This window comes from Salvelinus alpinus, chromosome 28 (genome assembly GCF_045679555.1).
Source record: "Salvelinus alpinus chromosome 28, SLU_Salpinus.1, whole genome shotgun sequence".
In the NCBI taxonomy this organism is placed as follows: domain Eukaryota; kingdom Metazoa; phylum Chordata; class Actinopteri; order Salmoniformes; family Salmonidae; genus Salvelinus; species Salvelinus alpinus.
Genome location: NC_092113.1, coordinates 39,699,664 through 39,843,842, shown reverse-complemented (window position 1 = coordinate 39,843,842; position 144,179 = coordinate 39,699,664). Strand labels below are relative to the sequence as shown.

Here is a 144,179-nt window from a genome sequence, read left to right as displayed (position 1 = left end):
ACTCAACTCTCTCTCTCTCTCTCTCTCTCTCTCTCTCTCTCTCTCTCTCTCTCTCTGTCTCTCTCGCAATTCAGTTGAAATTTAAAGGGCTTTATTGGCATGGGAAACATATGTTTACATTGCCACCTAAAAGGTAATTAACAAAAGTGAAAAAAACAATTACACTCCCAAAAGAATCCGTGCATAGTCAAAGATTTCCTTAATTTTGGGTCAGTCACTGTGTTCAGGTATTCTGTTTAGGGCCAAATAGCATTCTAGTTTGCTCTGTTTTTTTTGTAAATTCTTTCCAATGTGTCAAGTAATTATCTTTTTGTTTCCTCGTGATTTGGTTGTGTCTAATTGTGTTCCTGTCCTGGGGCTCCGTGGGGTCTGTTTGTGTTTGTGAACAGAGCCCCAGGACCAGCTTGCTTAGGGGGCTCTTCTCCAGGTTCATTTCTTTGTAGGCGATAGCTTTGTTATGGAAGGTTTGGGACTCGCTTCCTTTTCGGTGGTTGTAGAATTTTACAGCTCTTTTCTGGATTTTGGGTATCGGGGTATCGGCCTAATTCTGCTCTGTCTTATTTTGTGAATTCTTGGTTGGTGAGCGGACCCCAGACCTCACAGCTATAAAGGGCAATGGGTTCTATAATTGATTCAAGTATTTTTAGCCAGATCCTAAAGAATGTGCAAAGCTGTCAACGAGGCAACTTTGAAGAATATAAAATATAAAAAATATTTAGATTTGTTTGTCAAATTAGGGTGTTCTGGGTGAATACTCAGTCAACCAATTTGACATTTACTCAGTACATGTTTTTGCTGAGAAAATGAACTAGTCTGCTGTTAATGAAAATATAGAGCATTTGACACATATCCCCCGGTAGTTATTAGGGTCAAATTTGTCTCCACTTTTGTGGATTGGGGTGATCAGTCCTTGGTTCCAAATATTGGGGAAAGATGCCAGTGCTGAGGACAACGTTAAAGAGTTTAAGAAAAGCCAATTGGAATTTGTGGTCTGTGTATTTTATCATTTCATTTAGGATACTATCAGGTATCTTAACTGACTTGCCTAGTAAAATAAAGGTTAAAAAAATAAAGTAGTCTACAGTACTACTGCCAAGAGATGAGCTATATGTGTACCTACCAAAGGAGTCTCCTCGAAGCCTACCATTGACTATATACATACCCAGCGTACGACAGAGCTTCAGGAGTTGTGACCCATTTTTGTTGGTTATGTTGTCGTAGTTGTATCTAGGGGGGCATATGGGGAGGGAATGCTGTCACCTCCAGGTAGGTGTTTGTCCCCCTGTGTGCTGAGGGTGCCAGGTTCTTGTCCAGTTCTGGCATTTAGGTCGCCACAGACTAATACATGCCCCGAGATTGTTGATCGCCCCTCTAGGATGGAGAAGCTGTCATCCTTAAAGAATGAGGATTCTATTGGATTCGACTATTTCAGCCACACCCGTTGCTGACAGGTGTATATAAAATCGAGCACACAATCATGCAATCTCCATAGACAAACATTGTCAGAAGATTGGCCCATACTGAAGAGCTCAGTGACTTTCAACGTGGCACTGTCACAGGATGCCACCTTTCCAACAAGTCAACTTGTCAAATTTCTGCCCTGCTTGAGCACGTCTAGGAGCAACAACGGAAATGTCTAGGAGCAACAACGGCTCAGCCACGAAGTGGTAGGCCACACAACCTCACAGAACGGGACCGCTGACTGCTGAAGCACATAAAAATCGTCTGTCCTCGGATGCAACGTTCACTAGAGAGTTCCAAACTGCCTCTGGAAGCAACGTCAGCACAATAACTGTTCGTCGGGAACTTCATGAAATGGGTTTCCATGGCCAAGCAGCCGCACACAAGCCTAAGATCACCATGATGAATTGACTGCAATGCCAAATGTTGACTGGAGTGGTGTAAATCTCACCGCCATTGGAGTCTGGAGCAGTGGAAGAGTGTTTTCTGGAGTGATGAATCACGCTTCACCATCTGGCAGTTCGACGGACAAATCTGGGTTTGGCGGATGCCAGGAGAACGCTACCTGCCCCAATGCGTAGTGCCAACTGTAAAGTTTGGTGGAGGAGGAATAATGGTCTGGGGCTGTTTTTTCATGGTTCGGGCTAGGCCCCTTTGTTCGAGTGAAGGGAAATCTTACAGCATACAATGAAATTCTAGACGATTCTATGACGATGGAAACAGCTTGGGGAAGGCCTTTCCTGTTTCAGCATGACAATGCCCCCGTGCACAAAGCAAGGTCCATACAGAAATGGTTTGTTGAGAATGGCGTGGAAGGACTTGACCTCATCAAACATCTTGTGGATGAATTGGAACGCCGACTGCGAGCCAGGCCTATTCACCCAACATCAGTGCCCGACCTCACTAATGCTCTTGTGGCTGAATGGAAGCAAGTCCCCCGCAGCAATGTTCCAACATCTGGAGGCTGTTATCACAGCAACTCCATATAAATGCCCATGATTTTGGAATGAGATGTTCGATGAGCAGGTGTCCATATACTTTTGGTCAGGTAGTGTATATCAACTACCTGCAGGATTCTGGAAGGAAGGAAATTAAATGAATAGCCAAGCTGCTACAAACACTTCAGATTTCTTTCTTTCATTTTTTTTCCTTTTCAATTGATTCAGTTGATCATCAAAAGAACAACTGGAGAAAAAAAATAACAAACCCTTTAGATGTATGATAGTGACATCATCAACCTGTGTCAGTAAAGAGCAGACCTGGGTTCAATTACTATTTGAAGTCTTTCAAATACGTTTAGCGGTCGCTCTAAACTGCCTGGAGTGGCAGAGGGTGGAGTTTGCACTCTTTGTGACTATTCTAGTGGTTCCATTGAGTAGTCAAGCCCAGAAAAAGTATTTGAAATCATTTGACATAGTATATATATATTTTTTACCCCTTTTTCTCCCCAATTTTGTGATATCCAATTGGTAGTTACAGTCTTGTCCCATCGCTGCAACTCCCCTTGGGAGAGGTGAAGGTCGAGAGCCGTGCGTCCTCCGAAACACAACCCTCCCAAGCCGCACCAATGTGTCGGACGAAACACCGTCCAGCTGGTGACCGAAGTCAGCTTGCAGGCACCCAGCCTGCCATATGGAGTCGCTAGAGCCCCATGGGACAAGGAAATCCCGGCAGGCCAAACCCTCCCCTAACCTGGACGATGCTGGGCCAAATGTGTGCTGCCTCATGGGTCTCCCGGTCACGGCCGCCTCCGATCGAACCCGGGTCTGTAGTGACGCCTCAAGCACTGCGATGCAGTGCCTTACATCGCTGTGCCACTCGGGAGGCCCTGAAATAGTATTTGAACCCAGGTCTCCTCTCCTCCATGCCACCATATAAAATATAATAAACTGTTTTAATTGTCTCAGGCCCTGGCCAATCAGTATTCTGTTCCTCTTCTCTCCATGCCACCCCTATTCCACCGATTCTTCATCTCCTACATCACAACCGAACGGAAGAGAGGAATGAAAAACAACAGACACAACCACACAGCCGTCAATGGTTACCATGGTGACATGGCCTCAGGGCGCTGTTTTTCCTCTCCTTTCCTCTCCCCTCATCAACACAGTCATCGAGCATCAAGCATCATCCCCCATTTGGAGAGCCAACAGCCATTAGCGATTTTTCCATCTGATCCTTGTCACCACTGAAGAGCGGGCAGCAGTAGCCTACATGCAATGAACAGACGTCTTGACATGTCTAAGTATCGCACAAGAATCGTTCAGCTGCAGTACATTAATATTGTAGTGATGTAGCCTCACATTTCTGCAGACTAATGCACATTTCAGTCAATTTGATTTGACATACAGTAAAGCGAAAAATATAATCACTGTTTTTTAATACTTTTTGTTTCTATATTGTATGTCCGTCCAGTCCTGTTTTCCAAGAACCGTGTTTTCTGAGGATAGGCTAAGGAGAGACAAGGGAAGACAGTATAAATAAATGACCCCAATACTGTGAGACATAGCAATCCGTGAAGAGCAGAAGGAGAGTTATTCACCAGTCAAAACACCTAAATAACTGCCATTCTAATTGTATCTGTTGTTCAATAGGAGAGCACTCAGCAGTGTGTGTGTGTGATCTGTAAACAGGAGCGCTCTCAGCGGTGTTTGTGATCTGTAGACAGGAGAGCTCTCAGCGGCGTGTGTGATCTGTAGACAGGAGAGCTCTCAGCGGTGTGTGTGATCTGTAAACAGGAGAACTCTCAGCTGTGTTTGTGATCTGTAGACAGGAGAGCTCTCAGTGGTGTTTGTGATCTGTAGACAGGAGAGCTCTCAGTGGTGTGTGTGATCTGTAGTCAGGAGAGCTCTCAGCGGTGTGTGTGATCTGTAGACAGGAGAGCTCTCAGCGGTGTGTGTGATCTGTAAACAGGAGAACTCTCAGCTGTGTTTGTGATCTGTAGACAGGAGAGCTCTCAGCGGTGTGTGTGATCTGTAAACAGGAGAGCTCTCAGCGGTGTTTGTGATCTGTAGACAGGAGAGCTCTCAGCGGTGTGTGTGATCTGTAGTCAGGAGAGCTCTCAGCGGCGTTTGTGATCTGTAGACAGGAGAGCTCTCAGCGGTGTGTGTGATCTCTAGTCAGGAGAGCTCTCAGCGGTGTGTGTGATCTGTAGACAGGAGAGCACTCAGTGGTGTGTGTGTGATCTGTAGACAGGAGAGACGATAATGGACATCACTCTGCTCTGCCCCTCATGTGACTTCTCTATGCACTCCGTGGTGTTTGGGGAGAGATAGGGATGGAAAGAGAGAGAGAGAGAGATACATACAGTTGAAGTCGGAAGTTTACAAACACTTAGGTTGGAGTCATTAAAACTCGTTTTTCAAACACTCCACAAATTTCTTGTAAACAAACTATAGTTTTGGCAAGTCAGTTAGGACATCTACTTTGTGCATGACACAAGTCATTTTTCCAACAATTGTTTACAGACAGATTATTTCACTTATAATTCACTGTATCACAATTCCAGTGGGTCAGAAGTTTATATACACTAAGTTGACTGTGCCTTTAAACAGCTTGGAAAATTCCAGAAAATTATGTCATGGCTTTAGAAGCTTCTGATAGGCCAGTTGACTTCATTTGAGTCAATTGAAGGTGTACCTGTGGATGTATTTCAAGGCCTACCTTCAAACTCAGTGCCTCTTTGCTTGACATCATGGGAAAATCAAAAGACCTCAGAAAAAAAATTGTAGACCTCCACAAGTATATCTCACTGGTCATCCCCAAAGCCAACACCTCCTTTGGCCGCCTTTCCTTCCAGTTCTCTGCTGCCAATGACTGGAACGAATTGTAAAAATCGCTGAAGTTGGAGACTTATATTTCCCTCACTAACTTTAAACATCAGCTATCTGAGCAGCTAACCGATCGCTGCAGCTGTACATAGCCCATCTGTAAATAGCCCATCCAATCTACCTACCTGATCCCTATATTGTTTTTAGTTACTTTTCTGCTCTTTTACACACCAGTATTTCTACTTGCACATCATCATGATCACATCTATCACTCCAGTGTTAATTTTCTAAATTGTAATTACATCGCTAATATGGCCTATTTATTGTCTTACCTCCTCACGCTATTTGCACACACTGTAAATATACTTTATTTTTTCATTTTTTTTCTATTGTGTTATTGACTGTACACTTGTTTATTCCATGTGTAACTCTGTGTTGTTGTTTGTGTCGCACTGCTTGTTATCAACTGGCCTCCCTGGTTAAATAAAGGTGAAAAAAAAAAAAAAAAAGTCTGGTTCATCCTTGGGAGCAATTTCCAAACGCCTGAAGGTACCACGTTCATCTGTACAAACAATGGTACGCAAGTATAAACACCACGGGACCACGCAGCCGTCATACTGCTCAAGAAGGAGACGCGTTCTGTCTCCTAGAGATGAACGTGGTGCGAAAAGTGTAAATCAATCCCAGAACAACAGCAAAGGACCTTGTGAAGATGCTGGAGGAAACAGGTACAAAAGTATCTATATCCACAGTAAAACGAGTCCTATATCAACATAACCTGAAAGGCCGCTCAGCAAGGAAGAAGCCACTGCTCAAAAACCGCCATAAAAAAGCCAGACTACAGTTTGCAACTGCACATGGGGACAAAGATCGTACTTTTTGGAGAAATGTCCTCTGGTCTGATGAAACAAAAATAGAACTGTATGGCCATAATGACCATCGTTATGTTTGGAGGAAAAAGGGGGAGGCTTGCAAGTTGAAGAACACCATCCCAACCGTGAAGCACGGGGGTGGTAGCATCATGTTTTGGGGGTACTTTGCTGCAGGAGGGACTGGTGCACTTCACAAAATAAATGGCATCATGAGGCAGGAAAATTATGTGGATATATTGAAGCAACATTTCAAGACATCAGTCATGAAGTTAAAGCTTGGTCGCAAATGGGTCTTCCAAATGGACAATGACCCCAAGCATACTTCCAAAGTTGTGACAAAATGGCTTAAGGACAACAAAGTCAAGGTATTGGAGTGGCCATCACAAAGCCCTGACCTCAAACCTATAGAAAATGTGTGGGCAGAACTGAAAAAGCGTGTGCGAGCAAGGAGGCCTACAAACCTGACTCAGTTACACCAGCTTTGTCAGAAGGAGTGGGTCAAAATTCACCCAACTTATTGTGGGAAGCTTGTGTAAGGCTACCTGAAACGTTTGACCCAAGTTAAACAATTAAAAGGCAATGCTACCAAATACTTTGAGTGTATGTAAACGTCTGACCCCCTGGGAATGTGATGAAAGAAATAAAAGCTGAAATAAATCATTCTCTCCACTATTATTCTGACATTTCACATTCTTAAAATAAAGTGGTGATCCTAACTGACCTAAGACAGGGAATTTTTACGAGGATTAAATGTCAGGAATTGTGGAAAAACTGAGTTTAAATGTATTTGGCTAAGGTGTATGTAAACTTCCGACTTCAACTGTATATATATATCTTTATATATATAACTGTATATATATATAATTATATAACTAATATATATAACTGTATATATATATAACTATATAACTAATATATATAACTGTATATATATATATATATATATATATAGAGAGAGAGAGAGAGAGAGAGAGAGAGAGAGAGCGAGAGAGAGAGAGAGAGAGAGAGAGAGAGAGAGAGAGAGAGAGAGAGAGAGAGAGAGAGAGAGAGGCTACGGCATGACGGATGTGCTTTCTGTGGTCTAGAAAAAGTGAACGAGAATGAGAGAGAGAAAGAGAGGGAGAGAGAGACAGAGAGAAAGATGTTATTCATACCATTTGACTCTGCTGTTCCATCAGTGTGAACCTTAAAGCACAACACCCATCATTCCTACTATCATCACCACCGACCTCAGCTCATCAATCACACGGCTGACATAAACAGAAAGAAATGGAGGGTATTCATCAACTGAAGTGAAATTTAATCAGACAGCAACCGCAGCAAGCAGACACCCAGAAGTAAGTCTGTATCCAGCTAATATTGATCCAAAACAATCAGCATGACTTTTCAATACACACACAAACACGCACGCACGCACGCACACACACACACACACACAGACACACACACACACACACACACACACACACACACACACACACACACACACACACACACACACACACACACACACACACACACACACACACACACACACACACACACACACACACACACACACAACCCCACAGGAATGTACGCAGACACACACACACAGTTCTATCATACTACTCCTCCTCTGTCACATCGAAATGGGCTTATTATACAGTGCATTCAGAAAGTATTCAGACCCCTTGACTTTTTCCACATTTTGTTACGTTACAGCCTTATTCTAAAATGGATTAAATTGTTTTTGTTTTTTCTCTCGTCGATCTACACATAATACCCCATAATGACAAAGTGAAAACAGGTTTTTAGAAAATGTTTGCAAATGTATAAAAATAATATTTAAAAAATAACTTATTTACATGAGTACATAAGACCCTTTGCATTGACTCAAAATTTAACTCAGGTGCATTCTGTTTCCATTGATCATCCTTGAGATGTTTCTACAATTTGATTGGAGTCCACCTGTGGTAAATTCAATTGATTGGACATAATTTTGGAATTCACACACCTGTCTATATAAGGTCCCACAGTTGACAGTGCATGTTAGAGCAAAAACCAAGCCATGAGGTTGAAGGAATTTTCTGTAGAGCTGTGAGACAGGATTGTGTTGAAGCACAGATTTGGGGAAGGGTACCAAAAAATATCTGCAGCATTGAAGGTCCCCAAGAACACAGTGGCCTCCATAATTGTTAAATGGACGAAGTTTGGAACCACCAAGACTCTTCCTAGAGCTGGCCTCCGGGTCAAACTGAACAATAGGGGGAGAATGGCCTTGGTCAGCGAGGTGACCAAGAACACTATGGTCACTGACAGAGCTCCAGACTTCCTCTGTGGAGATGGGAGAACCTTCCAGAAGGACAACCATCTCTGCAGCATTCCACCAATCAGGCCTTTATGGTACAGTGGCCAGACGGAAGCCATTCCTCAGTAAAAAGCACATGACAGCCGATTTGGAGTTTGCCAAAAGGCATCTAAAGGACTCTCAGACCATGAGAAACAAGATTCCAACAGAAACAACGACCCTAAGCACACAGCCAAGACAACTTAGGAGTGTTTTCGGGGCAAGTCTCTGAATGTCCTTGAGTGGCCCAGCCAGAGCCCAGACTTGAACCCAATTGAACATCTCTGGATAGACCTGAAAATAGCTGTGCAGCGACGCTCCTCGTCCAACCTGACAGAGCTTGAGAGGATCTGCAGAGAATAATATTTTGTACATAATGTTTCTGCCACCGTATGTTACGACAAAAAAAACTTCTGGATATCAGGACAGCGATCACTCACCTCGGATTAGACTAAGATTTTTTCTTCAACAAGCAGTATGCACAGGATGTACTTCAGACACCCCACAAGGCCAAACTCCTTGTTATTGGCAAGAGAAAGAGACACAGGTACAGAGGACACAGAGCGGGGCGCCTCGTAAGGATCCGCCGACGGCGAGTGGGAAATCTACCTTTACCGTCAGTATTACTTGCCAACGTACAATCATTGGACAATAAATTAGACGAGCTAGGTTCACGAATATCCTACCAACGGGACATCAAAAACTGTAACATCTTATGTTTTACCGAATCGTGGCTGAATTACGACATGGATATACTCTGCACCAGCTAAATAAAACAACACACTCTGGTAAAACGAGGGGGAGCGGTCTGTGCATATTTGTAAACAACAGCTGGTGCACGAAATCTAAGGAAGTCTCTAGATTTTGATCCCCTGAAGTAGAGTATCTCATGATAAGCTGTAGACCACACTATTTGCCGAGAGAGTTTTCATCTATATTTTTCGTGGCTGTTTATTTCCCACCACAGATGGATGCTGGCACTAAGACCGCACTCAGTCAGCTGTATAAGGAAATACGCAAACAGGAAACCGCTCACCCAGGGGTGGCACTCCTAGTGGCCGGGGACTTTAATTCTACGGATGTAGCACTCACGTCCGTAGCCATGAAGTGCTTTGAAAGGCTGGTCATGGCTCACATGAACACCATCATCCCAGAAACCCTAGTCCCACTCCTATTTGTATACCGGCCAAACAGATCCACAGATGATGCAATCTCTATTGCACTCTACACTGCCCATTCCCACCTGGACAAAAGGAACACCTACATGAGAATGCTATTCATTGACTACAGCTCAGTGTTCAACACCATAGTGCCCTCAAAGCTCATCACTAAGCTAAGGATCTAAACACCTCCCTCTGCAACTGGATCCTGGACTTCCTGACGGGCCGCCCCCAGGTGGTGAGGGTAGGTAGCAACACATCTGCCATGCTGATCCTCAACACTTGAGCCCCTCAGGGGTGCGTACTCAGTCTCCTCCTGTACTCCCTGTTCACCCACGACTGCGTGGCCAGGCACGATTCCAACACCATCATTAAGTTTGCCGACAACACAACAGTGGTAGGCCTGATCACAGACAACGACGAGACAGCCTATAGGGAGGAGGTCAGAGACCTGGCCGGGTGGTGCCAGAATAACAACCTATCCCTCAACATAATCAAGACGGAGGAAATGATTGTGGACTACAGGAAAAGGAGGACCGAGCACGCCCCCATTCTCATCGACGGGGCTGTAGTGGAGTAGGTTGAGAGCAACAAGTTCCTTGGTGTCCACATCACCAACAAACTATCATGGTCCAAACACACCAAGACAGTCGTGAAGAGGTCACGACAAAGCCTATTCCCCCTCAGGAAACTAAAAAGATGTGGCATGGGTCCTGAGGTCCTCAAAAGGTTCTACAGCTGCAACATCGAGAGCATCCTGACTGGTTGCATCATTGCCTGATACGGCAACTGCTCGGCCACAGACCGCAAGGCACTACAGAGGGTTAGTGCACACGGCCCAGTACATCACTGTGGCCAAGCTTCCTGCCATCCAGAACCGCTACACCAGGCGGTGTCAGAGGAAGGCCCTAAAAATTGTCAAAGACCCCAACCACCCCAGTCATAGACTGTTCTCTCTGCTACCGCATGGCAAGCGATACCGGAGTGACAAGTCTAGGACCAAAAGGCTTCTCAACAGCTTTTACCCCCAAGCCATAAGACTCCTGAACATCTAATCAAATGGCTATGTGCATTGTGGACTATTTGCATTGTGCCACCCCCCCCCCCCCCACCAACCCTCTTTTACACTGCTGCTACTTTTAATCATCTATGCATAGTCACTTTAATATACATTCATGTACATATTTCCTCAATTAGCCCGACTAACCAGTGCCCCCGCACATTGGCTACCCAAACTATCTGCATTGTTTTAGAATAAGGCTATATAATGTAACAAAATGTGGAAAAAAGTCAAGGGGTCTGAATACATTCCGAATGCTGTCTCCTGCTGTCTCCTCCGTGTCTCTGTCTCCTCCTTGCCTCTGTCTCCTCCGTGTCTCTGTCTCCTCCGTGTCTCTGTCTCCTCCGTGTCTCTGTCTCCTCTGTGTCTCTGTCTCCTCTGTGTCTCTGCCTCCTCCGTGTCTCTGTCTCCTCTGTGTCTCTGTCTCCTCTGTGTCTCTGCCTCCTCCGTGCCTCTGTCTCCTCTGTGCCTCTGTCTCCTCCGTGTCTCTGTCTCCTCCGTGTCTCTGTCTCCTCCGTGTCTCTGCCTCCTCCGTGCCTCTGTCTCCTCCTTGTCTATGTCTCCTCCGTGTCTCTGCCTCCTCCGTGTCTCTGTCTCCTCCGTGTCTCTGTCTCCTCTGTGTCTCTGCCTCCTCTGTGTCTCTGCCTCCTCCGTGTCTCTGCCTCCTCCGTGCCTCTGTCTCCTCCGTGTCTCTGTCTCCTCCGTGTCTCTGTCTCCTCCGTGTCTCTGCCTCCTCCGTGTCTCTGTCTCCTCTGTGTCTCTGCCTCCTCCGTGTCTCTGTCTCCTCCGTGTCTCTGTCTCCTCCGTGTCTCTGTTTCCTCCGTGCCTCTGTCTCCTCCGTGTCTCTGTCTCCTCTGTGTCTCTTTCTCCTCCGTGTCTCTGTCTCCTCTGTGTCTCTGCCTTCTCCGTGTCTCTGTCTCCTCCGTGTCTATGTCTCCTCCGTGTCTCTGTCTCCTCCGTGTCTTTGTCTCCTCCGTGCCTCTGTCTCCTCCGTGTCTCTGTCTCCTCTGTGTCTCTTTCTCCTCTGTGCCTCTCTTACAGACTGTTCCTCTTTTAAAGACTGCCTCTCTTACAGACTGTTCCTCTCTTACAGACTGTTCCTCTCTTACAGACTGTTCCTCTCTTACAGGGGCAATCTGCAGTTGCTACATACATGTTTGGACTTCTAAATGAATGATATTGTCGTGTCTTTGGCATCATTAAACTGAAGATTAAACTTTATCAAAAATTCTCTAATTATTATTACGCGATTAAACTGATTAATCACGTAACTGTAATTAACTAGGAAGTCGGGGTACCAAGGAAAATATTCAGATTACAAAGTTATAATTTTCCTAATATAACTTTCAGATATTTTAATATCTGATCAATTAGTCTTCGAATTAATGAATTATTATTTACCTCACGTTAGTCCCATTCCAAACGTCGTAAATTGTTGGTTATCTGCACGAACCCAGTCTTCACTATGAGTCATCCATACATCAATTGTCTTAAAATATTTATTTACTAACTAAGTACTCACAGAAATGCATCACACAAACAAACAAAATAGATATGTTTACAAATAAATGATAGGGGGATGTGCCCTAGTGGGCTAAACCGGTATGGTGGCTTGTTAGACAGAGTGATAATTATAACAATTGAAATGCTAATCCTTTGCACATGAACGCTCACTCATTCGGGAACAATTGCAATCAATATATATATTTACGCTCAGTGTGTCGTCGGGATCTCTGTTGAAAATGTTGTTTCTGTTGGAGAGTCTGTCCGCCCTCTCTCTGTGACATTCATTCATGTCGTTATAGGATAGATGTTTCGGCGGTTGTCGGTCTTCGTGTTCAATGATACCGAATTCCTAGCTGCAGACTAGTAATTAATATCAAAGACGTGTTCTTATTCTGTCGGTATCGATAGTCTAAGAGTTTAACCGTGTGGTATGGTTAAAAGATTCAGCCATCTACTCAAACCTTAGCTTATACTCAGGTTTATGGTCTCTACTCAAACCTTGGCCCTCTCGTTGTAAGCTGGTCTGCAACCTTTAGCCATCTCGTAATTGAGGTAAGCTCGGTCTCCTGTCAAACCTTGGCCCTCTCGTTATCGAGGTAAGCTGGTCTGGTGATAGAAAACCCGGGTGGGGGTTTTATTCGGAAGAGCTTAAAAGAGCCTGTCCCAGGACGCCAGACCATAACTGTGCTCATGGGCGGTCCTCTGGTTTAGTTAAACTCCAAAGGGAATTGGAGTTTCCTTCATTAAACAGTCCAAAATCACATTACACAATTTCACAAACAGTATCATCCTCACTCATTCATCTTATACAACAATTAGATGTAAACCTCATAACTGAGGCTATTGTATAAACAGCGTTATGGTAATGTGGCCGTATTGTCTCCCATGAGTTTCACAAAATTGTACCAAACGGACCAGTTCGTAGCTGGATTCTTCACTGATCTTTTATACCTTCTCCAGAACACAAATGTCGTTCGGTTCTCCAGTTCTGTGAGGTGGAAGAAATTCCTTTGTTCTCTCTATGAAACTCACTCTCTCTCTATACTGTGGTCATGAGGAGATAATCTCCTCCAGGAATTTACGACCTCTCTGACCACAGCAGCCTGGTTGTATGAGACAGAGAGAGACGGTGCCGAGGTAGGGGGATGGTGCTCACGGTGTCCAAAGAGGGCAACGTCATGACAATATGTACCTATTTATTCTTGAAGAATATTATTTAGAAATGCCTCATGAGCTCAGTTCAACTGTCGTCCCCCATCAGAAGCCAAAATATACACTTGTTTTACTCTAATTGTTTGTAAACAATGGCAATGTAAACAAACACTATTTACCCCCAAAAAATATTTTTTAACTATAATGTTGATGTTGATACTTGTTATTTTTATTTCTTATTCTTATCCGTATTTTTTAAAACTGCATTGTTGTTTAGGGGCTCATAAGTTAGCATTTCACTGTAAGGTCTACACCTGTTGTATTCGGCCCATGTGACTAATACAATTTGATTTGATACCATGCTCGGTCAGTCCTGGCATCCATAGCTTTGTCTATTCATTTTAGAGTGGTTACATTTCTCCAGCCCCATCCCTCAGCTTTTTTATTTTTTTAACGGAAACGTGCGCAGTGAACGCTTAGTTATTGATTCAATGGCTGATTGCCATTTTAACGTTGAGATGATTCTTCTTAAAAGGAATGGATGGTGGTCTTCTGAGAAGCGATTTGCCTGTCCTTGTCTATCTGAAGATTCAGGGAATAATAACATCCCATTAGTAAGTCCATTTACTTCCAAGTTCAAACTATTGGACACACTGTCTTAGTTCTGATAAACACACTAGCTTGTACCGGGTGTGCATTCTGAGTAGTGTAAGTGGTATACTAATGTGGACATTGGAAAGTAGTGTCCATTTAAAATACATTCCATTGCGGACACAGTCAGACATATTAAAAAGCTCAGATAATGAAATGTTACCAGGGTGGAATCATTGAGAGCCTAGATATTGATGATCAACAGGATGTCATGAATATTAATACCAGTTTTATTGTATTCGCTTTATATTACGCTATGTCTAATTTGTTAAAAGCTATATGGTACCTCGTTCTCTTCAAATGGAGGAACATTATCATACAACCCTCTGATTGCTTGGATCTTGTTCATTACTTAGTAAAACACCAGTTACAAAAGTATTTCCACTTGTAAAATCAATAGAGAGGAAGACATAAAAAACATACCGTTTCTGTGCTAATTGTCGAGGTCTAATCATTCCCTTTGACTTTCTAACTGCAGAGTGTGGACCCACTAAGTGGATGTTGAATTAGTGATGAGACCTTCCATCCCTAGGTAGGCTGGCTGAGGAATTGTGTGTGTTTGTGTGTAATTGCACTGTCTTTGACATCCTTTTATCTTCTGGTCTGGAAAACCATGGGAATGGCTGTTAAATGTTTGATTTGAAACCATGGGAATGTCTGTTAAATGTTTGATTTGAAACCATGGGAATGGTTGTTAAATGTTTGATTTGAAACCATGTTTGATTTGAAACCATGGGGATGGCCATTAAATGTTTGATTTGAAACCATGGGAATGGCTGTTAAATGTTTGATTTGAAACCATGGGAATGGCCGTTAAATGTTTGATTTGAAACCATGGGGATGGCCGTTAAATGTTTGATTTGAAACCATGGGAATGGCTGTTAAATGTTTGATTTGAAACCATGGGGATGGCTGTTAAATGTTTGATTTGAAACCATGGGAATGGCTATTAAATGTTTGATTTGAAACCATGTTTGATTTGAAACCATGGGGATGGCCGTTAAATGTTTGATTTGAAACCATGGGAATGGCCATTAAATGTTTGATTTGAAACCATGTTTGATTTGAAATCATGGGGATGGCCGTTAAATGTTTGATTTGAAACCATGGGAATGGCCATTAAATGTTTGATTTGAAACCATGGGAATGGCTGTTAAATGTTTGATTTGAAACCATGGGGATGGTTGTTAAATGTTTGATTTGAAACCATGTTTGATTTGAAACCATGGGGATGGCCATTAAATGTTTGATTTGAAACCATGGGAATGGCTGTTAAATGTTTGATTTGAAACCATGGGAATGGCTGTTAAATGTTTGATTTGAAACCATGGGAATGGTTGTTAAATGTTTGATTTGAAACCATGGGGATGGCTGTTAAATGTTTGATTTGAAACCATGGGAATGGCTGTTAAATGTTTGATTTGAAACCATGGGGATGGTTGTTAAATGTTTGTTTTGAAACCATGGGGATGGCTGTTAAATGTTTGATTTGAAACCATGGGGATGGCTGTTAAATGTTTGATTTGAAACCATGGGAATGGCCATTAAATGTTTGATTTGAAACCATGGGGATGGCTGTTAAATGTTTGATTTGAAACCATGGGGATGGCTGTTAAATGTTTGATTTGAAACCATGGGAATGGCTGTTAAATGTTTGATTTGAAACCATGGGGATGGCTGTTAAATGTTTGATTTGAAACCATGGGGATGGCTGTTAAATATTTGATTTGAAACCATGGGGATGGCTGTTAAATGTTTGATTTGAAACCATGGGGATGGCCGTTAATTGTTTGATTTGATTTGGGCCATCGTATTACTGCCGATTGGACTCCATGAATAATGAATGAATGAATTCTTGGGTTGGGATGAGGGGTAGATCAGTGATGAACTCTGATACCATGTTTTGTTTTGAGGTGTTTTGACTGATGTCACGTAATGCTAATATGGCTAAACTTCGCTAGCTAGCTACATAACAACTGTAACGATGTACAGTGCATTCACAAGGGATTCACAAACCCCATGACTTTTCTCACATTTTGTTGTGTTACAGCCTGAATGAAACATTTATTGCATTGAGATTTTGTGTCACTGACACACAATAAGACATAACGTCAAAGTGGATTTAGGATTTTAGAAATTAATTATTAATAATGAAAAGCTGAAATGTCATGAGTCAATAAGTATTCAACCCCATTTAGGCAAGCCTAAATAAGTTCAGGAGTAAAAATTTGCTTAAAACTTCTTGCAACTATAGGGGGTGCTGTTCCGCATTAGCATTTTTTGGTCTCCAAATTAAACTGCCTCGTGCTCAATTCTTGATCGTACAATATGCATATTATTGTTATTATTGGATAGAAAACACTTTCTAGTTTCTATAGCCGTTGGAATTTTGTCTCTGAGTGGTACAGAACTACTTCTACAGCACTTTTCCTGACAGGGAGTCAGATTTCAGAAATTTTGACCCCTGATCTGGGGTCGGTTTTAAGGTGCCTGTAGATGCTATGGAGAAACCGACACTGCCTACGTCTTCCTCTGGGTGTCAGTACGTCATCACGCTTTGAATGGATTCGATTGCGCAATCAGAGCCACTATAAAACACGAAAACGTGGAAGTACCATTCTCTTCCTGCATGCGTCTTGCGCAAGATGGACATCAGACCTGCCTCCTTCCAAATGGTTGTTTAGCCAGTGATATTTCTCCGGTCATGTTTTTAGTCGTTATAGTTGTTAAAAACATCATAATGTAGTTAATTTGAACCGTTTTATAGCAATTTATATCCGTTTAGTGCGATTTTGAGGAATTTCTTTGTCGTGCACTCTGAAACTTTGGGCACGTTTCGGGGTCCCGTTCGATCGTTAGTGGACATTTCGAAGGACAGAGGACATCTATCGACCAAAAGAAGATTAGACCCAAGAAAGGATACATTGCCCAAGAATCTGATGGAAAATCACCTCATAGTAAGAAATATTTAATATGATAAATCGTTGTTCTGTCGAAATATTTTAAACGCATATTACGCCATTTTGTTTGTTATAGCTTCTCTTGGCGAACGCTGTATAAGAAAGTAAGGATAATTTTAGAAATGTAAATCAGCGATTGCATTAAGAACTAATTTGTCTTTCGATTCCTGTCAACCCTGTATTTTTTAGTCAAGTATATGATTAGCTTTCGATTACTAGATCACTCTGAAAGATGACGTCCGACATTTTGAGGCTTGATTTCCTACTATTTTCATTGTGTAACCACGGTTTTGTATGGCTAAATATGCACATTTTCGAACAAACTGTATATGTATGTTGTAAAATGATGTTACAGGAGTGTCATCGGAAGAATTCTGAGAAGGTTAGTGAAAAAATTAATATATTTTGGCGATGATTACGTTATAGCTCTCTTTGGCTTGAATCGATGCTCTGGTAACGTTTGCACATGTGGTATGCTAACTTATCGATTTATTGTGTTTTCGCTGTAAAACGCTTAGAAAATCTGAAATATTGTCTGGAATCACAAGATCTGGGTCTTTCCATTGCTATGCTTTGTCTATTCTTATGAAATGTTTTATGATGAGTAAATTGGTCATACACGTTGCTCTCTATAGTAATTCTAGTCGAGTTGTGATGGTCGGTGCAATTGTAAACTGTGATTTCTACCTGAAATATGCACTTTTTTCTAACAAAACCTATCCTATACCATAAATATGTTATCAGACTGTCATCTGATGAGGTTTTTTATTGGTTATTGGCTATCAATATCTTAGTTTAGCCGAATTGGTGATAGCTACTGGTGGAGAGAAAAAATGGTGGACAAAGAAATTGTGTATTTTGCTAACGTGTTTAGCTAATAGATTTACATATTGTGTCTTCCCTGTAAAACATTTTAAAAATCTGAAATGGTGGCTTTATTCACAAGATCTGTATCTTTCATCTGGTGTCTTGGACTTGTGATTTAATGATATTTAGATGCTACTATCTACTTGTGAAGCTATGCTAGCTATGCTAATCAGTGTGTGGGGGGGGTGGGGGGTGATCCCGGACCCGGGGTAGAGGCTCGTGAAAGGTTAATAGTTGTCGTGTAAATTCTACACATGGGAAACGCAACCAACTTAATGCACCAAGTACACATGTCGATCAGGAGCTCCACCAGGGCAGTCCCGTTAGATATCTTATATACTGACAAGTTATTTTTTCATGATCTAGCTTATTCATCATTCATAATTAATGTTTGCTTCATTCATGTGACGACCAATACTGGGTCATGCATGTAACAGACCAACACCTCACAAGGTTTCTTCTCTCTAAGCTGGGACCTTCAAACTAAGATATCCCTTTCTCTAAACAAGGTTCTGGGCGTACTGCCAAATTACAGATACTGATAGTGAGGATTTATTCAATCAGTCACTTGCATGAACACAGAAATTATTGGTTTATAGAAATGCACAAACAGACTACAGAAATGTGCTATTAGAAAAGCATAATCATAAAAAATTCCATCACACAAGTCACATAATAAGTTGCATGGACTTACTCCATGTGCTATAATAGTGTTTAACATGATTTTTGAACGACTACCTCATCTCTGTACCCCACATATACAATTAATTGTATGGTCCCCCAGTCGAGCAGTGAATTTCAAACACAGATTCAACCACAAAGACCAGGGATGTTCTCCAATGCCTCGCAAAGAAGGGCACCTATTGGTAGATGTGTAAAAATGAAAAAGCAGACATTGAATATCCCTTTGAGCATAGTGAAGTTATTAATTACACTCTGGATGGTGTATCTATACACCCAGTCACTACAAAGATAGAGGCGTCCTTCCTAACTCAGTTGCCGGAGCGGAAGGAAACCACTCTGGGATTTCACCATGAAGCCCGGTGACTTAAAACAGTTACAGAGTTTAATGGCTGTGATAGAACTGAGGATGGATCAACATTGTAGTTACTCCACAATACTAACCTGAATGACAGAGTGAAAATAAGGAAGCCTTTACAGAATAGACATATTCCAAAACATGCATCCTGTTTGCGACAAGGCTCCAAAGTAAAACTGCAAAATATGTGTCCTGAATACAAAGCGTTATGTTTGGGGCAAATCCAACCCAAGACATCACTGAGTAACACTCTTCATATTTTCAAGCATAGTGTGTGCTGCATCATGTTATGGGTATGCTTGTCATCGGCAAGGACTAGGGAGTTTGTTTTGATAAAAAGAAATGGAATAGAGCTAAGCACAGGCAAAATCCTAGAGGAAACCCTGGTTCAGTCTGCTTTCCAACAGAGGCTGGAAGACAAAAAGACCTTTCAGCAGGACAATAACCTAAAACACAAGGCCAAATAGTTACAGTTTTGACTTAAATCGGCTTGAAAATCTATGGCAAGACTTGAAAATGGTTGTCTAGCAATGATCAGCAACCAACTTGACAGAGCTTGAAGAATTTTTTAAAATAATAATGTGCAAATATTGTACAATCCAGGTGTGCAAAGATCTTAGAGACTTACCCAGAAAGACTCACAGCTGTAATCACTGGTTCACAGGTGCCAAATTCTAACATGCATTGACTCAGGGGTGTTAATACTTTTGTAAATTAGATATTTCTGTACTACATTTTCAATACATTTGCAAAAAAAATGAAAACATGTTTTCATTTTGTCATTATTGGGTATTGTGTGTAGATGGATGAAGAAAAAAATGTGGAATAAGTCAAGGGGTATGAATACTTTATGAAGGCACTGTATTTTAGAGACAACAAGTGCTAATTGTGCAAATGTATGTATATTTTTCAATAAACATAGAAGACAAAATATAGTTTACATGTTGTCAACAATCTAAGCCAACCCGTCTGTTCTATTTTGTCCTATAGTTGCACACGTGTTGGTTTTGTTTCTAAACAACCAACCGGTCTATTTTGTCCTATAGTTGCACACGTGTTGGTTTTGTTTCTAAACAACCAACCGGTCTATTTTGTCCTATAGTTGCACACGTGTTGGTTTTGTTTCTAAACAACCAACCGGTCTATTTTGTCCTATAGTTGCACACGTGTTGGTTTTGTTTCTAAACAACCAACCGGTCTATTTTGTCCTATAGTTGCACACGTGTTGGTTTTGTTTCTAAACAACCAACCGGTCTATTTTGCCCTATAGTTGTTCACGTGTTGGTTTTGTTTCTAAACAACCAACCGGTCTATTTTGTCCTATAGTTGCACACGTGTTGGTTTTGTTTCTAAACAACCAACCGGTCTATTTTGCCCTATAGTTGCACACGTGTTGGTTTTGTTTCTAAACAACCAACCGGTCTATTTTGTCCTATAGTTGCACACGTGTTGGTTTTGTTTCTAAACAACCAACCGGTCTATTTTGCCCTATAGTTGCACACGTGTTGGTTTTGTTTCTAAACAACCAACCGGTCTATTTTGTCCTATAGTTGCACACGTGTTGGTTTTGTTTCTAAACAACCAACCGGTCTATTTTGTCCTATAGTTGCACACGTGTTGGTTTTGTTTCTAAACAACCAACCGGTCTATTTTGTCCTATAGTTGCACACGTGTTGGTTTTGTTTCTAAACAACCAACCGGTCTATTTTGTCCTATAGTTGCACACGTGTTGGTTTTGTTTCTAAACAACCAACCGGTCTATTTTGTCCTATAGTTGCACACGTGTTGGTTTTGTTTCTAAACAACCAACCGGTCTATTTTGTCCTATAGTTGCACACGTGTTGGTTTTGTTTCTAAACAACCAACCGGTCTATTTTGCCCTATAGTTGTTCACGTGTTGGTTTTGTTTCTAAACAACCAACCGGTCTATTTTGTCCTATAGTTGCACACGTGTTGGTTTTGTTTCTAAACAACCAACCGGTCTATTTTGCCCTATAGTTGTTCACGTGTTGGTTTTGTTTCTAAACAACCAACCGGTCTATTTTGCCCTATAGTTGTTCACGTGTTGGTTTTGTTTCTAAACAACCAACCGGTCTATTTTGCCCTATAGTTGTTCACGTGTTGGTTTTGTTTCTAAACAACCAACCGGTCTATTTTGTCCTATAGTTGCACACGTGTTGGTTTTGTTTCTAAACAACCAACCGGTCTATTTTGTCCTATAGTTGCACACGTGTTGGTTTTGTTTCTAAACAACCAACCGGTCTATTTTGTCCTATAGTTGCACACGTGTTGGTTTTGTTTCTAAACAACCAACCGGTCTATTTTGTCCTATAGTTGCACACGTGTTGGTTTTGTTTCTAAACAACCAACCGGTCTATTTTGTCCTATAGTTGCACACGTGTTGGTTTTGTTTCTAAACAACCAACCGGTCTATTTTGTCCTATAGTTGCACACGTGTTGGTTTTGTTTCTAAACAACCAACCGGTCTATTTTGCCCTATAGTTGTTCACGTGTTGGTTTTGTTTCTAAACAACCAACCGGTCTATTTTGTCCTATAGTTGCACACGTGTTGGTTTTGTTTCTAAACAACCAACCGGTCTATTTTGCCCTATAGTTGTTCACGTGTTGGTTTTGTTTCTAAACAACCAACCGGTCTATTTTGCCCTATAGTTGTTCACGTGTTGGTTTTGTTTCTAAACAACCAACCGGTCTATTTTGTCCTATAGTTGCACACGTGTTGGTTTTGTTTCTAAACAACCAACCGGTCTATATGTCTAGAAACTCATTTCCTGGACTCTACATTTAATTGAAGTGGTATTTCTCCGTACATCAGGGAAGCTATAGTATCTACTTTAACACAGCATATTACCTTTGAAATCCTGTCTCATCTTGTTCATATTCGCCACCATCTGATCAATGTATCTGATCAACTAATGTATTTCCATCCAGTTGTCTGATTGACTCAGGTCAATATCTTAATATTGATCGTTAGGCGTGACTTCAGTACTATACTGGGATTTGGCCTATCGATAGGTAGAGTTTTAAAATACACTCTTATCCATTGATACCAGCCACCCAGGCTAGGACCCTAGGATTAATTGCTTTAATAAGTCCAGCACATTTGGACACAACAAGAGAACAGATAAGCCAGTAGCCTAGTGCTGCCTCTGTACAGCTAGGCGGAATCCCAAATGGCACCCTATTCTGTACATAGTGCACTAATTTTGACCACGGTCCATATAATTGAACTATATAAATGAACCATAGGGCTCCGGTCAAAAAGTGTAGTGCACTATACAGGGATTAGGCTTCCATTAGGCTTCCATTTAGGACATGCATGCCAGGTGGTGGGAAGAGACCCATCATTATGCCATTCCGTTGACTGGTTGAGTTCCTGCCTGATTAAAATACCAGCGACGAATAAAGACCAAAGGGTTGTTTCTGGGTTGTTTGTTTACTTCAGAATGGAGGGATTCCAGCGGGTCTCTACACCCCCCCCCCCCCCCCCCCCCCCCCGCACTGTTCTTCCTGAGGCCTTTCAACCTCTTCCTGTTTATCTGTGACCTTTATATCTGTGACCCTTATAGCAGGCTGAGACTAATACCCTTTACTGGCAGAGGGAGAGAGACACAGAGAGAGCGAGTGTGTCTCTGTGTGTGTGTGTGTGTGTGTGCATGTGTGTGTGTGTGTGTGTGTGTGCACTCTAACCCCCTTCGCCCCAGTTTTACCCGAGTACAGACAGTGTCAGAGCAGCCAAAGAAACAAAGCGTCCGACATCAGCCTTCCCCCCTCCTCTCTGGTTCTTAGGGCTTTTAAACTATACTCCTAAAGTCTGATATCTCAGCCCTGAAACATCAGCCTTCCCCCCTCTTCTCTGGCTCTTAGGGCTTTTAAACTATACTCCTAAAGTCTGATATCTCAGCCCTGAAACATCAGCCTTCCCCCCTCTTCTCTGGCTCTTAGGGCTTTTAAACTATACTCCTAAAGTCTGATATCTCAGCCCTGAAACATCAGTCTTCCCCCCTCCTCTCTGGCTCTCAGGGCTTTAAAACTATACTCCTAAAGTCTGATATCTCAGCTCTGAAACAGACAAGACCCCGTAAGAGTGAGAGGAGAGTCAGGTCGACCTACACCCCCACACACACACACACACACACACACACACACACACACACACACACACACACACACACACACACACACACACACACACACACACACACACACACACACACACACACACACACATACACACACACACACACACACACACACACACACACACATAGCTACCCTTTTGTATAGCGTTTGACGTTATGGGGACCAACAAAATGTCCCCAGTTGGTCAAATTTTTGTTTGTTTACTATTCTTGTGGGGACTTCTGGTCCACACACAGTCGTACATCCACCAATCGTAGAGCAGAGATGTGTTATTATGTGGTGTTGTTGGACGGCGTCGCCTTTTAAACTGTTGTATCTCCTGCTGCTACTTACTGCTGCTCATTTACACAGAGGGACGACACACACACACACACACACACACGAACACATATGTATACTGTACACGCACGCACACATACACACACACACACACACACACATACACACACACACACTCACTCACACTCTAAAATTAGCTGGGTCCAATCTCGATCTCAGGATATGTACCATGTAACAGCAGCACAAACACAACAACATCCACTGCCTGTGAGGAGAGAATCTGTCAGGCTGGAATTAACCTGCTGTGCCACATGTCTCCTGTTGGTGGTTGAGTTTAATCAAAAGGTAGCTTAAACCATTGCCCCCCAGCAAGAGATGAGTCAACAGTGTGTGTGTGTGTGTGTGTGTGTGTGTGTGTGTGTGTGTGTGTGTGTGTGTGTGTGTGTGTGTGTGTGTGTGTGTGTGTGTGTGTGTGTGTGTGTGTGTGTGTGTGTGTGTGTGTGTGTGTGTGTGTGTGCGTCTGAATGTGTGTACGGGTGTGTGTGTGTGTGTGTGCGTATGAATGTGTGTACGTGTGTGCGTGTGTGGGTGTGTGTGTGTGTGCGTATGAATGTGTGTACGTGTGTGTGTGTGTGTGTGTGTGCGTATGAATGTGTGTACGTGTGTGTTATTGTGGAGATGTACATAGAGATCCGCTAGGAACTGCTTCTGACACTGTTGACTTGGCAGGCATGTTGTGTGCGTAATGTCAACAGTATTTTCGCTCACCGCTGCGTCACACACACTCTTCCATTCTTAACCTCCAGTATCCTGTGGTTCTGTGTTCCTGTGATGTTCCTGTGGTTCTGTGGTCCTGTGATGTTCCTGTGTTTCTGTGATGTTCCTGTGGTTCTGTGGTGGTCCTGTGGTCCTGTGATGTTCCTGTGGTCCTGTGATGTACCTGTGGCCCTGTGCTCCGGTGGTCCTGCGGTCTGTGGTGGTCCTGTGGTCTGTGGTGGTCGTGTGGTGGTCGTGTGGTGGTCGTGTGGTGGTCTTGTGGTGGTCCTGTGGTCTATGGTGGTCATGTGGTCTGTGGTGGTCCTGTGGTCTTTGAACAGCAGCAGAGTAGCATCTCTATTTTGGAGTATCCAGACTCACACACATACACTAATGGGATTTCCATCCTCATAGTTAATGACGGAGTGTGATGTGCCAGTCTGCAGGTTCCCAGGTTCCCTTCCAGATGTTAACCTGGTCACAGTACCAAGCCAAGACAATTAGTGTGTGTGTGTGCGTGTGTGTCCTGCATCCGAAGCCAAGAGGCACTTCCCATTTTCCCACTGTCCATCTACCTGATCTACAATCTAGGAAGAGGTTCTTGGCAGCAACAAAAGAATGTCACACTCTAAGTCCCGCTTCCTGTTAGGAAGGACTAGAAGACATTGGGATGTGGGGGTGGACAACAATGAGTCATATTCTCACCCTGCTGCTGTTTCAACATCAGCTAGCTTCCAGACCAAGGAGGAAAGCGATCAGTCATATTCTCACGTCTGTTGCTGATTCAACATCAGCTAGCTTCCAGACCAAGGGCCCAGTTGGCCTCCGTACAAGTCAATGTGATGCTGGTATGAGCAGCAGAGCGTTACAGGGAAGTACTTTATTTACGTCTTCTCTCACTTCACAGACCTGACTTTAAATAGAAACCCTTCGGTAGGATTTTAGATGAGTTTATTATCTATTAACCAATGATATCAGGCCACTTTAAATAGAAACCTGTTACAGATACCTGTGTGTGTTCTTTGACACTATATAAACTATAAACTAACTTTGGTGTTATTGACTGTACGTTTGTTTATCCCATGTGTAACTCTGTGTGGTTGTTTTCGTCACACTGTTTTGCTTTATCTTAGCCAGGTCGCAGTTGTAAATGAGAACTTGTTCTCAACTGGCCTACCTGGTTAAATAAAGGTGAAATAAATAAATAGTGACGCGCAGTGTTTGTCATTATACCCTGATGAAGACAGGTTGTCTGTTGAAACGTTGGCTGTCAGGTTATTAAAGTATTGCATCTGAGCTCCTAGAGTGTGAGGTTCTCCTTTCCTTTTTCAAGTGTTCTACTCTGCTAGCCAGCACCTCTCCTAACCAGGTGTTCTAGTCTGCTAGCCAGCACCTCGCCTAAACAGGTGTTCTACTCTGCTAGCCAGCACCTCTCCTAAACAGGTGTTCTACTCCGCTAGCCAGCACCTCTCCTAAACAGGTGTTCTACTCTGCTATCCAGCACCTCTCCTAACCAGGTGTTCTACTCTGCTAGCCAGCACCTCTCCTAAACAGGTGTTCTACTCTGCTAGCCAGCACCTCTCCTAACCAGGTGTTCTACTCTGCTAGCCAGCACCTCTCCTAAACAGGTGTCCTACTCTGCTAGCCAGCACCTCTCCTAAACAGGTGTTCTACTCCGCTAGCCAGCACCTCTCCTAACCAGGTGTTCTACTCTGCTATCCAGCACCTCTCCTAAACAGGTGTTCTACTCTACTAGCCAGCACCTCTCCTAAACAGGTGTTCTACAGTTTTTCTCCTGTTGGATGAGATGAGAAGAGGTGTACGTGAGAAGAGGTGTACGTGTACAATGTTGGGAAAGCAGAAGATTAGAACGTAAGAGGTTATTATTGTGACTTAAAGGCCCAGAGCAGTCAAAAACATGATTTACCTGTCTTTTATATGCACTCACAGGCCAGTTTATTAGGTCACGAAAATGGATCGCTCCCACAGACAGTGAGTCACGTGACCGTGGCTTGCTATATAAAGCAGGCAGACGGGCATCGAGGCATTCAGTTACTGTTCGACGTTAGAATGGGCAAAAAGCGACTTTGAGAGTGGAATGATCGTTGGTGCCAGGCGTGCCGGTTCCACTCCGATCAGCTCTAAACAACAAGAAGTGGCTCCAGTGGGCACGCGATCACTAACACTGGACAATTGAGGAGTGGAAAAATATCGCCTGGATCATGACAGCGAGTTCAGTTTACTTGAGTGGCCTGGTCAGTCCCAGACCTGTTCAGTCCCCAGACCTGTTCAGTCCCCAGACCTGTTCATTCCCAGACCTGTTCAGTCCCCAGACCTGGTCAGTCCCAGACCTGTTCAGTCCCAGACCTGGTCAGTCCCAGACCTGTTCAGTCCCAGACCTGGTCAGTCCCCAGACCTGGTCAGTCCCCAGACCTGGTCAGTCCCCAGACCTGGTCAGTCCCCAGACCTGTTCAGTCCTGTTCAGTCCCCAGACCTGTTCAGTCCCCAGACCTGGTCAGTCCCAGACCTGTTCAGTCCCCAGACCTGGTCAGTCCCAGACCTGTTCAGTCCCAGACCTGGTCAGTCCCCAGACCTGGTCAGTCCCCAGACCTGGTCAGTCCCCAGACCTGGTCAGTCCCAGACCTGTTCAGTCCCCAGACCTGGTCAGTCCCAGACCTGTTCAGTCCCCAGACCTGGTCAGTCCCCAGACCTGTTCAGTCCCCAGACCTGGTCAGTCCCAGACCTGTTCAGTCCCCAGACCTGGTCAGTCCCAGTCCTGTTCAGTCCCCAGACCTGGTCAGTCCCCAGACCTGGTCAGTCCCCAGACCTGTTCAGTCCCAGACCTGGTCAGTCCCAGACCTGTTCAGTCCCCAGACCTGGTCAGTCCCAGACCTGTTCAGTCCCCAGACCTGGTCAGTCCCAGACCTGTTCAGTCCCCAGACCTGGTCAGTCCCCAGACCTGGTCAGTCCCAGACCTGTTCAGTCCCCAGACCTGGTCAGTCCCAGACCTGTTCAGTCCCCAGACCTGGTCAGTCCCCAGACCTGGTCAGTCCTGTTCAGTCCCCAGACCTGTTCAGTCCCCAGACCTGGTCAGTCCCCAGACCTGGTCAGTCCCCAGACCTGGTCAGTCCTGTTCAGTCCCCAGACCTGTTCAGTCCCCAGACCTGTTCAGTCCCCAGACCTGGTCAGTCCTGTTCAGTCCCCAGACCTGGTCAGTCCCCAGACCTGGTCAGTCCCCAGACCTGGTCAGTCCCCAGACCTGTTCAGTCCCCAGACCTGGTCAGTCACCAGACCTCAACCCAATAGAGCATCTCTGGGATGAGATGGAACGGGCTGTTCAAGGCATGAATGTACCGCCGTCCAATCTGCTGAAACGGCACGAATGCCATCGCGTCAGAATGGACCAACATCATTGTGGAACGTTTCCGACACCTTGTAGAATGGCCCGAAGAATTCAGGCTGTTCTGGAGGCAAAAGGGGGGTTCGACCCGGTACTAGATGGGTGTACCTAATAAACTGTCCGGCGAGTGTATTATTCCACACTACGAGGTTCGAATAATACTGTGAAATTGTGAAAATTATGATAATTCCCTTTTCGTTGACGAGTTGTTTAAAACGAACGCCTGAAATTCCAACCTGTTTTAATCGGATGGAGTTTTGGCCTGCCTGGTGACATCACCAGGCGGTAAATTAGTTAATAGACCAATAAGAAAGAGAGTTCCAAACCTCTCTGCCAATAACAGCTAGTTTTTAGTTTTCCCCTCTCCCCACTCACACCATTCCCAGAATTCACCATTCCAACAAAATTCATGTTTTAGAAATGCTCTTTGCTAATTTTGTACCATTTTAATTGAAAACAATCACAGTAAGGCACTTAATTGTTACCCATAAAATATTTGATATTGAGATAAAAAACAACAACACTTTCATTGAACCATGACCCTCTAGGACCTGAAACAAACGTCCGGTGACGTGTCGGTCAAACAATCCAGCAACTCTTCAGGTCAAATAAAATACATTCTACTCTTGTACTTGTTTTGGTGATTAAAACCATCAGTTTTTAACTCTAGTCAGACAAAATACCACTCCAGTGTTGTTTGTATGTGAGATTCCTTACTAGAATATTTGCTTCACAATATTTCATGTCACCGATCACAGTCACACACACACACACGTCTTATTCTTGTAGGGACTTCTGGTCCCCACAAGAATAGTTAAACACGTCCACACACACACACACACACACACACACACACACACACACACACACACACACACACACACACACACACACACACACACACACACACACACACACACACACACACACACACACACACACACACACACACACACACACACACACACACACTCCTGTCCTAAGTATTTCCCCACTGTGTCTTACTGGTTTTAGCCTTAATTGTTCCCAGTCAACTGGTGGTGACTGGTGGAGCTGTGTGTGTTTGAATGCCTGTTTTTTTGTGGTGCTGGTGGCTGCTGGCCCAAAGTCAGGATATGACTGTACTGTGTCTGGTGAATGGATCCCATGTCATCCCGTGGCTTGTCAGTCATGGACAGTTAGCCCCGCTGCCTCTGTCTCTAAGTCATCTGAAAGGATGGCCCCCAGAGGATCAAGAGGAGAGGGGTGTCTGTACCCCAGAGGATCAAGAGGAGAGGGGTGTATGTACCCCAGAGGATCAAGAGGAGAGGGGTGTATGTACCCCAGAGGATCAAGAGGAGAGGGGTGTCTGTACCCCAGAGGATCAAGAGGAGAGGGTTGTCTGTACCCCAGAGGATCAAGAGGAGAGGGGTGTCTGTACCCCAGAGGATCAAGAGGAGAGGGGTGTCTGTACCCCAGAGGATCAAGAGGAGAGGGGTGTCTGTACCCCAGAGGATCAAGAGGAGAGGGGTGTATGTACCCCAGAGGATCAAGAGGAGAGGGTTGTCTGTACCCCAGAGGATCAAGAGGAGAGGGGTGTCTGTACCCCAGAGGATCAAGAGGAGAGGGGTGTCTGTACCCCAGAGGATCAAGAGGAGAGGGGTGTCTGTACCCCAGAGGATCAAGAGGAGAGGGGTGTCTGTACCCCAGAGGATCAAGAGGAGAGGGGTGTCTGTACCCCAGAGGATCAAGAGGAGAGGGGTGTCTGTACCCCAGAGGATCAAGAGGAGAGGGGTGTCTGTACCCCAGAGGATCAAGAGGAGAGGGTTGTCTGTACCCCAGAGGATCAAGAGAAGAGGGGTGTCTGTACCCCAGAGGATCAAGAGGAGAGGGGTGTCTGTACCCCAGAGGATCAAGAGGAGAGGGGTGTCTGTACCCCAGAGGATCAAGAGGAGAGGGGTGTCTGTACCCCAGAGGATCAAGAGGAGAGGGGTGTCTGTACCCCAGAGGATCAAGAGGAGAGGGGTGTCTGTACCCCAGAGGATCAAGAGGAGAGGGGTGTCTGTACCCCAGAGGATCAAGAGGAGAGGGGTGTATGTACCCCAGAGGATCAAGAGGAGAGGGGTGTCTGTACCCCAGAGGATCAAGAGGAGAGGGGTGTCTGTACCCCAGAGGATCAAGAGGAGAGGGGTGTCTGTACCCCAGAGGATCAAGAGGAGAGGGTTGTCTGTACCCCAGAGGATCAAGAGGAGGGGGGTGTATGTACCCCAGAGGATCAAGAGGAGAGGGGTGTCTGTACCCCAGAGGATCAAGAGGAGAGGGGTGTCTGTACCCCAGAGGATCAAGAGGAGAGGGGTGTCTGTACCCCAGAGGATCAAGAGGAGAGGGGTGTCTGTACCCCAGAGGATCAAGAGGAGAGGGGTGTCTGTACCCCAGAGGATCAAGAGGAGAGGGGTGTCTGTACCCCAGAAGATCAAGAGGAGAGGGGTGTCTGTACCCCAGAGGATCAAGAGGAGAGGGGTGTCTGTACCCCAGAGGATCAAGAGGAGAGGGGTGTCTGTACCCCAGAGGATCAAGAGGAGAGGGGTGTCTGTACCCCAGAGGATCAAGAGGAGAGGGGTGTCTGTACCCCAGAGGATCAAGAGAAGAGGGGTGTCTGTACCCCAGAGGATCAAGAGAAGAGGGGTGTCTGTACCCCAGAGGATCAAGAGGAGAGGGGTGTCTGTACCCAAGAGGATCAAGAGGAGAGGGGTGTCTGTACCCCAGAGGATCAAGAGGAGAGGGGTGTCTGTACCCCAGAGGATCAAGAGGAGAGGGGTGTCTGTACCCCAGAGGATCAAGAGGAGAGGGGTGTCTGTACCCCAGAGGATCAAGAGGAGAGGGGTGTATGTACCCCAGAGGATCAAGAGAAGAGGGGTGTCTGTACCCCAGAGGATCAAGAGAAGAGGGGTGTCTGTACCCCAGAGGATCAAGAGGAGAGGGGTGTCTGTACCCAAGAGGATCAAGAGGAGAGGGGTGTCTGTACCCCAGAGGATCAAGAGGAGAGGGGTGTCTGTACCCCAGAGGATCAAGAGGAGAGGGGTGTCTGTACCCCAGAGGATCAAGAGGAGAGGGGTGTCTGTACCCCAGAGGATCAAGAGGAGAGGGTTGTCTGTACCCCAGAGGATCAAGAGGAGAGGGGTGTCTGTACCCCAGAGGATCAAGAGGAGAGGGGTGTCTGTACCCCAGAGGATCAAGAGGAGAGGGGTGTCTGTACCCCAGAGGATCAAGAGGAGAGGGGTGTCTGTACCCCAGAGGATCAAGAGAAGAGGGGTGTCTGTACCCCAGAGGATCAAGAGGAGAGGGGTGTCTGTACCCCAGAGGATCAAGAGGAGAGGGGTGTCTGTACCCCATAGGATCAAGAGGAGAGGGGTGTCTGTACCCCAGAGGATCAAGAGGAGAGGGGTGTCTGTACCCCAGAGGATCAAGAGGAGAGGGGTGTCTGTACCCCAGAAGATCAAGAGGAGAGGGGTGTCTGTACCCCAGAGGATCAAGAGGAGAGGGGTGTCTGTACCCCAGAGGATCAAGAGGAGAGGGGTGTCTGTACCCCAGAGGATCAAGAGGAGAGGGGTGTCTGTACCCCAGAGGATCAAGAGGAGAGGGGTGTCTGTACCCCAGAGGATCAAGAGGAGAGGGGTGTCTGTACCCCAGAGGATCAAGAGGAGAGGGGTGTCTGTACCCCAGAGGATCAAGAGGAGAGGGTCTTCATTAGGGCTGGATGTGGGCCCAGTTATGGCAGACCAGACCAGACCAAACCATTGAGGTGTAATTACCAGAGTAATGATAGGGTTCCTGAACAGACTCCATTTTGATTTCATTGCCAATTGACCCTAATGTTTTATGTATGCAATTTAGCAGAGCCTTTTATCCCAAAGTGTCTTAACCCATGAATGCATACATATTGGTAAGGGAATCGAACCCATGATCCTGGTGTTGGAATGCCGTGCTCTAGCAACTGCCCGGAATCTAATACGGAGTGCCTGTCATAAGTATTCACCCCCCTTGGATTTCGTAACTTTTTTATTGTGTTACAAAGTGGGATTAAAATGGATTTAATTGTAAGATTTTAATGAAAAATAAAACACCAATATACTGTACTTTGATTAGATAAGTATTCAACCCCCTGTGTCAATACGTGTTAAGAACATGTACTGTGAGTCTTTTCTGGGTAAGTCTCTAAGAGCTGATAGTCTTTTCTGGGTAAGTCTCTAAGAGCTGATAGTCTTTTCTGGGTAAGTCTCTAAGAGCTGATAGTCTTTTCTGGGTAAGTCTCTAAGAGCTGATAGTCTTTTCTGGGTAAGTCTCTAAGAGCTGATAGTCTTTTCTGGGTAAGTCTCTAAGAGCTGATAGTCTTTTCTGGGTAAGTCTCTAAGAGCTGATAGTCTTTTCTGGGTAAGTCTCTAAGAGCTGATAGTCTTTTCTGGGTAAGTCTCTAAGAGCTGATAGTCTTTTCTGGGTAAGTCTCTAAGAGCTGATAGTCTTTTCTGGGTAAGTCTCTAAGAGCTGATAGTCTTTTCTGGGTAAGTCTCTAAGAGCTGATAGTCTTTTCTGGGTAAGTCTCTAAGAGCTGATAGTCTTTTCTGGGTAAGTCTCTAAGAGCTGATAGTCTTTTCTGGGTAAGTCTCTAAGAGCTGATAGTCTTTTCTGGGTAAGTCTCTAAGAGCTTTCTACACCTGGATTGTGCAACATATGCCCATTATTCTTTTGAACAGTCTTCAAGCTCTGTCAAGGGGTTGGGGATCATGGCTAGACTGCAAGTTACAAGTCTTGCCATAGATTTTCAAGCAGATTTTAGCCAGTCGCCACTCAGAAAAATTATTGGTAAGCAACTCCAGTGTAGATTTGGCCTTGTGTTTCAGGTTATTGTCCTGCTCAAAGGTCAATTGATCTCCCAGTGTCTGTTGTAAAGCAGACTGAAGCAGGTTTTCCTCTAGGATTTTCCCTGTGCTTAGCGCTCCGTCCTGTTTCTTTTTATCCTAAAAAACTCACCAGTCTTGCCGATGTCAAACATACCCATAACATGATGCAGTCAGCACCATGATTGAAGATATGGAGCCAAAGTGGGACGTCTGTAGCTATTTTAAAATTACCAATGGTCTCGTGGTAACATCCACGAGAAGTTTCCTTCCTGTCCTGCAGCTCAGTTCAGAAGGACGACTGTATCTCTGATGTGTCTGGATGGTTTAATATATAATCCACAGAATAATTATTAACTTTACCATGCTTAAAGAGATATTCAATGTCTGATTTGTTATTGTTACTCATCTCCCAATCACAGCCTTTCTTTGTGAGGCTTTCGAAAAGCTCCTTGGACTTTGTAGTTGAATCTGTGCTTGAAATTAAATAATAATATAATATACATGACACTTTTATCCAAAGTGATTTGCAGTCATGCGTTCATAGATTTTACATATGGGTGGACCCAGGAATCAAACCCACTACCCTGGTGTTAACAAGCGCCATGCTCTACTAACTGAGCTACAAATTCAATACTTGACTGAGGGGCCTTACGGATTGTTCTACTCAGTTATATCATCATCACCAGCTGGGTGTTCTGTGTGCAAGGAGTTTTGTAATATTATTTTTTATTTATTTCCATTTCCTATGTATGGGGGACAGAGGTTAAGGGTAGGCATTCAAAGGTCCTGTTATTTCACACAGAGTGAGTCCATGTAACTTATTTTGTGATTTGTGAAGCCACATTTTACTCCTAAACTAATGTAGGCGTGCCTAAACATTAGGGACGAATACTTAATATTTCAGTTATTACATTTTTATTAATTTGTAAAAGTTTGTAGTTTTTGTTTCACTTTGACATTATGGAGTATTTTGTATAGATCAATGACCCCCCCCCCCCAAAAAAAAATAATTAAATCTACTTCAATCCCACTTTGTAACACAACAAAATGTGAAAACAATCCAAGGGGGGTGAATACTTCTGACACTGTGTGTATGAGGGTGAATACTTCTGACACTGTCTGTATGAGGGTGAATACTTCTGACACTGTCTGTATGAGGGTGAATACTTCTGACACTGTCTGTATGAGGGTGAATACATCTGACACTGTGTGTATGAGGGTGAATACTTCTGACACTGTCTGTATGAGGGTGAATACATCTGACACTGTCTGTATGAGGGTGAATACTTCTGACACTGTCTGTATGAGGGTGAATACTTCTGACACTGTCTGTATGAGGGTGAATACTTATGACACTGTCTGTATGAGGGTGAATACTTCTGACACCCACTGTCTGTATGAGGGTGAATACTTCTGACACCCACTGTCTGTATGAGGGTGAATACTTCTGACACTGTCTGTATGAGGGTGAATACTTCTGACACCCACTGTGTGTATGAGGGTGAATACTTCTGACACCCACTGTCTGTATGAGGGTGAATACTTCTGACACTGTGTGTATGAGGGTGAATACTTCTGACACTGTGTGTATGAGGGTGAATACATCTGACACTGTGTGTATGAGGGTGAATACATCTGACACCCACTGTATGTATGAGGGTGAATACTTCTGACACTGTGTGTATGAGGGTGAATACATCTGACACCCACTGTGTGTATGAGGGTGAATACATCTGACACCCACTGTCTGTATGAGGGTGAATACATCTGACACCCACTGTGTGTATGAGGGTGAATACTTCTGACACCCACTGTCTGTATGACTGTATGAGGGTGTGGCATCTCAGACGGTGGGAGGATTTGTACAGATATATATTTTTAATCCAAGCATCACTGCAGCTGTTGTTCCCACTTCGAGGAATCCAGGCATCTTTGACATCATGAGACGATCAGTCAATATCCAAAGGGAATATCTCTCTCCCTACTGAAGCCTCGGCAAGGGAATGGAAGACCTCAACAAGCTACTGTAGATTCAGCTTCTGCTAAAAGTTGCTTGTCGACAGACAGATACAGTGTTAGACTCCGAGTCTCTCCGCTGAAAAGATCAACAGAAATGTGATTTCTACAACACTTTTCCTGAAGCGTAGAACATCCAGGCTAAGACTCACATTCAAATGAAACATCTATACTAAAAATAAAGGACACTTCCTACACACTGTATAACGTGGTTCATACAAGTGGTAACTTTTATTTCAATTTTTGTCTAAGACAAAAAAGATAGATTGCTACAGTACTAATGCTCATGAATTGTCACACAGGGGAGGACCACGTTCAAGTTGTCCTTTCTGTGGAGCCAGAAAGTTGTCCTAAAGAGCAACTGAAGAGACACATAACACTGATAGATTGCTTATTGTCATTACAACGGAGTTCACATCATCTACTTGACTACAGTTAGTAAAGCTGTAATCACTGAAGGTGGAAATCAAGAAACACACAACCAGTTTTAAACAGTGACATCTTACAGGTAACACAGACACCAGACGCGCGCGCACGCGCACACACACACACACACACACACACACACACACACACACACACACACACACACACACACACACACACACACACACACACGCACAAACGCACACACACACACACACATCAAAGTACAGTCTCTCCAGTTATTTTGACTGAGAACAACAATCTCACACTAATACTATATTATCATTGTAAATCTACAGACACAATAAGGGTACATTACGTACAAAAATCGGAAATATCTAAAAATATACAATTATTATATACAGCTCAAGTATTCACCCTGTCACTCCTACTATATTTATAGATAGATATATTTTAATTTTGAATTTGACAGAATGTACATCAACATCTACAGAGTAAATATACAGAAAAAAGGGGAAGTTAGGGGATTGTACAATTTGATGTTAAATTGTTCGTCTTATGGGCCAGGAGAAACTGTAACTAATGGATCGGTTTTCTCCAAACAGAATCTACAAACTTTAACTACCTTTAGCCACCGCTAGCTAACAATCAATGGAAGTGAATGGTACAAACTTTAGCTACCTTTAGCCACCGCTAGCTAACAATCAATGGAAGTGAATGGTACAAACTTTAGCTACCTTTAGCCACCGCTAGCTAACAATCAATGGAAGTGAATGGTACAAACTTTAGCTACCTTTAGCCACCGCTAGCTAACAATCAATGGAAGTGAATGGTACAAACTTTAGCTACCTTTAGCCACCGCTAGCTAACAATCAATGGCAGTGAATGGTGCATCTAGACTACTACCAGGGTGAGGAACCAGCTAACATCAAGTTGTAGAATCCTAAACTTCCCCCATTAAGTACTGTAGTTCAATATATTGATCTTTCACAGAATAAAGCATATTATCACTGTTATATAAATACACTATCACTGTAATTTGAGAGAAAATGAGTTAGTCTACACAGGATTAATGTATTGTACTTGTACAAGGCAGTATTGAGACAGTGATAATACATACAGGCCCTGGAGTTGACATTACATTACCTCAATACGTGATTTAGGGAACTTAACGCAGAATTTTAGGCAAATGAATGATTAAAGGCAATGTGCAATATATACCTTCTAGTCTCTGTCCACTTTGTGTGCTTTTTGTATCCTTTTAGACTGTTCCTCTCTACATATCTCTCTCTCTCTCTCTTTTTCCTCCCTCCCTCCCTGGCCTCCCTCCATCAATAATAGTTCAAGTGATTCTAGCTCTCTAATTGGTAATAATTTCCTCTATGACCTTTTAGTATAATTAATTAATGAACCATGTTAGTCTGTTAAAGTGCTATACAATCCGTAACTTTTTTAAAGGGAGAAAGAGATTGGTTTCCTGTGTTTACGTCCCAAATGCACTATATAGGGAAACGAATGCCATTTGGCATACAACCCTGTGAGTTCCTGCTGTACACATTAGCCCAAACACGTACTGTAGCCTGTATGGGTATGTAGCTAAGTGATCTGCTAGCTCGTCCACCAACATGACCATGTAGTCCCTAGCAACCTGCGGCTGTGATCCACCAGTCAGTACAACGCTATGAGTAAAGTGCTGTGCTCTATTTGCTGGTAACAATGCAATAATCTATTCCGCTACCTCACTTCCTTTGTGCTTCCACAGTTGTGCTTCCACAGTAGTGCTTCAGATGTGCGCTTTACTGTCTGTGCTTTACTGACATCTAAAAAGGCGTTTTGTTTGTCTGTTTGTGCCTGGACTTTATATCCTGTGCTGGGTATTGTGTATCGGCTGCCACCATTAGAGATCTATCACTCCTAGGGGTTGAAACATTTCCCCAAAATTCCCAGGTTTTCCCGAAAATACTGGTTGAAAGATTCCCGGAATGAAGTGAAGAAAAACCAGGGAATACGGGAATCCTCCAAAACCGTATTCTGGAAAACCTGGTGGAATTTTGTTAAAGTTAAGCAGAATTTTGCAAACTTGAGACAGACAAGACATGCTCTGTCGCTGGTTTTCTGTTTGATCAGGGCATGATGTTCAACTCCAGGGTCTCTACCTGCGGTACAGTGCTCACGTGGCTGGGACTATGTGCTACATAACAACTCTACCTAATGTCTCCATAAAGACGACTTTAACAAAAGGCTAACAGACAGACACAGAGATGCTGTTCAGGCAATGGCAACAGGTTGGTCAAAGCCTGTAACAAACATTATAAACCATATCTGGGTTGGCCAAAGCCTGTAACAAACATTATAAACCATATCTGGGTTGGCCAAAGCCTGTAACAAACATTATAAACCATATCTGGGTTGGCCAAAGCCTGTAACAAACATTATTAACCATATCTGAGTTGGTCAAAGCCTGTAACAAACATTATAAACCATATCTGGGTTGGCTGCCAGCAACACATTGACTCTATCTCATTCTCAGTCACTTTAAAAATCTGTTCTCTCATAATTTTCTTTCCTTCATCTGGAATGTTTAGAAAGTACTTTGTCCTAGATCCGGATTCAATCTGTATCGCTGAAGTATCACAGCAGATCTGCGTTAAGAGGTTAGGGTAATTTCCAATTGAGCCGACAAACATGTATGCAGTGTTAACCGTCTCCATATTCACGAGTCTCCATGAATGCGGGAACATTGCCTTTAAATTTCAATCAATCTATAAAGTGAATGTTCCGAGCTACTTCGTGCATTCAGCTTGTATCCAGCCCCCTCCTAGTCATTTCTTTCAGATCAGAGTAATGAAGGAGAGGAGGCAAGGAGAGGAGGCAAGGAGAGGAGGCAAGGAGAGGAGGAAAGGAGAGGATGGATGTTTTTTTTTAGAAGAGCCACAGTGTGCTCTGTGTGTATCATCACTGTCTTCAGGGTGAGGCAGGAAACACACAGATACTGTCAGGTACTCCTCTGGTGGCCAACAGTGTCACCATGTGGTTCAAGTCTGCTATTGCATCAACAAAAAAATACGAGTTTCATTTTGTACACTACATTACACACTACATTATATCCACATAATAGTTATTATTTAGACAAATCTCACACTATCATACAAATATTTCAACCATGAAAATAAAATGTCTTAAAAAAAAAAAAACTTGACAATTCACAGAAATAAAATCTATTATTAGTGCCATTGATTGATCAGAGTGCTTACCGAAGAAGATAATTAGAGGAATGTACAATATTAATTAGCCTTACATTTCCCATTGATCAATTTTTGAACAACGGTCAACAGCAATCCCCTGGGTACATAGTTCTATTTGTAATACTGGGGTCACCTGGGCTGTCTGCAGAGCACACACAATGCCTGGTGATCAAACGCTAGCCGATTGGCTTATCTGAGCACAGGTGAATCATGCTGCCTTCTAAGAATGGATTAAAATGGGGGCCCCCTTCATCTAGTGTATGATAGATGAGGACTGCCATCAACATCCGTAGTGGCTCTGCTCTGTTTGGTCTCATAGGGGACTTGTTTTGTTTGGTTCAGTGGCGACGTGGGGTTTTAGGGGCGACGTGGGGTTTTAGGGGCGACGTGGGGTTTTAGGGGCGACGTGGGGTTTTAGGGGCGACGTGGGGTTTAGGGGCGACGTGGGGTTTTAGGGGCGACGTGGGGTTTAGGGGCGACGTGGGGTTTTAGGGGCGACGTGGGGTTTAAGGGGCGACGTGGGGTTTAGGGGCGACGTGGGGTTTAGGGGCGAAGTGGGGTTTAGGGGCGACGTGGGGTTTAGCTAGGTGAACAGCAGAGAGAGGGGGGGCTGTTCTTTACAGCTAGGTGAACAGTAGAGAGGGGGGCTGTTCTTTACAGCTAGGTGAACAGTAGAGAGAGGGGGCTGTTCTTTACAGCTAGGTGAACAGCAGAGAGAGGGGGGGCTGTTCTTTACAGCTAGGTGAACAGTAGAGAGAGAGGGGGGCTGGTCTTTATAGCTAGGTGAACAGTAGAGAGAGGGGGCTGTTCTTTACAGTTAGGTGAACAGTAGAGAGAGGGGGCTGTTCTTTACAGCTAGGTGAACAGCAGAGAGAGGGGGGGCTGTTCTTTACAGCTAGGTGAACAGTAGAGAGAGGGGGGGCTGGTCTTTATAGCTAGGTGAACAGTAGAGAGGGGGGCTGTTCTTTACAGCTAGGTGAACAGTAGAGAGGGGGGGGGCTGTTCTTTACAGTTAGGTGAACAGTAGAGAGAGGGGGGGCTGGTCTTTATAGCTAGGTGAACAGTAGAGAGGGGGGCTGTTCTTTACAGCTAGGTGAACAGTAGAGAGGGGGTGCTGTTCTTTACAGCTAGGTGAACATTAGAGAGAGGGGGGGCTGTTCTTTACAGTTAGGTGAACAGTAGAGAGGGGGGGGGGCTGTTCTTTCCAGCTAGGTAAACAGTAGAGAGAGGGGGGGCTGGTCTTTACAGCTAGGTGAACAGTAGAGAGAGGGGGGGCTGTTCTTTACAGCTAGGTGAACAGTAGAGAGGGGGGCTGTTCTCTACAGCTAGGTGAACAGTAGAGAGAGGGGGGGCTGTTCTTTACAGTTAGGTGAACAGCAGAGAGAGGGGGGGCTGTTCTTTACAGCTAAGTGAACAGCAGAGAGAGGGGGGGCTGTTCTTTACAGCCAGGTGAACAGTAGAGAGGGGGGCTGTTCTTTACAGCTAGGTGAACAGTAGAGAGAGGGGGGGCTGTTCTTTACAGCTAGGTGAACAGTAGAGAGAGAGGGGGGGCTGTTCTTTACAGCTAGGTGAACAGTAGAGAGGGGGGTGGCTGTTCTTTACAGCTAGGTGAACAGTAGAGGGAGGGGGGGCTGTTCTTTACAGCTAGGTGAACAGTAGAGAGAGGGGGGGCTGTTCTTTACAGTTAGGTGAACAGTAGAGAGAGGGGGGCTGTTCTTTACAGTTAGGTGAACAGTAGAGAGAGGGGGGGCTGTTCTTTACAGCTAGGTGAACAGTAGAGAGAGGGGGGGCTGTTCTTTACAGTTAGGTGAACAGTAGAGAGGGGGGCTGTTCTTTACAGCTAGGTGAACAGTAGAGAGAGTGGGGGCTGTTCTTTACAGCTAGGTGAACAGTAGAGAGAGGGGGGGGCTGTTCTTTACAGCTAGGTGAACAGTAGAGAGAGGGGGGGCTGTTCTTTACAGCTAGGTGAACAGTAGAGAGAGGTGGGCTGTTCTTTACAGTTAGGTGAACAGCAGAGAGAGGGGGGGCTGTTCTTTACAGCTAGGTGAACAGCAGAGAGAGGGGGGGCTGTTCTTTACAGCCAGGTGAACAGTAGAGAGAGGGGGGGCTGTTCTTTACAGCTAGGTGAACAGTAGAGAGAGGGGGGGCTGTTCTTTACAGCTAGGTGAACAGTAGAGAGAGGGGGGGCTGTTCTTTACAGCTAGGTGAACAGTAGAGAGAGGGGGGGCTGTTCTTTACAGTTAGGTGAACAGTAGAGAGAGGGGGGGCTGTTCTTTACAGCTAGGTGAACAGTAGAGAGAGGGGGGGCTGTTCTTTACAGCTAGGTGAACAGTAGAGAGAGGGGGGCTGCTCTTTACAGCTAGGTGAACAGTAGAGAGGGGGGGGGGGTGGCTGTTCTTTACAGCTAGGTGAACAGTAGAGAGAGGGGGGCTGTTCTTTACAGCTAGGTGAACAGTAGAGAGGGGGGCTGTTCTTTACAGCTAGGTGAACAGTAGAGAGAGGGGGGGCTGTTCTTTACAGCTAGGTGAACAGTAGAGAGAGGGGGGCTGTTCTTTACAGCTAGGTGAACAGTAGAGAGGGGGCTGTTCTTTATAGCTAGGTGAACAGTAGAGAGAGGGGGGGCTGTTCTTTACAGATAGGTGAACAGTAGAGAGAGGGGGGGCTGTTCTTTACAGCTAGGTGAACAGTAGAGAGGGGGGGTGGCTGTTCTTTACAGCTAGGTGAACAGTAGAGAGAGGGGGGCTGTTCTTTACAGCTAGGTGAACAGTAGAGAGGGGGGGTGGCTGTTCTTTACAGCTAGGTGAACAGTAGAGAGAGGGGGGGCTGTTCTTTACAGCTAGGTGAACAGTAGAGAGAGGGGGCTGTTCTTTACAGCTAGGTGAACAGTAGAGAGGGGGGCTGTTCTTTACAGCTAGGTGAACAGTAGAGAGGGGGGGGTGGCTGTTCTTTACAGCTAGGTGAACAGTAGAGAGAGGGGGGCTGTTCTTTACAGCTAGGTGAACAGTAGAGAGGGGGGGTGGCTGTTCTTTACAGCTAGGTGAACAGTAGAGAGAGGGGGGCTGTTCTTTACAGCTAGGTGAACAGTAGAGAGAGGGGGGCTGTTCTTTACAGCTAGGTGAACAGTAGAGAGAGGGGGGCTGTTCTTTACAGCTAGGTGAACAGTAGAGAGAGGGGGGCTGTTCTTTACAGCTAGGTGAACAGTAGAGAGGGGGGGTGGCTGTTCTTTACAGCTAGGTGAACAGTAGAGAGAGGGGGGCTGTTCTTTACAGCTAGGTGAACAGTAGAGAGGGGGGGTGGCTGTTCTTTACAGCTAGGTGAACAGTAGAGAGAGGGGGGCTGTTCTTTACAGCTAGGTGAACAGTAGAGAGGGGGGGTGGCTGTTCTTTACAGCTAGGTGAACAGAAGAGAGAGGGGGGGCTGTTCTTTACAGCTAGGTGAACAGTAGAGAGGGGGGGTGGCTGTTCTTTACAGCTAGGTGAACAGTAGAGAGAGGGGGTGGCTGTTCTTTACAGCTAGGTGAACAGTAGAGAGAGGGGGGGCTGTTCTTTACAGCTAGGTGAACAGTAGAGAGAGGGGGGCTGTTCTTTACAGCTAGGTGAACAATAGAGAGGGGGGGTGGCTGTTCTTTACAGCTAGGTGAACAGTAGAGAGAGGGGGTGGCTGTTCTTTACAGCTAGGTGAACAGTAGAGAGGGGGGGTGGCTGTTCTTTACAGCTAGGTGAACAGTAGAGAGAGGGGGGGCTGTTCTTTACAGCTAGGTGAACAGTAGAGAGAGGGGGGCTGTTCTTTACAGCTAGGTGAACAGTAGAGAGAGGGGGGGGCTGTTCTTTACAGCTAGGTGAACAGTCGAGAGAGGGGGCTGTTCTTTACAGCTAGGTGAACAGTAGAGAGGGGGGCTGTTCTTTACAGCTAGGTGAACAGTAGAGAGAGGGGGGGCTGTTCTTTACAGCTAGGTGAACAGTAGAGAGGGGGGGTGGCTGTTCTTTACAGCTAGGTGAACAGTAGAGAGGGGGGGGTGGCTGTTCTTTACAGCTAGGTGAACAGTAGAGAGAGGGGGGGCTGTTCTTTACAGCTAGGTGAACAGTAGAGAGAGGGGGGCTGTTCTTTACAGCTAGGTGAACAGTAGAGAGAGGGGGGGCTGTTCTTTACAGCTAGGTGAACAGTAGAGAGAGGGGGGGCTGTTCTTTACAGCTAGGTGAACAGCAGAGAGAGGGGGGGCTGTTCTTTACAGCTAGGTGAACAGTAGAGAGGGGGGGTGGCTGTTCTTTACAGCTAGGTGAACAGTAGAGAGAGGGGGGGCTGTTCTTTACAGCTAGGTGAACAGTAGAGAGAGGGGGGCTGTTCTTTACAGCTAGGTGAACAGTAGAGAGAGGGGGGGCTGTTCTTTACAGCTAGGTGAACAGTAGAGAGGGGGGGGCTGTTCTTTACAGCTAGGTGAACAGCAGAGAGAGGGGGGGCTGTTCTTTACAGCTAGGTGAACAGTAGAGAGGGGGGGTGGCTGTTCTTTACAGCTAGGTGAACAGTAGAGAGAGGGGGGCTGTTCTTTACAGCTAGGTGAACAGTAGAGAGAGGGGGGGCTGTTCTTTACAGTTAGGTGAACAGTAGAGAGAGGGGGGGCTGTTCTTTACAGCTAGGTGAACAGTAGAGAGAGGGGGGGCTGTTCTTTACAGCTAGGTGAACAGTAGAGAGAGGGGGGCTGTTCTTTACAGCTAGGTGAACAGTAGAGAGAGAGGGGGCTGTTCTTTACAGCTAGGTGAACAGTAGAGAGGGGGGGGTGGCTGTTCTTTACAGCTAGGTGAACAGTAGAGAGAGGGGGGCTGTTCTTTACAGCTAGGTGAACAGTAGAGAGAGGTGGGCTGTTCTTTACAGTTAGGTGAACAGTAGAGAGAGGGGGGGCTGTTCTTTACAGCTAGGTGAACAGTAGAGAGAGGGGGGCTGTTCTTTACAGTTAGGTGAACAGTAGAGAGGGGGGGTGGCTGTTCTTTACAGCTAGGTGAATAGTAGAGAGAGAGGGGGCTGTTCTTTACAGCTAGGTGAACAGTAGAGAGAGAGGGGGCTGTTCTTTACAGCTAGGTGAACAGTAGAGAGAGGGGGGCTGTTCTTTACAGTTAGGTGAACAGTAGAGAGGGGGGGTGGCTGTTCTTTACAGCTAGGTGAATAGTAGAGAGAGAGGGGGCTGTTCTTTACAGCTAGGTGAACAGTAGAGAGAGAGGGGGCTGTTCTTTACAGCTAGGTGAACATCAGAGAGAGGGGGGGGGCTGTTCTTTACAGCTTGGTGAACAGTAAACCTTCGTCTTCAGGCTAAACCTTCATCTCCTAACATGTAGGTTTACATGGTTTCTAGGTCTCACAGCAGATTGTAAATAACATAGAGATAGAAGGCGATCCATGTGACTTGGTGTGTACAATAGCTCACCTTTAACAGTTAAGGTACGACGCTGTAGAAGAATGATTTACTACTGAGCCAGTGTCCCAAATGGCACCCTATTCCCTACAAAGGGCACTACTTTTGACCAGAGTCCATAGGGTCCCATTTAGGCTGCAGCCCAGGTCAGATTTCCACTAAGAGGGTCTGTAGAGATTGTTTCATGTGATAAAAGTGAGAGAAGAAAGTGATGGTGGTGAAGTGGAAAATGCCGTGTGCTCGTCTGAATCCCCTTCTACTCTATGGGATATAATCCTCTTTTATGGAACGAAGAAAAGACTTTAAGAGCTTCCTGAGATAACACAGCTCCTTCCATCACCCAAAATAAACCTAGCGCGCAAAAAAACACTATGATCAGTGTGACCGTCGTATTGCAGTGTCTGGGACACCTTGACTTTAACACAGTTACACCACAACACACCGTACCTCTTAACCACATTACCTGGAGAAGAAGAGATCCTAATTATTATGGATGGAGAGATGCTGTTCTGTAATGGAGGAATGAAGTGGAGGGGGTTAGGTTACACTGAAACCTCCCCCGGCAGTGCTCTCTCTCTCTCTCTCTCTCTCTCTCTCTCTCTCTCTCAGTCTCTCTCTCTCTCTCTCTCTCTCTCTCTCTCTCTCTCTCTCTCTCTCTCTGTCTCTCTCTCTCAGTCTCTCTCTCTCAGTCTCTCTCTCTCAGTCTCTCTCTCTCAGTCTCTCTCTCTCAGTCTCTCTCTCTCAGTCTCTCTCTCTCAGTCTCTCTCAGTCTCTCTCAGTCTCTCTCTCTCAGTCTCTCTCAGTCTCTCTCTCTCTCTCTCTCTCTCTCTCTCTCTCTCTCTCTCTCTCTCTCTCTCTCTCTCTCTCTCTCTCTCTCTCTCTCAGTCTCTCTCTCTCAGTCTCTCTCTCCCTCAGTCTCTCCCTCCCTCCCTCCCTCCCTCCCTCCCTCCCTCCCTCCCTCCCTCCCTCCCTCTCTCTCTCTCTCTCTCTCTCCTCTCTCTCTCTCTCTCTCTCTCTCTCTCTCTCTCTCTCTCTCTCTCTCTCTGTCTCTCTCTCTCTCTCTCTCTCTCTGTCTCTCTCTCTCTCTCTCTCTGTCTCTCTGTCTCTCTCTCTCTCTGTGTAGGGGTTTTGTTGAGTTGTGTTTGATAGATAGGGTGTCTTGTGCTTCAGTCAGTCAGATCAATCATAGTTCGGACTCTGGCGAATTAATATTCTGATAACCCGTCTTGGTCGGTGTCCCGGTACCATATCCAGCCGTGTTGGTCATCTCCTGGGCTCCGCCGGGCCCCAGGTAGGGGCGGTGAGAGGGCATGGGCGAGGGGCTGGGGCTGGGGGTGCCTTTACTGAGGATGAAGCGGGACTCGTTCTCCTCCTCTAGGCCAGAGAGGTCCTTGGTCATGCCTTTACGGTAGGAGACGGACAGCTTGTTGGAGCCGTCAGAGACCAGGTTGAAGTGGCGGGCGATGAAGACGCAGGGGAGAGGAAGCATGGCAGCGATGATGAGGGAGTAGGCCACTCCCAGAGCCCACGGAGGGTAGGAGAGGAACTTCTCCGACGCCTAGTGTGGGGGGGGGGGGGGGGACAAGAGGAAGGAGAGAGGAGAGAGTGAGTGAATGTATTAAATAATTAAACATACATGTACTATCTAAACAATCATTGAACTGTCAGGAAAGTCTTAGAACAGAACATTTAAAAGGGCAAATGCACATCTGAAATACAAAGCAGATAGAAGGAGTAAGAAAGAGGATGGAAAAGAGAACGAGACAGAGAAGCTACCACGAGAGAGATGATTCACTGACCAGTTCCTCCACCCAGGCGTTGTACCCTGCAGGACTGATGGCCATCTCTATCACAGTGGCAATGATGAGCACGATGAGACAGGCAGGAGACACATACTTCCACATATAGAAATAGAAAGAGTAGGGTCTGAAACCCAACATGTCCTCTAGATCCTGCATGAACCTGAGAGAGAGAGAGCGGGGGGGGGGTGGAGAGGGAGGGAGGGAGGGAGGGAGGGAGAGAGGGAGAAAGAGAGGGAGAAAGAGAGAGAGAGGGAGGGAGAGAGAGAGAAGGAGAGAGACTCAGAGGGAGGGAGAGAGAGAGAGGGGGGAGGGGAGGGGGAGGGAGGGAGATTAAGGGTGGGGAAGAACAAAAACAAGTTTGAACACATTCATCATGATACAAATCTACAAATCCATTTGTTCATGGCTATAAAGTAATATGTAAGTGCCGTGTCATGTTATTTATCCAGTACCTCTTGGTGCCGTAGATCCAGGCCACAGATATATTCTCCAGTATAACCACCACAGTGAGAGGCAGGCCAGCTGAGTAGTCATCAAACATGGTCACAAAGTAGTTCCCTGAGCGCTGGACGAACAGCAGGCCGCAGAAGAACGCCACAATGCAACAACCAACTGAGAAGAGGAGGAGGAATAGGAGGAGGAGGAGGAAGACAGGAGGAGGAAGAGGAGGAGGAGGAAGAGAGAAGGAGGAAGAAGGAGGAGGAAGAGGAGGAATAAGGAGGAAGAGGAGGAAGAGAGAAGGAAGAGGAGGATGAGGAGGAGGAAGGAGGAAGAGGAGGAGGAGGAAGAGAGAAGGAGGAAGGAGGAAGAGGAGGAAGAGAGAAGGAGGAGGAGGAAGAGGAGGAGGAAGGAGGAAGAGGAGGAAGAGAGAAGGAGGAGGAGGATGAGGAGGAGTAAGGAGGAAGAGGAGGAGGAGGAAGAGAGAAGGAGTAAGGAGGAAGAGGAGGAAGAGAGAAGGAGGAGGCAGAAGAGGAGGAGGAAGGAGGACGAGGAGGAGGAGGAAGAGAGAAGGAGGAGGAGAGGAGGAAGAGAAGGAGGAGGAGGAAGAGGAGGAGGAAGAGGAGGAGGAGGAAGAGAGAAGGAGGAGGAGGATGATGAAGAGGAAGAGTACGGAGGAAGAGGAGGAAGAGAGAAGGAGGAGGAGGAAGAGGAGGAGGAAGGAGGAAGAGGAGGAGGAGGAAGAGAGAAGGAGGAGGAAGAGGAGGAAGAGAGAAGGAGGAGGAGGAAGAGGAGGAGGAAGGAGGAAGAGGAAGATGAGGAAGAGAGAAGGAGGAGGAGGAAGAGTAAGGAGGAAGAGGAGGAAGAGAGAAGGAGGAGAAATAGGAGGAAGAGAGAAGGAGGAGGAAGAGGAGGATACATGAATAATCATACATACAGACCACAAAAGAAGGCTACGATCCAACAGCCCACTGAGAGACGAAGGTCCACGCTCCATCAGATCCAGTATCACTATTCACACTGCCCTAACACATCTGGACAAGAGGGACACCTATGTGAGAATGCTGTTCATTGTCTACAGTTCAGCATTCAACATTATTGTTCCCTCCAAGGTCATCACCAAGCTCAGAGCTCTGGGTCTGGACACTACCCTCTGCAACTGGATCCTCTACACTGACTCTTAACACAGGAGCCCCCCCAGGGGTGTGTCCTCTGTCCTCTGCTGTACTCCCTTAGCCCCCCCCCCCCCCCCCCAGGGGTGTGTCCTCAGTCCTCTGCTGTACTCCCTTAGAGCCCCCCAGGGGTGTGTCCTCAGTCCTCTGCAGTAGAGAGAGTCAGTTCCTCAGCGTCCACATCACCGAGGACTGCAGTAGAGAGAGTCAGTTCCTCAGCGTCCACATCACCGAGGACTGCAGTAGAGAGAGTCAGTTCCTCAGCGTCCACATCACCGAGGACTGCAGTAGAGAGAGTCAGTTCCTCAGCGCCCACATCACCGAGGACTGCAGTAGAGAGAGTCAGTTCCTCTGCGTCCACATCACCGAGGACTGCAGTAGAGAGAGTCAGTTCCTCAGCGCCCACATCACCGAGGACTGCAGTAGAGGGAGTCAGTTCCTCAGCGTCCACATCACCGAGGACTGCAGTAGAGAGAGTCAGTTCCTCAGCGTCCACATCACCGAGGACTGCAGTAGAGAGAGTCAGTTCCTCAGCGCCCACATCACCGAGGACTGCAGTAGAGAGAGTCAGTTCCTCTGCGTCCACATCACCGAGGACTGCAGTAGAGAGAGTCAGTTCCTCAGCGCCCACATCACCGAGGACTGCAGTAGAGAGAGTCAGTTCCTCCACGTCCACATCACCGAGGACTGCAGTAGAGAGAGTCAGTTCCTCAGCGTCCACATCACCGAGGACTGCAGTAGAGAGAGTCAGTTCCTCAGCGTCCACATCACCGAGGACTGCAGTAGAGAGAGTCAGTTCCTCAGCGTCCACATCACCGAGGACTGCAGTAGAGAGAGTCAGTTCCTCCACGTCCACATCACAGAGGACTGCAGTAGAGAGAGTCAGTTCCTCAGCGTCCACATCACCGAGGACTGCAGTAGAGAGAGTCAGTTCCTCAGCGTCCACATCACCGAGGACTGCAGTAGAGAGAGTCAGTTCCTCTGCGTCCACATCACCGAGGACTGCAGTAGAGAGAGTCAGTTCCTCAGCGTCCACATCACCGAGGACTGCAGTAGAGGGAGTCAGTTCCTCAGCGTCCACATCACCGAGGACTGCAGAAGAGAGAGTCAGTTCCTCAGCGTCCACATCACCGAGGACTTAACATGGACCAACACCTCCACCACTCTGGTCAAGAGGCCACAACAGCGTCTCTACTTCCTATGGTGGCTGAAGAAATTCAGCATGCCATCCTCTCCAAATACTCCCGCTGCACTATCAAGAGCGTCCTGACCGGTTGCAACACAGCCTGGTACAGGAATTGCTCCGTCCACGACCCGAAAGGCCCTCCATCACTGGTACAGGAATTGCTCCGTCCATGACCCGAAAGGCCCTCCATCACTGGTACAGGAATTGCTCCGTCCATGACCCGAAAGGCCCTCCATCACTGGTACAGGAATTGCTCCGTCCATGACCCGAAAGGCCCTCCATCACTGGTACAGGAATTGCTCCGTCCATGACCCGAAAGGCCCTCCATCACTGGTACAGGAATTGCTCCGTCCACGACCCGAAAGGTCCTCCATCACTGGGATGTGCTTCCACCCATCCAGAGACCACAGGATGTTGGTGGCATTTTAATTGGGGAGGAGGGCTGGACCCCCCCCCCCCCCCGTCTCTACAAGCCATCAGACTGCTGAACATTTGAACTGGACTGACCACCTGCACTGATTCTCCACATCTTAACACACATGCATTCACTCATTCACTCACACACACACACACACCCACACACACCCACACACACCCACACACACACACCCACACACACCCACACACACACACCCACACACACCCACACACACCCACACACACACACACACACACACACACACACACACACACACACACACACACACACACACACACACACCCACCCACCCACACACCCACCCACCCACACACACACACACACACACACACACACACACACACACACACACACACACACACACACACACACACACACACACACACACACACACACACACACACACACATTAATGCTACCCACACATCACAACTGCTGCTACCAGTCTCTTATTATGATGGCTAAATACTGCACAATTTAAACACATTTCCCCCAATCTCCCTTTCCCTAAAACATGTGTAGATATTCTGTTCTATAAATTGTGCCTTCCTGTATTATACTGATGCTACAATGTTTATTATTTTCTACTGAGACATTTACTTTATGTTCCTGTTCTTATCTTTAATTAGTTATTATTGTTGTTGCATTGTTCTATAAGGAACCTATAAGTAAGCATTTCATTGGACGATGTATACCGTGTGTATCCTGTACATATGACTAATAATTTATTTTACATTTTAAATGTATTTATTTACCTATTTAACTAGGCAAGTCAGTTAAGAACAAATTCTTATTTACAATGAAGGCCTACCGGGGAATAGTGGGTTAACTGCCTTGTTCAGGGGCAGTACGACATATTTTTACCTTGTCAGCTCCGGGATTCGATCCAGCAACCTTTTTTTACTGGCCCAACGCTCTAACCACTAGGATAAAACAAATGAAACTTGAATAGTTGAGAGGAAAGATATTAGACTGATTAGGCTGATTATGTGACTACATCTCTAATGCTTAACCAATGCAAAGTAAGGCATTGCTTCTTTCAACAGCCATTGGCTGATGCCAAAAGACCTTTGACTAATGACTGATAAATAATCAATCTATCGATACCAATCAAACAACCAACCAATCAATAGAAGCCTCACCACAGAGGAACTCCTTGCGTATCTTGGGGAAGGCGTCTAGTACAGGTGTGGTGATCCCTGTCATGGTGCCGATCATGGACCCCAGCCCCAGGTTAATCAGCATGAAGAAGAACATGACAGACCAGAAGGGAGAGGCAGGGAAGTGGGTCATAGCCTCAGTGAAGGCAATGAAGGCCAGGCCTGTACCCTGCACTGCCTGGAGAAAGAGAGAGAGAGACAGAGGTAGAGAGAGAGAGAGGTGAGAGAGAGGTAGAGAGAGCGAGAGAGAGAGAGAGGTAGAGAGAGCGAGAGAGAGAGAGAGGTAGAGAGAGCAAGAGAGAGAGAGAGAGAGAGAGGTAGAGAAAGAGAGGTAGAGAGAGAGAGGTAGAGAGAGAGAGGTAGAGAGAAAGAGAGAGAGAGAGAGAGAGAGATAGAGAAAGAGAGAGGTAGAGAGAGAGGTAGAGAGAGAGAGGTAGAGAGAGAGAGGTAGAGAGAAAGAGAGAGAGAGCGAGAGAGAGAGAGACAGAGAGAGGTAGAGAAAGAGAGGTAGAGAGAGAGAGAGACAGAGAGAAAGAGAGAGAGGTAGAGAGAGAGAGAGAAAGAGAGGTAAATCTACAGATATGTTTTATGTAGGGTAGAGTGGGGTAAGTTGAGCCATATTTGACATTCAGCATCACTCCGTCAAGCGGTATTCTTTCTAACAGAGATAATCACATATATTTCAGGATGTTTTTTTATCCCTTGAAATAATAATGTAAACATGACAGTTTATTGTGCCAGTTTTGAAAACATAGCTTGTCCAAAAAAAGTGGTCTCCTGGCACAATTTACCCCGGGTATGGGGTAAGTTGAGCCGCGGTAAATTGAGCCTCGGGACAGTGTAAGATAAGCCTTGAAATATTACCACTACTTTTTTTAAATCATGTCAATCTTAATTTACCAAACACAATTCAACACAATCACAATACTTTTGGGTCTTTTAGTCACTGTAAGCATATTTTAACACAGGCTTAACACCTAGTAAACACTGTGTACTTTTTAAAACACTTTTAACATAGGCTATGCCCTGTTGTTACCATATTATCTGCATGATAATGCCTTGCATTTCGCCTGGGAAGAAAACGTTTCAATTTGCTCAACTTGCCATTGGCTCAAGCATTGGCTCAACTTACCCCATGGCCATCGGCTCAACTTACCCCATGGCCATCTGCTCAACTTACACCATGGCCATCGGCTCAACTTACCCCCATGGCCATCGGCTCAACTTACCCCATGGCCATTTGCTCAACTTACCCCATGGCCATTTGCTCAACTTACCCCCATGGCCATCGGCTCAACTTACCCCATGGCCATCGGCTCAACTTACCCCCATGGCCAACGGCTCAACTTACCCCATGACCATCGGCTCAACTTACCCCATGACCATCGGCTCAACTTACCCCCATGGCCAACGGCTCAACTTACCCCATGGCCAACGGCTCAACTTACCCCATGGCCATCGGCTCAACTTACCCCATGGCCATCGGCTCAACTTACCCCATGGCCATCGGCTCAACTTACCCCATGGCCATCGGCTCAACTTACCCCATGGCCATCGGCTCAACTTACCCCATGGCCATCGGCTCAACTTACCCGATGGCCAACGGCTGAACTTACCCCATGGCCATCGGCTCAACTTACCCCATGACCATCGGCTCAACTTACCCCCATGGCCAACGGCTCAACTTACCCCATGGCCAACGGCTCAACTTACCCCATGGCCATCGGCTCAACTTACCCCATGGCCATCGGCTCAACTTACCCCATGGCCATCAGCTCAACTTACCCCATGGCCATCGGCTCAACTTACCCCATGGCCATCGGCTCAACTTACCCGATGGCCAACGGCTGAACTTACCCCATGGCCATCGGCTCAACTTACCCCATGACCATCGGCTCAACTTACCCCCATGGCCAACGGCTCAACTTACCCCATGGCCAACGGCTCAACTTACCCCATGGCCAACGGCTCAACTTACCCCATGGCCATCGGCTCAACTTACCCCATGGCCATCGGCTCAACTTACCCCATGGCCATCGGCTCAACTTACCCCATGGCCATCAGCTCAACTTACCCCATGGCCATCGGCTCAACTTACCCCATGGCCATCGGCTCAACTTACCCCATGGCCATCAGCTCAACTTACCCGATGGCCAACGGCTGAACTTACCCCATGGCCATCGGCTCAACTTACCCCATGACCATCGGCTCAACTTACCCCATGGCCATTGGCTCAACTTACCCCATGGCCAACGGCTCAACTTACCCCATGGCCAACGGCTCAACTTACCCCATGGCCAACGGCTCAACTTACCCCATGGCCAACGGCTCAACTTACCCGATGGCCAACATACCTTGTTGAGTTCGTCCTCCAGTAAACGGGGGTCCAGACCCAACATACCTTGTTGAGTTCGTCCTCCAGTAAACGGGGGTCCAGACCCAACATACCTTGTTGAGTTCGTCCTCCAGTAAACGGGGGTCCAGACCCAACATACCTTGTTGAGTTCGTCCTCCAGTAAACGGGGGTCCAGACCCAACATACCTTGTTGAGTTCGTCCTCCAGTAAACGGGGGTCCAGACCCAACATACCTTGTTGAGTTCGTCCTCCAGTAAACGGGGGTCCAGACCCAACATACCTTGTTGAGTTCGTCCTCCAGTAAACGGGGGTCCAGACCCAACATACCTTGTTGAGTTCGTCCTCCAGTAAACAGGGGTCCAGTCCAAGCTGATCGAAGCTGTCCTCCCTGACAGTCTTGATCACTCCATACATCTCCTGATAGTCCACAGCTGACAGGTGAGAGAAGTTGACGTGGGGAGGGATCAGCTCAAGACTCAACACACCTGACTTAAGGTAACCTAGGATCTTCTCTGCATTCCTGTAGACAGGAGGAGAGAGGAGAGGAGGGTAAGGTTAGTACCGAAAGAAGAACCTCATCTATTCTACAATGACAATATGCGATTGGTTCTGCTATTTGAGTTTGATTCAATCATTTGAGTTTGGTTGAATTCTCTGTTGACAAGAGTGAGATCGGAATTCAAACAGACACAGATTAACGATCTGTGCACTTTACTTTGAAGTGGTTTTATGCCTGAGCCAACATCTGCAGTGTTTACAGAGATCACCATCTCAGCCGACGTCTGGTGGATTATTTCTCAAAGTTTATTACTGTGCCCAGGTCATTAGTCCTGCGTTGGATTGAATCCTGGCCTTTAAGCTTTTTACAATTACTGTGCACTGCAAAACAGACATAAATTGTCCCATAATGGATTCAAACGTAAAGATAAGATGAACGACTGAGTGGAGAGCAGATTTACTCCAACGACACATAATAATATATCAGGATTATACAGCAGATATACTCCAACGACACATAATAATAAATCAGGATTATACAGCAGATTTACTCCAACGACACATAATAATAAATCAGGATTATAGAGCAGATTTACTCCAACGACACATAATAATAAATCAGGATTATACAGCAGATTTACTCCAACGACACATAATAATAAATCTGGATTATACAGCAGATTTACTCCAACGACACATAATAATAAATCAGGATTATACAGCAGATTTAATCCAACGACACATAATAATAAATCAGGATTATACAGCAGATTTAATCCAACGACACATAATAATTAATCAGGATTATATAGCAGATTTAATCCAACGACACATAATAATAAATCAGGATTAAACAGCAGATTTACTTCAACGACACATAATAATAAATCAGGATTATACAGCAGATTTACTCCAACCACACATAATAATAAATCAGGATTATATAGCAGATTTACTCCAACGACACATAATAATAAATCAGGATTATACAGCAAATTTAATCCAACGACACATAATAATAAATCAGGATTATACAGCAGATTTAATCCAACGACACATAATAATAAATCAGGATTATACAGCAGATTTAATCCAACGACACATAATAATTAATCAGGATTATATAGCAGATTTAATCCAACGACACATAATAATAAATCAGGATTAAACAGCAGATTTACTTCAACGACACATAATAATAAATCAGGATTATACAGCAGATTTACTCCAACAACACATAATAATAAATCAGGATTATATAGCAGATTTACTCCAACGACACATAATAATAAATCAGGATTATACAGCAAATTTAATCCAACGACACATAATAATAAATCAGGATTATACAGCAGATTTAATCCAACGACACATAATAATAAATCAGGATTATACAGCAGATTTAATCCAACGACACATAATAATTAATCAGGATTATATAGCAGATTTAATCCAACGACACATAATAATAAATCAGGATTAAACAGCAGATTTACTTCAACGACACATAATAATAAATCAGGATTATACAGCAGATTTACTCCAACGACACATAATAATAAATCAGGATTATATAGCAGATTTACTCCAACGACACATAATAATAAATCAGGATTATACAGCAAATTTAATCCAACGACACATAATAATAAATCAGGATTATACAGCAGATTTAATCCAACGACACATAATAATAAATCAGGATTATACAGCAGATTTAATCCAACGACACATAATAATTAATCAGGATTATATAGCAGATTTAATCCAACGACACATAATAATAAATCAGGATTAAACAGCAGATTTACTTCAACGACACATAATAATAAATCAGGATTATACAGCAGATTTACTCCAACAACACATAATAATAAATCAGGATTATATAGCAGATTTACTCCAACGACACATAATAATAAATCAGGATTATACAGCAAATTTAATCCAACGACACATAATAATAAATCAGGATTATACAGCAGATTTACTCCAACAACACATAATAATAAATCAGGATTATATAGCAGATTTACTCCAGCACAAACAGATCTGGGATCAGTAGACAACACAAACAGATCTGAGATCAGAAGACAGCACAAACAGATCTGGGATCAGTAGACAACACAAACAGATCTGGGATCAGAAGACAGCACAAACAGATCTGGGATCAGTAGACAACACAAACAGATCTGGGATCAGAAGACAGCACAAACAGATCTGAGATCAGAAGACAACACAAACAGATCTGGGATCAGAAGACAGCACAAACAGATCTGGAATCAGAAGACAGCACAAACAGATCTGGGATCAGAAGACAGCACAAACAGATCTGGGATCAGTAGACAACACAAACAGATCTGAGATCAGAAGACAGCACAAACAGATCTGGGATCAGTAGACAACACAAACAGATCTGGGATCAGAAGACAGCACAAACAGATCTGAGATCAGAAGACAACACAAACAGATCTGGGATCAGAAGACAGCACAAACAGATCTGGAATCAGAAGACAGCACAAACAGATCTGGGATCAGAAGACAGCACAAACAGATCTGGGATCAGAAGACAGCACAAACAGATCTGGGATCAGAAGACAGCACAAATAGATCTGGGACCAGAAGACAACACAAAAAGATCTTGCACCAGGCTAGATATACTCACTCCACAACACATTTCTCGTTCATGATGTTGGCCTTGAACCCCAGCACGGCGAACACCACCAACGTAGCCAGGATGGAGGTGATGAAGTTGATGATAGAGACCAGCGCTGCGTCAAAGTGACAGTTGTTGTCCCGCTTGTTGTAGCTGGAGAAGGCTATGACCCCTCCGAACCCAAGGCCCAGAGCGAAGAACACCTGGGTGGCTGCCTCCCTCCAAACCTGGGGCTCCAGCATCTTCTCCAACTGGGGGTAAGAGGTCAAAAATAAAGTAGGTTTTATTGTCACGTACACCAGAAATGTGCAGTTTTACAGGGTCAGCCATAGTAGCACAGCACCCCTGGAGCAAATTAGGGTTAAGTGACTTGCTCAAGGGCACATCAACAGATTTTTGATGTTGTTGGCGCAGGTATTCAAACCAGCAACCTTTCAGTTACTGATCCAACGCTCTAACCAATAGGCTACCTGCCGCCCATTTGAGGTTAGAGGTCAGGGGGTAGATGGGGCAAAGGTCAACAACTTAATGCTCCACACACAATCATGCTCTAATAGACATTTCTGGCAAATGTCTACCTTCAGAGGAAAAATACATCAGTCAGCCTGTAGAGGGCGACAACAACCCTCTACAAAAATAAAATAAAATAAAAATCATATTTTCCGTCGAAGTGAATACTAATGACATACAGTAAATGAAGGATACGGTACAGTACAGAGGCTCTGAATCCATTAATTAATGGTAGTTGAGTGTCCTTCATATAAAGCATAACCCTAATCCACATTATAAATCAAGGATGAGGAACAAAATACCGCAGGACAAACACTGCACTGCGACTAGAGTTTCCTATCCCTACATAGAATCCAGTCCAGACAGACAAACAGACACTGCCATATCAGGAAACATGTGTCTCCTCTCAGTATGTGGGCTCTGTAACAATATTCTCTTCTGTCTCCAGGCTGAGTCTGTGATTACATAACCGCGTGTTTGAGACTGAGGTTAACGTGTCAGACTGAGGTTAACGTGTCAGACTGAGGTTAGCGTGTTTGAGACTGAGGTTAACGTGTCAGACTGAGGTTAACGTGTCAGACTGAGGTTAACGTGTCAGACTGAGGTTAACGTGTCAGACTGAGGTTATCGTGTCAGACTGAGGTTATCGTGTCAGACTGAGGTTAACGTGTCAGACTGAGGTTATCGTGTCAGACTGAGGTTAGCGTGTCAGACTGAGGTTAGTGTGTCAGACTGAGGTTATCGTGTCAGACTTAGGTTAACGTGTCAGACTGAGGTTAACGTGTCAGACTGAGGTTAACGTGTCAGACTGAGGTTAGCGTGTCAGACTGAGGTTAGTGTGTCAGACTGAGGTTAGTGTGTCAGACTGAGGTTAGTCTGTGTGTTATATTTTATAATGAACACATTAAACTTTGGGGCTGTAATTCTCAGAACCACAGATGAAGGATGGTGTGTGTGTGTGTGTGTGTGTGTGTGTGTGTGTGTGTGTACCTTTGGAGTGTGTGTGTACCTTTGGAGTGTGTGTGTGTGTGTGTGTGTGTGTGTACCTTTGGAGTGAACATGTGAGCGATGCCGTCAACAGATCCTTTGAGCATCAGGCCTCTGACGAGGAAACAGATCAACACCACGTAGGGGAAGAGAGAGCTGAAGTACATCACCTGAGGGGAGAGAACACACACACACGTACACACACACACACACACACACATGCGCAAATGCACACACACATGTGCAAGCAGGCGCACACACACACACACACACACACACACACACACACACACACACACACACACACACACACACACACGCACACACACGCACACACACACACACACAAACTGTTATCATGAAGTATATGACCTGAGGGGGGGGCGACAGACAGAGGACGATACACACGTCACACTGTTACCATGGACACTACCACACTTCTGTGAATGTCTTTGGCCTTGCTACCCTAATGGGATTATGACAGAGTCCCATGTTTTAAAGTTTGCTTTCAAAAGGGCACCCTATCTCCAATATAGTGCACTTCTTTTGACCAGGGCCACTGGAAACAGGTAGTGTACTTCTTTTGACCAGGACCACTGGAAACAAGTATATAGAGAATAAGGTGCCATTAGGAACTCAGACAGAGTGTGTCAGATCTTGTCAATGTCTCTTATGTATTTCCCTATTCCACAATGTCTCTAATGTATTTCCCTATTCCACAATGTCTCTTATGTATTTCCCTACTCCACAAAGTCTCTTATGTATTTCCCTATTCCACAATGTCTCTTATGTATTTCCCTATTCCACAATGTCTCTAATGTATTTCCCTATTCCACAATGTCTCTAATGTATTTCCCTATTCCACAATGTCTCTTATGTATTTCCCTATTCCACAATGTATCTTATGTATTTCCCTATTCCACAATGTCTCTTATGTATTTCCCTATTCCACAATGTATCTTATGTATTTCCCTATTCCACAATGTCTCTTATGTATTTCCCTATTCCACAATGTCTCTTATGTATTTCCCTATTCCACAATGTCCCTTATGTATTTCCCTATTCCACAAAGTCTCTTATGTATTTCCCTATTCCACAATGTCCCTTATGTATTTCCCTATTCCACAATGTCTCTTATGTATTTCCCTATTCCACAATGTCCCTTATGTATTTCCCTATTCCACAAAGTCTCTTATGTATTTCCCTATTCCACAATGTCTCTTATGTATTTCCCTATTCCACAAAGTCTCTTATGTATTTCCCTATTCCACAAAGTCTCTTATGTATTTCCCTATTCCACAAAGTCTCTTATGTATTTCCCTATTCCACAATGTCTCTTATGTATTTCCCTATTCCACAAAGTCTCTTATGTATTTCCCTATTCCACAATGTCTCTTATGTATTTCCCTATTCCACAATGTCTCTTATGTATTTCCCTATTCCACAACGTCTCTTATGTATTTCCCTATTCCACAATGTCTCTTATGTATTTCCCTATTCCACAAAGTCTCTTATGTATTTCCCTATTCCACACAGTCTCTTATGTATTTCCCTATTCCACAATGTCTCTTATGTATTTCCCTATTCCACAATGTCTCTTATGTATTTCCCTATTCCACAATGTCTCTTATGTATTTCCCTATTCCACAATGTCTCTTATGTATTTCCCTATTCCACAAAGTCTCTTATGTATTTCCCTATTCCACAAAGTCTCTTATGTATTTCCGTATTCCACAATGTCTCTTATGTATTTCCCTATTCCACAATGTCTCTTATGTATTTCCCTATTCCACAATGTCTCTTCTGTATTTCCCTATTCCACAATGTCCCTTATGTATTTCCCTATTCCACAAAGTCTCTTATGTATTTCCCTATTCCACAATGTCTCTTATGTATTTCCCTATTCCACAATGTCTCTTATGTATTTCCCTATTCCACAATGTCCCTTATGTATTTCCCTATTCCACAAAGTCTCTTATGTATTTCCCTATTCCACAATGTCTCTTATGTATTTCCCTATTCCACAAAGTCTCTTATGTATTTCCCTATTCCACAAAGTCTCTTATGTATTTCCCTATTCCACAATGTCTCTTATGTATTTCCCTATTCCACAATGTCTCTTATGTATTTCCCTATTCCACAAAGTCTCTTATGTATTTCCCTATTCCACAATGTCTCTTATGTATTTCCCTATTCCACAATGTCTCTTATGTATTTCCCTATTCCACAACGTCTCTTATGTATTTCCCTATTCCACAATGTCTCTTATGTATTTCCCTATTCCACAAAGTCTCTTATGTATTTCCCTATTCCACAATGTCTCTTATGTATTTCCCTATTCCACAATGTCTCTTATGTATTTCCCTATTCCACAATGTCTCAATTTCCCTATTCCACAATGTCTCTTATGTATTTCCCTATTCCACAATGTCCCTTATGTATTTCCTTATTCCACAAAGTCTCTTATGTATTTCCCTATTCCACAATGTCTCTTATGTATTTCCCTATTCCACAATGTCTCTTATGTATTTCCCTATTCCACAATGTCTCTTATGTATTTCCCTATTCCACAATGTCTCTTATGTATTTCCCTATTCCACAATGTCTCTTATGTATTTCCCTATTCCACAATGTCTCTTATGTATTTCCCTATTCCACAATGTATCTTATGTATTTCCCTATTCCACACAGTCTCTTATGTATTTCCCTATTCCACAATGTCTCTTATGCATTTCCCTATTCCACAATGTCTCTTATGTATTTCCCTATTCCACAATGTCTCTTATGTATTTCCCTATTCCACAATGTCTCTTATGTATTTCCCTATTCCACAAAGTCTCTTATGTATTTCCCTATTCCACAAAGTCTCTTATGTATTTCCCTATTCCACAATGTCCCTTATTTATTTCCCTATTCCACAATGTCTCTTATGTATTTCCCTATTCCACAATGTCCCTTATGTATTTCCCTATTCCACAAAGTCTCTTATGTATTTCCCTATTCCACAAAGTCTCTTATGTATTTCCCTATTCCACAATGTCCCTTATGTATTTCCCTATTCCACAAAGTCTCTTATGTATTTCCCTATTCCACAATGTCTCTTATGTATTTCCCTATTCCACAATGTCTCTTATGTATTTCCCTATTCCACAATGTCTCTTATGTATTTCCCTATTCCACAATGTCTCTTATGTATTTCCCTATTCCACAATGTCTCTTATGTATTTCCCTATTCCACAAAGTCTCTTATGTATTTCCCTATTCCACAATGTCTCTTATGTATTTCCCTATTCCACAATGTCCCTTATGTATTTCCCTATTCCACAAAGTCTCTTATGTATTTCCCTATTCCACAAAGTCTATTATGTATTTCCCTATTCCACAATGTCCCTTATGTATTTCCCTATTCCACAAAGTCTCTTATGTATTTCCCTATTCCACAATGTCTCTTATGTATTTCCCTATTCCACAATGTTTCTTATGTATTTCCCTATTCCACAATGTCTCTTATGTATTTCCCTATTCCACAATGTCTCTTATGTATTTCCTATTCCACAATGTCTCTTATGTATTTCCCTATTCCACAATGTCCCTTATGTATTTCCCTATTCCACAATGTCTCTTATGTATTTCCCTGTTCCACAATGTCTCTTATGTATTTCCCTATTCCACAAAGTCTCTTATGTATTTCCCTATTCCACAATGTCTCTTATGTATTTCCCTATTCCACAATGTCTCTTATGTATTTCCCTATTCCACAATGTCTCTTATGTATTTCCCTATTCCACAACGCCTCTTATGTATTTCCCTATTCCACAATGTCTCTTATGTATTTCCCTATTCCACAACGCCTCTTATGTATTTCCCTATTCCACAATGTCTCTTATGTATTTCCCTATTCCACAATGTCTCTTATGTATTTCCCTATTCCACAATGTCTCTTATGTATTTCCCTATTCCACAATGTCTCTTATGTATTTCCCTATTCCACAAAGTCTCTTATGTATTTCCCTATTCCACAAAGTCTCTTATGTATTTCCCTATTCCACAATGTCCCTTATTTATTTCCCTATTTCACAATGTATCTTATGTATTTCCCTATTCCACAATGTCTCTTATGTATTTCCCTATTCCACAATGTCTCTTATGTATTTCCCTATTCCACAATGTCTCTTATGTATTTCCCTATTCCACAATGTCTCTTATGTATTTCCCTATTCCACAATGTCCCTTATGTATTTCCCTATTCCACAAAGTCTCTTATGTATTTCCCTATTCCACAATGTCCCTTATGTATTTCCCTATTCCACAATGTCTCTTATGTATTTCCCTATTCCACAATGTCCCTTATGTATTTCCCTATTCCACAAAGTCTCTTATGTATTTCCCTATTCCACAATGTCTCTTATGTATTTCCCTATTCCACAAAGTCTCTTATGTATTTCCCTATTCCACAAAGTCTCTTATGTATTTCCCTATTCCACAATGTCTCTTATGTATTTCCCTATTCCACAATGTCTCTTATGTATTTCCCTATTCCACAAAGTCTCTTATGTATTTCCCTATTCCACAATGTCTCTTATGTATTTCCCTATTCCACAATGTCTCTTATGTATTTCCCTATTCCACAAAGTCTCTTATGTATTTCCCTATTCCACAATGTCCCTTATGTATTTCCCTATTCCACAAAGTCTCTTACGTATTTCCCTATTCCACAAAGTATCTTATGTATTTCCCTATTCCACAATGTCCCTTATGTATTTCCCTATTCCACAAAGTCTCTTATGTATTTCCCTATTCCACAATGTCTCTTATGTATTTCCCTATTCCACAATGTCTCTTATGTATTTCCCTATTCCACAATGTCTCTTATGTAGTTCCCTATTCCACAAAGTCTCTTATGTATTTCCCTATTCCACAATGTCTCTTATGTATTTCCCTATTCCACAATGTCCCTTATGTATTTCCCTATTCCACAAAGTCTCTTATGTATTTCCCTATTCCACAAAGTCTCTTATGTATTTCCCTATTCCACAATGTCCCTTATGTATTTCCCTATTCCACAAAGTCTCTTATGTATTTCCCTATTCCACAATGTCTCTTATGTATTTCCCTATTCCACAATGTTTCTTATGTATTTCCCTATTCCACAATGTCTCTTATGTATTTCCCTATTCCACAATGTCTCTTATGTATTTCCCTATTCCACAGTGTCTCTTATGTATTTCCCTATTCCACAATGTCCCTTATGTATTTCCCTATTCCACAATGTCTCTTATGTATTTCCCTATTCCACAATGTCTGTTATGTATTTCCCTATTCCACAAAGTCTCTTATGTATTTCCCTATTCCACAATGTCTCTTATGTATTTCCCTATTCCACAATGTCTCTTATGTATTTCCCTATTCCACAATGTCTCTTATGTATTTCCCTATTCCACAACGCCTCTTATGTATTTCCCTATTCCACAATGTCTCTTATGTATTTCCCTATTCCACAACGCCTCTTATGTATTTCCCTATTCCACAATGTCTCTTATGTATTTCCCTATTCCACAATGTCTCTTATGTATTTCCCTATTCCACAATGTCTCTTATGTATTTCCCTATTCCACAATGTCTCTTATGTATTTCCCTATTCCACAAAGTCTCTTATGTATTTCCCTATTCCACAAAGTCTCTTATGTATTTCCCTATTCCACAATGTCCCTTATGTATTTCCCTATTCCACAAAGTCTCTTATGTATTTCCCTATTCCACAATGTCTCTTATGTATTTCCCTATTCCACAATGTCTCTTATGTATTTCCCTATTCCACAATGTCTCAATTTCCCTATTCCACAATGTCTCTTATGTATTTCCCTATTCCACAATGTCTCTTATGTATTTCCCTATTCCACAACGTCTCTTATGTATTTCCCTATTCCACAATGTCTCTTATGTATTTCCCTATTCCACAAAGTCTCTTATGTATTTCCCTATTCCACAATGTCTCTTATGTATTTCCCTATTCCACAATGTCTCTTATGTATTTCCCTATTCCACAATGTCTCAATTTCCCTATTCCACAATGTCTCTTATGTATTTCCCTATTCCACAATGTCCCTTATGTATTTCCTTATTCCACAAAGTCTCTTATGTATTTCCCTATTCCACAATGTCTCTTATGTATTTCCCTATTCCACAATGTCTCTTATGTATTTCCCTATTCCACAATGTCTCTTATGTATTTCCCTATTCCACAATGTCTCTTATGTATTTCCCTATTCCACACAGTCTCTTATGTATTTCCCTATTCCACAATGTCTCTTATGTATTTCCCTATTCCACAATGTCTCTTATGTATTTCCCTATTCCACAATGTCCCTTATGTATTTCCCTATTCCACAAAGTCTCTTATGTATTTCCCTATTCCACAATGTCTCTTATGTATTTCCCTATTCCACAATGTCTCTTATGTATTTCCCTATTCCACAATGTCTCTTATGTATTTCCCTATTCCACAATGTCTCTTATGTATTTCCCTAATCCACAAAGTCTCTTATGTATTTCCCTATTCCACAATGTCTCTTATGTATTTCCCTATTCCACAATGTCCCTTATGTATTTCCCTATTCCACAAAGTCTCTTATGTATTTCCCTATTCCACAAAGTCTCTTATGTATTTCCCTATTCCACAATGTCCCTTATGTATTTCCCTATTCCACAAAGTCTCTTATGTATTTCCCTATTCCACAATGTCTCTTATGTATTTCCCTATTCCACAATGTTTCTTATGTATTTCCCTATTCCACAATGTCTCTTATGTATTTCCCTATTCCACAATGTCTCTTATGTATTTCCCTATTCCACAATGTCTCTTATGTATTTCCCTATTCCACAATGTCCCTTATGTATTTCCCTATTCCACAATGTCTCTTATGTATTTCCCTATTCCACAATGTCTCTTATGTATTTCCCTATTCCACAAAGTCTCTTATGTATTTCCCTATTCCACAATGTCTCTTATGTATTTCCCTATTCCACAATGTCTCTTATGTATTTCCCTATTCCACAATGTCTCTTATGTATTTCCCTATTCCACAACGCCTCTTATGTATTTCCCTATTCCACAACGTCTCTTATGTATTTCCCTAATCCACAAAGTCTCTTATGTATTTCCCTATTCCACAATGTCTCTTATGTATTTCCCTATTCCACAATGTCCCTTATGTATTTCCCTATTCCACAAAGTCTCTTATGTATTTCCCTATTCCACAATGTCTCTTATGTATTTCCCTATTCCACAATGTCTCTTATGTATTTCCCTATTCCACAACGCCTCTTATGTATTTCCCTATTCCACAACGTCTCTTATGTATTTCCCTAATCCACAAAGTCTCTTATGTATTTCCCTATTCCACAATGTCTCTTATGTATTTCCCTATTCCACAATGTCCCTTATGTATTTCCCTATTCCACAAAGTCTCTTATGTATTTCCCTATTCCACAAAGTCTCTTATGTATTTCCCTATTCCACAATGTCCCTTATGTATTTCCCTATTCCACAAAGTCTCTTATGTATTTCCCTATTCCACAATGTCTCTTATGTATTTCCCTATTCCACAATGTTTCTTATGTATTTCCCTATTCCACAATGTCTCTTATGTATTTCCCTATTCCACAATGTCTCTTATGTATTTCCCTATTCCACAATGTCTCTTATGTATTTCCCTATTCCACAATGTCCCTTATGTATTTCCCTATTCCACAATGTCTCTTATGTATTTCCCTATTCCACAATGTCTGTTATGTATTTCCCTATTCCACAAAGTCTCTTATGTATTTCCCTATTCCACAATGTCTCTTATGTATTTCCCTATTCCACAATGTCTCTTATGTATTTCCCTATTCCACAATGTCTCTTATGTATTTCCCTATTCCACAACGCCTCTTATGTATTTCCCTATTCCACAATGTCTCTTATGTATTTCCCTATTCCACAACGCCTCTTATGTATTTCCCTATTCCACAATGTCTCTTATGTATTTCCCTATTCCACAATGTCTCTTATGTATTTCCCTATTCCACAATGTCTCTTATGTATTTCCCTATTCCACAATGTCTCTTATGTATTTCCCTATTCCACAAAGTCTCTTATGTATTTCCCTATTCCACAAAGTCTCTTATGTATTTCCCTATTCCACAATGTCCCTTATGTATTTCCCTATTCCACAAAGTCTCTTATGTATTTCCCTATTCCACAATGTCTCTTATGTATTTCCCTATTCCACAATGTCTCTTATGTATTTCCCTATTCCACAATGTCTCAATTTCCCTATTCCACAATGTCTCTTATGTATTTCCCTATTCCACAATGTCTCTTATGTATTTCCCTATTCCACAACGTCTCTTATGTATTTCCCTATTCCACAATGTCTCTTATGTATTTCCCTATTCCACAAAGTCTCTTATGTATTTCCCTATTCCACAATGTCTCTTATGTATTTCCCTATTCCACAATGTCTCTTATGTATTTCCCTATTCCACAATGTCTCAATTTCCCTATTCCACAATGTCTCTTATGTATTTCCCTATTCCACAATGTCCCTTATGTATTTCCTTATTCCACAAAGTCTCTTATGTATTTCCCTATTCCACAATGTCTCTTATGTATTTCCCTATTCCACAATGTCTCTTATGTATTTCCCTATTCCACAATGTCTCTTATGTATTTCCCTATTCCACAATGTCTCTTATGTATTTCCCTATTCCACACAGTCTCTTATGTATTTCCCTATTCCACAATGTCTCTTATGTATTTCCCTATTCCACAATGTCTCTTATGTATTTCCCTATTCCACAATGTCCCTTATGTATTTCCCTATTCCACAAAGTCTCTTATGTATTTCCCTATTCCACAATGTCTCTTATGTATTTCCCTATTCCACAATGTCTCTTATGTATTTCCCTATTCCACAATGTCTCTTATGTATTTCCCTATTCCACAATGTCTCTTATGTATTTCCCTAATCCACAAAGTCTCTTATGTATTTCCCTATTCCACAATGTCTCTTATGTATTTCCCTATTCCACAATGTCCCTTATGTATTTCCCTATTCCACAAAGTCTCTTATGTATTTCCCTATTCCACAAAGTCTCTTATGTATTTCCCTATTCCACAATGTCCCTTATGTATTTCCCTATTCCACAAAGTCTCTTATGTATTTCCCTATTCCACAATGTCTCTTATGTATTTCCCTATTCCACAATGTTTCTTATGTATTTCCCTATTCCACAATGTCTCTTATGTATTTCCCTATTCCACAATGTCTCTTATGTATTTCCCTATTCCACAATGTCTCTTATGTATTTCCCTATTCCACAATGTCCCTTATGTATTTCCCTATTCCACAATGTCTCTTATGTATTTCCCTATTCCACAATGTCTCTTATGTATTTCCCTATTCCACAAAGTCTCTTATGTATTTCCCTATTCCACAATGTCTCTTATGTATTTCCCTATTCCACAATGTCTCTTATGTATTTCCCTATTCCACAATGTCTCTTATGTATTTCCCTATTCCACAACGCCTCTTATGTATTTCCCTATTCCACAACGTCTCTTATGTATTTCCCTAATCCACAAAGTCTCTTATGTATTTCCCTATTCCACAATGTCTCTTATGTATTTCCCTATTCCACAATGTCCCTTATGTATTTCCCTATTCCACAAAGTCTCTTATGTATTTCCCTATTCCACAATGTCTCTTATGTATTTCCCTATTCCACAATGTCTCTTATGTATTTCCCTATTCCACAACGCCTCTTATGTATTTCCCTATTCCACAACGTCTCTTATGTATTTCCCTAATCCACAAAGTCTCTTATGTATTTCCCTATTCCATAATGTCTCTTATGTATTTCCCTATTCCACAATGTCCCTTATGTATTTCCCTATTCCACAAAGTCTCTTATTTATTTCCCTATTCCACAAAGTCTCTTATGTATTTCCCTATTCCACAATGTCCCTTATGTATTTCCCTATTCCACAAAGTCTCTTATGTATTTCCCTATTCCACAATGTCCCTTATGTATTTCCCTATTCCACAATGTCTCTTATGTATTTCCCTATTCCACAATGTCCCTTATGTATTTCCCTATTCCACAAAGTCTCTTATGTATTTCCCTATTCCACAATGTCTCTTATGTATTTCCCTATTCCACAAAGTCTCTTATGTATTTCCCTATTCCACAAAGTCTCTTATGTATTTCCCTATTCCACAATGTCTCTTATGTATTTCCCTATTCCACAATGTCTCTTATGTATTTCCTTATTCCACAAAGTCTCTTATGTATTTCCCTATTCCACAATGTCTCTTATGTATTTCCCTATTCCACAATGTCTCTTATGTATTTCCCTATTCCACAATGTCTCTTATGTATTTCCCTATTCCACAATGTCTCTTATGTATTTCCCTATTCCACACAGTCTCTTATGTATTTCCCTATTCCACAATGTCTCTTATGTATTTCCCTATTCCACAATGTCTCTTATGTATTTCCCTATTCCACAATGTCCCTTATGTATTTCCCTATTCCACAAAGTCTCTTATGTATTTCCCTATTCCACAATGTCTCTTATGTATTTCCCTATTCCACAATGTCTCTTATGTATTTCCCTATTCCACAATGTCTCTTATGTATTTCCCTATTCCACAATGTCTCTTATGTATTTCCCTAATCCACAAAGTCTCTTATGTATTTCCCTATTCCACAATGTCTCTTATGTATTTCCCTATTCCACAATGTCCCTTATGTATTTCCCTATTCCACAAAGTCTCTTATGTATTTCCCTATTCCACAAAGTCTCTTATGTATTTCCCTATTCCACAATGTCCCTTATGTATTTCCCTATTCCACAAAGTCTCTTATGTATTTCCCTATTCCACAATGTCTCTTATGTATTTCCCTATTCCACAATGTTTCTTATGTATTTCCCTATTCCACAATGTCTCTTATGTATTTCCCTATTCCACAATGTCTCTTATGTATTTCCCTATTCCACAATGTCTCTTATGTATTTCCCTATTCCACAATGTCCCTTATGTATTTCCCTATTCCACAATGTCTCTTATGTATTTCCCTATTCCACAATGTCTCTTATGTATTTCCCTATTCCACAAAGTCTCTTATGTATTTCCCTATTCCACAATGTCTCTTATGTATTTCCCTATTCCACAATGTCTCTTATGTATTTCCCTATTCCACAATGTCTCTTATGTATTTCCCTATTCCACAACGCCTCTTATGTATTTCCCTATTCCACAACGTCTCTTATGTATTTCCCTAATCCACAAAGTCTCTTATGTATTTCCCTATTCCACAATGTCTCTTATGTATTTCCCTATTCCACAATGTCCCTTATGTATTTCCCTATTCCACAAAGTCTCTTATGTATTTCCCTATTCCACAAAGTCTCTTATGTATTTCCCTATTCCACAATGTCCCTTATGTATTTCCCTATTCCACAATGTCTCTTATGTATTTCCCTATTCCACAATGTCTCTTATGTATTTCCCTATTCCACAATGTCCCTTATGTATTTCCCTATTCCACAATGTCTCTTATGTATTTCCCTATTCCACAATGTCTCTTATGTATTTCCCTATTCCACAAAGTCTCTTATGTATTTCCCTATTCCACAATGTCTCTTATGTATTTCCCTATTCCACAATGTCTCTTATGTATTTCCCTATTCCACAATGTCTCTTATGTATTTCCCTATTCCACAACGCCTCTTATGTATTTCCCTATTCCACAATGTCTCTTATGTATTTCCCTATTCCACAACGCCTCTTATGTATTTCCCTATTCCACAATGTCTCTTATGTATTTCCCTATTCCACAATGTCTCTTATGTATTTCCCTATTCCACAATGTCTCTTATGTATTTCCCTATTCCACAATGTCTCTTATGTATTTCCCTATTCCACAAAGTCTCTTATGTATTTCCCTATTCCACAAAGTCTCTTATGTATTTCCCTATTCCACAATGTCCCTTATTTATTTCCCTATTTCACAATGTATCTTATGTATTTCCCTATTCCAGAATGTCTCTTATGTATTTCCCTATTCCACAATGTCTCTTATGTATTTCCCTATTCCACAATGTCTCTTATGTATTTCCCTATTCTACAATGTCTCTTATGTATTTCCCTATTCCACAATGTCCCTTATGTATTTCCCTATTCCACAAAGTCTCTTATGTATTTCCCTATTCCACAATGTCCCTTATGTATTTCCCTATTCCACAATGTCTCTTATGTATTTCCCTATTCCACAATGTCCCTTATGTATTTCCCTATTCCACAAAGTCTCTTATGTATTTCCCTATTCCACAATGTCTCTTATGTATTTCCCTATTCCACAAAGTCTCTTATGTATTTCCCTATTCCACAAAGTCTCTTATGTATTTCCCTATTCCACAATGTCTCTTATGTATTTCCCTATTCCACAATGTCTCTTATGTATTTCCCTATTCCACAAAGTCTCTTATGTATTTCCCTATTCCACAATGTCTCTTATGTATTTCCCTATTCCACAATGTCTCTTATGTATTTCCCTATTCCACAAAGTCTCTTATGTATTTCCCTATTCCACAATGTCCCTTATGTATTTCCCTATTCCACAAAGTCTCTTATGTATTTCCCTATTCCACAAAGTCTCTTATGTATTTCCCTATTCCACAATGTCTCTTATGTATTTCCCTATTCCACAATGTCTCTTATGTATTTCCCTATTCCACAAAGTCTCTTATGTATTTCCCTATTCCACAATGTCTCTTATGTATTTCCCTATTCCACAATGTCTCTTATGTATTTCCCTATTCCACAAAGTCTCTTATGTATTTCCCTATTCCACAATGTCCCTTATGTATTTCCCTATTCCACAAAGTCTCTTATGTATTTCCCTATTCCACAAAGTCTCTTATGTATTTCCCTATTCCACAATGTCCCTTATGTATTTCCCTATTCCACAAAGTCTCTTATGTATTTCCCTATTCCACAATGTCTCTTATGTATTTCCCTATTCCACAATGTCTCTTATGTATTTCCCTATTCCACAATGTCTCTTATGTATTTCCCTATTCCACAATGTCTCTTATGTATTTCCCTATTCCACAATGTCTCTTATGTATTTCCCTATTCCACAAAGTCTCTTATGTATTTCCCTATTCCACAATGTCTCTTATGTATTTCCCTATTCCACAATGTCCCTTATGTATTTCCCTATTCCACAAAGTCTCTTATGTATTTCCCTATTCCACAAAGTCTCTTATGTATTTCCCTATTCCACAATGTCCCTTATGTATTTCCCTATTCCACAAAGTCTCTTATGTATTTCCCTATTCCACAATGTCTCTTATGTATTTCCCTATTCCACAATGTTTCTTATGTATTTCCCTATTCCACAATGTCTCTTATGTATTTCCCTATTCCACAATGTCTCTTATGTATTTCCCTATTCCACAATGTCTCTTATGTATTTCCCTATTCCACAATGTCCCTTATGTATTTCCCTATTCCACAATGTCTCTTATGTATTTCCCTATTCCACAATGTCTCTTATGTATTTCCCTATTCCACAAAGTCTCTTATGTATTTCCCTATTCCACAATGTCTCTTATGTATTTCCCTATTCCACAATGTCTCTTATGTATTTCCCTATTCCACAATGTCTCTTATGTATTTCCCTATTCCACAACGCCTCTTATGTATTTCCCTATTCCACAATGTCTCTTATGTATTTCCCTATTCCACAACGCCTCTTATGTATTTCCCTATTCCACAATGTCTCTTATGTATTTCCCTATTCCACAATGTCTCTTATGTATTTCCCTATTCCACAATGTCTCTTATGTATTTCCCTATTCCACAATGTCTCTTATGTATTTCCCTATTCCACAAAGTCTCTTATGTATTTCCCTATTCCACAAAGTCTCTTATGTATTTCCCTATTCCACAATGTCCCTTATTTATTTCCCTATTTCACAATGTATCTTATGTATTTCCCTATTCCACAATGTCTCTTATGTATTTCCCTATTCCACAATGTCTCTTATGTATTTCCCTATTCCACAATGTCTCTTATGTATTTCCCTATTCCACAATGTCCCTTATGTATTTCCCTATTCCACAAAGTCTCTTATGTATTTCCCTATTCCACAATGTCCCTTATGTATTTCCCTATTCCACAATGTCTCTTATGTATTTCCCTATTCCACAATGTCCCTTATGTATTTCCCTATTCCACAAAGTCTCTTATGTATTTCCCTATTCCACAATGTCTCTTATGTATTTCCCTATTCCACAAAGTCTCTTATGTATTTCCCTATTCCACAAAGTCTCTTATGTATTTCCCTATTCCACAATGTCTCTTATGTATTTCCCTATTCCACAATGTCTCTTATGTATTTCCCTATTCCACAAAGTCTCTTATGTATTTCCCTATTCCACAATGTCCCTTATGTATTTCCCTATTCCACAAAGTCTCTTATGTATTTCCCTATTCCACAATGTCTCTTATGTATTTCCCTATTCCACAAAGTCTCTTATGTATTTCCCTATTCCACAAAGTCTCTTATGTATTTCCCTATTCCACAATGTCTCTTATGTATTTCCCTATTCCACAATGTCTCTTATGTATTTCCCTATTCCACAAAGTCTCTTATGTATTTCCCTATTCCACAATGTCTCTTATGTATTTCCCTATTCCACAATGTCTCTTATGTATTTCCCTATTCCACAAAGTCTCTTATGTATTTCCCTATTCCACAATGTCCCTTATGTATTTCCCTATTCCACAAAGTCTCTTATGTATTTCCCTATTCCACAAAGTCTCTTATGTATTTCCCTATTCCACAATGTCTCTTATGTATTTCCCTATTCCACAATGTCTCTTATGTATTTCCCTATTCCACAAAGTCTCTTATGTATTTCCCTATTCCACAATGTCTCTTATGTATTTCCCTATTCCACAATGTCTCTTATGTATTTCCCTATTCCACAAAGTCTCTTATGTATTTCCCTATTCCACAATGTCCCTTATGTATTTCCCTATTCCACAAAGTCTCTTATGTATTTCCCTATTCCACAAAGTCTCTTATGTATTTCCCTATTCCACAATGTCCCTTATGTATTTCCCTATTCCACAAAGTCTCTTATGTATTTCCCTATTCCACAATGTCTCTTATGTATTTCCCTATTCCACAATGTCTCTTATGTATTTCCCTATTCCACAATGTCTCTTATGTATTTCCCTATTCCACAATGTCTCTTATGTATTTCCCTATTCCACAATGTCTCTTATGTATTTCCCTATTCCACAATGTCTCTTATGTATTTCCCTATTCCACAATGTCTCTTATGTATTTCCCTATTCCACAATGTCCCTTATGTATTTCCCTATTCCACAAAGTCTCTTATGTATTTCCCTATTCCACAAAGTCTCTTATGTATTTCCCTATTCCACAATGTCCCTTATGTATTTCCCTATTCCACAAAGTCTCTTATGTATTTCCCTATTCCACAATGTCTCTTATGTATTTCCCTATTCCACAATGTCTCTTATGTATTTCCCTATTCCACAATGTCTCTTATGTATTTCCCTATTCCACAATGTCTCTTATGTATTTCCCTATTCCACAATGTCCCTTATGTATTTCCCTATTCCACAATGTCTCTTATGTATTTCCCTATTCCACAATGTCTCTTATGTATTTCCCTATTCCACAAAGTCTCTTATGTATTTCCCTATTCCACAATGTCTCTTATGTATTTCCCTATTCCACAATGTCTCTTATGTATTTCCCTATTCCACAATGTCTCTTATGTATTTCCCTATTCCACAACGCCTCTTATGTATTTCCCTATTCCACAATGTCTCTTATGTATTTCCCTATTCCACAACGCCTCTTATGTATTTCCCTATTCCACAATGTCTCTTATGTATTTCCCTATTCCACAATGTCTCTTATGTATTTCCCTATTCCACAATGTCTCTTATGTATTTCCCTATTCCACAATGTCTCTTATGTATTTCCCTATTCCACAAAGTCTCTTATGTATTTCCCTATTCCACAAAGTCTCTTATGTATTTCCCTATTCCACAATGTCCCTTATTTATTTCCCTATTTCACAATGTATCTTATGTATTTCCCTATTCCACAATGTCTCTTATGTATTTCCCTATTCCACAATGTCTCTTATGTATTTCCCTATTCCACAATGTCTCTTATGTATTTCCCTATTCCACAATGTCTCTTATGTATTTCCCTATTCCACAATGTCCCTTATGTATTTCCCTATTCCACAAAGTCTCTTATGTATTTCCCTATTCCACAATGTCCCTTATGTATTTCCCTATTCCACAATGTCTCTTATGTATTTCCCTATTCCACAATGTCCCTTATGTATTTCCCTATTCCACAAAGTCTCTTATGTATTTCCCTATTCCACAATGTCTCTTATGTATTTCCCTATTCCACAAAGTCTCTTATGTATTTCCCTATTCCACAAAGTCTCTTATGTATTTCCCTATTCCACAATGTCTCTTATGTATTTCCCTATTCCACAATGTCTCTTATGTATTTCCCTATTCCACAAAGTCTCTTATGTATTTCCCTATTCCACAATGTCTCTTATGTATTTCCCTATTCCACAATGTCTCTTATGTATTTCCCTATTCCACAACGTCTCTTATGTATTTCCCTATTCCACAATGTCTCTTATGTATTTCCCTATTCCACAAAGTCTCTTATGTATTTCCCTATTCCACAATGTCTCTTATGTATTTCCCTATTCCACAATGTCTCTTATGTATTTCCCTATTCCACAATGTCTCAATTTCCCTATTCCACAATGTCTCTTATGTATTTCCCTATTCCACAATGTCTCTTATGTATTTCCCTATTCCACAACGTCTCTTATGTATTTCCCTATTCCACAATGTCTCTTATGTATTTCCCTATTCCACAAAGTCTCTTATGTATTTCCCTATTCCACAATGTCTCTTATGTATTTCCCTATTCCACAATGTCTCTTATGTATTTCCCTATTCCACAATGTCTCAATTTCCCTATTCCACAATGTCTCTTATGTATTTCCCTATTCCACAATGTCCCTTATGTATTTCCTTATTCCACAAAGTCTCTTATGTATTTCCCTATTCCACAATGTCTCTTATGTATTTCCCTATTCCACAATGTCTCTTATGTATTTCCCTATTCCACAATGTCTCTTATGTATTTCCCTATTCCACAATGTCTCTTATGTATTTCCCTATTCCACACAGTCTCTTATGTATTTCCCTATTCCACAATGTCTCTTATGTATTTCCCTATTCCACAATGTCTCTTATGTATTTCCCTATTCCACAATGTCCCTTATGTATTTCCCTATTCCACAAAGTCTCTTATGTATTTCCCTATTCCACAATGTCCCTTATGTATTTCCCTATTCCACAATGTCTCTTATGTATTTCCCTATTCCACAATGTCCCTTATGTATTTCCCTATTCCACAATGTCTCTTATGTATTTCCCTATTCCACAATGTCTCAATTTCCCTATTCCACAATGTCTCTTATGTATTTCCCTATTCCACAATGTCCCTTATGTATTTCCTTATTCCACAAAGTCTCTTATGTATTTCCCTATTCCACAATGTCTCTTATGTATTTCCCTATTCCACAACGCCTCTTATGTATTTCCCTATTCCACAATGTCTCTTATGTATTTCCCTATTCCACAATGTCTCTTATGTATTTCCCTATTCCACAATGTCTCTTATGTATTTCCCTATTCCACAATGTCTCTTATGTATTTCCCTATTCCACAAAGTCTCTTATGTATTTCCCTATTCCACAAAGTCTCTTATGTATTTCCCTATTCCACAATGTCCCTTATTTATTTCCCTATTTCACAATGTATCTTATGTATTTCCCTATTCCAGAATGTCTCTTATGTATTTCCCTATTCCACAATGTCTCTTATGTATTTCCCTATTCCACAATGTCTCTTATGTATTTCCCTATTCTACAATGTCTCTTATGTATTTCCCTATTCCACAATGTCCCTTATGTATTTCCCTATTCCACAAAGTCTCTTATGTATTTCCCTATTCCACAATGTCCCTTATGTATTTCCCTATTCCACAATGTCTCTTATGTATTTCCCTATTCCACAATGTCCCTTATGTATTTCCCTATTCCACAAAGTCTCTTATGTATTTCCCTATTCCACAATGTCTCTTATGTATTTCCCTATTCCACAAAGTCTCTTATGTATTTCCCTATTCCACAAAGTCTCTTATGTATTTCCCTATTCCACAATGTCTCTTATGTATTTCCCTATTCCACAATGTCTCTTATGTATTTCCCTATTCCACAAAGTCTCTTATGTATTTCCCTATTCCACAATGTCTCTTATGTATTTCCCTATTCCACAATGTCTCTTATGTATTTCCCTATTCCACAAAGTCTCTTATGTATTTCCCTATTCCACAATGTCCCTTATGTATTTCCCTATTCCACAAAGTCTCTTATGTATTTCCCTATTCCACAAAGTCTCTTATGTATTTCCCTATTCCACAATGTCTCTTATGTATTTCCCTATTCCACAATGTCTCTTATGTATTTCCCTATTCCACAAAGTCTCTTATGTATTTCCCTATTCCACAATGTCTCTTATGTATTTCCCTATTCCACAATGTCTCTTATGTATTTCCCTATTCCACAAAGTCTCTTATGTATTTCCCTATTCCACAATGTCCCTTATGTATTTCCCTATTCCACAAAGTCTCTTATGTATTTCCCTATTCCACAAAGTCTCTTATGTATTTCCCTATTCCACAATGTCCCTTATGTATTTCCCTATTCCACAAAGTCTCTTATGTATTTCCCTATTCCACAATGTCTCTTATGTATTTCCCTATTCCACAATGTCTCTTATGTATTTCCCTATTCCACAATGTCTCTTATGTATTTCCCTATTCCACAATGTCTCTTATGTATTTCCCTATTCCACAATGTCTCTTATGTATTTCCCTATTCCACAAAGTCTCTTATGTATTTCCCTATTCCACAATGTCTCTTATGTATTTCCCTATTCCACAATGTCCCTTATGTATTTCCCTATTCCACAAAGTCTCTTATGTATTTCCCTATTCCACAAAGTCTCTTATGTATTTCCCTATTCCACAATGTCCCTTATGTATTTCCCTATTCCACAAAGTCTCTTATGTATTTCCCTATTCCACAATGTCTCTTATGTATTTCCCTATTCCACAATGTTTCTTATGTATTTCCCTATTCCACAATGTCTCTTATGTATTTCCCTATTCCACAATGTCTCTTATGTATTTCCCTATTCCACAATGTCTCTTATGTATTTCCCTATTCCACAATGTCCCTTATGTATTTCCCTATTCCACAATGTCTCTTATGTATTTCCCTATTCCACAATGTCTCTTATGTATTTCCCTATTCCACAAAGTCTCTTATGTATTTCCCTATTCCACAATGTCTCTTATGTATTTCCCTATTCCACAATGTCTCTTATGTATTTCCCTATTCCACAATGTCTCTTATGTATTTCCCTATTCCACAACGCCTCTTATGTATTTCCCTATTCCACAATGTCTCTTATGTATTTCCCTATTCCACAACGCCTCTTATGTATTTCCCTATTCCACAATGTCTCTTATGTATTTCCCTATTCCACAATGTCTCTTATGTATTTCCCTATTCCACAATGTCTCTTATGTATTTCCCTATTCCACAATGTCTCTTATGTATTTCCCTATTCCACAAAGTCTCTTATGTATTTCCCTATTCCACAAAGTCTCTTATGTATTTCCCTATTCCACAATGTCCCTTATTTATTTCCCTATTTCACAATGTATCTTATGTATTTCCCTATTCCACAATGTCTCTTATGTATTTCCCTATTCCACAATGTCTCTTATGTATTTCCCTATTCCACAATGTCTCTTATGTATTTCCCTATTCCACAATGTCCCTTATGTATTTCCCTATTCCACAAAGTCTCTTATGTATTTCCCTATTCCACAATGTCCCTTATGTATTTCCCTATTCCACAATGTCTCTTATGTATTTCCCTATTCCACAATGTCCCTTATGTATTTCCCTATTCCACAAAGTCTCTTATGTATTTCCCTATTCCACAATGTCTCTTATGTATTTCCCTATTCCACAAAGTCTCTTATGTATTTCCCTATTCCACAAAGTCTCTTATGTATTTCCCTATTCCACAATGTCTCTTATGTATTTCCCTATTCCACAATGTCTCTTATGTATTTCCCTATTCCACAAAGTCTCTTATGTATTTCCCTATTCCACAATGTCCCTTATGTATTTCCCTATTCCACAAAGTCTCTTATGTATTTCCCTATTCCACAATGTCTCTTATGTATTTCCCTATTCCACAAAGTCTCTTATGTATTTCCCTATTCCACAAAGTCTCTTATGTATTTCCCTATTCCACAATGTCTCTTATGTATTTCCCTATTCCACAATGTCTCTTATGTATTTCCCTATTCCACAATGTCTCTTATGTATTTCCCTATTCCACAAAGTCTCTTATGTATTTCCCTATTCCACAATGTCTCTTATGTATTTCCCTATTCCACAATGTCTCTTATGTATTTCCCTATTCCACAAAGTCTCTTATGTATTTCCCTATTCCACAAAGTCTCTTATGTATTTCCCTATTCCACAAAGTCTCTTATGTATTTCCCTATTCCACAATGTCTCTTATGTATTTCCCTATTCCACAATGTCTCTTATGTATTTCCCTATTCCACAAAGTCTCTTATGTATTTCCCTATTCCACAATGTCTCTTATGTATTTCCCTATTCCACAATGTCTCTTATGTATTTCCCTATTCCACAAAGTCTCTTATGTATTTCCCTATTCCACAATGTCCCTTATGTATTTCCCTATTCCACAAAGTCTCTTATGTATTTCCCTATTCCACAAAGTCTCTTATGTATTTCCCTATTCCACAATGTCCCTTATGTATTTCCCTATTCCACAAAGTCTCTTATGTATTTCCCTATTCCACAATGTCTCTTATGTATTTCCCTATTCCACAATGTCTCTTATGTATTTCCCTATTCCACAATGTCTCTTATGTATTTCCCTATTCCACAATGTCTCTTATGTATTTCCCTATTCCACAATGTCTCTTATGTATTTCCCTATTCCACAATGTCTCTTATGTATTTCCCTATTCCACAATGTCTCTTATGTATTTCCCTATTCCACAATGTCCCTTATGTATTTCCCTATTCCACAAAGTCTCTTATGTATTTCCCTATTCCACAAAGTCTCTTATGTATTTCCCTATTCCACAATGTCCCTTATGTATTTCCCTATTCCACAAAGTCTCTTATGTATTTCCCTATTCCACAATGTCTCTTATGTATTTCCCTATTCCACAATGTCTCTTATGTATTTCCCTATTCCACAATGTCTCTTATGTATTTCCCTATTCCACAATGTCTCTTATGTATTTCCCTATTCCACAATGTCCCTTATGTATTTCCCTATTCCACAATGTCTCTTATGTATTTCCCTATTCCACAATGTCTCTTATGTATTTCCCTATTCCACAAAGTCTCTTATGTATTTCCCTATTCCACAATGTCTCTTATGTATTTCCCTATTCCACAATGTCTCTTATGTATTTCCCTATTCCACAATGTCTCTTATGTATTTCCCTATTCCACAATGTCTCTTATGTATTTCCCTATTCCACAACGCCTCTTATGTATTTCCCTATTCCACAATGTCTCTTATGTATTTCCCTATTCCACAATGTCTCTTATGTATTTCCCTATTCCACAATGTCTCTTATGTATTTCCCTATTCCACAATGTCTCTTATGTATTTCCCTATTCCACAAAGTCTCTTATGTATTTCCCTATTCCACAAAGTCTCTTATGTATTTCCCTATTCCACAATGTCCCTTATTTATTTCCCTATTTCACAATGTATCTTATGTATTTCCCTATTCCACAATGTCTCTTATGTATTTCCCTATTCCACAATGTCTCTTATGTATTTCCCTATTCCACAATGTCTCTTATGTATTTCCCTATTCCACAATGTCTCTTATGTATTTCCCTATTCCACAATGTCCCTTATGTATTTCCCTATTCCACAAAGTCTCTTATGTATTTCCCTATTCCACAATGTCCCTTATGTATTTCCCTATTCCACAATGTCTCTTATGTATTTCCCTATTCCACAATGTCCCTTATGTATTTCCCTATTCCACAAAGTCTCTTATGTATTTCCCTATTCCACAATGTCTCTTATGTATTTCCCTATTCCACAAAGTCTCTTATGTATTTCCCTATTCCACAAAGTCTCTTATGTATTTCCCTATTCCACAATGTCTCTTATGTATTTCCCTATTCCACAATGTCTCTTATGTATTTCCCTATTCCACAAAGTCTCTTATGTATTTCCCTATTCCACAATGTCTCTTATGTATTTCCCTATTCCACAATGTCTCTTATGTATTTCCCTATTCCACAACGTCTCTTATGTATTTCCCTATTCCACAATGTCTCTTATGTATTTCCCTATTCCACAAAGTCTCTTATGTATTTCCCTATTCCACAATGTCTCTTATGTATTTCCCTATTCCACAACGTCTCTTATGTATTTCCCTATTCCACAATGTCTCAATTTCCCTATTCCACAATGTCTCTTATGTATTTCCCTATTCCACAATGTCTCTTATGTATTTCCCTATTCCACAACGTCTCTTATGTATTTCCCTATTCCACAATGTCTCTTATGTATTTCCCTATTCCACAAAGTCTCTTATGTATTTCCCTATTCCACAATGTCTCTTATGTATTTCCCTATTCCACAATGTCTCTTATGTATTTCCCTATTCCACAATGTCTCAATTTCCCTATTCCACAATGTCTCTTATGTATTTCCCTATTCCACAATGTCCCTTATGTATTTCCTTATTCCACAAAGTCTCTTATGTATTTCCCTATTCCACAATGTCTCTTATGTATTTCCCTATTCCACAATGTCTCTTATGTATTTCCCTATTCCACAATGTCTCTTATGTATTTCCCTATTCCACAATGTCTCTTATGTATTTCCCTATTCCACACAGTCTCTTATGTATTTCCCTATTCCACAATGTCTCTTATGTATTTCCCTATTCCACAATGTCTCTTATGTATTTCCCTATTCCACAATGTCCCTTATGTATTTCCCTATTCCACAAAGTCTCTTATGTATTTCCCTATTCCACAATGTCCCTTATGTATTTCCCTATTCCACAATGTCTCTTATGTATTTCCCTATTCCACAATGTCCCTTATGTATTTCCCTATTCCACAATGTCTCTTATGTATTTCCCTATTCCACAATGTCTCAATTTCCCTATTCCACAATGTCTCTTATGTATTTCCCTATTCCACAATGTCCCTTATGTATTTCCTTATTCCACAAAGTCTCTTATGTATTTCCCTATTCCACAATGTCTCTTATGTATTTCCCTATTCCACAATGTCCCTTATGTATTTCCCTATTCCACAATGTCTCTTATGTATTTCCCTATTCCACAATGTCCCTTATGTATTTCCCTATTCCACAATGTCTCTTATGTATTTCCCTATTCCACAATGTCTCAATTTCCCTATTCCACAATGTCTCTTATGTATTTCCCTATTCCACAATGTCCCTTATGTATTTCCTTATTCCACAAAGTCTCTTATGTATTTCCCTATTCCACAATGTCTCTTATGTATTTCCCTATTCCACAATGTCTCTTATGTATTTCCCTATTCCACAATGTCTCTTATGTATTTCCCTATTCCACAATGTCTCTTATGTATTTCCCTATTCCACACAGTCTTTTATGTATTTCCCTATTCCACAATGTCTCTTATGTATTTCCCTATTCCACAATGTCTCTTATGTATTTCCCTATTCCACAATGTCCCTTATGTATTTCCCTATTCCACAATGTCTCTTATGTATTTCCCTATTCCACAATGTCTCTTATGTATTTCCCTATTCCACAAAGTCTCTTATGTATTTCCCTATTCCACAATGTCTCTTATGTATTTCCCTATTCCACAACGTCTCTTATGTATTTCCCTATTCCACAATGTCTCTTATGTATTTCCCTATTCCACAATGTCTCTTATGTATTTCCCTATTCCACAATGTCTCTTATGTATTTCCCTATTCCACAATGTCTCTTATGTATTTCCCTATTCCACAATGTCTCAATTTCCCTATTCCACAATGTCTCTTATGTATTTCCCTATTCCACAATGTCTCTTATGTATTTCCCTATTCCACAACGTCTCTTATGTATTTCCCTATTCCACAATGTCTCTTATGTATTTCCCTATTCCACAAAGTCTCTTATGTATTTCCCTATTCCACAATGTCTCTTATGTATTTCCCTGTTCCACAATGTCTCTTATGTATTTCCCTATTCCACAATGTCTCAATTTCCCTATTCCACAATGTCTCTTATGTATTTCCCTATTCCACAATGTCCCTTATGTATTTCCTTATTCCACAAAGTCTCTTATGTATTTCCCTATTCCACAATGTCTCTTATGTATTTCCCTATTCCACAATGTCTCTTATGTATTTCCCTATTCCACAATGTCTCTTATGTATTTCCCTATTCCACAATGTCTCTTATGTATTTCCCTATTCCACACAGTCTCTTATGTATTTCCCTATTCCACAATGTCTCTTATGTATTTCCCTATTCCACAATGTCTCTTATGTATTTCCCTATTCCACAATGTCTCTTATGTATTTCCCTATTCCACAATGTCTCTTATGTATTTCCCTATTCCACAAAGTCTCTTATGTATTTCCCTATTCCACAAAGTCTCTTATGTATTTCCCTATTCCACAATGTCCCTTATTTATTTCCCTATTCCACAATGTCTCTTATGTATTTCCCTATTCCACAATGTCTCTTATGTATTTCCCTATTCCACAATGTCTCTTATGTATTTCCCTATTCCACAAAGTCTCTTATGTATTTCCCTATTCCACAATGTCTCTTATGTATTTCCCTATTCCACAATGTCTCTTATGTATTTCCCTATTCCACAACGTCTCTTATGTATTTCCCTATTCCACAATGTCTCTTATGTATTTCCCTATTCCACAAAGTCTCTTATGTATTTCCCTATTCCACAATGTCTCTTATGTATTTCCCTATTCCACAATGTCTCTTATGTATTTCCCTATTCCACAATGTCTCAATTTCCCTATTCCACAATGTCTCTTATGTATTTCCCTATTCCACAATGTCTCTTATGTATTTCCCTATTCCACAACGTCTCTTATGTATTTCCCTATTCCACAATGTCTCTTATGTATTTCCCTATTCCACAAAGTCTCTTATGTATTTCCCTATTCCACAATGTCTCTTATGTATTTCCCTATTCCACAATGTCTCTTATGTATTTCCCTATTCCACAATGTCTCAATTTCCCTATTCCACAATGTCTCTTATGTATTTCCCTATTCCACAATGTCCCTTATGTATTTCCTTATTCCACAAAGTCTCTTATGTATTTCCCTATTCCACAATGTCTCTTATGTATTTCCCTATTCCACAATGTCTCTTATGTATTTCCCTATTCCACAATGTCTCTTATGTATTTCCCTATTCCACAATGTCTCTTATGTATTTCCCTATTCCACACAGTCTCTTATGTATTTCCCTATTCCACAATGTCTCTTATGTATTTCCCTATTCCACAATGTCTCTTATGTATTTCCCTATTCCACAATGTCCCTTATGTATTTCCCTATTCCACAAAGTCTCTTATGTATTTCCCTATTCCACAATGTCCCTTATGTATTTCCCTATTCCACAATGTCTCTTATGTATTTCCCTATTCCACAATGTCCCTTATGTATTTCCCTATTCCACAATGTCTCTTATGTATTTCCCTATTCCACAATGTCTCAATTTCCCTATTCCACAATGTCTCTTATGTATTTCCCTATTCCACAATGTCCCTTATGTATTTCCTTATTCCACAAAGTCTCTTATGTATTTCCCTATTCCACAATGTCTCTTATGTATTTCCCTATTCCACAATGTCCCTTATGTATTTCCCTATTCCACAATGTCTCTTATGTATTTCCCTATTCCACAATGTCTCAATTTCCCTATTCCACAATGTCTCTTATGTATTTCCCTATTCCACAATGTCCCTTATGTATTTCCTTATTCCACAAAGTCTCTTATGTATTTCCCTATTCCACAATGTCTCTTATGTATTTCCCTATTCCACAATGTCTCTTATGTATTTCCCTATTCCACAATGTCTCTTATGTATTTCCCTATTCCACAATGTCTCTTATGTATTTCCCTATTCCACACAGTCTTTTATGTATTTCCCTATTCCACAATGTCTCTTATGTATTTCCCTATTCCACAATGTCCCTTATGTATTTCCCTATTCCACAATGTCTCTTATGTATTTCCCTATTCCACAATGTCTCTTATGTATTTCCCTATTCCACAAAGTCTCTTATGTATTTCCCTATTCCACAATGTCTCTTATGTATTTCCCTATTCCACAACGTCTCTTATGTATTTCCCTATTCCACAATGTCTCTTATGTATTTCCCTATTCCACAATGTCTCTTATGTATTTCCCTATTCCACAATGTCTCTTATGTATTTCCCTATTCCACAATGTCTCTTATGTATTTCCCTATTCCACAATGTCTCAATTTCCCTATTCCACAATGTCTCTTATGTATTTCCCTATTCCACAATGTCTCTTATGTATTTCCCTATTCCACAACGTCTCTTATGTATTTCCCTATTCCACAATGTCTCTTATGTATTTCCCTATTCCACAAAGTCTCTTATGTATTTCCCTATTCCACAATGTCTCTTATGTATTTCCCTATTCCACAATGTCTCTTATGTATTTCCCTATTCCACAATGTCTCAATTTCCCTATTCCACAATGTCTCTTATGTATTTCCCTATTCCACAATGTCCCTTATGTATTTCCTTATTCCACAAAGTCTCTTATGTATTTCCCTATTCCACAATGTCTCTTATGTATTTCCCTATTCCACAATGTCTCTTATGTATTTCCCTATTCCACAATGTCTCTTATGTATTTCCCTATTCCACAATGTCTCTTATGTATTTCCCTATTCCACACAGTCTCTTATGTATTTCCCTATTCCACAATGTCTCTTATGTATTTCCCTATTCCACAATGTCTCTTATGTATTTCCCTATTCCACAATGTCTCTTATGTATTTCCCTATTCCACAATGTCTCTTATGTATTTCCCTATTCCACAAAGTCTCTTATGTATTTCCCTATTCCACAAAGTCTCTTATGTATTTCCCTATTCCACAATGTCCCTTATTTATTTCCCTATTCCACAATGTCTCTTATGTATTTCCCTATTCCACAATGTCCCTTATGTATTTCCCTATTCCACAAAGTCTCTTATGTATTTCCCTATTCCACAAAGTCTCTTATGTATTTCCCTATTCCACAATGTCTCAATTTCCCTATTCCACAATGTCTCTTATGTATTTCCCTATTCCACAATGTCCCTTATGTATTTCCCTATTCCACAAAGTCTCTTATGTATTTCCCTATTCCACAATGTCTCTTATGTATTTCCCTATTCCACAATGTCTCTTATCTATTTCCCTATTCCACAATGTCTCTTATGTATTTCCCTATTCCACAATGTCTCTTATGTATTTCCCTATTCCACAATGTCTCTTATGTATTTCCCTATTCCACACAGTCTCTTATGTATTTCCCTATTCCACAATGTCTCTTATGTATTTCCCTATTCCACAATGTCTCTTATGTATTTCCCTATTCCACAATGTCTCTTATGTATTTCCCTATTCCACAATGTCTCTTATGTATTTCCCTATTCCACAAAGTCTCTTATGTATTTCCCTATTCCACAAAGTCTCTTATGTATTTCCCTATTCCACAATGTCCCTTATTTATTTCCCTATTCCACAATGTCTCTTATGTATTTCCCTATTCCACAATGTCCCTTATGTATTTCCCTATTCCACAAAGTCTCTTATGTATTTCCCTATTCCACAAAGTCTCTTATGTATTTCCCTATTCCACAATGTCCCTTATGTATTTCCCTATTCCACAAAGTCTCTTATGTATTTCCCTATTCCACAATGTCTCTTATGTATTTCCCTATTCAACAATGTCTCTTATGTATTTCCCTATTCCACAATGTCTCTTATGTATTTCCCTAATCCACAATGTCTCTTATGTATTTCCCTATTCCACAATGTCTCTTATGTATTTCCCTATTCCACAATGTCCCTTATGTATTTCCCTATTCCACAATGTCTCTTATGTATTTCCCTATTCCACAATGTCTCTTATGTATTTCCCTATTCCACAAAGTCTCTTATGTATTTCCCTATTCCACAATGTCTCTTATGTATTTCCCTATTCCAAAATGTCTCTTATGTATTTCCCTATTCCACAAAGTCTCTTATGTATTTCCCTATTCCACAAAGTCTCTTATGTATTTCCCTATTCCACAATGTCCCTTATTTATTTCCCTATTCCACAATGTCTCTTATGTATTTCCCTATTCCACAATGTCCCTTATGTATTTCCCTATTCCACAAAGTCTCTTATGTATTTCCCTATTCCACAAAGTCTCTTATGTATTTCCCTATTCCACAATGTCCCTTATGTATTTCCCTATTCCACAAAGTCTCTTATGTATTTCCCTATTCCACAATGTCTCTTATGTATTTCCCTATTCCACAATGTCTCTTATGTATTTCCCTATTCCACAATGTCTCTTATGTATTTCCCTATTCCACAATGTCTCTTATGTATTTCCCTATTCCACAATGTCTCTTATGTATTTCCCTATTCCACAATGTCCCTTATGTATTTCCCTATTCCACAATGTATCTTATGTATTTCCCTATTCCACAATGTCTCTTATGTATTTCCCTATTCCACAAAGTCTCTTATGTATTTCCCTATTCCACAATGTCTCTTATGTATTTCCCTATTCCACAATGTCTCTTATGTATTTCCCTATTCCACAAAGTCTCTTATGTATTTCCCTATTCCACAATGTCTCTTATGTATTTCCCTATTCCACAAAGTCTCTTATGTATTTCCCTATTCCACAATGTCCCTTATGTATTTCCCTATTCCACAATGTCTCTTATGTATGTCCCTATTCCACAATGTCTCTTATGTATGTCCCTATTCCACAATGTCTCTTATGTATTGCCCTATTCCACAATGTCTCTCCCTATTCCACAAAGTCTCTTATGTATTTCCCTATTCCACAAAGTCTCTTATGTATTTCCCTATTCCACAAAGTCTCTTATGTATTTCCCTATTCCACAATGTGGCTTGGATGTTGTGTTGTGATCATGACTCATTGTTTGGAACTGTGATGAAAGCACATTGTTATTCCTGAATCCCAAATGGCACCCTATGTCCTACATAGTGCACTATATAGGGAATAAGGCTCTGGTCTATAGTAGTGCACTATATAGGGAATAGGACTCGGGTCTAAAATAGGGCACTATATAGGGAATAGGGTGCCATTTGTGAGCCAGCTAACATACACTACATGACCAAAAGTATGTGGACACCTGCTCGTCGAACATCTCATTCCAGAATCATAAGCATTAAAATGGAGTTGGTCGCCCCCCCCTTGCTGCTATAACAGCTTTTAAGGCTTTCCACTATCTGCCATATATCTACCCACATTGCTGCAGGGACTTGCTTCTATTCAACCACAAGAGCATTAGTGAGGTCGGGCACTGATGTTGGGCGATTACGCCTGGCTCACAGTTGGCGTTCCAAATCATCCAAAAGGTGTTCGATGGAGTTGAGGTCAGGGCTCTGTGCAGGCCAGTCAAGTTCTTCCACAACAATCTCAACAAACCATTTCTGTACAGACCTTGCTTTGTGCACGGGGGCATTGTCATGCTGAAACAGGAAAGGCCTTCTTCAAATTGTTGCCACAAAGTTGGAAGCACAGAATCGTCTAGAATGTCATTGTACGCTGTAGCATTACGATTTCCCTTCACTGGAGCTAAGGGACCTAGCCCGAACCATGAAAAACAGCTCCAGACCATTATTCCTCCTCCCCCAAACTTTACACTATACATTGTGGCAGGTAGCGTTCTCCTGGCATCCGCCATCCCCAGATTCGTCTGTAGGACTGCCAGATGGTGAAGCGTGATTCATCACTCCAGAGAACGCGTTACCACTGCTCCAGAGTAAATGGCGGAAGCTTTACACCACTCCAGCCGGCGCTTGGCATTACGCATGGTGATCTTAGGCTTGTGTGCGGCTGCTCGGCCATGGAAACCCATTTCATGAAGCTCCCGACTAACAGTTCTTGTGCTGAGTTTCTTCCAGGGGCAGTTTGGAACTCTGTAGTGAGTGTTGCAACCGAGGACAGACTATTTTTACGCACTACGCGCTTCAGCACTCGACGGTCCCTTTCTGTGAGCTTGTGTGGCCTACCACTTAGCTGCTGAGGCGTTGTTATTTCTAGAAGTTTCCACTTCACAATAACAGCACTTACAGTTGACCGGGGCCGCTCTAGCAGGGCAGAAACCTGATGAACTGACTTGTTGGAAAGGGGGCATCCTATGACGGTGCCACGTTGAAAGTCACTTAGCTCCTCAGTAAGGCTATTCTACTGCCAATGTTTGTCTATGGAGATTGCATGGCTGTGTGCTCGATTCTATACGCCTGTCAGCAACGGGGGTGGCTGAAATAGCCCGAATCCCCTAATTTGAAGGGGCGTCCACATACTTTTGTATATATAGTGTATTATATAACCACACTGAGCCTAGTGGCCTCTTAAGACTAACCTCTTAAGACTTGTCTAGTTAAATAAAGGTTAAATAAAAAATAAAGACTAACCTCATACATTTTGCGTGCTTCTTTCTCCATAACATAAGAAAATACACAAATAGTATTGAATCGTAATATGCTTAGCATTTTAGCATTTCTCACCATAAGCTGTGTCATAGTTTAGCCAGTATAAAACTCTTCATGAAAATCACTAGACGTATACACATGACAGGACACAGATTCATACAGCGTGGTAGTTATTGAAAGTCTACAGGGGAATTATCTGTATTTGTGTTTATTTTTCAAGTAACCCCTCCCCCACAGAATCACGTTACAACAGCACACAGTAGCTGTCGGAAGACAAGCCTGTACCTTTCCAGACCCATATATACATTCAGATAGTATATTTAAGCAATAAGGCACGAGGAGGTGTGGTATATGGCCATATATCACAAACCCCCGAGGTGCCTTATTGCTATTATAAACTGGTTACCAACGTAATTAGAGCAGTAAAAATACATGTTTTGTCATACCCAGTGTATACGGTCTGATATACCACGGCTGTCAAACCACCCAGTTTATAAGCACATATGTACTGTATGTACAGTTGAAGTCGGATGTTTACATACACCTTAGCCAAATACATTTAAACACAGTTTTTCACAATTCCTGACATTTAGTCCTAGTAAAAATTACCTGTCTTAGGATCACCACTTTATTTTAAGAATGTGAAATGTCAGAATAATAGTAGAGAACGATTTATTTAAGCTTTTATTTCTTTCCTCACATTCCCAGTGTGTCAGAAGTTTACATACACTCAATTAGTATTTGGTAGCACTGCCTTTAATTTTTTTAACTTGGGTCAAACGTTTCGGGTAGCATTCCACAAGCTTCCCACTTTAAGTTGGGTGAAATTTGGCCCATTCCTCCTGACAGAGCTGGTGTAACTGAGTCAGGTTTGTAGGCCTCCTTGCTCGCACACGCTTTTTCAGTTCTGCCCACACATTTTCTATAGGATTGAGGTCAGGGCTTTGTGATGGCCACTCCAATACCTTGACTTTGTTGTCCTTAAGCCATTTTGCCACAACTTTGGAGATATGCTTGGGGTCATTGTCCATTTGGAAGACCCATTTGCGACCAAGCTTTAACTTCATGACTGATGTCTTGAGATGTTGCTTCAATATATCCACATACTTTCCCCTCCTCATGATGCAATCTATTTTGTGATGTGCACCAGTCCCTCCTGTAACAAAACACCTCCACAACATGATGCTGCCACCCCCGTGTTTCACGGTTGGGATGGTGTTCTTCGGCTTGCAAGCCTCCCCCTTTTTCCTCCAAACATAACAATGGTCATTATGGCCAAACAGTTCTATTTTGTTTCATCAGACCAGAGGACATTTCTCCAAAAAGTACGATCTTTGTCCTCAAGTGCAGTTGCAAACCATAGTCTGGCTTTTTTATGGCGGTTTCGGAGCAGTTGTCACGTTCCTGACCTATTTCTGTTAGTTTTTGTGTGTTAGTTGGTCAGGACGTGAGATTGGGTGGGCATTCTATGTTTTCTGTTTCTGTGTTGGTTTTGGGTTACCTGGTATGGCTCTTAATTAGAGGCAGGTGTTTGGCGTTCCTCTAATTAAGAGTCATATTTAGGTAGGCGTTGTCACAGTGTTCGTTGTGGGTGATTGTCTCCTGTGTCTGTGTTATGTCTTACACCATACGGGATTGTTTCGGTTGTTCGTTTCGTTTCGATGTCGTCTGTTACCTGTACGTAAGTTTATGTTTAGTTATGTAAGTTTATGTTCAGGTCTCGTCAACGTCGTTTTGTTATTTTGTAGTTTGGAAAGTGTTTTGTTTCGTTTCGTGTGCCATCGTAATTTATAATAAAGATGGCTTATTTCCCTGAGCCTGCGTTTTGGTCTGAAGATCCTTCTCTCCTCACCTCGTCCGAGGATGAGGAGAGCGACAGCCCTTACAGAATCACCCACCACGCTAAGACCAAGCGGCAAGGGAAAAATAAACGGAGTAAGGGACAGGAGAAAAACAAGGATTTCTGGACATGGGAGCAGATAATGAATGGAGAAGGTCCCTGGGCTAAGGCAGGAGAAAATCGCCGTTCCCAGGAAGAGAGGGAGGCAGCTAAAGCCCAGGAGCGGTGGTTTGAGGAGGCAGCAAGGAGACGTGGCTGGAAGCCCGAAAAGCCATGGGAACAGGTGGAGGCATTGAGGAGAGCAGAGGCTACCTGGGAGAGGAACCGGAGCTATGAGGGAACGCGTCTGGCACGGAAGCCAAAAAAGCCCGTGAGTAATTCCCAAAAATTTCTTGGGGGGGGGCTAGGAGATAGTGGGCCAAGGGCAGGTAGGAGACCTGCGCCCACTTCCCAGGCTTACCGTGGAGAGCGGGAGTACGGGCAGGCGCCGTGTTACGCAGTAGAGCGCACGGTGTCTCCTGTACGAGTGCATAGCCCAGTGCGGGTTATTCCACCTCCCCGCACTGGTAGGGCTAGATTGAGTATTGAGCCAGGTGTCATGAGGCCGGCTCAACGCGTCTGGTCTCCAGTGCGTCTCCTCGGGCCGGCATACATGGCACCTGCCTTACGCATGGTTTCCCCGGTTCGCCTACATAGCCCGGTGCGGGTTATTCCACCTCCCCGCACTGGTCGGGCAACCGGGAGTATTCAACCAGGTAAGGTTGGGCAAGCTCAATGCTCAAGAGTGCCAGTACGCCTCCACGGTCCGGTATTTCCGGCACCACCTCCCCGCCCCAGCCTAGTACCTACAGTGTCTACACTACGCACTAGGCTACCAGTGCGTATCCTGAGCCCTGTTCCTCCTCCACGCACTCTCCCTGTAGTGCGTGTATCTAGCCCGGTGCCTCCAGTTCCGGCCCCACGCACTAAGCTACCAGTGCGTCTCCAGAGCCCTGTACCCACTGTATCTTCTCCCCCTACTAATCCTGATGTGCTTGTCCTCAGCCCGGTGTCACCAGTGCCGGTACCACGCATCAGGGATAGAGTAGGCTTTGAGAATACAGTGTGCCCTGTCCCTGCTCCCCGCACTAGTAGGAAGGTGCTTATCATTAGCACGGTGCCTCCAGTTCCGGCACCACGCACCAGGTCTACAGTGCGCCTTATCCGGCCAGAGCCATCCGTCTCCCCAGCGCCGTCTGAGCCATCCGTCTCCCCAGCGCCATCTGAGCCATCCGTCTCCCCAGCGCCATCTGAGCCATCCGTCTCCCCAGCGCCATCTGAGCCATCCGTCTCCCCAGCGCCATCTGAGCCATCCGTCTCCCCAGCGCCGTCTGAGCCATCCGTCTGCCAGGAGCCTGCAAAGCCGCCCGTCTGCCATGAGCCTGCAAAGCCGCCCGTCTGCCATGAGCCTACAGAGCCGTCAGCCAGACAGGAGCCGCTAGAGCCATCAGCCAGACAGGAGCCGCTAGAGCCGTCAGCCAGACAGGATCTGCCAGAGCCGCCAACCAGACAGGATCTGCCAGAGCCGCCAACCAGACAGGATCTGCCAGAGCCGCCAACCAGACAGGATCTGCCAGAGCCGCCAACCAGACAGGATCTGCCAGAGCCGCCAACCAGACAGGATCTGCCAGAGCCGCCAACCAGACAGGATCTGCCAGAGCCGTCAGAGAGCCATGAGCAGCCAGAGCCGTCAGAGAGCCATGAGCAGCCAGAGCCGTCAGAGAGCCATGAGCAGCCAGAGCCGTCAGAGCGCCATGAGCAGCCAGAGCCGTCAGCCTGCCATGAGCGTCGAGAGCCGTCAGCCTGCCATGAGCGTCGAGAGCCGTCAGCCTGCCATGAGCGTCGAGAGCCGTCAGCCTGCCATGAGCGTCGAGAGCCGTCAGCCTGCCATGAGCGTCGAGAGCCGTCAGCCAGCCATGAGCGTCGAGATTCGTCAGTCAGCCATGAGCTGCCCTTCAGCCTGAAAAGGCTAGATACCCAGAACTGCCCATCAGTCCAGAGCTGTCTCTCTGTCCGGAGCTGCCTTTCAGTCCGGAGTTGCCCCTCTATCCTGATCTCCCTCTCTATCTTTATCTACCTCTATAGTCTTATCTATCCCTCTGTCTTGGTTTATCTCTCTGTCCCGGTATTGTCATTATTAGATTTGTTATTAGGAGGATTTTGTGGTGGAAGTAAGAGGGTGGACATTCTTGAAGGGAGGGGGCTAGGATGGATTATGGTGGGGTGGGAACCGCGCCCGGAGCCTGAGCCACCACCGTGGTTAGATGCCCACCCAGACCCTCCCCTAGACTTTGTGCTGGTGCGTCCGGAGTTCGCACCTTGTGGGGGGGGTACTGTCACGTTCCTGACCTATTTCTGTTAGTTTTTGTGTGTTAGTTGGTCAGGACGTGAGATTGGGTGGGCATTCTATGTTTTCTGTTTCTGTGTTGGTTTTGGGTTACCTGGTATGGCTCTTAATTAGAGGCAGGTGTTTGGCGTTCCTCTAATTAAGAGTCATATTTAGGTAGGCGTTGTCACAGTGTTCGTTGTGGGTGATTGTCTCCTGTGTCTGTGTTATGTCTTACACCATACGGGATTGTTTCGGTTGTTCGTTTCGTTTCGATGTCGTCTGTTACCTGTACGTAAGTTTATGTTTAGTTATGTAAGTTTATGTTCAGGTCTCGTCAACGTCGTTTTGTTATTTTGTAGTTTGGAAAGTGTTTTGTTTCGTTTCGTGTGCCATCGTAATTTATAATAAAGATGGCTTATTTCCCTGAGCCTGCGTTTTGGTCTGAAGATCCTTCTCTCCTCACCTCTTCCGAGGATGAGGAGAGCGTCACCCGTTACAGCAGTGGCTTCTTCCTTGCTGAGCGTCCTTTCAGGTTCTGTCGATATAGGACTCGTTTTACTGTGGATATAGATATTTTTGTACCTGTTTCCTCCAGCATCTTCACATGGTCCTTTGCTGTTGTTCTGGGATTGATTTGAACTTTTCTCACCAAAGCACGTTCATCTCTAGGAGACAGAAAGCGTCTCCTTCCTGAGCGGTATGACGGCTGCGTGGTCCCATGGTGTTTATACTTGCGTACTATTGTTTGTACAGATGAACATGGTACCTTCCGGCGTTTGTAAATTGCTCCCAAGGATGAACCAGACTTGTCTGGTCTTGGCTGATTTCTTTCTATTTTCCCATGATGTAAAGCAAAGAGGCACTGAGTTTGAAGGTAGGCCTTGAAATACATCCACAGGTACACCTCCAATTGACTCAAATTATGTCAATTAGCCTATCAGAAGCTTCTAAAGCCATGACATAATTTTCTGGAATTTTCCAAGCTGTTTAAAGGCACAGTCAACTTAGTGTATGTAAACTTCTGACCCACTGGAATTGTGATACAGTGAATTATAAGTGAAATAATCTGTCTGTAAACAATTGTTGGGAAAAATGACTTGTGTCATGCGCAAAGTAGATGTCCTAACCGACTTGACAAAACTATAGTTTGTTAACAAGAAATTTGTTGAGTGGTTGAAAAACAAGATTTAATGACTCCAACCTAAGTGTATGTAACCTTCCGACTGTATATATGTCTCGGTCTGTTACCTTCCCAGATGACTGAATACCCTTGATCACTGCCAGACAGACGATGAGCCAGGCGGCGAACAGGGACAGGGTCATCTTCCAGTTGAGGCCTCCGCTGTCCTCGATGGTGCTGGTGATGTTCAAGGTCTGCCGGTACCAGAAGTAAGTGGTGGCAGAAGACTTTTCACACTCCGGTTCGATTACTAGAAGAGGAGGGGAGAGGGGGAGGAGAGAGGCGAGAGAGGGAGGAGAGAGGCGAGAAGGGGAGTGGGGGGGAGGAGATGGGTAGAGGGGGAGGAGAGAGGGGAGAGGGGGAGGAGAAGGGGAGAGGGGAAGATAAAGAGGAGAAGGGGAGAGGGGGAAGAGGTAGGTGAGATTGGAGAGGCAGAGGAGAAAGAGAGAAGGGGATGAGATAGGTGAGAGGGAAGGAGAGGAGAGAGGGGAGAGGGGAGAGAGGGGGAGGAGAGAGGGGAGAGAGGGGGAGGAGAGAGGGGAGAGAAGGGGACAAGGTTTGAGAAATGTGGAGTGAGAAATAGAAATAGAGTAAAGAATCTATCTATATCTATCTATCTATCTATCTATCTATCTATCTATCTATCTATCTATTCAATTCAATTCAATTCAATTCAAGGGGCTTTATTGGCATGGGAAACATGTGTTAACATTGCCAAAGCAAGTGAGGTAGATAATATACAAAAGTGAAATAAACAATAAAAATTAACAGTAAACATTACACATACAGAATTTTCAAAACAAGAAAGACATTACAAATGTCATATTATATATATACAGTGTTGTAACAATGTACAAATGGTTAAAGCACACAAGTTAAAATAAATAAGCATAAATATGGGTTGTATTTACAATGGTGTTTGTTCTTCACTGGTTGCCCTTTTCTTGTGGCAACATGTCACAAATCTTGCTGCTGTGATGGCACACTGTGGAATTTCTCCCAGTAGATATGGGAGTTTATCAAAATTGGATTTGTTTTCAAATTCTTTGTGGATCTGTGTAATCTGAGGGAAATATGTCTCTCTAATATGGTCATACATTGGGCAGGAGGTTAGGAAGTGCAGCTCAGTTTCCACCTCATTTTGTGGGCAGTGTGCACATAGCCTGTCTTCTCTTGAGAGCCATGTCTGCCTACGGCGGCCTTTCTCAATAGCAAGGCTATGCTCACTGAGTCTGTACATAGTCAAAGCTTTCCTTAAGTTTGGGTCAGTCACAGTGGTCAGGTATTCTGCCACTGTGTACTCTCTGTTTAGGGCCAAATAGCATTCTAGTTTGCTCTGTTTTTTTGTTAATTCTTTCCAATGTGTCAAGTAATTATCTTTTTGTTTTCTCATGATTTGGTTGGGTCTAATTGTGCTGTTGTCCTGGGGCTCTGTGGGGTGTGTTTGTGTTTGTGAACAGAGCCCTAGGACCAGCTTGCTTAGGGGACTCTTCTCCAGGTTCATCTCTCTGTAGGTGATGGCTTTGTTATGGAAGGTTTGGGAATCGCTTCCTTTTAGGTGGTTGTAGAATTTAACGGCTCTTTTCTGGATTTTGATAATTAGTGGGTATCGGCCTAATTCTGCTCTGCATGCATTATTTGGTGTTCTACGTTGTACACGGAGGATATTTTTGCAGAATTCTGCATGCAGAGTCTCAATTTGGTGTTTGTCCCATTTTGTGAAATCTTGGTTGGTGAGCGGACCCCAGACCTCACAACCATAAAGGGCAATGGGCTCTATGACTGATTCAAGTATTTTTAGCCAGATCCTAATTGGTATGTTGAAATTTATGTTCCTTTTGATGGCATAGAAGGCCCTTCTTGCCTTGTCTCTCAGATCGTTCACAGCTTTGTGGAAGTTACCTGTGGTGCTGATGTTTAGGCCGAGGTATGTATAGTTTTTTGTGTGCTCTAGGGCAACGGTGTCTAGATGGAATTTGTGGTCCTGGTGACTGGACCTTTTTTGGAACACCATTATTTTGGTCTTACTGAGATTTACTGTCAGGGCCCAGGTCTGACAGAATCTGTGCAGAAGATCTAGGTGCTGCTGTAGGCCCTCCTTGGTTGGTGACAGAAGCACCAGATCATCAGCAAACAGTAGACATTTGACTTCGGATTCTAGTAGGGTGAGACCGGGTGCTGCAGACTGTTCTATCTATCTATCTATCTATCTATCTATCTATCTATCTATCTATCTATCTATCTATCTATCTATCTATCTATCTATCTATCTATCTGTCTGTCTGTCTGTCTGTCTGTCTGTCTGTGTCTGTCGATCTGAACTGGGTTGGATAGTCCTTAAACTGATCTGAACTGGGTTGGATAGTCCTTAAACTGATCTGAACTGGGTTGGATAGTCCTTAAACTGATCTGAGAGAGCAGCTCTGATGCTGCATCATGTCAGAACGTATGACCAAGTATCTGTGAGTATTCAGCATGCCCCGCGGCTGACAGCCGCCAAAGAGGGAATGGCAGGCAGCCGCAGCACACAGTCAGTCAAGAGGCAGGAGGTAGGGAACCCTATGTTAGCCTTTAGCTCATCCAGTCACCTCACATTAGCATTTACGTTAGCATGTTAGTATTAGTTGTATGTACATTAGCATTTACGTTAGCATGTTAGTATTAGTTGTCTGTACATTAGCATTTACGTTAGCATGTTAGTATTAGTTGTCTGTACATTAGCATTTACGTTAGCATGTTAGTATTAGCTGTCTGTACATTAGCATTTACGTTAGCATGTTAGTATTAGTTGTCTGTACATTAGCATTTACCTTAGCATGTTAGTATTAGTTGTCTGTACATTAGCATTTACGTTAGCATGTTAGTATTAGTTGTCTGTACATTTTGAGAGTATTTTGTGTTTTGTACTCACTGGCTTGGCTCCCGTTGCCCACCCTGATGGGGCACTCTGCCCAGGGCAGCGGGTACTGGAAGGACTGGAAGAAGTAGAAGATACTCCAGCCGATAATCACATTGTAGTACAGGCCCACGAAGCCACACACCTGGAGAGAGACAGAGAGAGGTAGAACAATCCTTAGGTCTTCCTAAGAAACCATTGTCATTACTCGACACTTAAACACTTAAACAACACAATGTAACTCCAAGTCAATCACACTTTTGTGAAATCAAACTGTCCACTTAGGAAGCAACACTGATTGACAATAAATTTCACATGCTGTTGTGCAAATGGAATAGACAACAGGTGGAAATTATAGGCAATTAGCAAGACACCCCCAATAAAGGAGTGGTTCTGCAGGTGGTGACCACAGACCACTTCTCAGTTCCTATGCTTCTTGGCTGATGTTTTGGTCACTTTTGAATGCTGGCGGTGCTTTCACTCTAGTGGTAGCATGAGACGGAGTCTACAACCCACACAAGTGGCTCAGGTAGTGCAGCTCATCCAGGATGGCACATCAATGCGAGCTGTGGCAAGAAGGTTTGCTGTGTCTGTCAGCGTAGTGTCCAGAGCATGGAGGCGCTACCAGGAGACAGACCAGTACATCAGGAGACGTGGAGGAGGCCGTAGGAGGGCAACAACCCAGCAGCAGGACCGCTACCTCCGCCTTTGTGCAAGAAGGAGCAGGAGGAGCACTGCCAGAGCCCTGCAAAATGACCTCCAGCAGGCCACAAATGTGCAAGTGTCTGCTCAAACGGTCAGAAACAGACTCCATGAGGGTGGTATGAGGGCCCGACGTCCACAGGTGGGGGTTGTGCTTACAGCCCAACACCGTGCAGGACGTTTGGCATTTGCAAGAAAACACCAAGATTGGCAAATTCGCCACTGGCGCCCTGTGCTCTTCACAGATGAAAGCAGGTTCACACTGAGCACATGTGACAGACGTGACAGTCTGGAGACGCCGTGAAGAACGTTCTGCTGCCTGCAACATCCTCCAACATGACCGGTTTGGCGGTGGGTCAGTCATGGTGTGGCGTGGCATTTCTTTGGGGGGCCGCACAGCCCTCCATGGGCTCGCCAGAGGTAGCCTGACTGCCATTAGGTACCGAGATGAGATCCTCAGACCCCTTGTGAGACCATATGCTGGTGCGGTTGGCCCTGGGTTCCTCCTAATGCAAGACAATGCTAGACCTCATGTGGCTGGAGTGTGTCAGCAGTTCCTGCAAGAGGAAGGCATTGATGCTATGGACTGGCCCGCCCGTTCCCCAGACCTGAATCCTATTGAGCACATCTGGGACATCATGTCTCGCTCCATCCACCAACGCCACGTTGCACCACAGACTGTCCAGGAGTTGGCGGATGCTTTAGTCCAGGTCTGGGAGGAGATCCCTCAGGAGACCATCCGCCACCTCATCAGGAGCATGCCCAGGAGTTGTAGGGAGGTCATACAGGCACGTGGAGGCCACACACACTACTGAGCCTCATTTTGACTTGTTTTAAGGACATTACATCAAAGTTGGATCAGCCTGTAGTGTGGTTTTCCACTTTAATTTTGAGTGTGACTCCAAATCCAGACCTCCATGGGTTGATAAATTTGATTTCCATTGATAATTTTTGTGTGATTTTGTTGTCAGCACATTCAACTATGTAAAGAAAAAAGTATTTAATAAGAATAGTTCATTCATTCAGATCTAGGATGTGTTATTTTAGTGTTCCCTTAATTTTTTTGAGCAGTGTATTTTTTGTGTATTCAGGTGTATTTATATTGTTAATTTGCTATGTTGTGGGAAACCTATATCATTTCAGAGCTTCCATCAACCAAAAGGGTGGTGTTGTCTAGTTACACAAACACACAGCTTTCCTAGCCAACACAACACACAACACACAAAGCTAAACAAGGCAACTCAATTCACATTCTGTAGGTTATACGAACAGGACCGCTTCTCCTGTGTTCTCTGCTCAGACACTCGTGTAGCCCACAGCTGAAGTGTCTATGAATAATAGAAGTGTGTTCTTCCAGCAGTGTTCTAGCTGGTCGTCAGTGGTCGTATTTATAGCTTCTGGGCAGAGCTGAGCTCCTAGTGTTACATCCAGCCTGCCTCAGCCCTCACGGCCTCTGCCTCAGCCCTCACTGCCTCTGTCTCAGCCCTCACTGCCTCTGCCTCAGCCCTCACGGCCTCTGCCTCAGCCCTCACTGCCTCTGTCTCAGCCCTCACTGCCTCTGCCTCAGCCCTCACTGCCTCTGTCTCAGCCCTCACTGCCTCTGCCTCAGCCCTCACTGCCTCTGTCTCAGCCCTCACTGCCTCTGTCTCAGCCCTCACTGCCTCAGCCCTCACTGCCTCTGCCTCAGCCCTCACTGCCTCTGCCTCAGCCCTCACTGCCTCTGCCTCAGGGCTGCATATTGCTATTAGGCCTCTTGCACTGACTGCAACATCCAATAGCCACAGTACAGCATACTACTTAGAATGTATGTCCAATACAATGCTTCATTCTAAGACGTATATCCAATACACAGTAGCAGCTTCCCTCAGAAGGCCTTCCCACATTAGCGGCTTCCCTCAGAAGGCCTTCCCACATTAGCGGCTTCCCTCAGAAGGCCTTCCCACATTAGCGGCTTCCCTCAGAAGGCCTTCCCACATTAGCGGCTTCCCTCAGAAGGCCTTCCCACATTAGCGGCTTCCCTCAGAAGGCCTTCCCACATTAGCGGCTTCCCTCAGAAGGCCTTCCCACATTAGCGGCTTCCCTCAGAAGGCCTTCCCACATTAGCGGCTTCCCACAGAAGGCCTTCCCACATTAGCGGCTTCCCACAGAAGACCTTCCCACAGTAGTAGCTGCTTCCAGACTTGGTGCACTGGTACCACTTGCCGTGTGGTAGCAGAGAGAACAGTCTGGCTTGGGTGGCTGGAGTCTTTGACAATTTTTGGGGCATTCCTTTGACACCGCCTGGTATAGAGTGTAGCGCCTTACGGTCAGGTGCCTTGCAGTCGCCGTACCAAGCGGTGATGCAGCCAGTCAATATTCTCTCAATGGTGCAGCTGTAGAACTTTTTGAGGATCTGAGGGCCCATGCCAAATACTTTTCAGTCTCATAAGGGGGAAGAGGCGATGTCATGCCCTCTTCACAACTGTGTGGGTGTGTGTGTTTACCATGTTGATTCCTTAGTGATAAGGACACCAAGGAACTTGAGTGAGTGTGTGTGTGTGTGTGTGTGTGTGTGTGTCTCTGTGTGTGTGTGTGTGTCTCTGTGTGTGTGTGTGTGTGTGTGTGTGTGTGTGTGTGTGTGTGTGTGTGTGTGTGTGTGTGTGTGTGTGTGTGTGTGTGTGTGTGTGTGTGTGTGTGTGTGTGTGTGTGTGTGTGTGTGTGTGTGTCTCTGTGTGTGTGTGCATCTCACCATTAGACTGGAGACACCGATGCCTCCTAGCTGAGGGTAAACATAGTTCCACACTCCAATGCTCCCACGCCGGATCCTCTGGCCCACCGCCAGCTCCAGAAAGAACAGAGGGATCCCAATGAGAATGAGGAGGATAAAGTAAGGGACCAGGTACGCACCTGAGAGAGGAGGGGAGGAGGGAGGAGGGTGGAGGGAGGGATGGAGAGAGAGAGGAGGAGGAGGAGAAGAGAGAGAGAGAGAGAGAGAGAGAGGTAGAGAGAGAGAGGTAGAGAGTGAGAGAGAGAGAGAGAGAGAGAGAGAGAGAGAGAGAGAGAGAGAGAGAGAGAGAGAGAGAGAGAGAGAGAGAGAGAGAGAGAGAGAGAGAGAGAGAGAGAGAGAGAGAGAGAGAGAGAGAGAGAGAGAGAGTCAATTACAATCAGTAAAGGTCAAACTTGAAACAGACTTCTGCATGGAAGGAAAAGGCCAGCTCAGAAATGTCTCAAGCCAACCAAAGCCAGACTACTTTTTCATGTCCTCTATTATTGGTCTCCCGTGTGGCGTAGTGGTCTAAGGCACTGCTTCTCAGTGCTGGAGATGTCACTACAGACCCTGGTTTGATTCCAGGCTGTATCACAACTGGCTGTGATTGGGAGTCCCATAGGGTGGTGCACATCTGGCACAGCTTCATCTGGGTTAGGGTTAGGCTGGGGTAGGCTGTCATTGTAAATAAGAATTTGTTCTTAACTGACTTGCCTAGTTAAATAAAGGTTAAATAAAAAAATCAAACTCCTGCAGCCTCACCACCTCCTGTCTCTCTCCGTCTTCCACTAAAACTCTTCCTCTTTGAGCTCCACTGTGCACACAGAGCATCATCATGCATCACCATCACTCACAAACAACAAGTCCAGTTGAGAGAGAAGACAATGGTGACAGAGGATTTCAGCCGGATAGAACACACACACACACACACACACACACACACACACACACACACACACACACACACACACACACACACACACACACACACACACACACACACACACACACACACACACACACACACGTTCCATTTAGCCTATTTACACATCTAAAGAGAAATATCAGAGAGGAACGAGACAGTGAGATATGAAACCTAGGACGGTGGCTCTCACTCTGTGATGTGTATCCAGTACATGTATGGACCTCCATGACTCCTTCATCAGGGAGGGTTGAGAACTGGGGGGGGGGGGGGGCTCCATGACTCCTTCATCAGGGATGGTTGAGAACTGGGGGGGGGGGGGGGGGGGGCTCCATGACTCCTTCATCAGGGAGGGTTGAGAACAGGGGGGGGGGGGGGGGGGCTCCATGACTCCTTCATCAGGGAGGGTTGAGAACAGGGGGGGGGGCTCCATGACTCCTTCATCAGGGAGGGTTGAGAACAGGGGGGGGGGGGGGGGCTCCATGACTACTTCATCAGGGAGGGTTGAGAACAGGGGGGGGGGGGGGGCTCCATGACTCCTTCATCAGGGATGGTTGAGAACTTGGGGGGGGGGGGGGCTCCATGACAACTTCATCAGGGATGGTTGACAACTGGGGGGGCCCTCCATGACTACTTCATCGGGGATGGTTGAGAACTGGGGGGCCCTCCATGACTACTTCATCAGGAATGGTTGACAACTGGGGGGGCCCTCCATGACTACTTCATCAGGGATGGTTGAGAACTGTGGGGCCCTCCATGACTACTTCATCGGGGATGGTTGACAACTGGGGGGCCCACCATGACTACTTCATCAGGGATGGTTGACAACTGGGGGGCCCACCATGACTACTACATTATCCTGAGAATGAGTAGGCTGTTGATGCATGGTACCATAGTATGACTGCTTGCTTCATTGTCCTCCAAGCAAATAGTGTCACTGTCACATTACAGAGAAAATACATCTGCGGCATTTAAGCTAATGTAGCTCTCATTTCCTGAATGCCAAGTGCAGTTTATTGCAGAATACCCCAATGCACTCAATTATGACTGAGTATCTGTTCACAGAGCTGTCACGGTGCAGTGTTCAGAGTAGGACAGTATCCCAGTGGAGGGTAGTACTATGGTACTACATTACTAGTATAGTCTAGGACAGTATCCCAGTTGAGGGTAATACTATGGTACTACATTACTAGTATAGTCTAGGACAGTATCCCAGTGGAGGGTAGTACTATGGTACTACATTACTAGTATAGTCTAGGACAGTATCCCAGTGGAGGGTAGTACTATGGTACTACATTACTAGTATAGTCTAGGACAGTATCCCAGTGGAGGGTAATACTATGGTACTACATTACTAGTATAGTCTAGGACAGTATCCCAGTGGAGGGTAGTACTATGGTACTACATTACTAGTATAGTCTAGGACAGTATCCCAGTTGAGGGTAGTACCATGGTACTACATTACTAGTATAGTCTAGGATACTATAGTACTAGGGTATACTAGGGTACTATAGTACTAGAGTATACTAGGGTATACTAGGGTACTATAGTACTAGGGTATACTAGGGTACTATAGTACTAGCGTATACTAGGGTATACTAGGGTACTATAGTACTAGGGTATACTAGGGTATACTAGGGTACTATAGTACTAGGGTATACTAGGGTATACTAGGGTACTATTGTACTAGGGTATACTAGGGTATACTAGGGTACTATAGTACTAGGGTATACTAGGGTATACTAGGGTACTATAGTACTAGAGTATACTAGGGTATACTAGGGTATACTGGGGTACTATAGTACTAGCGTATACTAGGGTATACTAGGGTACTATAGTACTAGGGTATACTAGGGTACTATAGTAATAGGGTATACTAGGGTACTATAGTAATAGGGTATACTAGGGTACTATAGTACTAGGGTATACTAGGTTCTATAGTACTAGGGTATACTAGGGTACTATAGTACTAGCGTATACTAGGGTATACTAGGGTACTATAGTAATAGGGTATACTAGGGTACTATAGTACTAGGGTATACTAGGGTACTATAGTAATAGGGTATACTAGGGTACTATAGTACTAGGGTATACTAGGGTACTATAGTAATAGGGTATACTAGGGTACTATAATAATAGGGTATACTAGGTTCTATAGTACTAGTATAGCCTAGGGCAGTACACCAGTGATAGCATTAGTTCATACACGCTCTAACCACTAGGCTACCTGCCGCCCCATCTCAAGACATCCCTTCAAATACGGTGTACCTTTAAGTTGTAATTTTTGTCGACAGACTCATTAGAATATATCAAGAGAACGGGTTCAGAATATTATGTAGGGATCGATGACAGAAAGCTAAATATATAAATATTCATCTTCTGTTCAGTACCAACAGGTGATCAAAAAGTACTCTGATCTTATAGATTGTTCAGGTTTAGGAAAGTATTTATGAGTCTGGTTTGGAGAGCCTTCATGCACGAAAGAAAGAAAACGATGGTTTGATTCATTCTGAAAATTGGCACATTCAGTTCTTCAACCCATGGTAATGTTGGAAGATCAGTGTACATAGAATTATAATAGGGGGAATAGTGTACAACAGTAGGCTATATCCTCGTCTACTGCCTGCACTAACCATGGAACTGTGTGATGTCACAGCCAAGTATTGCGCCATCATTCCGGTTCAAACTGTTACGGCATGGTCTGCACCCCACTCCGTAGTGATGGAATTATCCATTTATTTTTATATTATCAACTGTTACTAATGAGCTTCAGCGACAGCCTCACACCCATGACGGCGTTTACAGAGGAAGCAAATTCATGTAAAATAAACAATGTAATTAAATGGAATGATTATGTAGGCTACACCAACTGAAGAGAACTAACAGGTAGTCAAGGGGTGGCAGGTAGCCTAGTGGTTAGAGTGTAGGGGCGGCAGGTAGCCTAGTGGTTAGAGTGTAGGGGCGGCAGGTAGCCTAGTGGTCAGAGTGTAGGGGCGGCAGGTAGCCTAGTGGTTAGAGTGTAGGGGCGGCAGGTAGCCTAGTGGTTAGAGTGTAGGGACGGCAGGTAGCCTAGTGGTTAGAGTGTAGGGACGGCAGGTAGCCTAGTGGTTAGAGTGTAGGGGCGGCAGGTAGCCTAGTGGTTAGAGTGTAGGGGCGGCAGGTAGCCTAGTGTTTAGAGTGTAGGGGCGGCAGGTAGCCTAGTGGTTAGAGTGTAGGGGCGGCAGGTAGCCTAGTGGTTAGAGTGTAGGGGCGTCAGGTAGCCTAGTGGTTAGAGTGTAGGGGCGGCAGGTAGCCTAGTGGTTAGAGTGTAGGGGCGGCAGGTAGCCTAGTGGTTAGAGTGTAGGGGCGGCAGGTAGCCTAGTGGTTAGAGTGTAGGGGCGTCAGGTAGCCTAGTGGTTAGAGTGTAGGGGCGGCAGGTAGCCTAGTGGTTAGAGTGTAGGGACGGCAGGTAGCCTAGTGGTTAGAGTGTAGGAGCGGCAGGTAGCCTAGTGGTTAGAGTGTAGGGGCGGCAGGTAGCCTAGTGGTTAGAGTGTAGGGGCGGCAGGTAGCCTAGTGGTTAGAGTGTAGGGGCGGCAGGTAGCCTAGTGGTTAGAGTGTAGGGACGGCAGGTAGCCTAGTGGTTAGAGTGTAGGGGCGGCAGGTAGCCTAGTGGTTAGAGTGTAGGGACGGCAGGTAGCCTAGTGGTTAGAGTGTAGGGGCGGCAGGTAGCCTAGTGGTTAGAGTGTAGGGGCGGCAGGTAGCCTAGTGGTTAGAGTGTAGGGGCGGCAGGTAGCCTAGTGGTTAGAGTGTAGGGGCGGCAGGTAGCCTAGTGGTTAGAGTGTAGGGACGGCAGGTAGCCTAGTGGTTAGAGTGTAGGGGCGGCAGGTAGCCTAGTGGTTAGAGTGTAGGGGCGGCAGGTAGCCTAGTGGTTAGAGTGTAGGGACGGCAGGTAGCCTAGTGGTTAGAGTGTAGGGGCGGCAGGTAGCCTAGTGGTTAGAGTGTAGGGGCGGCAGGTAGCCTAGTGGTTAGAGTGTAGGGGCGGCAGGTAGCCTAGTGGTTAGAGTGTAGGGGCGGCAGGTAGCCTAGTGGTTAGAGTGTAGGGGCAGCAGGTAGCCTAGTGGTTAGAGTGTAGGGGCGGCAGGTAGCCTAGTGGTTAGAGTGTAGGGGCGGCAGGTAGCCTAGTGGTTAGAGTGTAGGGGCGGCAGGTAGCCTAGTGGTTAGCACGTTGGGCCAATAACCAAAAGTTTACTGGATCGAATCCCTGAGTTGACAAGGTAAAAATCTGTCATTCTGCCCCTGAACAAGGCAGTTAACCCACTGTTCCCTGGTAGGCCGTCACTGTAAAATAATAATTTGTTCTAAACTGACTTGCCTAGTTAAATAAAGGTTCAATTTAAACAATAAATTGGCAGTTGGTTATTAGGCCTACTGACGTGCGATACTGATAGCGACTAATATTTAACATGATAGAAACAGGAACCTCTCACACCACCTGTTCTCCACTGTGTAGATGTCCTGAGAGGCTGATCCTATGGCAACATGTGATCCACAGCACATTAAGTCATGATAGAAGCATATTTTCCACCTGCTAAATTGGGTCTTGTCACCCAATATCAGCCATAAGAGCTGGAGGGTTATCTTTTTCTATATCTGAACCCTGATTGTGAACGTCATCATTACTGTCATCATCATCATCCTCATCATCATCATTATAACACAGTTCACTTAGGTCAAATAAAGATACACTGGGTTCTCCCCATTATTCCCCACCAGAGACTACATTACCCAGAATCTCCAGTACCCACCTCCTCCATTCTTCTGACACAGGTAAGGGAACCTCCAGACGTTGCCCAGGCCTACAGAAAACCCAACCTGGGCCAGGATGTACTGCAGCTTGCTGTTCCAGGCCGGCCTCCCCTCCTCGTCCCCTGGAGAAGGTAGCAGGCCCTTGCCCATGGCCGGCTGGGCCCCGGGGCTGAGACCCATACTCATCCGGCTGCTCTTATAGTCCAGGGGCTCGGCCAGGGTCAGGAGGTCCGCCACTGACTCAGTGACTGGATCACTGTGAGGGAGTCCCAGGGTCACCTTGCTGTTCTTAAGCATGGTGACGGTGGGTGGTAGGAGTCTGACGGCTAGGGTCAGAGATGTTCAGAGGGTCGAATCCACAGAGATGTGAAGAAGGAGACGGTTGGGATACGCTGCTTTGTCCAGAATCTGTGAAGAGAAAGGTTAAGAGATGGTTACTGAATCAAATCAAATCAAATGTATTTATAAAGCCCTTCGTACATCAGCTGATGTCACAAAGTGCTGTACAGAAACCCAGCCTAAAGCCCCAAACAGCAAGCAATGCAGGTGTAGAAGCACGGTGGCTAGGAAAAACTCCCTAGAAAGGCCAAAACCTAGGAAGAAACCTAGAGAGGAACCAGGCTATGAGGGGTGGCCAGTCCTCTTCTGGCTGAATAAAACTGTATTATCAACAAGACCAAGGTGAAAATATGTTATTTCTGTTGGCCACCATTTCTGTGTATCAGTGGAACATTGTATTACAAACCACAATAAAATCTGAAATCCATTTAAAGCTGAGTCACATGGGTGACTGCTGATCACATGAGTTGCAGCCAATGTGGAGGGTCTGTTTGTGTGATTACTGGCCTTGAGAATATTGTGTACAAGTAAACAAAGAAAACAAATCTAATTTGTCCACGTCATATATTATTTAGAAAAAATGTGGAGGTGTGTCCATGTCTAGAGTTACCGCTACGGTTTAGGTTTGAATATTTTGTGTGACCAAGCTGTCTATTAATACCATTCAGCTCGACTACAACAGCCATTCCAGTGCCTGCAGTGCCTCTCCTGTACCAGCATTGAAAAAAAATCCCAGTTGACCAAATGAAAAGGCAGCTGAGCAGTTCTACTTCTGGTTGAATGAGCTGTATTGTCCAGGATCTATCATTATAAGGCCATTTGCATAGAAAATCTGACTGGAAATCGGCTGAGTTCAACTCCGTGTGTAATTGATTGTAACGCTGCCTGGCTGCCTGGCTGGCTGGGTGCTGGCTGGCTGGCTGCCTGGCTGGCTGGCTGGCTGCCTGGCTGGCTGGATGCCTGGCTGGCTGGTCAGGGTCCTTCACTTTTCTTCCTCGGGGGACTGTTGGTTTAGCCCAACAGCTGATGGAGAAAGCCTGTGCTAAGTAGACTGAGTAGAGGACCAGCGCACGCAAGATGTGGTCCTGAGTTCTGGCACCACGGCAGACAGTTCTGGCACTGCGGCAGACAGTTCTGGCACCGCGGCAGACAGTTCTGGCACCGCGGCTGACAGTTCTGGCACCACGGCAGACAGTTCTGGCACGACGGCAGACAGTTCTGGCACCGCGGCTGACAGTTCTGGCACCACGGCAGACAGTTCTGGCACGACGGCAGACAGTTCTGGCACCGCGGCTGACAGTCCTGGCACCACGGCAGACAGTTCTGGCACGACGGCAGACAGTTCTGTCACCACAACAACTGACAGCAGAATGAGTTCTGACACCACAACAGCTGACATCATACTGAGTTCTGGCACCACAACAGCAGACAGCAGACAGCAGACAGCAGACAGCAGACAGCAGACAGCAGACAGCAGACAGCAGACAGGCAGTCCCAAGTGCAACATATATAGCTGTGAAGCTTGTCTGAGACCTGAAAACGTGCGTTAGCTCCTCGGGCTAATGCCTAGGCTTTACTCAGCAGGCTAACACAGTCGAAGCCACACAATATTTGAATGGGCTTAAATACTTTAAATTGACATGAAATACTTGACATTTACATGAAACAGCCAATAATGGGACGACAAGGACGTCAACGGTTAAAACGCCAAGCAACAACTAAGCCAAGAGATAAGACCTCAGATTGGGGCATATATCTTGAAAGTCATATTATCAGACTTTGAGGTAAACCTTCTGAGCTGTTTCAGAGACTGGCTCTAAAGACATCACCTGTCGGACGGCAGACAGGTCTGTTTGATCTAAACTGAGGCCACTGAAGCTGTGAGGGTCAAGAGACCAGCTAGAGGATATAATTAAACATGGTCTCTCATGTGCAGCAGGGAGGGAGTGCTTACGGAGGTGGCCACCCAGAGACCAGTCCAACTGCACTCTGTCTGCACGCAACATCACATTCCTTAGCTAGAACAATCTCCTGCAGTCACGACATGCTGCTTTCACATACTACTCAGTGGACTCAGTCAGTATTCAATGAAACATGGCTCATCCCTTGGTTCTCACACACTCAGTACTCAACACCTCTTGACCTCTTCCAGAGAATAGATATTAGAGATAAATCAAGGCTTTGTCCCAAATGGCATCCTAATCCATATATAGTGCACTACTTTTGACCCCAAACCTATGGGCCTTGGTCAAAAGTAGTGCACTATATAGGGTGCCATTTGGGGACTTACACAATATGTATCTCTGAAGTCTACAGCACTTCATCACATAGTCATCAGTTTAGTCTCAGGCTCACTGTGGCAGCCTATACACAGTACATTGTAATTGGTTTCAAAAAATAGTTGGTAAACAAACTAAAGCGAGACAAAATGTTCAAAGTCTCCAGGAGATGTGCATCCTAAATGGCACCCTATTCCCTATCACTGCATACAATAACCTGTTTCCCAGTGTGCACATGTACAGTACCAGTATAAGGTCTGGAAACACCTACTCATTCAAGGGTTTTTCTTTATTTTTACAATTTTCTACATTGTAGAATAATAGTGAAGACATCTAAACTATGAAATAACACATATGGAATCATGTAGTAACCAAAAAACGTGTTAAAAGAATCTAAATATATTTTATATTTTTGATTCTTCAAAGTAGCCACCCTTCGCCTTGATGACAGCTTTGCACACTGTTGGCATTATCTCAACCAGCTTCACGAGGAATGCTTTTCCAAAAGTCTTGAAGGAGTTCCCACATATGCTGAGCACTTGTTGGCTGCTTTTCCTTCACTCTGCGTTCCAACTCATCCCAAATCATCTCAATTGGGTTGAGGTCGGGTGATTGTGGAGGCCAGGTCATCTGATGAAGCACTCCATCACTCTCCTTCTTGGTCAAATAGCCCTTACACATCCTGGAGGTGTGTTTTGGGTCATTGTCTTGTTGAAAAACAAATGATAGTCCCACTAAGCGTAAATAAGATTGGATGGCGTATCGCTGCAGAATGCTGTGGCGTGTGCCGTGAATTCTAAATAAATTACTGACAGTGTCACCAGCACAGCACCCCCACACCATCACACCTCCTCCGCCATGCCTCACTGTGGGAACCACACATGCGGAGATCATCCGTTCACCTACTCAGCGTCACACAAAGACACGGCGGTTGGAACCAAAAATCTCAAATTTGAGCTCATCAGACCAAAGAACAGATTTCCACCGGTCTAATGTCCATTGCTCGTGTTTCTTGGCCCAAGCAAGTGTCTTCTTCGTATTGGTGTCCTTTTAGTAGTGGTTTCTTTGCAGCAATTCGACCATGAAGGCCTGATTCACACAGTTTTCTCTGAACAGTTGATGTAGAGATGTATCTGTTACTTGAACTAGCTAATGTTGAATATTTTAATCCTGTTAATTTGCTGATGGTCCAAATATGTTGCACAAAATAGTGGTGAGAATATCATGCATAAACTGAATTTCATGTTTTTTCTTTGTCATGCCTCAGGAAGAACAGTCCACCATGTACTGTCTGCTGGTCAGTCAGCTGAGATTAAGCTATACAGACAGTGAGTAGTCCCATAAAGACATGGACTGACCGTAACATTGTTCTACATCTTATAATATTTTGATGCATATAACCACTGCTAATACACCACACTGACTCAGATGCAGCTGCAAATCGGTATTGGAATAAAAGAGACAGGCATAAATCGTCGTCGGACACCCCGCACAAAGAGAGCAAAGGAACGGGAAATAAAATAGTGAAGTCACCAGAGACTGATTAGTTTATAAACGTAAACCAATCCATACATTTTAAATACAATACTGAGTTTTGAAAAGTTGAGACTTGTTCCACAGATTTTAGTGTGCTTTTATAGATTTGAGATTCCAGTGTTGGTTATTGAGAGTCCAGTATTGTTTATTGAGATTTCAGTATTGCTTATTGAGATTCCAGTGTTGCTTATTGAGATTACAGTGTTTATTGAGATTCCAGTGTTGTTTATTGAGATTCCAGTGTTGCTTATTGAGATTCCAGTGTTGCTTATTGAGATTCCAGTGTTGTTTATTGAGATTCCAGTGTTGTTTATTGAGATTCCAGTGTTGTTTATTGAGATTCCAGTGTTGCTTATTGAGATTCCAGTATTGCTTATTGAGATTCCAGTATTGTTTATTGAGATTCCAGTGTTGTTTATTGAGAGTCCAGTATTGTTTATTGAGATTCCAGTGTTGCTTATTGAGATTCCAGTGTTGTTTATTGAGATTCCAGTGTTGCTTATTGAGATTCCAGTATTGCTTATTGAGATTCCAGTATTGTTTATTGAGATTCCAGTGTTGCTTATTGAGAGTCCAGTATTGTTTATTGAGATTCCAGTGTTGCTTATTGAGATTCCAGTGTTTATTGAGATTCCAGTGTTGTTTATTGAGATTCCAGTGTTGTTTATTGAGATTCCAGTGTTGCTTATTGAGATTCCAGTGTTGCTTATTGAGATTCCAGTGTTGTTTATTGAGATTCCAGTATTGCGTATTGAGATTCCAGTGTTGTTTATTGAGATTCCAGTGTTGCTTATTGAGATTCCAGTGTTGCTGATTGAGATTCCAGTATTGCTTATTGAGATTCCAGTGTTGTTTATTGAGATTCCAGTATTGCTTATTGAGATTCCAGTGTTGTTTATTGAGATTCCAGTGTTGTTTATTGAGATTCCAGTGTTGTTTATTGAGATTCCAGTGTTGCTTATTAAGATTCCAGTGTTGTTTATTGAGATTCCAGTGTTGCTTATTGAGATTCCAGTGTTGTTTATTGAGATTCCAGTGTTGCTTATTGAGATTCCAGTGTTGTTTATTGAGATTCCACTGTTGCTTATTGAGATTTCAGTATTGCTTATTGAGATTCCAGTGTTGTTTATTGAGATTCCAGTATTGCTTATTGAGATTCCAGTGTTGTTTATTGAGATTCCAGTGTTGTTTATTGAGATTCCAGTGTTGTTTACTGAGATTCCAGTGTTGCTTATTGAGATTCCAGTATTGCTTATTGAGATTCCAGTGTTGCTTATTGAGATTCCAGTATTGCTTATTGAGATTCCAGTGTTGTTTATTGAAATTCCAGTGTTGCTTATTGAGATTCCAGTGTTGTTTATTGAGATTCCAGTGTTGTTTATTGCGATTCCAGTATTGCTTATTGAGATTCCAGTGTTGCTTATTGAGATTCCAGTATTGCTTATTGAGATTCCAGTGTTGTTTAATGGCAAAATAACTTGTCTCCTGTAATTATACAGAATCTGGAAAATCAGAATCTGGCATGTCGGCCCAAAAATAACTCTGCTGAAAAGAAGCAGCGTTTTGCGGGTGCAACTGAAGACATGATGTCTGATGTGGAGACAGACTCAGAGGAGACGGATGCCTTTTGAAGAACTTCCCCACCCTGACTTCCTTGAGTTTGAGGACCTGATTGCATCAGCAGACCTGAGAATAAGGGCCTTACTGGGGAGAAAAAGCTCCTACTCAGAACATCTGATTGTGCAATAGACCACAGACAATCACGATTTTCCCTGACTCTTCACACCTGCTTCTCAACTAAATGTTTGCTCCTACTCTCACTCACTCATCAACCCTTACATATTCACAGCTAGAACATTGTCACGACTTCCGCCGAAGTTGGTGTCTCTCCTTGTTCGGGCGGCGTTCGGCGGTCGTCGTCACCGGCTTTCTAGCTGCCACCGGATCCACGTTTCTTTTTCCATTTGTTATGTCTAGATTGTACACACCTGGTTCCCATTACGTTATTATTATTTCCCTATTTAACCCTCTGGTTCGCATTATGTTTTGTGCGTGATTGTTCCTGGTTTTGTGTTAGTCTTTTGTGTTAGGGTTTGTTATCCTTGCGTGGATTTATTTGGCTGATTATTTTTTCCGAGTAAAGTACACACAACTGACACTTGACAAACATTACCCTCTTCTTCTAGTTAAAAAAAAAAAAATGTGTTGATATTGTGTATTTTTATATAAATGTGTTGATATTGTCAATTTATTTATAAATGTGTTGATATTGTCTGAAACTAGGGTATTTGGTGCAGTGAGTACAGTCCACTACTTTTGACCAGGGTCCATAGGGCTCTGGTCAAAAGTAGTACACTACGTAGAGAATAGGGTGCCATTTGGGACGCAGCCTTGGGGATGTAACATAGTTTCTGGCCTATTTATGGAACGTATGCAAATAATGGTCAAGTTGCTATTGTGACGAGATGATGTTTAAATTATCATATTGAAATGGACTGAGTGATTCACTTCAAACTGTCTTATAGGAAGTCAGAGAGAGAGAGAGAGAGGTAAGCTAGAGCAGACCAGTCACTGTACTCTTGTCGTATCTGCTCCAACTGGTATCACCTACAGTGGCGGTCAGTGCTGTTTAAGATGACGGAGGATGATTCGTTTTTTCATGAGCGTGGCCTTATTTCTATTACAGCATATTGGCTGATTGTCATTCATATTCCATTCACCCAGTTCAATGTAACAGCGATAGTTTTAGGCTACTACTGTACACGATATTCTAATTTTCCCAATACCCATCGTGAGGTTGCTAGAACCTAGCCTATGAATGAAAGTTTACAACGTAGGTAAACATAGGTTGAGAGACAAATTTGAGGTGACAGACAGTGACACATGGACAGACAGTGACACATTCAATACCGCCTTGCACACTTTTGCCTGCATCTAGCTGATCCAAGGTGTAATCATTAGTCCAACAGTTGCAAACAAGAGTTTCTATTGGACATATTCAGGTATGTTTATCCCCGTTTTGTTCCGTTTGCTGATGTTTAAGAATTTCTTTCAACGGAATCAGCGGAATGAATACACCCCTGATCCCCCGTTAACACAGTTCACTTTCATAGCAGCCATGTTGTATTCCTTCTCGCATCAATGCGCTCTCCTCCTCTCACCTCTCGCTTCTCTTGTGGACTTCAATGCACAACACATCAGCTGTATGTGACCAGGTGAAAAAAAACTTTCGAAGCCAAACCGCTACACCGTTGTCACCATGTTAGCTAAAGTAACGTCATAGTCACCTAATAGAACTAACAAGTTAGTAAACCCACTACAATCATGCAGCAACGTTACAGTGTACAGTCAGTAAGCAGTTACACCGGCGGGCCCCGGTGGCAATAAATTAGTAAAACCAAACGTTTACCTTGACTTGGAAGAGTTCCAGTGTTGTGTTGGATAGTCATAGCCAGCTAGCTAACATTTGAGCAGGGTGCTTCATTAGGTTGAACTAGCTAGCTGCATTTGCTAGCGAAGTAAGTGAAACTGAAAGTGAAGAAAAAATACAAAATCTCTCTCTCTATTTCTTTCTAGCTCCTCCTGTTCAACTATTGTCTTTCTCTCTCTTTGAGTCAATAACTCATCACATTTTATGAACTGCAGTGCTAGCTAGCTGTAGCTTATGCTTTCAGTACTAGATTCATTATCTGATCCTTTGATTGGGTGGACAACATGTCGGTTCATGCTGCAAGAGCTCTGATAGGTTGGAGGACGTCCTACGGAAGTTGTCATAATTACTGTGTAAGTCTATGGAAAGGGGTGAGAACCATGAGCCTCCAAGGTTTTATATTGAATTCAATGTACCCAGAGGAGGACAGAATCTACACCATGGTGCTACCCTACAGAGTGCTGTTGAGGCTACTGTAGACCTTATTCGCAAAATGTGTTTTAATAAATTATTTGGTGACGTGAATATATTTATTGTCGTTTTATATAAAAAGGATAACTTTTTAAATGTTTAAAAACATTTATTTTTAAGAAATTCACTGAGGAGGATGGTCCTCCCCTTCCTCCTCTTAGGAGCCTCCACTGATCATTTATGAATGGTGGCATTTCTACAGGTCAAATGACTGGATGGATCCTTGGTAGGCAATGGTTGGTATGCAATGGTTCTTCCTGTTAAATTTAAATCTCATCCCTGCACCATCCAATCTCTCATATAGACAGCTCTTAAAGGACAGCTGCCAATCACATTAAGTCACTGTGACAAGATAGGAGTGAACTAGCCTTACGCTGCCAGACATCACATCGTCACAACTGGGGTCAAGGCTAAGAGTGCATTAATGTTAGGTACAATGGCATGATGGGTGATGTCAAATCAAATTGAACACAATAGGCAGTAAAGAAAAAGACATCAGAACTTTAGTATAAATAGTAGTTTCAGGATAATGGGTTGAGTAAGTCCTCGGGTTTCCGTCTCAGTTGGTTCAGTACTACAACGAACAATGCTTCGTAAACAAGCTTTAGACTACAAGTGAAATGCTTACTTATGGGGACCTTGCCAACAATGTAGAGAGAAAAACAAGAAATAATAGAAAAAAAATAACAAGAGGAATAAATACACAATGAGTAACGATAACTTGAATATATACACGGTACACGGTGAGTCGATGTGCAGGGGTACGAGGTAATTGAGGTAGATATGTACATATAAAGTGCATTCGGAAAGTATTCAGACCCCTTGACATTTTCCACATTTTGTTACGTTACAGCCTTATTCTGAAATTTATGAAATCATCAATCTAAACATAATACACCATAATAACAAAGTAAAAACAGTTTTTCTTCATCATTCTTACATAAGTATTCAGACCCTTTACTAAGTACTTTGTTGAAGCACCTTTGGCAGCGATTACAGCCTTGAGTCTTCTTGGGTATGACGCTACAAGCTTGGCACACCTGTATTTGGGGAGTTTCTCCCATTCTTCTCTGCAGATCCTCTCAAGCTCTGTCAGGTTAGATGGGGAGAGTTGCTGCACAGCTATTTTCAGGTCTCTCCAGAGATGTTTGATCGAGTTCATGTCCGGGCTCTGGCTGGGCCACTCATGGACATTCAGAGACTTGTCCCGAAGCCACTCCTGTGTTATCTTGGCTGTGTGCGTAGGGTCGTTGTCCTGTTGAAAGGTGAATCTTCACCCAAGTCTGAGGTCCTGAGCACTCTGGAGCAGGTTTTCATAAAGGATTTCTCTGTACTTTGCTCCATTCATCTTTCCCTTGATCATGACTCGTCTCCCAGTCCCTGCTGCTGAAAAACATCCCCACAGCATGAGGCTGCCACCACCATGCTTCACCGTAAGGATGGTGCCAGGTTTCCACCAAAAGTGATGCTTGGCAATCGGGCCAAAGAGTTCAATCTTGGTTTGATCAGACCAGAGAATCTTGTTTCTCATGGTCTGAGAGTCCTTTAGGTGCCTTTTGGCAAACTCCAAGCGGGCTGTCAAATAAAATCAAATAAAATCATATTTTATTAGTAACATGCGCCGAATACAACAGGTGTAGGTAGACCTTACAGTGAAATGTTTACTTATGAGCCCCTAACCAACAATGCAGTTTAAAAAAAATATGGATAAGAATAAGAGATAAAAGTAACAAGTAATTAAAGAGCAGCAGTAAAATAACAATAGCGAGACTATATACCGGGGGGTACCGATACAAAGTCAATGTGTGGGGGCACCGGTTAGTTGAGGTAGTATGTACATGTAGGTAGAGTTATTAAAGTGACAATGCATAGATGACAACAGAGAGTAGCAGTGGTGTAAAGATGGGGCGAGCAAATAGTCTGGGTAGCCATTTGACTAGATGTTCAGGAGTCTTCTGGCTTGGGGGTAAAAGCTGTTTAGAAGCCTCTGGACCTAGACTTGGCGCTTCGGTACCGCTTGCCCTGCGGTAGCAGAGAGAACAGTCTATGACTTGGGTGCCTGGAGTCTTTGGCAATTTTTAGGGCCTTCCTCTGACACCGCCTGGTATAGAGGTCCTGGATGGCAGGAAGCTTAGCCCCAGTGATGTACTGGGCCATTTGCACTACCCTCTTTAGTGCCTTGCGGTCGGAGGCCGAGCAGTTGCCATACCAGGCAGTGATGCAGCCAGTCAGGATGCTCTCGATGGTGCAGCTGTAGAACCATTTGAGGATCTGAGGACCCATGCCAAATCTTTTCAGTCTCCTGAAGGGGAATAGGTTTTGTCGTGCCCTCTTCAAGACTGTCTTGGTGTGCTTGGACCATGTTAGTTCGTTGGTGATGTGGACACCAAGGAACTTGAAGCTCTCAACCTGCTCCACTGCAGCCCTGTCGATGAGAATGGGGGGCGTGCTCAGTCCTCTTTTTCCTGTAGTCCACACTCATCTCCTTTGTCTTGATCACGTCGAGGGAGAGGTTGTTGTCCTGGCACCACACGGCCAGGTCTCTGACCTCCTCCCTGTAGGCTGTCTCATCGTTGTCGGTGATCAGGCCTACCACTGTTGTGTCATCTGCAAATTTAATGATGGTGTTGGAGTCGCTCCTGGCCGTGCAGTCATGAGTGAACAGGGAGTACAGGAGGGTACTGAGCACGCACCCCTGAGGGGCTCCAGTGTTGAGGATCAGCATGGCAGATGTGTTGCTACCTACCCTTACCATCTGGGGGCGGCCCGTCAGGAAGTCCAGGATCCAGTTGCAGAGGGAGTTGTTTAGTCCCAGTGTCCTTAACTTAGTGATGAGCTTTGAGGGCACTATGGTGTTGAACGCTGAGCTGTAGTCAATGAATAGCATTCTCACATAGGTGTTCCTTTTGTCCAGGTGGGAAAGGGCAGTGTGGATTGCAATAGAGATTGCATCATCTGTGGATCTGTTGGAGCGGTATGCAAATTAGAGTGGGTCTAGGGTTTCTGGGATGATTGTGTTGATGTGAGCCATGACCAGCCTTTCAGAGCACTTCATGGCTACAGACGTGAGGGTTACGGGTCGGTAGTCGTTTAGGCAGGTTACCTTAGTGTTTCCTGGGCACATGGACTATGGTGGTCTGCCTTTTACTGAGGAGTGCCTTCCGTCTGGCCACTCTACCATAAAGGCCTGATTGGTGGAGTGCTGCAGAGATGGTTGTCCTTCTGGAAGGTTCTCCCATCTACACAGAGGAACTCTGGAGCTTTGTCAGTGAACATCGGGTTCTTGGTCGCCTCCCTGACCAAGGCCCTTGTCCCCCGATTGCTCAGTTAGCCGGGCAGCCAGCTCTAGGAAGAGTCTTGGTGGTTCCAATTTTCTTCCGTTTAAGAATGATTGAGGACACTGTTCTTGGGGACCTTCAATGCTACAGAAATGTTTTGGTACCCTTCTCCAGATCTGAGCCGTGGCACAATCCTGTCTCGGAGCACAACATACAAGTCCTTCGACCTCATGGCTTGGTTTTCGCTCTGACGTGCACCGTCAACTGTGGGACCTTATATAGACCGGTGTGTGCCTTCACAAATCATGTCCAATCAATTGAATTTACCACAGGTGGACTCCAATCAAGTTGTAGAAACATCTCAAGGATGATCAATGGAAACAGGATGCACCTGAGCTCAATTTCAATTCTCATAGCAAAGGGTCTGAATACTTATGTAAATATTGTATTTCTGTTAATTTTTTGTATTTTTTTGTTGCAAAAATGTATAAAACCCCTTTTTTCACTTTGTTTTTATGGGGTATTGTGTGTAGATTGCTGAGGATTATTATTTTTTAATCCATTCTAGATAAGTCTGTAACGTAACAAAATGTGGGAAAGTCAAGGGGTCTGAATACTTTCCGAAGGCACTGTAATTATAAATATGGCATCAAAATGTGGAGAATCGGATCTCCTCCCTAGCTGATCATTGTACGCAGCTTGCTCTGATCGTAGAGTAATGAAACAGGCAGGGAAACTGAGCTTGTCTGTGGTGGTCGGTGAACCCTCAACCTTCTGGCTCGTAGCCCTGCGTGGCATTGACTGTGCTGAAGTGGCAATGTCGATATCCACATTTATAAACACGGGGTCGCTCCAGTTACTGTAGTTGTGGTCGTAAACATTATTTTTAGTTAATTATATGAGAGGGAGGGTGTTCAATTTATTTTACAGTACAAGGGGAGGGTCATGTGAAAATATATGTCACTTTGGGGGATGGGGGGGGGGGGGGTGCATTTGTTTTTGGATGACACCTTGAGTTGGATCAGCCCCTCCCCCGTGGTAAATTTCGATCTGTCCCTTATGTTTAACCTTCATTTAACTAGGCAAGTCAGTTAAGAACAAATTCTTATTTTACAATGACGGCCTACCCCGACCAAACCCTCCCCTAACCTGGACGACGCTGGGCAAAATGTGTGCCGCACCTATGGGCCTCACGATCACGGCCGGTTGTGATACAGCCCGGGATCGAACCAGGGTCTGTAATGTCAAACTCAAAACTACTGGGGGAAAGAATGGCCTTCTCTGAGAACAACAAATTATTATATTCTATAGAATCTATTCTATTCTATTCCATGTGGTTCCCGAGTCGATTTGGGTTTAAAAAAACGGAGTAAAAATCCCATAGCATCTTGATTTCTAGCATCTTGATAAGATAGGTGTGCATCCTCCAGGCCGAACTGAGAGACATCATCATCACGTGTCCACAGGCACCACTGCGTAGTGTGACGCTCCGTAGTGGAATTGGTTTTATTATTGCTTCAAACAGTTCAAAAACAGCTGGAGGAAACATGAATGGTCGCCAAGGTCAAATCAAGAAAAACCCGAATAGGACATCCACATCCGTGCATCCTAAGACGGAGCAAAGTAGAATATTTCCTCAATAAGTGACCTGATCACTCAATACGTTTTATACCTGGGATGAAAGACGCAGACGCGAATCGTAGGCCCATTAGCGACCTAAATATTGTAGACCACACCGCAACCTATATGCTATGAGTGCTCATCTCGCACCGAAAAGGGCGAACGGTTTCTATAGGCAAGCCTACAGTATACAATAGCCTAATGCAACAATCATGCAGAAACGCCAACACGTATTATAGACAGATTTGACAGGGTGAGAAATAACGGTTCATTTCCATTGACTATAACAATGATCTCCTTATTGCAGCCTATAGATATGTCATGATGCAGTCGAATAATGCGTTGCTAGATGGAAGAAGGAAATAAGAATCGTATAGGCTCAATGCCATTCTTACCTTATTCGAAGTTGAACAACAGTCTATATTCAAAAACAGTTTTCAAAAAATCCCCACGTTCAGTAAGACATATATTCACCCATCTCTCCTCTGCGCGCACTGAGATGCGAAATCACCGAGAGCTCCTTGATGGAAATTGACATGCGGTGAGGCGCGTAAAGTCTGACGCAAACAGACACCCAACGGTTCTCATTGGCAAGTTTAGCGGCTAATAACGGTCACTTTTACACACATTAAACGACCATTTATTGTATTACTTCATCAATCCAACAATGATATTGTCTATATTATCAGTGATAATATAGACAATGCAGGTTTATTCCACGTGGCTGATGTTGGTGGGACAACTCCCACGTATTTAAGGATTACTATGGGGAAGGTTTTTTCCATCACGATGCCTGACGCAGGTTTGAGTCATCCTAACTTCTTACGTCAGCAGATGTTTACAAACCTATTTTAAAGCATCTGACTGCAGTATAGCCAGTCCTGTGGGGAAATAACAGCACAGGTGTTCTGTGTAACCCGAGTGAGTGAGTGCTTTCATTGTCTAAAAGAGATGATGCATTTTGTTCGAAGCAGGTATCAGATTGTTTTGTCACAGCTGGTTGAAGTGGAGCAAAACACGCCTTACGATCACAGGTACAGGGGTCAACCAACATTACACAATGCTATAGGTTACTAATTAGGTGTGTGATTTAGCACCCCGTCAAACAAGTTTGACAAAAAGACATCACATGCTCAATTAGCGCTTGTAAATATGTAATCGGATATTTGCATATCCAAACAGTGTAATTTGTCCAATTACACCTACGCTGTAGGGCGTTGTCTTCTGACAAAGAAACATTCAAATGAATGAGCAAATATATTGTTCATATCATTGTTATTACTGGTAATTGCACGTTATAGATATGGTTACTGTATAGTGAGACATCACTGCCATTTTAAACATGCTGTGGCATGCCATAATGTGTTGTATTTCTGTGTAATATGTTGTTGCAACAACATCACATATGTCTTCCAGGCTATTTCTTTATTGCTTCCACTGTCCTCCTGAGTTGTTGACCATCCATTTTTGGCACAGTCATTTTTCTTTTTTGACATCAGGGATTTATTCTGACCTTGGCTCTATCTATCTAGCCCTGCTCTGTTGACATTATTTATTACACTGTATTATATGGCATGTTACAGCCCTGCTCTGTTGAGACCAGTGGAGCCTCCTCAGAGGACGAAGGGAGGACCATCCTCAGTGAATTTCAAAAAACACTTTTTAGATTAAACTATGCTAAACATAAAAACTTGTCACCAAATAATTTATTAAAAACACACTATTATGCAAATAAGGTTTACAGTAGCCTCCACAGCACTCTGTAGGGGTAGCACCATGGCGTAGCCGGAGGACAGCTAGCTTCCGTCCTCCTCTGTGTACATTGACTTCATTACAAAACCTAGGAGGCTCATGGTTCTCACCCCCTTCCATAGACTTACACAGTAATTATGACAACTTCCGGAGGATGTCCTCCAACCTATCAGAGCTCTTGCAGCATGAACTGACATGTTGTCCACCCAATCAAAGGATCAGATAATGAATCTAGTACTGAAAGCATAAGCTACAGTTAGCTAGCACTGCAGTGTATAAAATGTTGGTGAGTAGTTGACGCAAAGAGAGAGACAGACAATAGTTGAACAGTTTTGAACAAATTCATTTCTTACAAAATGAAGGAGAAGCAATTCTGTAACACTTGTCGTGGTTGGAAGAAGAGGAGGACCAATGCGCAGCGTGGTAAGTGTCCGTAATGTTTTAATAAGAAACTGAACACTGAACAAAAACAATAAAACGACAAAACGAACACTCCTGTACGTTGAAACAGCAAACAGAAAATATAATCACCCACCACCCACAATGACAAACGGGCTACCTAAATATGGGTCCCAATCAGAGAAAACGACTGACACCTGCCTCTGATTGAGAACCATACTAGGCCAAACACAAAGAAATAGAACAACAGAACAAAACCTAGAAAAAACAACATAGAATGCCCACCCCAACTCACGCCCTGACCAAACTAAAATAAAGACATAACATAGGCATTAAGGTCAGAACGTGACATGAAGTCAATGTACCCAGAGGAGGACGGAAAGTAGCTGTCCTCCGGCTACACCATGGTGCTACCCCTACAGAGTGCTGTTGAGGTTACTGTAGACCTTATTTGCATAATAGTGTGGTTTAATCAATTATTTGGAGACTCGTCCTCTGAGGAGGACGGTCCTCCCCTTCGTCCTCTGAGGAGGACGGTCCTCCCCTTCATCCTCTGAGGAGGATGGTCCTCCCCTTCGTCCTGTGAGGAGGATGGTCCTCCGCTGGTGTATTATGGGTAAACACCTGAAACGTAAATCCATTCTCCCACTGTCCTTTCTCTTTCTTCAGAGATAACAGACACAGAGATCAGCCTTCTGTAGGGCATCCTCTGGATATCCAACCCGCTACTCCCGTATCGCTGGGTACCCCAACCCCTAGGCAGGCAGCAATGTGTGAGACAGCAGCCTTAAGATCTTCAAACAGTCTGGATATCCCCAGTTTAGAACAGTGGAAGTTTGGCTGCTGTCCTAAACAGATGTGTTGTCGAATGACTAAAACAATTTAAACTGGGCTGAAAGATTAGGGGGATGTTAAGAGGTTTTTAACCATGTACTACTATTAGAGCTGATGGTAAATCCTACAGGAATGACCTGCGGGAGAGAACGCATTCCTGAAGAATATAAATAGACCACATTATTACATTTCAGATGCTAAATTTACACAGTCACGTTATTAATGAGTATTTTTCCAGGGACGATGCTGCACAGTTAATATGCTGGGAATGTGCTGTTTATTGCAGCAAAAACATTCATACAAAACCATTAGCAAAGGTCAAAATGAAGGCTGTAGGCTGCGGATGTGTCACGGCCGTGTATTTACACATTCTGTCTAGTCTACGTCTGTCAGTATCAGAACGTGTGAAACGCTGTGTGTTTAGTTTTGTGAAAGAGAGGAGGTGTTGCTGATTAAGACCCTGCCATCTCTGACGATGGGTAGGCTTGTCCATGCTTCTCTCTCTCTCTCTCTCTCTCTCTCTCTCTCTCTCTCTCTCTCTCTCTCTCTCTCTCTCTCTCTCTCTCTCTCTCTCTCTCTCTTCTCTCTCTCTCTCTCTCTCTCTCTCTCTCTGTGTCTCTCTCTCTCTCTCTCTCTTTCTCTCTCTCTCTTTCTCTCTCTTCCTCCCTACCCTCCTCCCTCCTTCCCTGCCCTCCTCCCCCTCCCTCCGTTTTTCATACTCTCAGAAGCTAGAGCTGGAATCATGGTGAAGCATGCTCAGCCTATAGCATGGTGGAGCATCCTCAGCCTATAGCATGGTGGAGCATCCTCGGCCTGTAGCATGGTGGAGCATCCTCAGCCTATAGCATGGTGGAGCATCCTCGGCCTATAGCATGGTGGAGCATCCTCAGCCTAGAGCATGGTGGAGCATCCTCAGCCTATAGCATGGTGGAGCATCCTCAGCCTGTAGCATGGTGGAGCATCCTCAGCCTGTAGCATGGTGGAGCATCCACAGCCTGTAGCATGGTGGAGCATCCTCAGCCTATAGCATGGTGGAGCATCCTCAGCCTGTAACATGGTGGAGCATCCTCAGCCTATAGCATGGTGGAGCATCCTCAGCCTGTAGCATGGTGGAGCATCCTCAGCCTGTAGCATGGTGGAGCATCCTCAGCCTGTAGCATGGTGGAGCATCCACAGCCTGTAGCATGGTGGAGCATCCTCAGCCTATAGCAGGGGGGAGCATCCTCAGCCTGTAACATGGTGGAGCATCCTCAGCCTATAGCATGGTGGAGCATCCTCAGCCTAGAGTATGGTGGAGCATCCTCAGCCTGTAGCATGGTGGAGCATCCTCAGCCTATAGCATGGTGGAGCATCCTCAGCCTGTAGCATGGTGGAGCATCCTCAGCCTATAGCCAGGTGGAGCATCCTCAGCCTATAGCATGGTGGAGCATCCTCAGCCTGTAACATGGTGGAGCATCCTCAGCCTGTAGCATGGTGGAGCATCCTCAGCCTGTAGCATGGTGGAGCATCCTCAGCCTATAGCATGGTGGAGCATCCTCAGCCTATAGCATGGTGGAGCATCCTCAGCCTGTAGCATGGTGGAGCATCCTCAGCCTGTAGCATGGTGGAGCATCCTCAGCCTATAGCCAGGTGGAGCATCCTCAGCCTATAGCATGGTGGAGCATCCTCAGCCTGTAGCATGGTGGAGCATCCTCAGCCTGTAGCATGGTGGAGCATCCTCAGCCTGTAACATGGTGGAGCATCCTCAGCCTATAGCATGGTGGAGCATCCTCAGCCTAGAGTATGGTGGAGCATCCTCAGCCTGTAGCATGGTGGAGCATCCTCAGCCTATAGCATGGTGGAGCATCCTCAGCCTATAGCATGGTGGAGCATCCTCAGCCTAGAGTATGGTGGAGCATCCTCAGCCTTTAGCATGGTGGAGCATCCTCAGCCTATAGCATGGTGGAGCATCCTCAGCCTATAGCATGGTGGAGCATCCTCAGCCTATAGCATGGTGGAGCATCCTCAGCCTATAGCATGGTGGAGCATCCTCAGCCTGTAGCATGGTGGAGCATCCTCAGCCTATAGCATGGTGGAGCATCCTCAGCCTGTAACATGGTGGAGCATCCTCAGCCTATAGCATGGTGGAGCATCCTCAGCCTAGAGTATGGTGGAGCATCCTCAGCCTGTAGCATGGTGGAGCATCCTCAGCCTATAGCATGGTGGAGCATCCTCAGCCTATAGCATGGTGGAGCATCCTCAGCCTATAGCATGGTGGAGCATCCTCAGCCTGTAGCATGGTGGAGCATCCTCAGCCTAGAGCATGGTGGAGCATCCTCAGCCTAGAGCATGGTGGAGCATCCTCAGCCTGTAGCATGGTGGAGCATCCTCAGCCTATAGCATGGTGGAGCATCCTCAGCCTATAGCCAGGTGGAGAATCCTCAGCTTGTAGCATGGTGGAGCATCCTCAGCCTAGAGCATGGTGGAGCATCCTCAGCCTATAGCATGGTGGAGCATCCTCAGCCTATAGCATGGTGGAGCATCCTCAGCCTGTAGCATGGTGGAGCATCCTCAGCCTGTAGCATGGTGGAGCATCCTCAGCCTGTAGCATGGTGGAGCATCCTCAGCCTGTAGCATGGTGGAGCATCCTCAGCCTGTAGCATGGTGGAGCATCCTCAGCCTGTAGCATGGTGGAGCATCCTCAGCCTGTAGCATGGTGGAGCATCCTCAGCCTATAGCATGGTGGAGCATCCTCAGCCTGTAGCATGGTGGAGCATCCTCAGCCTATAGCATGGTGGAGCATCCTCAGCCTAGAGCATGATGGAGCATCCTCAGCCTATAGCCAGGTGGAGCATCCTCAGCCTGTAGCATGGTGGATGTGTGTGTCATAGCCCTTTATTCTCCCCTGTGCATCACGAGGCAATGTGTGAATGAACACACACACACACACACACACACACACACACACACACACACACACACACACACACACACACACACACACACACACACACACACACACACACACACACACACACACACACAGACACACACACACACACACACACAAACACACACACACACACACACACACAGTAAGCTTGCTGCGGCCCGCCCGCCCGCCCACCTGCCTACTTCCATTCACTCATGTGACTCACTTTCCAAGGGCTCGGCTGCTGGGATCAGTCGCTATGGCAACCGTAGATCATATGATAGTCGCTAACTGTGTTCTAACACCTTAGCAGCATATGGCCTCTGGGCTTTATGCAGCGAGGCTGTGAATGAATGTCCAGCCTTGAGTAAATCCTGGAGATACCAGAGAAAGATGACAAGCATGTCAGACTAAAATGTCTGCTGCAGGGGGTTGTGTGTTTAAAACAGTGTGGTTGTAAATGTACAATGCTGTGTCCTTATATATACAGTGGGGGAAAAAAGTATTTAGTCAGCCACCAATTGTGCAAGTTCTCCCACTTAAAAAGATGAGAGAGGCCTGTAATTTTCATCATATGTACACTTCAACTATGACAGACAAAATGAGAAAAGAAATCCAGAAAATCACATTGTAGGATTTTTAATGAATTTATTTGCAAATTATGGTGGAAAATAAGTATTTGGTCACCTACAAACGAGCAAGATTTCTGGCTCTCACAGACCTGTAACTTCTTCTTTAAGAGGCTCCTCTGTCCTCCACTCGTTACCTGTATTAATGGCACTTGTTTGAACTTGTTATCAGTATAAAAGACACCTGTCCACAACCTCAAACAGTCACACTCCAAACTCCACTATGGCCAAGACCAAAGAGCTGTCAAAGGACACCAGAAACAAAATTGTAGACCTGCACCAGGCTGGGAAGACTGAATCTGCAATAGGTAAGCAGCTTGGTTTGAAGAAATCAACTGTGGGAGCAATTATTAGGAAATGGAAGACATACAAGACCACTGATAATCTCCCTCGATCTGGGGCTCCACGGAGGATTTGGCCTGGATAGGCCGTCATTTTAAATAAGAATTTGTTCTTAACTGACTTGCCTAGTTAAATAAAGGTTCAATAAATATTTATTTTTTTCATAAAGAAATACAAAAATATTCCACACACTGTTAATAAAGCAGAAGCTTTAACGTGATGGATGCTCTACTGATGCAGTCATATGAGTGTAATAAGGATGTTACGTTCCCCAAATTCTGTGTTGTGGGTTTGTGTATATGTATGTGTGTATTTCAGGAAATGTCTTCCTGGATTCCCCCAAGCAGCTGATTGGTCGGCCCCATTGCAGATTGGAGCTCTGATCCCGCCCTCTCGTTAGGGGATACAGCTGTCGGCAATTCCAAACTCATTCTGCAGCTGGATAAAAGCCAGTGTTCCTTTATTAGGAGACAGAGCTTCTTTGTATGTCCTGTGCTTCGTTGTCGGTCTGTATAAGTTTGTAAAGTATTTTGTAGCCGGTCCTGCTGAGGTATGTGTATGACAAAAGGACTGTGTTTTTGATTATTTAAATTGTTCACTTTAAGTTTGTATTATTCTGTTTCATTTGTTCCCCAGGGGGGAAGGGAAAGGCACCTTGGGAGTGTTTAGGCAAGAGGCCTGCGGGCATACATATACCCGTAGTAAATTCACTGTCTAGGCACACTAGGTAAGACCTTTTGTTTAGCGCGCAAGGTGGCGTTAAGGTTAGGTAAGTAGTGGGTAGGTAAGGTAGGAAAGAGGGCTCTTTAACTTTTTAACTTTCTTTGCTTTGCTTCCGTCCAGCCCTTTTCCCCCACATTTACCTTGGAAAGGAATTAAATTCCCTGTAAACGGTAATACTCTCTGTCTCTGTCATCCTTACCCGCACCTACAATCACATACCTCTTTCACTCCACGGGGAGTGTAGCAGGGTGTTGTGTTCCCTCCAAGAGGTGTGTGTAACAAAGCACATGAATTCAGCTCTATCCCATCACATGTATAATAATAGGTTCATATTGACACTAAAGTTAACAGAAGCATAGACCACAAACCAATTGGTACCCTATTCCCTTCATTGGTTCCCTATTCCCTTCATTGGTACCCTATTCCCTTTATAGTGCCATTTAGGACATACCTATAGTTTACAATCTTTATTTTTTTAAATGTATTTAACCTTTATTTAACTAGGCAAATCAGTTAAGAATAAATTATTATTTACAACGACGGCCTACCCAGGCCAAACCCTCATCTAACCCGGACGACGCTGGGCCAATTGTGCGCCGCCCTATGGGACTCCCAATCACGGCCGGTTGTGATCCATCCCGGAATCGAACCAGGGTCTGTAGTGACGCCTCTAGCGCTGAGATGCAGACCGCTGCGCCACTCGGGAGGTAATGGGGCATAGAGCAGGGAGCTGATTTACAATCAAGCTATTACAGTGAATACTTATGATCCCAATCCCTGGGATTTACAACAGAAGAGGTGGAGTGTTTACGAGCTGTTAGAGGTGAGAGCAGGGGAAGAGGAGGAAGCCTATACCACATCCATACACTGTACTCCTGGCAGATAGCACCGTGTCCCTCACCTAGTGATGTCACTAGCCCTTATCTTCAGCTTCAAGAGAGTAGTGGAGGGGCTGGTTGCCTGGTCACAAAGACGGGCTGAACCATCACTTCCATGTCTCATGGGTTTGTGTGTGTACAACAAGCATCCATTGAGAATTCAGTCCATCCCGCACCCTGTTCTCCCCCGCGAATGGATTGGTGCAGTCCTAACTCCGTCAATGCCCTGACACACACACACACACACACACACACACCTCGGGTTCTGACGCAGAAGTTTGAGAGGATGGGAGGGTAAGGCAAGATAACTCAGCCAGTCCCTTAACTACCTCCTTCTTTAGCCTAATAGAGACTGAACAAAATACAAAGCCAAGGGCAGACTCACACGTACATGCACACATGTGCACACCCACACACACCACTCCAGACTCCCTCCCTATATCTTTCCCATCATACTGCAATTCTAGCAAAAATATCTTTCCATCTACTAATAGTCTAGTCCTGCTTAGAGAAGCCTTGTTAATTCACTGACAAACTATCCCCCCCTCTCTATCTGCCTCTCCCAGCCACCTCCTGGCCCCTTCTATCCTCTCTCTCTCCCCCCTCTCTCTCCCCCTCTCAATTCAATTCAAGGGGCTTTATTGGCATGGAAAACATATGTTAACATTGCCAAAGCAAGTGAAGTACATAATATTTAAAAGTGAAATAAACAATGAAAATGAACAGTAAAGATTACACTCACAGAAGTTCCAAACGAATAAAGACATTGCAAATGTCATATTATGTCTATATTGTTATGCGTGTGTAGCGGACGCGAAGTCAGGTGCAGGAGAGCAGAGTGTAGCAAACAGGCGCACTTTATTTCCGTTCCAAATAGACAGCACAAAAACATGTAAGTGCCAAAACTACGGAAAATAACAACATTAATGCGCCTGAACAAACCACGTAACAAACAATTACACACAAAGACATGATGGGATACAGAGGGTTAAATACATGTAGATTGATTGGGGAAATGCAAACCAGGTGTAGATGGAACAAGACAAATGGATAAATGAAGAATGGAGCGACGATGGCTAGATGAAGTGAATCGCCGAACGAACAAGGAGAGTAGCCGACTTTGGCGGAAGTCGGGACATATACAGTGGGGAGAACAAGTATTTGATACACTGCCGATTTTGCAGGTTTTCCTACTTACAAAGCATGTAGAGGTCTGTAATTTTTATCATAGGTACACTTCAACTGTGAGAGACAGAATCTAAAACAAAAATCCAGAAAATCACATTGTATGATTTTTAAGTAATTAATTTGCATTTTATTGCATGACATAAGTATTTGATCACCTACCAACCAGTAAGAATTCCGGCTCTCACAGACCTGTTAGTTTCTTTAAGAAGCCCTCCTGTTCTCCACTCATTACCTGTATTAACTGCACCTGTTTGAAGTCGTTACTTGTATAAAAGACATCTGTCCACACACTCAATCAATGTGGGCTGACTGGGAACACTCTGAGAGACTCTGGGTTGAGGTCAGGGATAAAGTAGTCTACAGTACTACTGCCAAGAGATGAGCTATAGGTGTACCTACCATAGGAGTCCCCTCGAAGCCTACCACTGACTATGTACAGACCCAGCGTGCGACAGAGCTGCAGGAGTTGTGACCCGTTTTTTGCTGGTTATGTTGTCATAGTTGTGCCAAGGGGGGCATATGGGGGAGGAAATGCTGTCACCTCCAGGTAGGTGTTTGTCCCCCTGTGTGCTGAGGGTGTCAGGTTCTTGTCCGGTTCTGGCATTTAGGTCGCCACAGACTAATACATGTCCTTGGGCCTGGAAATGATTGATTTCCCCCTCCAGGATAGAGAATCTGTCTTCATTAAAGTATTGAGATTCTAATGGGGGATATAGGTAGCACACAGGAGGAAATTTTTCTCTGTTGAGATCATTTCCTTTAGAATTTGTAGCCAAATGTAAAATGTTCCTGTTTTGATTCATTTAATGGAGTGAGTTAGGTCTGCTCTATAGAGATATTAGCATACCCCCTGACCCACTTCCCTGTTTCACACCTGGTAGTTTGGTGGATGGGACTACCAGCTCTCTGTAACCTAGAGGACAACCAGGGGGTCCATCTCCTCTATACCACCCACCTGGTAGTTTGGTGGATGGGACTACCAGGTCTCTGTAACCTAGAGGGCAACCAGTGGGTCCGTCTCCTCTATACCACCCACCTGGTAGTTTGGTGGATGGGACTACCAGGTCTCTGTAACCTAGAGGGCAACCAGTGGGTCCGTCTCCTCTATACCACCCACCTGGTAGTTTGGTGGATGGGACTACCAGGTCTCTGTAACCTAGAGGGCAACCAGTGGGTCCGTCTCCTCTATACCACCCACCTGGTAGTTTGGTGGATGGGACTACCAGGTCTCTGTAACCTAGAGGGCAACCAGTGGGTCCGTCTCCTCTATACCACCCACCTGGTAGTTTGGTGGATGGGACTACCAGGTCTCTGTAACCTAGAGGACAACCAGTGGGTCCGTCTCCTCTATACCACCCACCTGGTAGTTTGGTGGATGGGACTACCAGGTCTCTGTAACCTAGAGGACAACCAGTGGGTCCGTCTCCTCTATACCACCCACCTGGTAGTTTGGTGGATGGGACTACCAGGTCTCTGTAACCTAGAGGGCAACCAGTGGGTCCGTCTCCTCTATACCAGGTTTCTTGTGGGATGACAATGTCTGTAATTCTGATTTCTTTGATGAAGTCCAGGTTCCTGCTCTTTAGGCAAAAGGCAGATGACCTCAGGCATTGGATATTCCAGGATGAGATAGTGAAGGCTTTGTGTTCCATAAAGTGTCCAATGTTGTTGGTCGTGTTGTTTGGCCTCAGGCCAGTAAGTGTGAGCAGAGCCTGTTGAGCATCTGGTACATGCCATTGGCTTGGGCTAGTGTAAGAGTGGGGGTTGGGCCTGTTTGCCTGCTCACGTCCTGGGCGTATGTGTGACTTCCATGTTGAGGTCCTCTTTGCGGGGGTGGGGTGCATGTGGTGGGCATGGTTGACTTGGGGGGGTGTTGATTGTTTGGGGTGTGGATGTGGCTGGTGGTGTTGTGGTCTGGATGTAGGTCCTCTCAGCGTGGGTCCTCTATGTGTAGGTCCAGGGGGATGTCTTGCAGGTCTGGGAGAGTGTCTCGCTGGTCTGGGCGGGGAGTCTATTGATCTGTTGCTCCTGTTTGAAGTGTTGGGGCTGCGTTTGAGAGCGATGTCCTTTAGGGTCCGGGCGAAGGTGGTTACTGCTGCCTTGTAGAGGTGGACCTGCCTTGTAGAGGTGGACCTGGTCGTAAAGGCTGTTCAAGTCCAGGGTGGAGTGGTGGGCCAGGTAAACATTTGGTTTTGAGGCACAGTCACTGGAAATACTTAAATAGCAGGTTGGAAGTCTTTTCGTGGTAGCAGGGTGGATATAACCACTTGTGCATTGGGGAAAGTAGGAGAAGCTTTTTCAATCACTCCATTCAGTGCTGTGGCCACCCTTTCCTGCTGTGTTCTCAGGTCGTTTGTGCCTGTGTGTATTATTATGTGGCTAGGTGAAACTAGTTGGTCCTCAGACAGAAGGTCTATGGTGCACTGGGTGTTTGGACACCAGAGTTTAGACACACTGTGTATGGGAAAACGTTTTTTTTTTTAAATTGTATATATTTCCCATTTGAGTCCATAAGGAGTACAATCTGTGTCTTGCTTATGTCCTTAGTGGGTGTGGGGGGGTTGTCAGGAGGGCTATATTATGGTGGCAGACAGGGGATTCTCAGAGAGGGTAAGATCCCCTGGGCTTGGGGTTCTTCATTTGTCTGTCCTGCTGTGTTGTTGACGCTATGGTCAGGGTCTAAGGTGGGCTGTTCTGCTGGCTTCTCTGTGGGGGTGGCCACCTCTCTAGTAGGTTGTTCTCTGTCACACGCCATCCCCCTCACCCTCTCCTCCAGCAGTCTGATCCTTTCTAGGGCTCTGTTCTTCTCCTGCTCCTACTTTTTCTCCTGTTGAAGTTGTCTCACCACAGTCCAGAGTGCAGATTTGTCTCTCTCCACCTCCAGCTCTCTGGGTCTGGTTAAAGGGGTGTTGTTGTGCTGGACTGTTGTCTGGGTCTGAGCTGACTGGGTCTGTGCTGACTGGAGTGTAATCACCAGCTGTTCCAGCTCCACCTGCCTTACCTCCAGCTGGGTGTATTTATCCTTCATTTCAATGAGGGAGTAGTACTCTGTGCTGGGAGGTTGATTTTCTTCTTTGGGTTGCCTGTCTGTTATATAATGAAGAGGTCTGGTCTGACCCGCTCGGGGTGGGGATCTCCTGTTACTCAGGCCCAGAAGCTAGGATATGCATATACTTGGCATCATTGGATGTAAAACACTCTGAAGTTTCTAAAACTGTTAAAATAATGTCCGTGAGTATAACAGAACTGATATGGCAGGCAAAAACCAGAGGAAAATCCACCCGGAATTATTTATTTTTTTAGGTCACAGGCCATTTCAGTGCTAGCCTATGGGAAATACAAATAGATAGGACCCATATTGCAGTTCCTAGGGCTTCCACTAGATGTCAACAGTCTTTAGAAAGGGGTTCAGGCTTGTTTAAAAAAAAAATCTTGTTGGCGTGTGAATGAGTTGTGCGCTCTTCGTTATTTATCTTCCCTGTTGAACATACTATTCTCCGTCTTAAATATTAGCGTTTATTTAGATATTAGAGTACCTGAGGATTAATTAGAAACATCGTTTGACTTGTTTGGACGAACTTTACCGGTAACTTTTTGGATTCGTTTGTATGCATGTTGAACAAGTGGATTACTGAGATCATTGGCGCCAACTAAACAGACTTTTTTGGATATAAAGAAGGACTTTATCGAAACAAATCGACCATTCATTGTGTAGCTGGAAGCCTTGGGATTGCAAACAGAGGAAGATCTTCAAAGGTAAGTGATTTATTTAATCGCTATTTGTGATTTTGTGACGCCTGTGCTGGTTGAAAAAGTATTTTGATGTGGGGCGCTGTCCTCAAATAATCGCATGGTATGCTTTCGCAGTAAAGCCTTTTTGAAATCTGACAATGCGGTTAGATTAACAAGAAGTTAAGCTTTTAAATGATGTATGGCACTTGTATTTTCATGAATGTTTAATATTACGATTTTTGTATTTTGAATTTCGCGCTCTGCAATTTCACCGGATGTTGTCGTAGGTGTCCCGCTTGCGGTTCATGCGCCCGAACAGGGAAGGAGCTTTATTTTGTGCTCTTTTCTTTTCTTGTCTTATCATTCTTTACATACACGGGGTACTATATTCTAATGACCTCTGAACAGTAGGAGGCAGCTTCTAAGGCTTCTCTATTTGGTTGGAGTAGACTGTGCGACTCTACTGTAATTGTTGGGCTCAGGGGCTTTGACATCTCTCACTTGACACGTCAGTGCTAATTGAAGTAGCATCAAGCTTGGTAGCCTTAATTTAGCATTCAGTCCTTGTAAAATATATCATTGTAATGTATTTTTCTCCTTGGCTTTTGGAAATAAAATATAGCTTCAGACTAAACATTATTCACTCAGTTCCAGGTTGGATGGTGTTTTCAGATTTCTGTTGTTTAGCTTTGGAATAATAATCTTTGGTAGTTGTAAGCCTTCCAGGTGATTCTGTAATTCCGTCCAAAATCAGGTTGTAGGATGAGTTTTGATTTGGAGTGAAGGTTATGTTGTAGAGGGTAGCATCCTGTATATGTCCCTGACAAAACAATCCAAGTTAATCTAACTCTAAATCAATCTTTTTTTAAGAACATGCTGAAAAATGTAGGCGCTCATCTGCTCATAACCTCTCTCTCTCTCTCCTCTCTCCCTCCTCCCCCCCTCTCTAACTCTCTCTCCCCCCTCTCTCTCCTCCCTCTCTCTCTCCCCCCTCTCTCTCTCTGCCTCCCTCTCCGCCGCCACAGACACAAGATGTCCTGACCACATCGTGATAGACATGAGCCCTGCTGCAGTATTGACATCAGTGATAAATTATGATGTGGTGTCCTGTTGTAAAATTGATGACAGTGTTTCTACTGGCTCGCACACTTAATCACTGCAGCATAGTGTCAAGGTGACAGTACTGATTCATCAAGACATAGATAACACACAGTAGGCAGTGCGGGAGTAAGAGCGATCGTAGGGAAGGAACAGGCGAGATGTCTTGCTATTGAATTAGTCTCTTGTGACAGACTGCTAACATAAGCACGCAGGGTTCCAGGATGAATATAGCATAGAGGTAGGAGGCTGAGGCTATGCAGGAGCAGGATAATACATGGCAGTACATCACTGAGTCATTCTGGGAGACGTTAGCATGTTTGGGGCCCAGAAGACGGAATAAATCAGAGACCTACCTGACAGTGAATACACTATTGTACACTGGATGGTCTATTAGAAGTGACAGGTTGTCCCTGACAACAGAGAGAGAGGGAGAAATAGAAAAGACCGAGTTACCTCATTACTCAGGGTTGAGGGTTGGAGGATGGGGTAAGGAGAGGAGGATGGGGTGAGGAGAGGAGAGGAGAGGAGAGGAGAGGAGAGGAGAGGAGAGGAGAGGAGAGGAGAGGAGAGGAGAGGAGAGGAGAGGAGAGGAGAGGAGAGGAGAGGAGAGGAGAGGAGAGGAGAGGAGAGGAGAGGAGAGGACATGGAACAGAGAACAAATAGTGTCTGAAGTCTCTCTAATGTCACTGCAACTGACATCACTCTGATGTCACTGAGTTCCTTCTGGAACATTCTGTTTGGAACTTACTACCTCAAATTAGTTACTATGTAAGTATGTAAGTATGTATGTATGTATGTATGAAGGAAGACTAGTATTAAACGTTCAGATTAATATAAGTCATCAATTGGCTCTCATTTCAGCAGCTGTTAAATCAACCTGGTTTATTAATGCATGTAAACTCCATAGAAACTATGCCGTGAAATGTTTATTTTATTTTTTATTTCACCTTTTATTTAACCAGGTAGGCTAGTTGAGAACAAGTTCTCATTTACAACTCCGTCCTGGCCAAGATAAAGCAAAGCAGTTCGACACATACAACAACACAGAGTTACACATGGAATAAACAAAACATACAGTCAATAATACAGTAGTAAAATCTATATACAGCATGTGTAAATGAGGTAGGATTAGAGAGGGAAGGCAATAAATAGGCCATGATGGCAAAGTAATTACAATATAGCAATTAAACACTGGAATGGTAGGATGTGCAGAGGATGAATGTGCAAGTAGAGATACTGGGGTGCGAAGGAGCAAGATAAAATAAATAAATACAGTATGGGGATGAGGTAGATTGGATGGGCTATTTACAGATGGGCTATGTACAGGTGCAGTGATCTGTGAGCTGCTCTGACAGCTGGTGCTAAAGCTAGTGAGGGAGGTAAGAGTCTCCAGCTTCAGAGATTTTTGCAGTTCGTTCCAGTCATTGGCAGCAGAGAACTTCTAGGAGAGGCGGCCAAAAGAAGAATTGGCTTTGGGGGTGACCAGTGAGATATACCTGCTGGAGCGCGTGCTATGGGTGGGTGCTGCTATGGTGACCAGTGAGCTGAGATAAAGCGGGGCTTTACCTAGCAGAGACTTGTAAATGACCTGAAGCCAGTGGGTTTGGCGACGAGTATGAAGCGAGGGCCAGCCAACGAGAGCATACAGGTCGCAGTGGTGGGTAGTATATGGGGCTTTGGTGACAAAACGGATGGCACTGTGATAGACTGCATCCAATTTGTTGAGTAGAGTGTTGGAGGCTATTTTGTAAATGACATCGCCGAAGTCGAGGATCGGTAGGATGGTCAGTTTTACGAGGGTATGTTTGGCAGCATGAGTGAAGGATTGATAAGGGAATTTATATGTTTAAGTTAATGACTAAAGAATTCCACCCTGAAACGTAATTATTAGATTATATAACATATATAATGAATAATTAGACAAACGTAACTATTAGTAATTATTAGATTATGTAACATGTATAATGAATTAGAATGATAAACTTCAGTCTAAGGTTTGGTCGAGACAAGTAGAAATGTGTGTGTGACTAAGAAAATACAGAGAACAATTAAACTGTGCATGACCTGACCTGGTTAGAACGCTGAGAAACTTACAGAAAGGGAGTCCCGTCAAGGTCCCTCTAATCTCGGGAGGATGGAACTGCCAGCTTGGTAGTGATAAACGAGTGGTGAGAACTATGGGGAAAGATACATCCCACCTACTGTTTGTGTGTCTGTATGTGCGTGTATGTGCGTGTAGTAGGTAGGGAGGGGGTGAGTGATAAAACGGCATGTCTTTGTATTATGGTCTTTAGAACGTTCTCGTGAATAAACTTTACGGACCTTTTGCATAAACTGAGTCATTGCCTAATTATTATTAAACCCAGGGTCTTACAAACCTCGGGGATTGGTCACTTCTTTGGGACTGGGGGGCAGTATTGAGTAGCTTGGATGAAAAGGTGCCCAGAGTAAACTGCCTGCTACTCGGTCCTAAAAGCTAGAATATGCATATAATTAATAGATTTGGATAGAAAACACTCTGAAGTTTCTAAAACTGTTTGAATGATGTCTGTGAGTATAACAGAACTCATATGGCAGGCAATAACCTGAGAAAAAATCCAACCAGGAAGTGGGAAATCTGAGGTTTGTAGTATTTCAAGTCATTGCCTATCGAATATACAGTGTCTATGGGGTCATATTGCACGTCCTAAGGCTTCCACTAGACGACAACAGTCTTTATAACCTTGTTTGATGCTTCTACTGTGACGGATGAGGGAATAAGAGCTGATTGAGTCAGGGGTCTGGCATGAGCTGATCACGCGGGGTCACGTGAGAGTTAGCTGCGTTCCATCGCATTTCTACAGACAAAGGAATTCTCCGGTTGAAACATTATGGAAGATTTATGTTAAAAACATCCTAAAGATTGATTCTATACTTCGTTTGACATGTTTCTACGAACTGTAATATGACTTTTCGCCTGGACTTGCCCGCGCCTCGTGAGTTTGGATTGTGTACTAAACGCGCAAACAAAAAGGAGGTATTTGGACATAAATGATGGACTTTATCGAACAAATCAAACATTTATTGTGGAACTGGGATTCCTGGGAGTGCATTCTGATGAAGATCATCAAAGGTAAGTGAATATTTATAATGCTATTTCTGACTTCTGTTGACTCCACAACATGGCAGATATCTGTATGGCTTGTTTTGTTGTCTGAGCGCTGTACTCTGATGATTGCATGGTGTGCTTTTACGGTAAAGCTTTTTTGAAATCTGACACAGCGGTTGCATTAAGTAGAAGTGGATCTAAAATTCCATGCATAACACTTGTATCTTTTAGCAATGTTTATTATGATTATTTCTGTAAATTGATGTGGATTTTTGGATATAAATATGAACTTTATCGAACAAAACATACATGTATTGTTTAACATGAAGTCCTATGAGTGTCATCTGAAGAAGATCATCAAAGGTTAGTGATTAATTGTATCTCTATTTCTGCTTTTTGTGACTCCTCTCTTTGGCTGGAAAAATGGCTGTGTTTTTCTGTGACTAGGTACTGACCTAACCTAATCGTTTGGTGTGCTTTCGTCGTAAAGCCTTTTTGAAATCGTACACTGTGGCTGGATTTACAAAAAGTTTATCTTTAAAATGGTGTAAAATACTTGTATGTTTGAAGCATTTTAATTATGGGATTTCTGTTGTTTTGAATTTGTCGCCCTGCAATTTCACTGGCTGTTGTTGAGGTAGGACGCTAGCGTCCCGAATATCCCAGAGAGGTTAAATAATTGTTAGTTATCATCATTGGGATTGAAAATTCTCATGAGAAGGATGCTTTGTTGCGAAATAGGAAGCCGATTCTAGATTTAATTTTGGATTGGAGATGTTTTAATGTGAGTCTGGAAGGAGAGTTTACAGTCTAACCAGACACCTAGGTATTTGTAGTTGTCCACATATTTGTCCACACAAGTCAGAACCGTCCAGAGTAGTGATGCTGGACGGGCGGGCAGGTGCGGGCAGCGATCGGTTGAAGAGCATGCATTTAGTTTAACTTGCATTTAAAAGCAGTTGGAGGCCACGGAGGCAGAGTTGTATGGCATTGAAGCTCATCTGGAAGTTCGTTAACACAGTGTCCAAACGAAGGGCCAGAGGTATACAGAATGGTGTCGTCTGCGTAGAGGTGGATCAAAGAATCACCAGCAGCGAGAGCGACATCATTGATGTATACAGAGAAAAGAGTCGACCCGAGAATTTAACCCTGTGGCACCCCAATAGAGACTGCCAGAGGTCCGGACAACAGGCCCTCCGATTTGACATACTGAACTCTATCGGAGAAGTAGTTGGTGAACCAAGCGAGGCAATCATTTGAGAAACCAAGGCTGTTGAGTCTGCCAATAAGAATGTTGTGATTGACAGAGTCAAAAGCCTTGGCCAGGTCGATGAATATGGCTGCACAGTAATGTCTCTTTTCGATGGCGGTTAAGATATCGTTTAGGACCATGAGCGTGGCTGAGGTGGACCCATGACCAGCTCTGAAACAAGATTGCATAGCGGAGAAGGTACGGTGAGATTCGAAATGGTCGGTAATCTGTTTGTTAACTTGGCTTTCAAAGGTAGGGTAGAATAGATATAGGTCTGTAGCAGTTTTGGTCGAGTGTCTCCCCTTTTGAAGAGGGGGATGACCGCGGCAGCTTTCCAATCTATGGGATTCTCAGACGATACGAAAGAGAGGTTGAACAGGCTAGTAATAGGGTTTGCAACAATTTCGGCAGATAATTTTAGAAAGAGAGGGTCCAGATTGTCTAGTCCTGCTGATTTGTAGGGGTCCAGATTTTGCCGCTCTTTCAGAACATCAGCTGTTTGGGTGAAGGAGAAGTGGCGGAGGTTTGGGCGAGTTGCTGTGGGGAGTGCAGGGCTGTTGACCGGGATAGGGGTAACCAGGTGGAAAGCATGGCCAGCTGTAGAAAAATGCTTATTGAAATTCTCAATTATTGTGGATTTATCGGTAGTGACAGTGTTTCCTAGCCTCAGTGCAGTGGGCAGCTGGGAGGAGGTGCTCTTATTCTCCTTGGACTTTACAGTGTCCCAGAACTTTTTTGAGTTTGTACTACAGGATGCAAATTTCTCTTTGAAAAAGCTAACCTCAGCTTTTCTAACTGCCTGTGTATATTGGTTCCTAACTTCCCTGAAAAGTTGCATATCACGGGGGGTATTCGATGCTAATGCAGAACGCCACAGGATGTTTTAATAATATGCCTTGAGGCAGGTGCAATCAATGGCTTGTGAAATGAGCCAAAATGTAAAGAGGGGGTGTGGGCAATGCAAATAGTCTGGGTAGCCATTTGACTAGATGTCCAGGAGTCTTATGGCTTGGGGGTAGAAGCTGTTAAGAAGCCTTTTGGACCTAGACTTGGCACTCTGGTATCGCTTGCCGTGTGGTAGCAGAGAGAACAGTCTACGACTAGGGTGGCTATATGTAATAGCCCAGAACCAGGTTACTGTTTGCCAGTCCGGCATATACTGTACAGTAGGTACAACAGATGACATAACAGCCCAGGACCATGTTACTGTTTTAATGGGCATGGATGGGTACCAATGTCTCCTGTTTTAATGGGTACAGATGGGCACCAATGTCTCCTGTTTTAATGGGTACAGATGGGCACCAATGTCTCCTGTTTTAATGGGTACAGATGGGCACCAATGTCTCCTGTTTTAATGGGTACAGATGGGCACCAATGTCTCCTGTTTTAATGGGTACAGATGGGCACCAATGTCTCCTGTTTTAATGGGTACAGATGGGCACCAATTTATCCTGTTTTAATGAGTATGGATGGGTACCAATGTATCCTGTTTTACTGGGTGACTTTCACTTTTACTTGAAAGGTAACTTTCACTTTTACTTGAAAGGTAAAGATAAGTAAAGGTATCTTTACTTTTACTCAAGTATGACAATTGGGTCCTTTCCCCACCACTGGCAGCCACCTCCTCTCTTACGTTACAGAATATAATATTCATCCTTTGGCTGTAGTTGGTTGCCAGGACACGTTAGTAAATCTATTTTCAGTCTATTTCCATTGTCCTCTTAGAGTTTCTCCTCAGTTTGCTCCTCTATTCATGAATCACCTTGATTGCAGAGTGAGGTTGCAAACTCTTCCCCCCCATTTAGTTATGCTGTCAATGTCCTATTTATATCCTCAGTGTAAGAGGATGAGTAATGGTGGGGCTCTTTCTCTCCCTTTCTCTCTCTCTAACTTTCTCTCTAGCACTTTTTCTCTCTAGTTCTCTCTCTCTCTAGTTCTCTCTCTCTCCAGCTTTCTCTCTCTCCAGCTTTCTCTCCAGCTTTCTCTCTAGTTTTCTCTCTAGTTTTCTCTCTAGTTTTCTCTCTAGTTTTCTCTCTAGTTTTCTCTCCAGTTTTCTCTCTAGTTGTCTCTCTAGTTGTCTCTCTAGTTGTCTCTCTAGTTGTCTCTCTAGTTGTCTCTCTAGTTGTCTCTCTAGTTGTCTCTCTAGTTGTCTCTCTAGTTGTCTCTCTAGTTGTCTCTCTAGTTGTCTCTCCAGATTTCACACTAGTTGTCTCTCTCTCTCCAGCTTTCTCTCTAGCTTTCTCTCCAGCTTTCTCTCTAGTTTTCTCTCCAGCTTTCTCTCTAGTTTTCTCTCTAGTTTTCTCTCTAGTTTTCTCTCTAGTTGTCTCTCTAGTTGTCTCTCTAGTTGTCTCTCTAGTTGTCTCTCTAGTTGTCTCTCTAGTTGTCTCTCTAGTTGTCTCTCTAGTTGTCTCTCTAGTTGTCTCTCTAGTTGTCTCTCCAGATTTCACACTAGTTGTCTCTCTAGTTGTCTCTCTAGTTGTCTCTCTAGTTGTCTCTCCAGATTTCACACTAGTTGTCTCTCTCTCTCCAGCTTTCTCTCCAGCTTTCTCTCTAGCTTTCTCTCCAGCTTTCTCTCTAGCTTTCACTCCAGCTTTCACTCTAGCTTTCTCTCTTTAGTTCTCTCTCTCTATCTAGTTCTCTCTCTCTCTCTCTAGTTCTCTCTCTCTCTCTAGTTCTCTCTCTCTCTCTCTAGTTCTCTCTCTCTCTCTCTCTTGTTCTCTCTCTCTCTCTCTCTCTCTCTCTCTCTCTCTCTAGCTTTCTCTCTAGCTTTCTCTCTCTCTCTAGCTTTCTCTCTAGTTCTCTCTCTCTCTCTCTAGTTCTCTCTCTCTCTCTCTAGTTCTCTCTCTCTCTCTAGTTCTCTCTCTCTCTAGTTCTCTCTAGCTTTCTCTCTCTCTCTAGCTTTCTCTCTCTCTCTCTAGCTTTCTCTCTAGCTTTCTCTCTCTCTCTAGCTTTCTCTCTCTCTCTAGCTTTCTCTCTCTCTCTCTAGCTTTCTCTCTCTCTCTCTAGCTTTCTCTCTCTCTCTAGTTCTCTCTCTAGTTCTCTCTCTCTCTAGCTTTCTCTCTCTCTAGCTTTCTCTCTCTCTAGCTTTCTCTCTCTCTCTAGCTTTCTCTCTCTCTCTAGCTTTCTAGCTTTCTCTCTCTCTCTCTCTAGTTCTCTCTCTCTCTCCAGCTTTCACTCTAGATTTCTCTCCAGCTTTCACTCTAGTTTTCTCTCTAGTTTTCTCTCTCTCTCCAACTTTCTCTCTAGTTTTCTCTCTCTCTCCAGCTTACTCTCTAGCTTTTTCTCTAACTTTCTTTCCAGCTTTCTCTCTCTATCTAGTTCTCTCTCTCTCCAGCTTTCACTCTAGATTTCTCTCCAGCTTTCTCTCTAGTTGTCTCTCTAGTTTTCTCTCTCTCTCCAGCTTACTGGAGAGAGAGAGACTGTTCTGTTGTGTTGTTGACGCTATGGTCAGGGTCTGGTGTGGACTGTTCTGCTGTTTTGTTGACACTATGGTCAGGGTCTGGTGTGGACTGTTCTGCTCTGGTGTCGAGACTTTTGTCGGGAGCTGAGGTGGGCTGTTCTGCTCTGGTATCGAGACTTTTGTCGGGAGCTGAGGTGGGCTGTTCTCCTGGCTTCTCTGTGGGGGTGGCCACCTCTCTAATGGGTTTGTTCTCTGTCACACGTCATCGTTCTCACCCTCTCCTCCAGCAGTCTGATCCTCTCCTCTAATGCTCTGTTCTTTTCCTGCTCCTGCTTTTTCTCCTGTTGAAGTTGTCTCACCACAGTCCAGAGTGCAGATATGTCTCTCTCCACCTCCAGCTCTCTGGGTCTGGTTAAGGAGGTGTTGTTGTCTGGGCCTGTGCTGACTGGAGTGTAATCACCTGCTGTTCCATCTCCACCTGCCTTACCTCCAGCTGGGTGTATTTATCCTTCATTTCGATGAGGGAGTAGTACTGTGCTTGGAGGTTGACTTTCCGCTTGGGGTTGCTCGTCTGTGGGGTTATATGATGAAGAGAACTGGTCTGACCCGCTCGGGGTGGGGGTATCTATCTTTGATTAGGTGAAAGTCCAGCTGAAATAGTTTGAGGTTGCCCTGTACCAATACCGTTCCAGACCTATAGAGATTTATATTAGCTGAGTCCTCGTTGTCTAATATCCTGAGTTTCCACCACTCGTTAACACCTTAGCAGAGGGGTAGTGTGTTAATATAGCACTGTGCCATGCCAGTGGATGGTCTGGTTAATATAGCACTGTGCCATGCCAGGGGATGGTCTGGTTAATATAGCACTGTGCCATGCCAGGGGATGGTCTGGTTAATATAGCACTGTGCCATGCCAGGGGATGGTCTGTGTTAATATAGCACTGTGCCATGCCAGGGGATGGTCTGGTTAATATAGTGCTGTGCCATGCCAGGGGATGGTCTGTGTTAATATAGCACTGTGCCACGCCAGGGGATGGTCTGGTTAATATAGCACTGTGCCATGCCAGGGGATGGTCTGTGTTAATATAGCACTGTGCCATGCCAGTGGATGGTCTGGTTAATATAGCACTGTGCCATGCCAGTGGATGGTCTGGTTAATATAGCACTGTGCCATGCCAGTGGATGGTCTGGTTAATATAGCACTGTGCCATGCCAGGGGATGGTCTGGTTAATATAGCACTGTGCCATGCCAAGGGATGGTCTGGTTAATATAGCACTGTGTCATGCCAGGGGATGGTCTGGTTAATATAGCACTGTGCCATGCCAGGGGATGGTCTGGTTAATATAGCACTGTGCCATGCCAGGGGATGGTCTGGTTAATATAGCACTGTGCCATGCCAGGGGATGGTCTGTGTTAATATAGCACTGTGCCATGCCAGGGGATGGTCTGGTTAATATAGCACTGTGCCATGCCAGGGGATGGTCTGTGTTAATATAGCACTGTGCCATGCCAGGGGATGGTCTGGTTAATATAGCACTGTGCCATGCCAGGGGATGGTCTGGTTAATATAGCACTGTGCCATGCCAGGGGATGGTCTGGTTAATATAGCACTGTGCCATGCCAGGGGATGGTCTGGTTAATATAGCACTGTGCCATGCCAGGGGATGGTCTGGTTAATATAGCACTGTGCCATGCCAGGGGATGGTCTGGTTAATATAGCACTGTGCCATGCCAGGGGATGGTCTGGTTAATATAGCACTGTGCCATGCCAGGGGATGGTCTGGTTAATATAGCACTGTGCCATGCCAGGGGATGGTCTGGTTAATATAGCACTGTGCCATGCCAGGGGATGGTCTGGTTAATATAGCACTGTGCCATGCCAAGGGATGGTCTGGTTAATATAGCACTGTGCCATGCCAGGGGATGGTCTGGTTAATATAGCACTGTGCCATGCCAGTGGATGGTCTGGTTAATATAGCACTGTGCCATGCCAGGGGATGGTCTGGTTAATATAGCACTGTGCCATGCCAGTGGATGGTCTGGTTAATATAGCACTGTGCCATGCCAGGGGATGGTCTGTGTTAATATAGCACTGTGCCATGCCAGTGGATGGTCTGGTTAATATAGCACTGTGCCATGCCAGGGGATGGTCTGGTTAATATAGCACTGTGCCATGCCAAGGGATGGTCTGGTTAATATAGCACTGTGCCATGCCAGGGGATGGTCTGGTTAATATAGCACTGTGCCATGCCAGTGGATGGTCTGGTTAATATAGCACTGTGCCATGCCAGGGGATGGTCTGGTTAATATAGCACTGTGCCATGCCAGGGGATGGTCTGGTTAATATAGCACTGTGCCATGCCAGGGGATGGTCTGGTTAATATAGCACTGTGCCATGCCAGGGGATGGTCTGGTTAATATAGCACTGTGCCATGCCAGGAGATGGTCTGGTTAATATAGCACTGTGCCATGCCAGGGGATGGTCTGGTTAATATAGCACTGTGCCATGCCAGGGGATGGTCTGGTTAATATAGCACTGTGCCATGCCAGGGGATGGTCTGGTTAATATAGCACTGTGCCATGCCAGGGGATGGTCTGGTTAATATAGCACTGTGCCATGCCAGGGGATGGTCTGGTTAATATAGCACTGTGCCAGGGGATGGTCTGGTTAATATAGCACTGTGCCAGGGGATGGTCTGGTTAATATAGCACTGTGCCAGGGGATGGTCTGGTTAATATAGCACTGTGCCAGGGGATGGTCTGGTTAATATAGCACTGTGCCATGCCAGGGGATGGTCTGTGTTAATATAGCACTGTGCCAGGGGATGGTCTGTGTGGAAGATTAAGTTGCTTATGTTCCCATTTTTATAACAGTCAGCAACAAGTGTCTCCTGATTTTCCACAAGGAGCTCCATTGTGTACTCTTTTCTTGCCTTATGTTTGTTCTACATACACAGGTTACTGGCAGCTTCAAAGCCCTCTGCATTGGGTTGGGGTAGCCTGTTTGATTCTCCTGCCATTGTTGGGCTAAATGGCTCTGACACCTCTCACTTGACACGTCAGTGCTAATTGAAGTTGTATCTCCTTGTCCTAGCAAGCTTGGTAGTCCGACTCAGCATTCTGTCCTCATAAAGTAAAATATATCATTGTAATGTATTTTTCTCCTTGGCTTTGGAATATAAAATATAGCTTCAGACTAAACATTACTCGCTCAGTTCCAGGTTGGACGGCGTTTTCAGTTTGTTTGCCAGAGCATTTGCTGTATAGCTTGGGCCTCCCAGGTAGTTCCGTAAATCCGTCCAAAATCAGGTTGTAAGTTTTGAGTTTTGATCTGGAGCGAAGGTTATGCTCTGGAGGGTAGAATCCTGTACATGTCCCTGCCAAAAAATCCAAAGTTATCTAACTCCAAATCTATATTTTTCCAAGAACATGTGTGAAAAATGCATGAACTCATCTACCCATGGCCTCTTTTTCTCAGGAGCTCCAAGCCATCCAGGACTTCCATGCCAGTCGGTGTCTGAGAAAGGTCCAAAGATTCCAGTCAACCAAGACATAGACTGTTCTCCATGCTCCCGTCCGGCAGGTGGTACCGATGCATCAAGGCTCAGATTAACAGACTAAACACAACCCTGCCAAGCCGCACTGCTTCTTGACACACTGCTCGTTTAACCCGGAAGCCAGCCGCACCAATGTGTCGGAGGAAATACCGTCCTACTGGCGACCGTGTCAGCGTGCATATGCCCGGCCCTCCACAGGAGTTACTAGACAAGGACATCCAGGCCGACCCAAACCCTCCCCTAACCCGGACGACGCTAGGCCAATACTGCGTCGCCTCATGGGTCTGTAGTGACTCGAGAGGCCCTACAACCTGATTTCATAGTTTCACTTCGGAATTGGACATAATTGGATGAACACCATTAACCATTAATTCTGCGTGGTTACAGGGTTAATTCTGC

The 144,179-nt window shown here is 43.6% G+C and overlaps 1 protein-coding gene across 1 annotated transcript; it reads right to left on the bottom strand.

Moving 5' to 3' along the window:
• Window positions 1-44,431: 44,431 nt before the first annotated feature.
• LOC139557885 (sodium-dependent neutral amino acid transporter SLC6A17-like) lies at window positions 44,432-118,674 on the bottom strand. The gene is made up of 12 exons (XM_071373171.1): window positions 118,389-118,674; window positions 105,040-105,448; window positions 99,316-99,473; window positions 95,901-96,030; window positions 93,058-93,239; window positions 56,613-56,723; window positions 55,066-55,307; window positions 52,230-52,422; window positions 49,529-49,724; window positions 45,604-45,763; window positions 45,149-45,311; window positions 44,432-44,907 (listed from the first exon to the last, which is right to left on the bottom strand). The coding sequence occupies exons 2-12, from the start codon at window positions 105,335-105,337 to the stop codon at window positions 44,533-44,535; spliced, it is 2,208 nt and encodes a 735-aa protein (XP_071229272.1). The 5' UTR covers window positions 105,338-105,448; window positions 118,389-118,674; the 3' UTR covers window positions 44,432-44,532.
• Between the last annotated feature and the right edge of the window lie 25,505 nt (window positions 118,675-144,179).

Excerpts from the sequence above, each read along its gene's own strand:
- LOC139557885 (XM_071373171.1), bottom strand. The coding sequence starts at position 105,337 with ATGCTTAAGAACAGCAAGGTGACCCTGGGACTCCCTCACAGTGATCCA. Across the intron at positions 93,240-95,900 it reads GGGCAACGGGAGCCAAGCCA|TAATCGAACCGGAGTGTGAA; the intron begins GTGAGTACAAAA and ends CTCCTCTTCTAG. Across the intron at positions 44,908-45,148 it reads ACGCCTGGGTGGAGGAACTG|GCGTCGGAGAAGTTCCTCTC; the intron begins GTCAGTGAATCA and ends CCCCCACACTAG.